We start from the raw sequence: 144,179 nt of genomic DNA on the forward strand, positions 1-144,179 counted from the left end.
CCAGAACTTTGAGACCTAAGTGCCTACTTATTCCCAGTGCCCCCGAGGCAGAGGCAGGGCGCCCCTGAGCTGGAGGCCAGCCTTCTCTGTATAGTGAGGTCCAGGGCAGTCAGAACTACAGAATGCAATGTCCCAGTGCACAGATGTACCAACACACACACACACACACACACACACACACACACACACACACACACACACACTTTCTACATTTGAGAGAAAACATTCTTGCCTAGTCTGGCTTATTTCACTTACCGTGATAATCTCCCACCCATCCTCCTGAAGAGGCCTAACCTGGTCTTTCCGTGTGCGTGACTAGAGCTCATGTGTACACATACCACACCTTTTTATCTGGCTCTCCTCACGCTCTCATCGGGAAATGGAAATTTTCTCTCCCGAAAGCAAACCTGCGGGAGCAGCAGTTTCCTCCTGCAGGGTCCACGTTTGTTTTTAACATAGCCGTGCTAGGGCCTTGGCTGTACGCCAGGGCCAGAGGGGCCCCTCGGATGCTCAGGCCGGATCAGACGTCCACAGGGCATCAGGCACGGCCAGCAGGCGCTGAGCAGCATGCGGCCTAGGAAGTTCAGAGCGAAGCTGGAGGCCAGTCACATTCGTGCGTGGACTGCGCTCTGCCAAGGTCGGTGTCCTGCGGAACAAAAGACTTGACCCGATGCTCACACCGCTCCAGATTTGCCGGGCTCTTCTCATACACAGCCGAGCTCATTTCAAGGCATTCAGACTGCACCACAATTAGCTGCTGGCACCATCCTACGAGGATGTAAAGCCAGGCCAGTAATTGCACGCTGGAGGAAACTGTGTGTCGGGAATCTGATTAGCTTGCGGGGTGGCGCAGCATTCTGAGCCGAGGCCGTTTAAAGCCTATGGGCTGAGCTCTTCTGGGTAAGGAAGAAACTGTAATTGCAAACCTGAGCTAAACGGGGCTGAGCTCATCTGGGTAAGGAAGAAACTGCAATTGCAAACCTGAGCTAAACGGCAACAGCATCTCTCTCTAAGAGTGTCAAACGAGTGTTTGGAGTTTGTGAGTCCAGGGATGCAAAGGGCCACATCCTTCCCAAGCTTACCCGTAGGTGGTACTGTGAGAGCACCCCAGAGAGAACCCATCTGTAGCTGCTGACTTAGCACGGCGGCCACAGCTGTCAGTCAGGGTGGCTGCTGTCACCTGTGCTGTGTTTGCAGAGGGCGTGGTCATCCGACATGCACGCACTGGGGGGTTCCCATCCTTGCTCCCCACTGCGCCCTCTTGTGATGTCGTTTTACTGGGATGTTGAGGTTGTGGTGTTCTGTGCCCTCACATCCTTGCTTAGGGAGATGACCATGGAAATCACCCTGTAATGCTGCAGACCCTGGGTCCCAGCTCAGGACGAACCCATCTTTGCCCAGCAAAGCTTCACTCTGGTTCTCAGCTGCCTTCCTACCCAACGCCATCTGTTTCTTCCTTCAGAAAGCTGGGGTCTGACCTACGTTCTGCATCCATTCTCTAGACTTCCTTTCCCATGCTCCAGTTCCCAGATGACTGTGCGGCTGCACGCAGCTGTTCCCTTCCCGGGCGGACAGTGACTTCCAGTGTTGCTGTGAGTGCATAGGATTCAGGAATCTGTCTCATTTGTGGTTTTTTCTTCTTTTTTTCTTTTTTTTGAGACAAGGTTTCACTGGGTAGCCTTGGCTATCTTGGACTCACTTTGTAGACCAGGCTGCCTTCGAACTCACTTTGTAGACCAGGCTGCCTTCGAACTCACAGTGACCTGCCTGCCTCTGCCTCCAGAGTGCTGGGATTAAAGGCGTGCACTGCCCGGCTCTCATTTGTGTTTTATTTTGATATTTGACTGATAGTAAGTTGTCGGAAGATATTTGTTGACTGAATAAGTGACACAAGACAATGAAATGAAAACCCTCCCAGTACACTCCCTTTAAGTTAGCAGTGTGGAAAAGAAGAGCCATTTCCAGTCTTCCGTTTACAAAATCAGTTTCCTGTGGGTATTTGTCAGTGGGGAGAGGGTAGGGTAGGATTTGTTTTAGGCTTAAAGCTTGTGGGGAGTAGCAGTGGAGGCACAGTGCTAGTGACGGGAGGCACGTCGTCACAATGCTACCCGACCACGGCCTGGCTACAGCGATGCGCTTCCTCCATCCAGGCTCCACCTTCTGAAGATTCATAACCTTGAGCCGGGGGGTGGTGGCATCATTCCTTTAATCCCAGCACTCAGGAGGCAGAGGCAGGCAGATCTCTGTGAGTTCGAGGCCAGCCTGTTCTATAGAGCAAGTCCAGGACACCCAGGACTACATGGAGAAACCATGTCTCAAAAAACCAAACCAAACCAAACCAAACCAAACCAAACCAAACCAAACAGCTTCATCCCCCTCCAGAGGAGAGCCACCAGTTGGAGCACTAGAACCTTAGAGCCTGCTCCCACTCAAACCTCAGCAGCCTTTGGGGAGAAGGACAGAGAAGCCACAGGAAGCCACTTGGAAGGAAAATGACACAATACCGTCTACTGTCAGAGATTACTCCGCCACAACTCTCACCCTTATTGGAGCAACCCTGAATGCTGTGGACCATAGTCTCACAGGGTCAAATCTGAGCAGTGACCTCACTCAGATGGCAGGGATGGGTTGGTTCTATGTTTTAGCTAATGGTTTCCCCAAAACTTCTTCGATGGCTTGGGGAAAGATTTTTGGCTAATGACTGAAATGTTGCAAATATCAGTCCCCCTCCAGAGAATGCAAAGCCAGGGGGAGGGGTCAAGAGTCATGCTAAAGCCCGCCTCCCCAGAGCCTGCTTCCCCACTGAAGCAAGCTGTTCCCAATGTAGGGGTGGGGCCATCTGGGAGCTGCATGCCATCCTGCAATGACATAAACACAGAGACTGAGAGTAAGAACCTGGACATCGCTGTCAAAGCTAAGTATGTGACCGATGGACTTGTCTAGCCGAATATCCCGTGTGCCAATTTGGGCGTTTTCCAAGAGCCAGGAGAGCTTCGGGCAGCACAGACGGTACGCGGGCGGGCTGTGCATTAGGGCGATGTAACTGTCGGCGTTGCATTGAAGAAAACAAGGAACAACCACAAAGCAACTGTTCTCAGTGAATATTTTCATAAAAGCTATTTATAAGAGACAATTAATTTATCCACTGCTTAAGACAAAATGGGCTCAATCAAGGCAGAATGATATAAAATATTGTAACCAAGGCTATATAGAGAAACTCTGTTTCGAAAAAAACACAAAAATATGGAGACAAAAAGGATATTTTCTCTTTTTAAAATAATATGCTTATTTTTAGTTTGTGTACACTGGTGTTTTGCCTGCATGTATGTCTGTGTAAGGGTGTCTAGTTTCCTGGAACAGGAGTTACTGACAGGTGTGAGTTGCCATGTCAGTGCTGGGAATTGAACCCAGGTCCTCTGTAAGAACAGCCAGTGCTCTTAACCACTAAGCCATCTCTCCAGCTCCCAAAAAGGATATTTTTATCAGTTGAAGGCTGAAAGCATTGCAAGGGGCACAGAGTGGATCCCTTAAAAAGGCAAGGGACATTGCAGATGCTTTTTATAGGATACACATGCTGTTAAGTGTCTGTATGCACATATTGTGTGTGTGTGCATGGTGTGTGCATGTGCACGTGCATGCATGTGTGCATATGAATAGAAAGGATACATTGTTAATAGATGTAATCCTATTTTTCTGATTTTACTTCTTAGATATTACTTGGAAGCAGTTGAACATTTTTAGAGGGCCAGATTATTTCACCCAGGGATGACTATTTTTGCTTACCATCCCAAAGACAGTCTTAGAACTAGCAATTTGGGAGTAATTGCTATATGGAATTAACCATCATCATCATCACCACCATCATCACTATCGTTATTATCACCATCATCATCATTGTCGTCGTCATCGTCATCGTCATCACCACCATCATCATCATCGTCGTCATCATCGTCATCATCATCACCACCATCGTCATCATCACAGCAGTGAAACGGACACCTGCTTTCAGCCCTGACGGGAGGAAGCCAGGTGACAACGGGTTCGTCACGCGCTCTGCCTCAGATGCAAGGAACCTTGGAAGGGCTCCTGGTGTTGAAGGCTGAGGCAGATGGGTGTTCTAGAGAACTAGAGTTTATTTTGGCTTCAAAGCTGGTTGCTATTCTCAGAGAGAGAAAACTGGGCACTAGCAGGCTAGAGCAGAAGGGACGGCCTCAACAAGTGAGCCTGGTACATTATTTTAAGAATCCTTCCAAGCCAGGGCACAGCGCCTCCTTGCTGCCCGTGAGGTGTAGAACCTCACTTACACAGCTCGTGTCACTTGAAAATGATGAGGAGCAGCTGCACTGACAGCCCTTACCAGTCTCCTCATCCAGTTGATTTCACCATCATCACGCACCTCGACTGTCTTCCTATGCAAGATTTGGTTTCCTGGACACGGAAACGTTTACCCACTGTGCCACAGGCTCCTACAGTTCTCAGAACGTCTTGTAGTTGAACTGGGGTCAGGTGTCTTGACCAGGCTTTTGGGCTATGAGCAAAAAAAAATCTCTTTGTCATTTGTGGTTTGAAGCAGTTACAAATAAACAAGGCTGAAGGAATTGTGTTCGTTCCATTGCTGCTGCTGCATCATTGTCATTTATTCCACATAGCAATCACTCGCAGATTGCTAGCTTTAAGACTGTCTTTGGGACAGTAAACAAAAATAGTAAATTAGTAAAATAGTGAAAATAAACACAATTGTGACTGCCTTTTTGTGGTGGCCATTTTGTTTTGTTTTTTTGAGACAGGGTTTCTCTGTGTAGCCTTGGCTGTCCTGGACTCACTTTGGAGACCAGGCTGGCCTCGAACTCACAGAGATCCACCTGCCTCTGCCTCCCGAGTGCTGGGATTAAATGTGTGCGTCACAACCACCATCACCTCCCCCGGCTTGTGGTGACCATTTTTGACACGGGGGAACCACAAGAATGAAAGCAACTGCTGTTGTTGTGGGGCACACTGAGGAGTATATCCTTGCAGAGTTCTTAGCTTGCAATAAATATTTTGTGATCAGGAAAGAAACTTCCACTCCGCTGTACCCTTCGGGTGTGGGTATTGATTTGAAGCTGATGTACTGAGTTTCACTAGCAGTCCTGTCTTAGTCGGCTTGTGCTACTATAAGTAAATACTAGAGCCTAGATCATCTATTAAAAACTAGAAACTTAAAGCCAGGTGTGTAGCACATGCCATTAATTTCAGAGCTCGGGAGGCAGAGGCAGGCAGCAGATCTCTGTGAGTTTGAGGCCAGCCTGGTCTACAGAGTGAGTTCAGGACAGTCAGGGCTACACAGAGAAACCCTGTCTCAAAAAATAAAACAAACAAACAAAAAAACCAACCAGGCGTGGTGATGCACATCTTTAATCCCAGCACTTGGGAGGTAGAGGTAGGTGGATCTCTGTGAGTTTAAGGCCAGCCTGGTCTACAAAGCGAGTCCAGAATGGCCAAGGCTACATAAAGAAAGCTTGTCTCAAAAACAAAAAACAAACAAACAAAAAACCAAAAAACAAAAAACCAAAGACAAAACACACACACACACACACACACACACACACACACACACACACACACACAAAACAAAAAACAAAAGCAAAACAAAAACCCAGAAATTTACTTTCTCAAAGTGATGGAGGCTGGGAAACCCAAGATCAAGGTGTCAGCAGGCTTGGTCTCTGTTGAAGGTGCCTCCCTCGGCTAACAAATGATTTTGTTTTTGTTTTTTGTTTTTGTTTTTCCTGAGGGTTTCTCTGTTTAGCCTTGGCTGTCCTGGATTCACTCTGGAGACCAGGCAGGCCTCGAACTCACAGTGATCTGTCTGTCTCGGCTTCCCAAGTGCTGGGATTAAGGGCAGGTGCCACCACACCCTGCACCAAAACGATTTTTTAAAAACTGTGTCTTAATATAGAAGAAAAGTAATCAAACCAGCAGCTGGAGAGATGGCTCAGTGGTCAAGATCACTGACTACTTTTCCAGAGGACTGGGGTTCAATTCCCAGCACTCAGATGGCAGCTTCGAGCCATCTGTGTCCAGGGGATGTGATGCCCTCTTCTGATCTCCTCAGGAAGTGCACGCACATGGTACACAGACAAACAGTGCACGCATGTGGTACGCAGACACACAGTGCATGCACACGGTACGCAGACACACAGGCATTGAATACAGCCTTATAAAAACAAGTTAGACTGTCTTAGCCAGTGTTCTATTGCTGTGAAAAGACAGAATAACAAAGACAGCTCTTATAAGAGAAAACATTCAGCTGGGTTTGCTTATCCATCTTAATTATGACTCATTATCATGGCAGAGAGCATGAGAGAGGGCCGGGGGAGAGGGAGAGACTGATTGGGTCTGACTTGGGCTTCGGAAACCTCAAAGCTCACACCCCCAGCTACACACTTCCTCCAACAAGGCCACACCTCCTAATCCACTTCCCCCACCCCAGATGATGGGGACCATTCTTACCCAACCCTACAAGAACCAAGTAGGGTGTAGTGGTGCATGCTTGTGAGCCCAGCACTAGGGGCAGTGTATCTGAGACAAGTTCAAGGCCAGCCTGGTCTGCAGAGCAGCCAGTGTTACCTAGTGAGACCCTGTCTCAGCAACCAAACCAAACCAAGGTAAATAGCGAGCCAAGCCCTATGTGGTCGTCAGTGTGTCCCTCTATCAGTCCTGTTCTTCCAGAGAACCTGGAGTAGCACGCCTGTGGGAAGCTTCTCTTATTTACAGGGTTTGGAGAGTCCTTGGGGAGTCAACCATCTCCTCCAGGCCCTGCCTCTTCGTCATACTACACTGGAGCTTAAGTTGGGGAGGGAACACACACACATTTCCCCATTGCAGACGTGGGAGCTACGAGCCCAGTAACCAGGTTTCATGCTGAGAGAAGCCCAGGGTCTGAGAGACAAACGTAATGCGGGCACATGGTAGAGTCCCAAGGGCTCTGTTGTCCTGTTCATCTGTCCTCAGAGGCTACTGTGTGAGCAGGGCTGTGCTAAGAGCTGTGGTGACACACGATCTACACAGTAATCTTAACCCTAAGTCAGTGCAGCTCAAGGATGAGTGACACATTTGTGTTTACCAGAAGGGTTAGGGTGGGCGTGAGATGTTAAAATGCAAGTAGGAGGCATAAAGAATGCTGCACGGTCCAGGGCAGTGCTACAGACAGATCCAGCATGTTCTAAAATTGCCCTCCCCTCACCCTCATGCTGTATTGCAGGCCTGGTGTGCAGAGGGCAGTGCTGCTTGGAGGCTGTAGAACCTTTAAGATACAAGGCTTAGGTGGGAGTGCTAGGTCACTGGGGACCTGTCCTCAGAGAAGATTGGGGGGGGGTCTCGTCTCCTCCTCTTTCCTTTGGCATCCTGGCCGTGTGGTTAGCAGCTTTGCCCTGCCATGTGTCCCCCTGCCACATGTCTCCCTTACCCCCCATCCATGTCCTGTTTCTCCCTAGGCCAGCTGTCTATGGATGGAACCTCCCAAACTGTGAGTCAGTGACTTCTCTCAGGGACTTGTGTGGTGATAGGACAGTGGCACAGGGAGACCACAAGCTGTAATGTGTCCCTGACCTGACAGTACTACAAACTCCACTAAAACACACCACACAGACACAAGCACCCAAGGGTGAGCTTGTGAGTTCTGGATCCAGTGGTATGCAGGAAGCCGTTTGTGTGGGTGTGTGTATGTGTGTGTGTGTGTCATGTGTGTGTATGTGTATGTGTGTGTGTCATGTGTATGTGTGTGTGTCTGTGTCTGTGTGTAGTTTTTAAAGGATATCTTTGTGTTCAGAGCAAGGTAGATTCTTTATCCTCAGATTCTGGGTTTGACGGCCGATTTGATCTTTTCTGCCACAATGGCTTCCATCAGCTTGGTTACTCTGCTTTCCTAGCTAAAGTTTATAAAGACACAACAGTCTTTTTGAGACCCTGGTGTCCCTGTCTGAGCTTCCCTCCCTCGGTAATTGCTGTGGCTTGAGTTTGGTTTCTGATGGTGGTACCGCTTGGGAAGACTACGGGACCCTCAGAGGCAGAGCTTTCCTAGCGGAAGTGAGTCACTGCTCTGATGGTGAAATAGATCAGTTGCTAGAGAGAGTCAATGTGTCCACCTCTTCGTCATCAGCTGAGTGAGCCCTGCCTGGGGTTGCAAGTGACTCGCACCATTCCTTTGACATTTCCCCTCAGTCTGCTGCTCCGACTTTTATCACCGTGGTCATAGTCACAGGAAGTACTCCATTCATCGAACCCTGGGAATCCCACATTGGTCCAGGATTGGTGGATCCATGGGAGCCACCGACAGCCCCATGTTCCTCGGTGGCAGAGGCTTGTGTCCCTTTCTATACAAAACCAGCCTGGATTCAAAAGCTCCCAAGAAAAGCTTTAATCCAGATGTGATGGTCATCTTTACAATGTATTTATATCATCCTGCTAATGCAGTTATTGACTCGGAAGACGAGCCTGTATCTGGAAAGGAAGCAATGCATGGGTCTGTGCATTAGAAAACTTGATCAATACGTAAGAAAGCATTAGCAGCCATCCCCGGAGAGAGGAGCTGTGCTGTTTCATCTTCCGTGCAGCTTCACTGCACACGGATTGGTTTTGTTTTAGAAAAGCAAGAAATCTGAAAAGAAAGAGAAGGGCAGCTTGGAACGTGGAGGGCTGTTATCCTTACCCACACCGCTCCATAACTGAAGCAGTACACACACCGGACGGAGTCTAGTTGCTTAGAGCAAGGAGCTTCGGTGTTTCCAGGATGGGGAGGCTGGGAGGAGGCAGGAGGGCCCGAGATGCCTCCGCAGTCTGCCTTTCCCAAAGGCAGCGTCTCCCTTGTGGATAGTGAGAAGGAAATGGGGAGGACACCTGTGAGCTGGTCTGTTTCTAGTACGTAGTGGCCACTGGTCAGCCCATTTGTGGAGGAGCCTCTGTAGCCAGAAGGTCTCCCCAGACCACACTTCCGAAGCAAAGTCTCTTTATTCTTCTCCCTTTTTGAGGTGGTGGAGTGAATTCCAAATATGGTTCTTAGGTCCTAGAGCTTTTGGGCAAGCCTGGAGGAGGACGCCCTCATTGCATGGGGTCCCTGCCGCCGAGCATCTAAACTGCACAAATTAACTAAAATTAGGTAGGTGTAAATGTGTGTGTGTGTGTGTGTGTGTGTGTGTGTGTGTGTGTGTGTATGCGCGCGCGTGCGCATGTGCGCTACCGTAGCTCATGTGTGGAAATCAGAGGACAGTTTGTAGGGGTTGGTTCTCTCTTTGAACTATGTGAGTCTTGGGGGGTCGAGCTCAGGTTCTCGGGCTTGCTGGCAAGCGCTTTTACCCCCTGAGCCAGCTCACCAACCCTTTGTTTTGAGTTTTGGAGTGAGGGTCCTCGTGCCTCAGCCTTTAGAATGCTGGTTTAGAGGTGTGAGCCACCCATCTCGTTGGCTTCCCAATCTAGAGTTTGAGGTGTGTCTTTGAAACACCATCTATTAAAGTCTGAATGTTTGTATCCACGTGAAACTCATATGTTGAGATGCTAACCCCTGAGCCTGGAGTGGTGGCTCATGCCTGTAATCCTGCACTCGGAGGCAGAGGCAGGCAGATCACTGTGAGTTCGAGGCCAGCCTGGTCTATAAAGCAAGGACAAGGTTACACAGAAACACCCTGTCTTGGAAAAAAAACAAAAAACAAAAAAACCTCAAACCAAACCAACCAAACAAGGAATGCTAAATTCCCTCAGCATGATGGTGTCATGAGGCGGGATCTTCTGTCACAGGGTTCACCCTCAGGAACGGGCTTAGTGCCCTCACACAGCAGACTGCTCTTCTGTGTGGACACAGCAATGTGTCCTATGGCCAAGAAACACCCTCAATAGACAGAGAATCTGTCAGTGCCTTAATCCAAACCTGCACGCCCTCCAGGAATATGAGGGCAGCCTTTCTGTTGCTTAAAAGACGCCGAGCTTATGGCACTTTGTTACAGCAGCTGAGTACAATGTCACTCGACATGAACCTCATGAAATCACTGAGGAGATTGGTGACATATATTGTCAGGAAGTCCCCCCCCCACCCTGGTGTTCTCTTCCTCTTTCTTATTTCTGTCCCTCCCTCTGCTGAGCACCAGGACTCTTATATGCTAAGCATATATTTTACTGACAATCATCAGGGCTTCTTGCTTTGTAGACCAGGCTGGCCTTGAACTCACAGAGATCCACCTGCCTCTGCCTCCCAAGTGCAAGTTCTGGGATTACAGGCCTGCGCCACTGGACGCAGCTCATTAAAAACTTTTAAAGAGTTTATACTACAGAATAAAGTTTAGATTGTATTGTGGAATACCTAGGACCTGAAGGTTTTAGATTTTGGAATTTTTCATGGTTTTGGAATATTTGCATGTGCAAAGAGCTATCTTGGAGGTAGTGACTGATTCTAAAGATGGCATTTGCTTTTCATGTCACATGTATTCTAGAAATAAGTTTGCGATTTTTTTTTTTAATAATCTTGCCCAAAAAACAGAGGTTTCATGGTGGGGTATTTCTATGTGTCATAGTATTTCAGATTTGGGGCCAGGATTTAATTCTATCCTATTGCACACACACACACACTCACTCACACTCACACACGTTTCAGTGTTTTTCTTTTTCTTTTAGCATTTTGGGGGTTGGATTGGGGATGCTCATACAACGTATATTTAAGAGATAGAGGTTAAATAAAGGGAAATATCTACAAGAAGAAGAGTCTGGTTAAATATAAACAGCTGCATGGCTGTGCCCGGAGCACAGGCTTGCTCAGTGGAGTGCCACATAGCATCTAACTCCCAAGCCATCTCAGGCTTGTAATTGCCAGCAGGGTTTTCCTCTTAGGTTCTTACGGTCTTCACGAGGCCTGGAGAGTTATCTGTGTTTTTTATAAATGGACAAGTTCAGAGGGAGAGGAAAGATGGCCCAATGTTATAAAATAAAATCAAAAGTTACATAAAATACTTCACCACATTATGCCTTGCATGGTGGTTTTTTTTAATGACAAACTATTTTTATCTCAGAAATACATTCCTTCTCTGTATGACAGCTAGTTGCACGAATTAAGAACTTGAGACTACATAGGCAAGAAAGCCAGGCAGATCAATTTGTGCCTGATTTTATTTATTTTATTATTTTGGTTTTTGAGACAGGGTTTCTCTGTGTAGCCTTGGCTGTCCTAGACTCACGTTATGACCAGGCTGGCCTTGAACTCACAGAGATTCGCCTGCCTCTGCCTCCTGAGTGCTGGGATTCAGGGAGTATGCCATCACTGCCCGCTGCGATTTTAATTTTTTTTTTTTTTTTTTTTTGCGATTTTAATTTTTGAGAAAGGCTAATGAGACATATCAGCAGGAGACTTACTGCCAAGCCTGGGGACCAAGGTCAGCCTCCAGGAGAACCCTGTGTGGCCCTCTGCCGTCCACAGGGCCCTTCCTGCCACCATGAAGTGGATCCCAAAGTTAGGGAGCCGTTCTTCCTCTGGGGTGTTCTGTCATAGCACGGGAAAAGAAAGGGATTCAGAGTGTCTAGAACTTCTGCCTTTCAAAAGCAAACAGTTAAAATGGTTTCCTAGAGCTGTGTGTGGTGGTGCATGCCTTTAATCCCAGCACTTGGGAGGCAGAGGCAGGTGGATTGATATGAGTTCAAGGCCAGCCTGGTTTACAAAACAAAACAAAACAAAACAAAAAGGTTTCCTAGTATCCTACTGGTTTTGTCTGTGTTAATAGTTTGTCTATTTTGTTAGTCATCAGGTGTGCTCAGTTTTTTTCCTCTGGCTCACCAGAGAGAAAGGTTTGTACATCCTAGGGAGTGTTGGTTTTTTTGTTTTGTTGTTGTTTTGTTTTGTTTTTGCCTTTTGAGCCAGGGTCTCACTATGTAGACAAAGCTGGCCTTGGATTTCTGCTGATGCTCCTGCCTCAGCCTCCTGACTGCTGAGATTACAGGCGTGTGTCTGGCAATCACCAGACATGTTTTATTTCATGAAGCTATCGCCTCACAGAGTGTAAAGTGCCAGCCGGCCGTGGGACGCACCTGTACTGCTTCCGTCCTTCCCGGATCATTCCTCGCAAGCGCTGCCTCTCGGATGCTGGGTTTATCACATGACAATCACAACAGGCCGGGTTAAGGACTCCATAGCTTTTCCAGCCTCGGCCCCGGTTCTCCTTGCCCTCCTTGCCCTGCTTGCCCTCTCTCCTGCGTTGGCTTCTGTCCCTGTGATCTCTGTCCCAGACTGATAGACGGATGGCCCCAGGCTGCCCTTGCCTTATCTGTGTCTCTTCAGTAGAACAGTGCAAAGCTCAGGGTGGGGCAGGCCAGCGGGGGTCTTTAGCTTAGTGGCCTTGGAAGTTCGGAACTCCTCAGAAAGAGCCAGGAGGCCCAGCCTTTCCTGAGGGGAGATTGAAGACTAAGGACAAAACAACTGATTTCTGTTGCTTTGGCTTTTGGGGGAGAAACTTCAGAATCCCACAGTGTCTGGATGAGATTTGCGCACAAGGAAGCCAAGTGGGAAGGAGCATGCGCGGTTGGCTTGCAACTCCAGAGAGCCCACCTAGAGCGCGGACGGGCAGGGCGATGCTTTCTGTTCCCCCAGATGCTCGAGGGCCATGCAGAGGGATGATCATACAGCCCACATCACCTGTGTGGTGGGGAGGCAGGGTGCAGGCCTCGCCAGGAACCGCGGTGATGCTCTCATCCATGCGTGCGGGGGCGGGGGTGGGGGGAAGTCAGGGAGATGGCTTTGAGCACACTGCGGAGATACAGAATGTAACGCAAACGCGTGTGGCAACTGTGACGATGGTTCTCATGAGCCATCTGCTACCACATTCTGCTTCCTGGGAAGGCTGGCGCTGGAGTCCTAGTGCGTTGTAACATTTCCTTCCCCGTCTGAATGAAGGAGCCTCTGCTACACAGGGAACTCTGGCAGCAGAACTGCCTTGGCTGCGATCTAAGTTCCATGGCTGGCCACGTGACTCTTCCGGTGTCTGCAGGGATTGCTTCCAGGGTGTCCAAATCTGTGAATGCTCAAGACCTATGTGTGAAACAGTGCACACGCTCCCGTATTTTAAAGAATTATCATTTTTACGTGTGTGTGCATGTGTGTGTGTGAGTGCGACACGCACATGAGTGCCAGGCTAGAGAAGGTGAGGAGAGGGTGCAGATCCCCTGGAGCTAGACTTAAAGGCAGTTGTGAGCGGCTCAATGTGGGGCCTGGGAACTGAGTTCTGGTTCTCCGCAGAGGCACCGCTAACACCCTGAGTTACCACGCTAGCTCCGCCCACATGCTCCACGTCAACACCAAATTACTCAGGATACTGAACGCAATGGAGGTGCTCTGTGAACCCCTCCTATACTTCACTGCTAGGGACCAGCGACTGAGGGCTGGGCATGCTCACTGCGGAACCAATAATCTTTGTGTGTGAACATTTTAGTGGGCGGATGATTGGTTCTGAAGATTCAGGATTCTTTAAGCCTGAATGTTTGCATCTGTCCAAGGTTCCATTGCTGTAACCTGATCCCTAATTTTACCTTAAAAAGTAGTCTTTTTTGTTGTTGTTGTTGTTGTTTTGTTTTTTTCCAGACAGGGTTTCTCTGTGTAGCCTTGGCTGTCCTGGACTCGCTTTGTAGACCAGGCTGGCCTCGAACTCACAGCGATCTGCCTGCCTCTGCCTCCCGAGTGCTGGGATCAAAGGCGTGTGCCACCACGCCCGGCGGTTCGAGTATTCTTAGATAAGAGAGACAAACTCGCACTGCATGATATTAACTTCAAGAGATTTCAAATAGCAAAGGCGAAGCAGTTTTTTAGAATTTCCTTGCTGTGGAACCAGACGTTGGCCAAACAAATGGCAAAAAACGACTGCTGCACCAATTTGACATGAGGCATGGTGGGTTTTATAGCTGTAGTCACACACTTTGCCCTCTCCCCCACGGACTGAGTCTCTCTGACCATGTAGCACGGCCCCGCCCCCGATCCCATCCTCCGGAGTCTTGTGCTCCCACTCCCTCCCAGACACGTGGGCCTCCTCTTGTAGCAGAGCCATTTTTCCATCCTGAGACGAGTCTCTGGCGTGAAGGAGGGGTCACCCAGAGGCCATTTGCGCAGGTGTTAGCAGTGTCTCCTGCTTCGCTGTAAATTCTTTTATGTGCTGTAATCTCTCTCATGTGCCTCCTACTGAAAATGGACCATAATGATTTATGTCTTACCAGCTTTATAGCTAGATGTCATCTTACAGCCAGCGAGTGACAAGCATGTCTAGCTCGCCTCTTCCTCTTCCTCTGTCTCGGTCTGTCTCTCTGTCTCTGTCTCTGTCACTCCCTCTCTGTGGTTTTACAGTGGAGACCTGAGGACAATGTCGAGTGTCTTTCTCTACCACTCTCCTCCTTAGTTTTGAAGCCATCTTTCACTAGACCCGAAGCTTGCCATTTGCTGACTTTCTGTGGGTTCTAGGGGTTCAAACTCAGGCTGTGATGGTCACCAAGCACTTTACCCATGCAGCCATCTTTCCCTCCTTTAAAAAAACACTGGGTTCTTCCTTCCTTCCTGCTGAGACCCACAAAACCAGCTAGAAGCTTCTGCCATATGCCTGGGAGGCAAGGCTCTCCGGCTAAATCCTTACCGAGCCTCTTGCTGCCCTAAAGCCTCTTCTCCTATATTACTTAAAGAGTGGAGTGGGGTGGGGAGACAGCCGTGTCTGCTACCAGGGGCAACAGTATCTGGTTCCTGGGGCGTATGTATGTAGATGCTCTTAGTAAGTGGTGGTGGTGTAAGTGGGCCTGGGTTCAGACTCTGCCATTGTACCCATGAGGAGGCTGAGTCCCAAGGAGGAAGTTACACCCATAAAGCAGCCTGGTCCAGTGGCAGCATTACACTTGCAGCTTGGGCAGTCCGACAAGGGCATTGGGTGTTCAGGCACCACACTTCCATCAAGCAGGAAGATGTCGTGAAGACAATGGGCTCAGGACAAAGGCACTGGCATTTGGAGCATAGTCACGAGACACTTTGGTCCCTACCTCAAAAATAATAAGATTTTATTTTTTATTTATTTATTTATTTTTAGTTTTTTGAGACAGGGTTTCTCTGTGTAGCCTTGGCTGTCCTGGACTCACTTTGTAGACCAGGCTGGCCTTGAACTCATAGCAATCTGCCTGCCTCTGTCTCCCAAGTGCTGGGAGTAAAGGTGTGCACCACCACTGCCTGGCTTTAAGATTTTAATTTTAATTAAATTTTTTGAAGGAGAAAGATGGACCTTTTCTCCTGAGAAGGCCATAAAGCAGGTGCTATTCTACTTTAAGCCAGGTAATGGAACCATTTTGTCCCTGATTTTATTTTATTTTATTTTTTTAGTTTTTCGAGACAGAATTTCTTTTATAGTCCTGGCTGTCCTGGACTTGTTTTGTAGACCAGGTTGGCCTCGAACTCACAGAGATCCACCTGCCTCTGCCTCCTGAGAGATTTGTGTGTGTGTGTGTGTGTGTGTGTGTGTGTGTGTGTGTGTGTGTGCCTCTGCCTCCTGAGAGATTTGTGTGTGTGTGTGTGTGTGTGTGTGTGTGTGTGTGTGTGTGTGTGTGTGTGTTGCTGTCAGGTCTTGTGGACCTGGAGGCAATTTGTGAGGTGCTGGATGTGGGAGCTGAGCTTGGGTCCTCTGAGAGAGAGAGCACCAAGCACTCTTAACTGCTGAGACATCCTCTAGCCCTATTATTTTTAAAAAAGGTATCCATTTTACATTATGTGCACGTGTGATTTATGCACAAGTGTCTCTGGCCTCCAGAAAAGGGTATTGGATTCCCTGGAGCAGGAGTTACAGTCTGTCATAAGTGCTTGCAGCTGACTGGGCCTTCTGCAGAAGTAGCAAGCGCCCTTAACCACTGAGCCATCTCTCCATCCTGCTCCAATATACCTCTTTATTTTAGTATTGGTGGGGAGGAAGCAAATAAATTGTGTCTCTGTTATTATAAAGAATGAAAATCCCAATTTGTTCAATTTTGGGATCCAGCTGCTGGAGTGAAAACTTTCTAGCTCAGAGAGGCAGACAAAGCACCCAGCTGGCCTTCCTACACAGCTCATATCCTGAAGGGAAAAAGCCAAAAGCCAAAAGCCAAAAGCCCAAGGCCAAAAGCTTGCTGACATAGTTGAGCAGGACCTTTGGGCCCAGATCTGCCCATCATAATGTTCTTCTTGTAGGTTTCTAGGACCATCTGGATCCTTCTATTTCCCCATTCTCCCATGCTTCTCTCACCAGAGTCCGAATAGGATGTCCTCCCCTCTGTCCCAGTTTCCTGGTAAGTGAAGGCTTTCGTGGGACATGCCCCTTGGGCTAGTGTGCAGATATAAGTGAGTATATACCATTTGAGTCTTTCTGCTTCTGGGTTAACTCACTCATTATCTATAGCACCAGCCAAGGACAATACGTGCAGTAAACTTCAAACCCCTACCCAGATCTAGCCAATGGACAGGACATTCTCCACAGTTGAGTGGAGAGTGGGGTCTGACTTTCACATGAACTCTGGTCCCCCATATTTGACCACATCTCCTGGATGGGGAGACCTGGTGGCACTCAGAGGAAGGACAGCAGGTTACCAAGAAGAGACTTGATACCCTATGAACATATACAAGGGGAGGTAATCCCCCTCAGTCACAGTCATAGGGGAGGGGAGTAAGGGGAAAATGGGAGGGAGGGAGGAATGGGAGGGTACAAGGGATGGGATAACAATTGAGATGTAATATTAATAAATTAATAAAATATATTTTAAAAAAGAAAGAAAAAAGCTTGCTGACGATTGAGGAGAAAACGACCTGCTAGCCCAGCTGACAGCCCAGGAGGAAAAAGCAGAAAAGCCAAAGAGCTAAAGCGTCCTTTCTTCCTCTCCACATGGTCTTAAACAGTCTTCAACTCAATGCCCCTTCTTTCTACTTAATTCTGTCAGCTGGTTTCTTGCTCTGCCTCTTGACCTAGGGTTAACTTTATTAAATCCTGTATACAGATAATTTTTGGATTAAAGGTATGTGCTAGGGCTGAGCCACACCATAATCTTCTGTTTATAGTAAATAGAAAGTTCTTGGATTAAAGGTGTGTGTTAGGCCTCAGCCTACCAAACACCCCCCCCCCCAAAAATGGTTTTTACACTTCACAATTTCAGGGTTCACAATGGGATCAGTATCCTGCAAGTTATCTCTGTTCTGTTTTCATTGTTTTTTGAGGATTTTATTTTATGTGCATGACTGTTTGCCTGCATATATGTATGTGCATCACATGTTTGCCGTGCTCTCCGGACCAAGAAGAGCGTGTCAGGTTCCCTGGAATAGGTGTGAGCCACTGTGTGGGTGCTGAGAACAGAACCTGGGTCCACTGCAAAAGCAACAAGGTCTCTTAGCCGCCGAGATAGCTCCCTCGGCCATGTTCGCATTTTTAAAATGATCGTTTCTCCATAGAGATAGTTCCCCAAGTGATAATCAGAGATGTTCCGGGACACGTTCTGATTACTAACGTGCTTGGCCTTCTATAACTGCAGACAATGCATCTATCTACGAAGTATTTGGAGGAAATCTGTTCTGTGGTTGATGTGTGCTATGACGTTTGGGCTACAGAGTCTGTGCTCAGCACTTGTAGACTTTCCTTCTTGTTGGTGTCTCCTAATATGGAATCCAGCTGTGCACACAGCGTTCCCATCGTGTTGACTACTGTACACAGCGTCCCATCATGTTAACTACTGTGAGCAATCTAGAGATGATCGAATGCTGGAGGGTATGCTTAGGCTATAGGCAAATACTTTCTCATGGTGTAGAGCGACTTGACTGCTCGCCTTTGAAATCTAGTACCCACAGAGGTGGTTCCCAGGAACACTGCTTCATGGGGACTCAGGGCCAAGTGTGACATAATTCTCTCCCTTCTGACAGACAGCGTGATGGACTTGGTCAAGCTGCACCACAGTCTGTCTCTGTAGGGGTCAGCAGCTATACATGTGTAACGACTTCAGAATTAGCGCGATTCACTGATCATCATTTATTTCCTGAGTTTATGAGTCCATGGAGACAGCTCTGTCTTGTGTTGTAGGCTGACCTCTGTGGCTGGAGCCCACCTGGCTCTCTCTGCTCCTGGCAGCAGTGATGATCAAGACCAACTTAACTCTTGTTTAAAAAAAAAAAAAAAGAGCCAGAGAACGAGCTTCAGTATAAACCATGTTAAGTCCTCACTAACTAACATCTCTCTGGCTAAAACAAGTCACATGGCTAAGCAGTGGAGTCAAGGGTTAGAGAGGTCCACACCACCTTCGCAGATTCCCTTACAGTCTCACGCCTGCAAACTGTTAACTCTGCACCTCATGGTCCAGTTACTTTACTTTAAGAATTGTGTGGATGTTCTCCCGTGATGGCTGTTTATTAGATGTTAGGATGGCTACTCCAGCTTGCACCTTGGGTCCATTTGCTTGGAAAATCTTTTTCCAGCCCTTTACTGAAGTGGAAGTTTTTGATTTATTTAAAAACTCAGTTGTGGAGCTGGGCGTTGTGGTGCACGCCTGTAATCCCAGCACTTGGGAGGCAGAGGCAGGCGGATCGCTGTGAGTTCAAGGCCAGCCTGGTCTACAAAGCGACTCCAGGACAGCCAAGGCTTAAAAACAAAACAAAACAAAACAAAAAACCCAAAACAACTCAGTTGTGGCTGGGTATGGTGGTGTATGCCTTTAATCCCAGCATTCAGGAGGCAGAGGCAGGCAGATCACTGTGAGTTTGAGGCCAGCCTGGTCTACAAAGTGAGTCCAAGACAGCCAAGGCTACACAGAGAAACCCTGTCTTGAAAAACCAAAAACCAACCAAACAACACAAAAAACAAAAAACTCAGTTGTGCCATGTGATATTTTGCTGAAGGTTGTCTTGTGAGAGGGCATGTGATATTTAGAAAGCATATAAATAGAACCCCACAGACAAAAGAGCACTTGGAAGGCAGAGGCAGGCGGATCGCTGTGAGTTCGAGGCCAGCCTGGTCTACAGAGTGAGTTCCAGGACAGCCAGGGCTACACAGTCAGATAGATGATGGTTTTGCATGGCTGCCACGTGCAGTGTGCTTCACTGGCCTTTGCTTCCCAGAGAGAAATGTTCCAGAGAACTTCTGGCTGATTCTGGCTGCTTTCACCGACTCGTGCCAATTCCTTGCTGTTTCTGTTGGATTGTGCTATGAATTTGTGTTGTTTAGTGTTTGCTATTGGACTGGACTGTTGGCATCCTGACTACACAGAGTGGGATTGGCCCCAGGAACTATGTCTAAACATATCCATAACCCATTTTCCTGTTAACAGTCTTTCTCCCCTTCCTCTGGTTGCTGGGTTAGAAGTGAGGTTCAAGTGTTTAAGAACCCTAAATAAAGTAGGTTTTGAAAACTCTACGCCTACACTTTACTCTGAGGTAATGTCTATCTTTGTTGCTGAGGTGTGTTTCTTGTATGCCGTAGAATGATGGGCCCTGTTTTCACGTCCGTTGTGTGAGCTTGTGTCTAATTATTGGGGAATTGAGTCCACTGATGTTGAGAGATATTAATGACCAATTATTGTTAATTCCCATTATTATGATGGTGGTGGTGGTAGAACCTGTGTGTATGTGTTTGGTTTTGGTGATGGTGGGTTATTTATTTCTCATGAGTTGGAGGTTCCCCTCCCCCCCCACCACCACAGTATCTTCTGTAGGACTAGATTTGTGGATAGATGTTTAAGTTTGATTTTGTCATGGAATATCTTGTTTTCTCCATCTATGGTGACTAAAAGTTTTGCTGGGTATAGTAGTTTTGGATAGCATTTGTGGTCTTATAGAGCCTGCAATATATCTGTCCAGGCCCTTATGACTTTTAAAGTCTCTGGTGAGATGTCAGGTGTCATTCTGATAGATAGGCCTTTATATGTGACTTGGCTTTTTCCCCTTGCTGCTTTCAATATTCTTTCTTTGTTCTGTACACTTAGTGCTTTCATTATTATGTGGCAGGAGGATTTTCTTTTCTGGTCCAATTTAGCTGGTGTTCTGTAAGCTTCTCGTGTGTCAATAGGCATCTCTTTCTTTAGGTTGGGAAAGTTTTCTTCTATGATTTTTGTTGAAAATATTTTCTGGGCCTTCAAGCTGGGACTCTTCTCCCTATTCTATTCCTAGTATTCTTAGGTTTGGTCTTTTCATAGTGTGCCAGACTTTCTGGATATTTTGTGTCAGAAACTTTTCAGATGTAACCTTTTCTTTGAAAGATGTATTGATTGTTTCTTCAATGGTATTGTCTCTGCCTGAGATCCCCTTTTCCTTCTCTTCTGTTCTGCTGGTGATGCTTGTGTCTGTAGCTCCTGCTCTCTTCTCTAGCTTTCCCCTCTCCAGGATCGCCCCGAATTGTGTTTTGTTTATTGCTTCTATTTCCATACTTAGGTCTTGGACAGTTTTTTTTTTTCATTTCCTTCACCAGTTTGATTGTATTTTTCTGTATTTCTTTAAGGGATTCACTAATGTCCTCTTTAAAGTCCTCTGTCATCTTTATAAGGCTGAATTTAAAGTCACCTTCTTGAGTGTCAGCTGTGTTTGGATATCCAGGGCTTGCCATAGCAGGACAGCGGGTTCTGGTGGTGCCACATTGCCCTGGCTCTTGTTGGTTGTGTTCCTTTTTTTTTCTGAGACAGAGTTTCCCTGTGTAGCCTTAGCTGCCCTAGACTCACTTTGTAGACCAGGCTGGCCTTGGATTTACAGCGATCCACCTACCTCTGCCTCCCGAGTGCTGGGATTAAAGGTGTGCGCCACCACACCCAGTGTTGGTTGTGTTCTTATGCTGGCCTTTAGCCATCTGTCTGTTATTCGTGTTGGCTGGATATTCCTAAGAGAGGCAGGGGAGCCTTGGACCTGACAACAGAGCTCAGGGGACTGAGCACAGCCCACCTCTGCTAGTTGGGTTCCAGGTGAATCCCTGTTTGGTTATTTTAATACATAAAATTATCTCTCATGCCCGGTTTTGAATTCAGATTTACTCTGATATATCTACACCTAGGCTAATGTAGGACAACATATTGGGAGAGCTTCTGAATCAGTTACTTTGTTTCTGTTACAAAATACAGGCAAGAAGCAACTTAAATGGGGGTGGGCGGAGGTGTGTGTTGAGGGGATGAGGTGGGGGAGGGTGGAGGTGTGTGCTGAGGGGATGGGGTGGGGAGGGTGGAGGTGTGTGTTGAGGGGATGGGATGGGGTGGGTGGAGGTGTGTGTTGAGGGGATGGGATGGGGAGGGTGGAGGTGTGTGTTGAGGGGATGGGGTGGGGGTGGGAGGTGGGTGTGTTAAGAGGATGAGGTGGCAGTGGTGGGGGGTGTGGTGGGAGATGGGGTGGCAGTGGTGTGGGTGGACCTTAGCTCACATTTTGAGGGGATACAGTACATCAAGGCAAGGATGTCATGCTTACATAAGCATAGGGCATGCTGGTTACATGGCAGCAGTCTCACAACCGAGAGGTGAATGCTGGTGCTTAGCCAGCTCCCTCCCTTGCAGGTGGGACCCCAGGCACGGATGGTGGATTCTGTGCACACTCAGAATCTAGATTGTGCTCACAGACACAGGCTGGGATTCTGAGTCCTGACGGTGACTGCACTAACCATCCAGATTTTTTTTTCAGAGTGTAAAATGGGGGAAAGGGGCAAGCCTTCCTGTGTTCCCACTCTTGGTCTAGTGTCACCTCTAGTGGCTTCTCCGAGGTTATTGCCCGTCTTTCTGCTCAGTGGACGGTCTGTCGCAGCCATGGCCTTGTCAATTCTAGGGTACGGAACTGGAAACCCAATCAAACATCACTTATACATTTTTTTTCTCAATCCCATTTTTCCTGGGAGCCCTGTGTGGGGCCATAGCTTCAGGCTGCTCACTAAGCCATTCATAAAGGCGGTGACTTTGTTGAATCTTGTTGTTGTTGTTTTTTCTGAGACAGGGTTTCTCTGTGTAGCCCTAGCTGTCCTGGACTCACTTTGTAGACCAGGCTGGCCTCGTGAGAGACGATCCACCTCTGCCTCCCAAGCGCTGGGATTAAAGGTGTGCGCCACTATGCCTAGCCACTTTGTTGATTCTTGCTTGTTTTGGTTGGATTATGTGAATGCTATTATTTCATCATGTTTTACTAAAAAATAATAGTGCTTCCATATGGCTTAGTTCATCTGTCAATGGCTGCACGTGCCCCAGAGTCACTATAAACGCGGCTTAACACATGTGCAGAGTACCATGCCATGTTGAAATGTCTAAAAGACAGACTTCCCTGTTGGCAGGTGCACTTTAGGCTCCCTAATCTTGCTTTTCATGCAGGATGGAAAGCTCAGATTCTAGAGGAGAACAAACAAAGAGGACAAGGCTGTCAGACTGACCGCCAGGCACCAGCCAGTGTAGCTTGCTCTGCACGGCTGGGGTGGCCGCGGCTGTGATGTTGTCTGATTCTCTGTGCTTGGGCTCTCAGCCTGTGCTCTGTTGTGGGAAGGGGCCTACAGCTTCCATTCACCCAAGAGGTCCAAGTCTGTGCTCCGAACAGAGGACATGGCAGATGTGTGAGTGCGGTGGACAGAGACAGTGGGCCGGCCTGAACAGAGGGGTAGGCAAAGAGAAGTTCAGACACCTCAGTGCCCTGTAGCCCGGGAGTTTGATCAGGCTTTTGAGGCCACACTGCAGGCCACGGAGCAGACCCACTTTCTCAGCCCTCTCAGGACCTCGGGGACAGAAGGTAGGTCAGGGACATCTGCATTCACAGCGGGGCTGCAATAGTTTTTCCCCTGTGAGTGATGACGCAGGGTCAGAAGCAGAGCAGACACGGCCATTATTTTAGGACTTTCTCAAATTGTTCTTAGATTTGGGAATTGGTTTCTAAAGAAAGCACGGTGGCTAGGTGCCATGGGACAGAGCAGTTGATTATATATATATTATTTTTTTTTGAAATCAAGATATAATTACATTCTTTCCCCTTTCTCTTTTTTCCCTTCAGTCCTTCAAATGTGCATCTCATCCTTGCTCTCTCTCAAATTTATGGCCTCTTTGTCTTTAATTGATATTACACACAGATATACACATTTGATTCCTAAATATGTAAATACAACCTGCCCAGCCTGGATCAGCTTACTATATAATTTGAGATGTCTGTGCACTGTCTTAGATTTGTCTGGCTTGCAGCTCTTTTAGTGACAGCAGGTTGTAAAGTTCATTTTAGACTAGGCAGGGAAAAGGGGCCCAGGCTTTGTAGAAATTCTGAACAATAGATTCCTTTTAAAGCGAGGCAATGCTTTTTACATCATCTTTCTGATTCACATAAAGACACAAGCTGTTCCGTCTTCCTGAGAGAGGCGCTGTTGCGCCCTCCCCGTCCACCCCTCCCCGTGCCACCATGGAGACTGCAGACCTCAGCTTTTACTGTGCAGTCGGCTACGGCCTCCCCTCCCATCACTGCAGGCACCACAGGGCCCCGGCTTTCTGTTCTGGGTGGAAACAGCAAGCAGAGTGGGGACATGGGGAACCAGGAGGGCAATCATCTTGTTTCTTTTTCTCTTCCTATAAAAGACTATTACAGGGTCATTATAAAGAAGAGCTCTTTATCTCTCACAGTGGAGAGGCTGGGGTGCTCCGGGAGGCTGGAGTGCTCCGGGAGGCTGGGGTGCTCCGGGAGGCTGGGGTGCTCCGGGAGGCTGGGGTGCTCCGGGAGGAGTGAGAGGCTCTCATCTGGCTATCTGGCTAAGCTTCTTCTGCCCACAGCCTCGTCACTGTCTCTCTCTCCTTTTGTTTCTTTGAGGCAGGGCCTTGATCTATAGTCCTGGTTCTCCTGGTACTCCCTGTGTGGCTCAGGCTGGCCTCCAATTTGTGGCAGTTCCTGAGTGCTGGGAGTCTAGGCACACACCACCATCTCTTTAGAGCAATAATGGTCCCAGCCTTCCTAACGCATCGGTCCTTTAACACAGCTCCTCATGTGACCCCCCTCCCCCACCATAAAATCATTTTCATTGCTATTTCATAAATGTAATCTTTCTACTGTTATGAGCAGCACGGTAAATATCTGATATGCAGGATGTCTGATATGAAACACCGGTGATAGGGTTGTTTGACCCCAAACTGATGCTTTTTTGAGCCTGTCTTTTCTCCAGCGTCTGCCTGTGGACACCTCCATGCATACAGCCTCCCTCCCCCAACCCCGCCCCTCCCTGATGCCCTGCCTATTTTCTTCCAGCTGTTTTCTCTCCTCTGGCTTTAACTTCCATGCAGTGCTCTCATTGACACGCCTGCAAACATCAGGTGCTCATCTTGTTGTTGGTTTGAATACTGAATATTGATCAATTGTCACTGCTCCCCGAGTCTGCAGGCGGCTGCAGTCTCCAAGCTTCTGCTCTGCCTTGCTGAACTTGCCTTGAACTTAGCAGAAGGTTGCTGTGTTCTAAAAACAGCTAATGTGACTTCAGGGGTTTGAACTGTAGTACCATGATTTTTTGCTAACTCATTCATCAGAGACACTTGCCTGCCTCTGACTTTAATTCACTGTGATTCTAAAAATTACCTCTGGCTCCGTAAGGCTCAATTTTAGACTCAGCGTCTTGACAATACAGGATTCACTTAAAACTAGAGCGGCAGGATTTTTTTTACTGGCATTTTTCTTTTTATATCAGAAATTGGAAGAAGCAATCACTGTCTTTTATTCCCTTCAAAAACCTTTGTCAAGTGTAGGGCCAGACGCAGCCAGGGCTGTGGCTCCTTGTGAAAACATCACTGCTATTCAGTCAGCTCCTTAAGAGCGAAGAAGGGACCAATGTGTGGGCTTTGGCCCCCTACAGAGCCAGTTTCAAACTCCAGCTGTGTGACCTCGTGACCTCGGCACTCTCCTTAACTCCTCCCACCCTTGGCTTCCTCAGCTGTGACGTGGATGTGAGAGATGATGGAGCTTGAGGTCTCAGCAGTGCTCGGTGATTCAGCCACTAAAGCCCAGCCTGACAGACACGTCAGCTGAGACCACAATGTCACCTTGGAGAAAACCTGAATCACTGTTGCCGAATGCTGGGTGAGGCAGGGAAGCCTGGGGACAGGTTAGCTTGGTTTGAGACATACATGCCCCTCTCCTTACAAAGCAACGGGTACCCACACCCTCAGGGAGCTGCACACACCCCCTCACCAAAGAAAGCAACCAGGTCACTTTGACCAACAACTCCTAACTAAGTCTTTGTCTGGGACCAAACACCTTCTCCGAACTATCTGGGGACCCGTGGTAGAGTGCTGCTCCAGCTCGGGCTGGTCAAGCGCACTTTCAGTAGGTCCTGCTGTTCCTCTAAGTGAACGTGGAGGGGGAATCCTCTATTTACGATCTCATGCCTATACATGACTGGGCACGCATATGATTAAAGTCAGACGTGCACAGTGAACAAAGCACTGGACCAGATGGCCGTCAGTTGAAACAGGAGTCCAGCCATGTCCACCCTTGGTAACAAGTCCTCCTCCTAGACCACAAATGGAGGTTCCAGGCCATAACCAGGTGCCTTGCAATACTCTGTCCTGGGGATGGAGAATTGGCCCAGTTGCTAAGAGCACTTGTTACTCTTGCAAAGGACGTGGGTTTGATTCCCAGCACCCACATGGAGGCTTACACCTTCCTTAGGCGTTGGGCATGCATGCGATGCACAGACAGACAGACATGCACTTAAACACACGGAATAAACAGATCTAGAATCTCTCTCACGTATTCCTGCTCCTTTGTAGGTGACAAGACACCAAGATCCTGGAAACGCCAGTCTCCAGAGGCAGCACACTAGGGTAGAACTCGGGGATTGTGGGGGTTGGTGGGAGGCACCCTCAGCCTTGACTGAAGAATGAGCCAGGTGACCCTTGGTCACCAGGCAGTGCTGTTCCGTTGGTCACGACAGCACCTTCCTCAAAGCAGACTTGGGTCCTAGAAGAAGCTGTGCAGGTTACACACACTGAAAAGGATCCTGTGAAGTTTGGGGTCACCAGCTTTGGCTGAGTTTCTCTACGAGAAGGCTGAAGCTCCGCCTCCCCCCACCCCCACCAGTAGTTAAGACATTGATTCTAGATGGAGGGCCCGAATGGTTGGCGTTTTCTGATGGGAACGGGTAAGATGATGATGATTTTCTGGTCAGACTAGTTAGGCTGACGGCATTGTAACTGGGAAAACTGTGTAGTCAGCTACAACTTCCATAGAGAAAGCATTAAACACGGCTCTCACAGGACACGTTACTGAGAAATGGCAGGTGGCGGATGGAGTGGTGCCTCAGTGATTAACGCTCTTACCAGCAAGATGGCTCAGGACCAACATAGGACCAGAGTCTACATCCTCAGAACTTTTGTAAACGCCAGGTTGGTGTGGTGACCTGCCCCATGATTCCAGCACTTGCAAGGCAAAAGTGGTAGCTGCTGTAGAGCAAGCTGCCTACCCAGCCCGGCAGTGGGTTTAGTAGAAACCCTGCCTCAATGAATAAGGTGGGAGGGTAATCAGAGAAGATGTCTTTGTTATCTGCTAGGATAAGACATCATCACCAAGGCAACTTAGAGAAGAAGAAAAAGTTTATTGGGGGCTTAAGAGTTTCAGAGTGTTAAGTCAGCAGTCATGATGGTGGGAAGCATGGCGGCAGGCAGACAGACAGACAGGCAGGCAGGCAGCAGACAGACAGGCAGACAGGCAGGCAGACAGGCAGGCAGGCAGGCAGGCAGGCAGGCAGGCAGGCAGGCAGACAGGCAGACAGACAGACAGACAGGCAGGCAGGCAGGCAGGCAGACAGGCAGACAGACAGACAGACAGGCAGACAGGCAGGCTGGCAGGCAGGCAGGCAGGCAGGCAGGCAGACAGACAGACAGGCAGGCAGGCAGCAGACAGACAGGCAGACAGGCAGGCAGACAGGCAGGCAGACAGGCAGGCAGGCAGGCAGGCAGGCAGGCAGGCAGACAGGCAACAGACAGACAGACAGGCAGACAGGCAGGCTGGCAGACAGGCAGGCAGGCAGGCAGGCAGGCAGGCAGACAGGCAGGCAGGCAGACTGGCAAGCAGGCAGGCAGACAGGCAGGCAGGCAGGCAGACAGACAGACAGGCAGGCAGGCAGCAGACAGACAGGCAGACAGGCAGGCAGACAGGCAGGCAGGCAGGCAGGCAGACAGGCAGGCAGGCAGGCAGGCAGGCAGACAGGCAACAGACAGACAGACAGGCAGACAGGCAGGCTGGCAGACAGGCAGGCAGGCAGGCAGGCAGACAGGCAGACAGGCAGACTGGCAAGCAGGCAGGCAGGCAGGCAGGCAGACAGGCAGACAGACAGGCAACAGACAGACAGACAGGCAGGCAGGCAGGCAGGCAGGCAGGCAGACAGGCAGGCAGGCACAGTGCTGGAGCAGCAGCCAGGAGATTATGTTCTGAGAGGGCTGTGAGGCAGAGAGCTGACTGAGCCTGGCGTGGGCTTTTGAAACCTCAAAGCCCATCCCCAGTGACATACGTCCTTCCTATAAGGCCACACCTCCTAATCCTTCCCAAACAGTCCCCCCAACTGGGACTCAAACAGTCAGACACATGGCTCACAGCATATGTGTAGAGGGCAGAGGACAAAGTCTAGGAGCTGGTTTTCTCCTCCCATGTTTTCATGGGTTTCTGGGATCAAACTCAGGTCATCAGGCTTGGGTGGTGAGCACTTTAATTCCCCTTCCTCACCCCACCCCCCGCCCGCCAGCCATTCTTGCTGGCTCCAAGAGATAGGGTCTTGCTATGTAATCATGGCTGGCCTGGAACTTCTCCTGCCTCTGCCACTTGCAAACTAGGATTACAGGCAGGTTCCACTATGCCCACCCGATACATAAACCAAATACTGTGATACAGGCAAGACATTATTACTAATTGAAAATAAAGTTTGTTTCATGCAATATATTCTGATCACAGTTTATCTTCCCTCATATCCTCCCAACTCCCCTTACAACTCTATTCCTTCCTTCTCTCTCTCTCGCTGAAGAAAACAGACAAACAAGAAGAAAACAAAATGAACAAAATAACAAACAGAATCAAATAGAGAGCATAAGAAATGGCAGGCACATGCAGGCAGGCACGAGGGTCTTCTTGGCTGCCTAATGCTGGCTCCGGGCCTGCCCCTTAGGTGTGGTTTGTACGCCCAGTGAGACGCTACTGGAGAGAACACTTTTTCTTCTGAGCAGCTGTTAATTGGAGATTCCTTTTTGGTTGACAAGGGAAACATGTCTCCTGCCCCACATCAGCCCTGGGCCCCCGCTGGCTTGGACCTGTGCAGGCCGTGTGTGTGCTGCCACGGTCTCTGCGTGCTCATATGTGCATCCGCCCTGTTGTGTCTGGAAGGCTTTGTCTCCTTGGTGTCGCCCATGCCCTGTGGGTCTTACAATCGTCACACCTCCTATTCTGTATGCTTCTGTCTCCTGAGCCCTGAGGGAGGGAGGGATTCAACGAAGACACTCCTTTTAGGTCTGAATGTCCCAAGGTCTCTCACGTTGTCCAGCTGTGGTCTCTGGGTCAGTGCCCATCTCCCACAGGAGGATGTGTCTCTGATAAAGGCTGGAAGATCTAAGGATGCAGTAGAATGCCACTTAGGGGTAATTTTATTGCTACAAAAGTGTTTGGCCCATGGCCTGTCTTGTCTGACTCTCAGCTGAGCAGTGTCAGACATGGGTTCCATCTCATGGAGCGAGCCTTACGTCCAATCAGGCAGTGGTTGGCTACTCCCAGCATGTGTGTACCACTCCAGTAAAACATTGTAACATAGCGATGTTTTCTAGAGACTCAGGGACGCAGACACAGTAGAGCTTTAAAAAACAAACAAACAAACAAAAAACAAGCCCCAAACTCATGGCTGCAGCTGTGGAAGTACTCTTTGGGCTTTCTATTCATCTATCCATTTCAAACCAAAGTGCAAACGGACTACCATCCACAGTCCCCATTGGGGCTCACTGGTACCTCATGCTGCTCATCGTATCAATCACAGTCTCGGCAGGAAATGCTTTGCACCCTCAAGTTAGGTTACTTCCAGGAAGATGAGTTAGGTTACTTCCAGGAAGATGACCCTTTATACAAGGAAAGCAGAGCAGGTGTGGAATGCCCAGGGCTAGTGCAGTAGGGTTTGTTAACAGCTCTGGGCTGGGGGCTAAGTGAGGGAGAGGTCATCAAGAAACCAGAGGGTGAGTGCATACATGGCTGCCTCCTAGGGGCAGAGAGCACAGAAGGGGAACCTCTTACTTCCTAGAAGGGGGCAGAGGCTTGGCAGCACATGGCCACTGAACACCTTCCTCACTTCTTCCTAGGACCCCAAAGGAAAGTCTCACCTGGACACCTCAAGGCAAAGACCCAGTGATGTCACTCTTTCTCATCAGCTTCCAGGGCTGAGAGTGGACCAGAGAAGCAGAGGCAGAGGCCCGCGGAACCAGCAGACACCCCCGCACCCTGCTCCTAGCCCCGCTCCTGGTTTAACAGCACAAGAACGCTGTCTCAAGCTTGCATGACTCCCCTAGGGCCACAGGTGAGGGGCAGCCGAGGAGCCAAGCCCTCCCTTCAGATTCCTGCCTTCTCACCTGGTTTCCTTCTCTAGATAAGGAAATGCTGTGTCACCCTGCCTCAGAGGTGGAGTTGAGGGGACAGGTTGAGCCCCTTCTGGTAGTTTCCGGTGTCAAGGTCAGCTGCAGAGCCAGGATGAAGTCTTGGGGTCCAAAGAGAAAGTGCAGCTGTTCAGGAGAACAGCAGAGCCAAGAGCGCTTTGGCTTCGAGCCACACTCTCAGGTCAAATACTTTCTCAGCAAGGACAGAAAGAGACAGCATTATAGGAGTGCCAGGACGGGTACTAGTTCCAGGCCCTGGCTGTCTGGGAAGGTTCCTGCGTGGGAAAGCCACACAGCCATGAGGGCTGTGGCTCTCCCGTGCCTTGTGATGCTGTACTCACCTGGCTTCCCAAACACGCTTCCTTGTCCTGACTGTGCTAGGCTGTTTTGCTTAAGAGGATATCTTAAAATTTTGATTTTTGCTGGTCGGTGGTGGTGCACGCCTTTAATCCCAGCACTCAGGAGACAGAGGCAGCCAGATCTCTGTGAGTTCGAGGCCAGCCTGGTCTACAAAGTGAGTCCAGGATAGCCAAGGCTACACAGAGAAACCCCGTCTTGAAACCATCCCGCTCCCCCTCCCCCCCAAATTTTTTATTTTGTGTGTATGGGTGTTTTGCCAGTATGTATGTATACATGTATGTATGTATGTATGTATGTATGTATGTATGTATGTGCATCATATGTACGCAGGGCTCTCAGAGGTCAGAAGAAGATACCAGATCCCCTATCACCGGGTCATAGATGGTTGTGAGCCTGGGCTGGGAATAAAGCCCAGGTCTTCTGTCAGAGCAGCCAGTGCTCTTAACTGCTGAGCCACCTCTCCAGTCCCAAGAAGCTCTTTTAAGAGGACACAGCATCAGTCAAGGTGCAGGTGGTATCCAGCCACATTTGTTATCGCGTGGGGGCTTTAGTGGCTGGGGTGCCCTGCAACCTGGAGCTCAGGGCCACTTCAGTTTGCAGCAGGTTATAAGTGGTGTGTCTTGGTTTCCTTTGTTTAGGTAGAAATTACAGGTAGAAATAAGCCTTGATGTGAGGAGAAAGGGCCTAACAGTTACGTCACAGACCATGTGAACAAGATGGCTCTGACAAGCCTAAGTACCCTTGGGCAACCCTTTACCACAGGAGATCCCCGCCTGGCTGTGCTCAGCCAGCTTTCCTGCATTTTCCTGCTATGCTGCTATGCCTGGACCATCAGTGACAATGCTGACGTCGTGCTTGGCACCCTCCCTACAGTGTTGACTGCCTGTCTGGATTTACCGATCCCTTAACAAAAGCCATCTGTTTACTCAGGGCTATGGTTGATGGGGCTCTGTAGATGTGAACTCTGTGCATTTTCCTCCATGAGCTGTTAGAACACTTGGGATCCTTGGTATCCCAGGCAACGAGGGGTCACCCTGACCTCCTCTTTGTCTCCTGTTTGCTACAAGAGTAGCTCAGCTTCCTTGTTTGTAGTGTTTTAAGTGAAACAGCCTCAGTTTGTGGTGTGCCTAAGTATGACTGTCATTTGGTAGCCCACTGTTGATGTGGCAGGTTGGCTGTCCGTGGGTAGCCCACTGTTGATGTAAGGCTGGCTGTCCTTCGGTAGCCTGCTGTTGATATGTGTCAGGTTGGCTGCCCATGGATAGCCTGCTGTTGATGTGTGTCAGGTTGGCTGTCCTTGGGTAGCCCACTATTGATGTGGGTCAGGTTGGCTGTCCTTAGGTAGCCTGCTGTTGATGTGTGTCAGGTTGGCTGTCCTTGGGTAGCCCACTGTTGATGTGAGTAAGGCTGGCTGCCTTTGGGTAGCCTGCTGTTGATGTGTGTCAGGTTGGCTGTCCTTGGGTAGCCTGCTGTTGATGTGTCAGGTTGGCTGTCCTTGGGTAGCCTGCTGTTGATGTGAGTAAGGTTGGCTGTCCTTGGGTAGCCTACTGTTGATGTGTGTCAGGTTGGCTGTCCTTGGGTAGCCCACTATTGATGTGTGTCAGGTTGGCTGTCCTTGGGTAGCCCACTATCGATGTGGGTCAGGTTGGCTGTCCTTGGGTAGCCTGCTGTTGATGTGAGTAAGGTTGGTTGTCCTTGGGTAGCCTGCTGTTGATGTGTGTCAGGTTGGTTGTCCTTGGGTAGCCTGCTGTTGATGTGTGTCAGATTGGCTGTCCTTGGGTAGCCTGCTGTTGATGTGTGTCAGGTTGGCTGTCCGTGGGTAGCCAGCTGTTGATGTGAGTCAGGTTGGCTGTCCTTGGGTAGCCTGCTGTTGATGTGAGTAAGGCTGGCTGTCCTTGGGTAGCCTACTGTTGATGTGAGTAAGGCTGGCTGTCCTTGGGTAGCCTACTGTTGATGTGAGTAAGGCTGGCTGTCCTTGGGTAGCCTACTGTTGATGTGAGTAAGGCTGGCTGTCCGTGGATAGCCTGCTGTTGATGTGTGTCAGGTTGGCTGTCCTTGGGTAGCCCACTGTTGATGTGAGTAAGGCTGGATGTCCGTGGGTAGCCAGCTGTTGATGTGTGTCAGTTTGGCTGTCCTTGGGTAGCCCACTGTTGATGTAAGGCTGTCTGTCTGTGGGTAGCCAGCTGTTGATGTGGGTCAGGTTGGCTGTCCTTGGGTAGCCTGCTGTTGATGTGTGTCAGGTTGGCTGTCCGTGGATAGCCTGCTGTTGATGTGTGTCAGGTTGGCTGTCCTTGGGTAGCCTGCTGTTGATGTGGGCCTCTCTGATAGGACTGTTCTACTAGAAACCTTGTTTCAACCCAAATCACCTAGGTCAGTACTTAGCAAACCATGTCAGTTGGAATGTGTTTAACTGCTAGTCTATGCTCTGTAGGAAGCAATGGTCACCTATTTGTGTGTCTCCAAGGTGCAAAACAAACAAATAAAGAAACAAATGCACAAACACTGTGGAATATTCTACATGATTATTTTCTCTTTCTTTCTTTCTTTCTTTCTTTCTTTCTTTCTTTCTTTGTTCGTTTTTTGAGACAGGGTTTCTCTGTGTAGCCTTGGCTGACCTGGACTCTCTTTGTAGACCAGGATGGCCTCGAACTCACAGAGATCCACCTGCCTCTGCCTCCCAAGTGCTGGGATTAAAGGCATGTGCCACCATGCCCAGCTACAGGATTATTTTCTAAGGACACTGTCACCCCAATCTCCATGCTTTGGTCCCATAATAAGCTCACACAGTGGGGCCGGAAAGATCTGCTATGAAAACCTTACAACTTGAGCTAGGCATGGTGGTGCATGCCTTTAATCCCAGCATGTGAGTTCTAGGCCAGCCTGGTCTAAAAAAAAGGGGGGGGGGAGTCCAGAGCAGCAAGATAACACAGAGAAACCATGTCTTGAAAAACTAAAAGAAAAAAAGAAAAGAAAACCCCACACTTGAGTTCAACCCCCAAATCCTACATGTATGGCTAGAACAGGTGATATCTTACTCTCAAAAACAAAACAAAAAACAAAACCAAACAAAAAGCAAACCCACAAAACCCAAAAATTAAGGCAAAAAAGCAAAGACCAGTAAAACCAAAATCCCTCCAAAGCCCACAAAACCATAGTAGAGTTACTCTGTATGGGCCAGCCATTCCTCTACAGTCCAAAAGTTACCCCGCCTCCTTCCGGCAACTACTGGCCTGGCTTCCCTCTTCTCTTCACAGCTGCTTCCGGGGAGGGTGTTACTGTCATTGTGTCCCCTAACATCCCAAGTGACTCTCAATCATGACCTCGCTCTCTCTAGACAACCCCTCCAGCAGCTTGTCAGACCCATTTCACCTCAAGGCGTTAGGGATGCTATGGAAACATAGCAGTGACTTCAGAGTGGGGGTTCCTGGATCCCCAGACCAAAAGCGTCTGCAGCACCCAGGACTTAGAAACGGGCCTTTTACAATTTACTCCATAGCCCCTAAATCTTGGGTGTGGGCCCACGCCCTCAGGATTTTAAACACGTTCTTCATGTAATTCTGATGTGTGATGAATTAGCCTTAAAATAGGATGCGTTTCTTTTCTCTGTTGAGCCCTGGCTCTCCTGGACTGGATTTGTAGACCAGGCTGGCCTTGAATTCACAGAGATGGCCTACCTCTGCCTCCCGAGTGTGCTGGGGTCACAGGAGTGTCTCCTCCTTTGCCTTTCTGTCCTGTAGACATTGCCAACACACTGAGTTCTAGCCTGCCTTCCTACCATGCAGAACCAAGGGGCGGATCTGACCATGTTTCCCTCGGCTCTAGAACTTGTAAAAACTGCTACCTTGCCTAGACATCTATATTGTCTATTGTCAAGATAAACCCTAGTCTCCCAGCTTCCTGCATCCTAGGGCTAACAGCTGGATGCAAGGACAGACTGGGCACACGTACTCCAACATCACCAGCACAGGCACTCTGTGCCGACATGCTGTCTCCAGTTACCCCATTTTCCCTCTCCTCAGGGAAGAGGCTCCCTGGAAAGGTCTGTAAGTCACAAACAGGCTGTGTTTTCATCGCTGTTTTGTAATAAAGGAAAGCTGGTTTATAACCTAGGCTGCCTCAGTGTCTGTCCTGAGCCAGCCTCCCCCCACCCCTATTCAGCTCTTGTGTGGATTGGGTTATTACCTTGATTAGAAGTTAAGAGATTTCCTAGGCTGTGGTGGCACATGCCTTTGATCCCAGGACTCGGGAGGCAGAGGCAAGCAGATCTCTGTGAGTTCGAGGCCAGCTTGGTCCACAGAGTGAGTCCAGGACAGCCAGGGCTACACAGAGAAACCCTGTCTCAAGAACACTGAAACAACAAACAACAACATCAGACCAGCGGGGTGATATCGCTTTCCCCAGCCTTCCCACTTTCCAGGGCCCTGTGATGGCTCTGGGTTCCCCTGGATAACTCGAGGTAAGCACACTGCACGCTGTCAGACCAGCAGCCTTCGTTCTACAGGGTGTCGAGACCCGGTGTCGCAGGATGCTGTCCCAGGTCATGGAGACCAGAGCGTATTACCCCTTTTCAGGACTGTCCTGCTTACCACAGCTTAGAAATCTTTTCTCTTTGTTAGTGGTTGTGCAATGAGGTCTTTAGTTTTATTCCTTCCAAATCCCAGATCTCTTGAAACATATATTCATGGTTGAAAATTTGAATTTCAAAGAGAAAACATCGCAAGTTTTGGCAAGCCTTCAATTAAGAATGCCTTATGCTAACCAAAGACATAGTTGTGGGCCATGCGTGGCCTCCAGATCAACGGCTTGCAATCTCCACTTTGAGTTAGCTTCTAGAACCTTCCAGGTGCTTGTACTCTCCACATTCTGAGGTGGCTTCCACTAGACTAGTTTTTTAACCTGTGGGTTGCGGCTCCTTCACAGATATTTATGTTATCATTTATAACATTTATGTCATTTATAACAGTAACAAAGTAACAGTTTTAAAGTAGAAACAAAAATAAATACAGGAGGAACTGTATTAAGGGGTCCTAGAGTTAGGTAGGGCCACTGCTCCAGACCTACCTGTCAATAACATGCCTCACTCTCCAAATCCAGCGTTCTCAGGAACCCCCTGAGGGACATGTTTGCACACATTCTCACTGACGTTTGAATGACTGTCAGGTAAGCTCCTCCTAATGCACAGTGGCCACTCACAGCGTGAGCCCGGCAGTGGCGTCCAGGGCCAGTGCTTCACAGAGCTGATACAGGCAGTGTGACAGCAGCTTGTGGGCTTTGTGCCCGATGCAAGCTCTACCACCATGCCAAGCCCCCAGCTCTGTTGAAGCGTATTTTAAGTTTGCCATATACTCGATGCTTAGTTCTGGTCAGAATATAAGAGTTCTTCAACTGCAAGGGCCGCCTCCTGTAGGTTTTGTAGAAAGGAGCAGATTTTGGCTCAGCATTTTTGCTGAAGGTCTCAGGCAGCCGAGCTGGGAAACAGCTCACAGGGTTTGTTATGATTGATTTCATGACGGAATTGGCTAGACGCTCTCCTAGCTCCTCATGTGACAGTAGGAATGAATCTTTTACATTTGTTTTATTTTTAAAAAGATGTATTATTCATTTTAATCAATACGTGTATGTGTGTCTGTAAGTGTGTGGGCTGTGTGCGTAAACGCAGTGCTCACGGCATCCAGAAGGCCCTGGACCCCCTGGATCTGGGGTTCTTCTAGTCAGTCACGTGAAGTGGGTGCTGGGACCCGAACTTGGGCTCCTCACAAGAGCAGCATATGCTCCGCCGAGCTGTCTCTCCAACCCTCTATTTTTATTTTTCCTCATGTGTATGTGTGAACGTCCTCGTGAGTGTAACGCCGTGGCAGGGGGGTGGTGGGGGAGTCAGGTCCCGGAGGCTCGGTTTGTAGGTGGCTACGAGTAGCCGGCACGGATGCTGGGAACTGAGCTCAGGTTCTGTGGGAGATCAGCTTACCTGCTGAGCTGTCTCTCCAGCCCCACGATACGATACGGAGAACGCATTTTCAAGCAGGACTACAGCTCTCAAACCGGACAGGTGAGAGTACAGGGGGAGAGGCTTAGGATTTGCAGGTCTGCATTCACTGTCTACTGCGAGGCTTTAAGGCTTAGCCTGGCATCAGGACGCAGGCCTGGTTTGAGTTGCTGTGCAGGCTGAGTGCCTTTCTGGGTGTTGTCAATTTGAGTTAATTCCCAACATTGAATCACAACCAAAAACCGAGCCAACATCACATGCTCCTGTCTAGGAGGAAGATCAGTATCTCCTCCTTGGGGCCGTGCTACCAGGAAACATTAGGACACAAAAGGTTATAGAGTCTTGTGGTAGGGGACAGGCAGGAAAGAGGAAGGGCAGAAGGTCAAAGTTCAAGCAGTCCCACGGCTCCTTCTGGCTGCATCACGCAGTTGTTAGAGCTAACTGGGCAAGAGAGGCAGGTGTAGGCCTTGATAGTTGGTGTGGCCAGCGACCCCTGGGCTAGACTCCAGTAACCTCTTGTTTGTTTGAGCTAAAGGCATCCCACATCACAAGGTCACCCTGATTAATTAGCTCAGCCAGTTCCTCCCACCCCATCTGACAGAGGGAGGCTGGGTTCTATATTGGCTGTCCCCTGTTGAGCCACGGTGGTCCCTCCCTGAGGGAGGATGGGGTCCCCTGTTTCCTCCAGACTCCCAGGCTTTACAGCTTAGCCCTTCCAGCCTTTGTTGTCTTAGTTAGAGTAGGGAACACCACTACCACAATAACAAGTTGGGGAATGGAGTGTGGTTTGCCTTACACTTCCCCATCCACAGTCCATCACTGAAGGGAGTCAGGACAGGAACTCAAACAGGGCAGGAACCTGGAGACAGTAACTGATGCAGAGGCCATGGAGGTGCGGTTACTGGCTTTTCCTCCATGGCTTGCTTAGCCTGTTTTTTTTTTTTAAATAGAACCCAGGACCACCAGCCCAGGGGTGGTACCACCCACAGAGGGCTTCACTCCCCCCCATCAACCACTAAAGGAAGACGCTCTCTCCTCTCAGATGATTAAAGCTTGTGTCAAGTTGACATAAAATTACCCAGCACAACTGACCCCTTGTCAACGTGACACACAAACACATCACCGTTAAGCCACAACCTTTCCCTTCTCATTCATCTCCAAGTTCTCACATTTAAAAGATAAATCACTAAAAAAAAAAAAAAAGCTAAATAACTTTAAAAACACATTAAAATTCAAAGTCCCTCAACTGTGTGCTCCTGCACAATAAACAATGAATTAGATACTTTCTTACTTCAAAAAGGAAGACGCAGGGAACAGTCACAATTGAATCAAAGCAGATCAAATCCCCAAAGTGCAAATAACAGCACCCAGCATCTGGGACTCACTCACCATGTTCTGGGCTCCTCCAAGCGGCTGGGGTCATTCTCTGGCTCCGTCCTCTGCAGCAAACACAGGTTGTCGCCTAGGCTCCAGCTAGCTCCACTGCACAGAGGCAGGTGTTCACCTGGGCTCCAGCCAGCTCCATTGCACAGCTGCAGGTGTTCACCTGGGCTCCAGCCGGCTCCATTGCACAGCTGCAGGTGTTCGCCTAGGCTCCAGCCGGCTCCATTGCACAGCTGCAGGTGTTTGCCTAGGCTCCAGCCGGCTCCACTGCACAGCTACAGGTGTTCGCCTGGGCTCCAGCCAGCTCCACTGCACAGCTATAGGTGTTTGCCTAGGCTCCAGCTGACTCCACTGCACAGCTGCAGATGTTCGCTTAGGCTCCAGCCGGCTCCACTGCACAGCTACAGGTGTTCGCCTGGGCTCCAGCCAGCTCCACTGTACAGCTACAGGTGTTTGCCTAGGCTCCAGCCGGCTCCACTGCACAGCTGCAGGTGTTCGCCTGGGCTCCAGCTGGCTCCACTGCACAGCTGCAGGTGTTCTTGGTGCTCATCCCATTGTGCTGGCATTTCCCAAATACTAGGGTTTCCTGCTGCAAGTGGGCTGTACTTTCGTCAGTAGTTTTCATTGGAAAAAGTTTTCCTGGTGCCATGCCTCAGCTTTTCTGCAGGATCCCTTCAATCCCTGGCCTTCAACAGCAGGCAGCTAAGCCTGGACCTTCCCCAGCAGCCTCTCCTGGCCTCTCACAGTGCCAAGCCTCAGCTGCTCTCCATGACCCCTTCGTGACTTCAAAACTAGCATCACCTGGGTGGCTGTTACACTACCAAGTTTAGATGCCAGAGGAAATGTTGGCTACCTCCAGAACGTAACTTCTGCGTGCTCTCAGAAAACATTTCCCAGAAGATTTAACCTCGAGCCAGGCATGGTGGTGCACGCCTGTAATCCCAGCACTCAGGGAGGCAGAGGCAGGCAGATCTCTGTGAGTTTGAGGCCAGCCTGGTCTACAAAGAGAGTCTAGGACAGTTAGGCTTCACAGAGAAATCCTGACTGGGGAAAAAAAGAAGGAAAGAAACAAAACAGCCAACCAAAGACTTCACCTCAGTGATGCTGGTCTCTCCATAATCACTGCTGATTCCTGAGCTCCAGTGGACCAGCATTGAGTCTCACGGCAAAGCAAAGATTCCACTTTAGCAGTTCTGATATCTTATTATTCACAGCTGGTTTTTTCATCCTCCGCTAACAAGAACCACAGAGTCTTAAATGAAAATAGCAAAAGGCTCTGGTAAAGTCTTTAATCTTCCCTCTGAAATGTCACAAGCCAGGCCTCCGTCTTCTGTGCCTACAGAACAGCTCACCAAGCATTGAGCAATGACTTTTCTAGCCTGAAGTTCCAAAGTTCCACAATCCTTCCTAAAACAACACGGTCAGGGCTATCACAGCCCCCCTCCACAATCCTGGTACCAACTTGCCTTAGTTAGGGTGTTTATTGCTTCCAGGAAACACAGTGACCAAAAAGCTAGCTGGGGAGAGAAGGGTTTATGTGGCTCACACTTCAGCATCACTGCTCATCACTGAAGGCGGTCAGGACAGGAACTCACACAGGGCAGGAACCTGGAGGCAGGAGCTGATGCAGAGGCCATGGAGGAGCACTGCTTCCTGGCTTGCTTCCCCTGGCTCTTTCAGCCTGCTTTCTTATAGAACCCAGGACTAGCGGCCTAGGGATGGCACCACCCACAGTGGGCTGGGCCCTCCCTCATCAATCACTAATTAAGAAAATGACTTATGAGCCTGGCATGGTGGGGTGCACTTTAATCCCAGCATTTAAGAGCCAGAGGCAGGTGCATCTCTGTGAGTTTGAGGCCAGGCTGGTCTACAGAGTGAGTTCCAGGACAGCCAGGGCTAAACAGAGAAATCCTGTCTAGAAAATAAAAACAAAAACAGCAACAACAACAACAACAAAATCAAACCAAAATCAAAGCAAAGCAACCAAACAAAAAAACAAAACAAAACCCAAACAAAAACAAACAATAAATAAATAAAAAAGAAAGAAAGAAAATGAAAACGCCTTCCTTATATCACTGAGGCATTTTCTTAACTGAGATTCCCTCCTCTCAGGTGACTTTAGCTTGTGTCAAGGTGACATAAATCTGCCCAGCACAGTGGCCATTCCTGGGGATTGGCTCCTGGGGAGGAAATGGCTGTGTGGTCTCCTCTCCTCCCTGGAGACCCCCACGGTTCAGGCTCTGAGCTCTGCCCCTTGGCTAACCACAGGGAGAAATTCCTTCTCCTGACGTCTGGAGTCATCTACCATGAGATTCTCCTCTTTTTTTGTTTTTGACGCCTCCCTTAGGATTTATTTACAAATTTGAAACAGAATGACTTTTACCACGGGGCAAAAAAGCCAGACAACTAGACGCGGGTGAAATTTCCCAGAACCCTCTTGGCACACGCACACAGTGCATTGCACGGCGGCCTTTCCTGGGCTCCAGTGTGCAAACGATGCTGGGAGGCAGATTGCACGTGAAGAAAAGCTGGGGGCTGCAAACCTTCGGTGGGAACTGCCAGGTACTGAGATCTTCAGGAACTCGCCTGCCCAGGCGGCTGGAGATGGCTGTGCTTTTATTTGCACGCACATGGAATTCTGGGGGCTGACTCACTGAGGGCGCAGCTCAGCTCTGCCTCAGCTGTGCAAACCCCCGCTGAGGAGCTGGGGCCAGCCTGGGGTCACCGGGACCTGCTGCGGCCCCAAGGCAGCTGGGTCGCTCCGCACCTCCTGTCCTGCTGTTTGTCTGCGTCCTTCTCTCCGTACCAAACAGCTAGGGAACTAAGCAGTCCTCTGTCTGTGTCCACAAAGCCACCGCGTCTGTGGAGGATTCTAAACAAGGAAGGGTTAGCTTCCTGTTTGGAATTCTAGCAGTGACCTACACATGTTTTAAATTCGGCCCCCCCAGGTCAGTGAAAGCAAAGCCAGGCAGCAAAATCAATAAATCATTAACTTAAAGGACGGACTCTCGAGAGGCTCACTGCCCGGCTAGCTTTGCCAAGTGACAGAAGGGTCACCGACTTGACCACTGAGAGGAAGTCGGTAATGATTTCCCGGAGCACCAGAGCGGTCTTGCTGCGCATGCGCCGATTGGTGCGAGGCTTAAAAGCGGGGTTCTAGCGCCGCCTCGTGGATCCCGCGCACATAACCCGTGATGCACGACTGCTCCAAGGGAGGAGAAGGCGCTTTGTGCTACAAACCACAAATTACCGACCAATATCGACACAGAAGTCAGAGATGTCTTGGATTAACCCCGTTTTGTTTTTATCTTAAATTTTTATTGAAATACATTTGGCTGATGAAGAGAAATGCAGTAGCAATATGTACAGGGCATGTAACACGGGAGAGTAAAATTATTGCTAGTAGCAACAAAAGGGGCCAGCATCGGCTATCCATTTGCAGCAGTGTGACAAACATGACACAAAGGAGGTGTAAAGTGTGCGTTCTGTGAATAAATTTGAAAATTGTCTGCTTGATTGAGAGACAGATTGGACATCTATCAGTGATGGGAGGCAGCGATTTCTCCTGGACTAGCTAATGAAATAAAAGTTTGGAATTGATCTTCTCAGGCAATGATGGGGTCCATCAACCCTGGCATGCTTTTAAAAAAATCAGTATTTTGAATGGACTGCTGTGAAGTGATCCTATTTCCAGGTTTTTGATAATCAGTAGAATTCTTGTCATGTTAAAGATAGTGTGTGATATGACGTAAGCCTGTCTGTGAGTGGGATTAAATTTACGCATGAAATACCCCCAGGCACCAAGGCTTCGCAGAGCCAGCTCACGAACGGCCTGCTTTCCCCTCAGCAACCCACTGTACTTCTGAACTACTAATGGTTAGCTGTTATTGTTTTAAATTTTTATTTATTTTATGTGTATGGGTGTTTTGCCTGTGCGTGTGTGCATGTGCGCACGTGCGTGTGTGCATGTGTGTGCACGTGTGTGTACGTGTGTGTGTCACTCTCTGTGCCGATGGCCTTGGAGGCCAGAGACATTGGCTACCCCTGGAGCTTGAGTTTCTGGCAGTTGCTTCGAGCTGCCTGGTGTGGGTGCTTGGAGCTGAACTCAGCTTCTTTCCAAGGCCAATACATGTTCTTTATCGCCGTGAGTCTCCTCCCCACTGTAATTCCATGCACTGGCGATGCCCAGTCAAAAATTTAAGAAGTGCCACTTAGAAATAGCACAAAATGAAAGCTACTTCGTGATAGACATGCCAAACGCGCTAAGAATGATAAATCATAGCGAAAGAAAACAAATGCGGCCGACGCAAGGGGACAGGGAGCGCAGTCCAGGTAGCTGCGCCCGGGGAGCAGGGAGCGCAGTCCAGGTAGCTGCGCCCGGGGAGGCAGGTTACTGTCCCCAGCTGGTCAGTGCAGTAGCAGTGAAACGCCCCAGGCTTTCTTCATGGGAACTGGCAAGTGGACCCTAAAGCTCATGCGGGGATAAGAATGACCTCTAGTAGCTAAAACAAGTGTGCAAAGAAAGTCAGGAGCTAGACTGATGGTGGCGGCTGCACGGACGTAGGTTCTGCGCTAGCGGAGGGTCTATGCCCAACGATGAGGTGAGTTTTGATGGAGCTATGAAGGCAATGTATTGGGGGAGAGGATTTTACTCTTTTATGGGAGGGTGATAGGACATGGACTCAGCCATGGTCCCCACAGTGACGTTTCGCAGACCGTGAACTGAGAGTGGCAGTGGCCTTAGAAGATGAGGATGAAGCTGAGAGTGCCTCGCCTCACACACTTATACTTACTGTGTTGGCTAATTGCACCAGGAGGCCACACCGAGCGACTCCCCGGCAGCAGTGCACTCAGGGCGTCCGCACAATGACGAGCTGTGAAGTGGTAGATGTCTCAGAATACATCCCTGCACTGAGGCGGGCCGTGGCAAGCTCAGTCAGACAAAAACCTCAACTCCCGTGTCACACAGCAACTGTTTAAGACAGCTGAAGTCTGACTAGTCGGGTGAATGTGGTGCACTCTTATGCTTTGTTTTGATTTACTTACATACTCAGTTTATAGGCTGTGGTTCCTTATATAGGAGCTCAAAGTATGGAGACAATCTACAAGTAATGGGTTCCTGTATGTTTAATTGACCAAGCTAAGACTGTTGGAATTCTAGAAGGAAATAAAAGAAAATGTTCATGGCCTTGGTAGAGTTCTCTGTTGTCTCTGTCTCTGTCACCCTCTCTTTCTTCCCTCTTTCCCTCCCTCCCTCCCCTCCCTCTCTCTCTCTCTCTTTCTTCCTTTCTTACCAGTTTCATTTGCAATTAGTAGATTTTATTATTTATTTATTTAAAAAGATTTATTCATATATTATGTATACAATGTTCTGCCTGCACATGTACACCTGCAGGCCAGAAGAGGGCATCAGATGTGGTTGCTGGGAATTGAACTCAGGACCTCTGGAAAAGCAGGCAGTGCTCTTAACCGCTGAGCCATCTCTCCAGCCCTTATTTTTTATTTTTTTATGTTATATGGAGTTTATTAAATGAGCATGGGGAGAATGAAAGGGGGTGGGGAGAGAGGGAAGAAGGAGAGACAGAAAGTAAGCGGGTAGAGCAGGTAGACGGAGGAAGAGAGTGAGAGCTGTAGATTTTGTTTTTATAGACAAGATTTCCTTAGGTAGCTCGAGATAGCCTCAAACTCATAATGCCCCTGTCTCAGACTCCAGAGGACTGGTCTTATAGACATGTGCCACCATGCCCGGGTCTTTGTCATAGTTTTTTAAAAAATAACGCACAAAAATCATAGATTTTAAAAAGGAGTTGATAAATTTGGCAGCAAGATGAAAATCTTTTGCTCTTCAAAATGTACTATTCATAACACAAAAGACAAGGGGCACACTGGGGAATATTCTAGCCCGGGTATGGCCGAGGACTGGCATCTCGGTTATATAAAGAACACTTGTAATTCAACAACATGGAGGGTTAGCTGGGCACAGTAGTGCACGCCTGTAATCCCAGCACTGAGGCAGGCAGAGGCAGGGGAATCTCTCGGAGTTCGAGGCCAGCCTGGTCTACAAAGTGAGTCCAGGACAGCCAAGGAAACCATGCCTAGAGAACCAAACTAAAAACAAACAACAAGTGAATGACCAATGTGTTTAAAGCATCCAATATAAACGGCCAACTGATTTGGACAGGTGTTTCATAAGCAGATTAAGCACACGAAATTATGCCAATCTCCAGGTATTTGAGTAAATTAAAATGACAATCAGACACCGCTGCGCCTTACTAGATGGTCACAAGTGGCGGTTTGGGTCTGGAGTTCCTGAGATGCTCAGGCAGCATAGGTGAGAGGCGAAACAATTCAGCCACCATAGAAAACAGTGTCCTAAGTGGTGTCCACACGGCGGTGGTGTCGCCCGGTAAGACCCCTTCCAGGAATTTACCTAAGGGAAAGTAAAGCATCTGTACAAAGACATATGCTGGGTATCTGTAGTGGCTTTAGTTGTGATCACAAAATATGGACACAGATTGGGGGTCTATCAAAAGGGGACAAATCATGGCATATCACCCCAGTGCAGTTTTACTTACCATAAAACTTAACAATGAACTTGTTTACTTACCAACAAAGTGCCCCCAAGGATTGACAGCCACAACAACACGAAGCAATTTAAAAATCATTATGCGATGAAGAAACCAGCCCCACCCCCACCAGCCCCACCCCCACCAGCCCCACCCCCACCAGCCCCACCCCTACCAGCCCCACCCCCACTAGCCCCACCCCACCAGCCCCACCCCCACCAGCCCCACCCCCCACCAGCCCCACCCCCACTAGCCCCACCCCCGACCAGCCCCACCCCCACTAGCCCCACCCCCTACCAGCCCCACCCCCACTAGCCCCACCCCCACCAGCCCCACCCCCACCAGCCCCACCACCCACCAGCCCCACCCCCACTAGCCCCACCCCCGACCAGCCCCACCCTCAAACCCCAGCACGTACCACACTTCACTTTTAAAATAAAGTTGGTGACATGCAAGGTAATTACGTTTTTGTGTCATTGGTACTGGGGATGAACACAGGACTGTGGGCATGCTAGGCAAGCACTCAACTGAGCCACAGTCTGACCCGCACGGCAACCCATAGAGATAAGAGGACCAAAGTTCCCTGGGCGATGCGGAGGGAGTTGGGAGAAAGGTCACCGAGGGCCTTGGTGGAGCCTGGGGGTGATGAAGAGATGTTCATTGTCTTCCTAAAACGTGGGGGGAGGAGGCATGCTCTTCTGTGTACATGTGTGAGTGTGCGCATGTGTGTACATGTGTGAGTGTGGGCATGTGTGTACAGTGTGTGTGTGTTGGCATGTGTGCACGTGTGTGAGCATGGGCATATGTGCACATGTGTGAGTGTGGGCATGTGTGCACATGTGTGAGTGTGGGTATGTGTGCACAGGTGTGAGCATAGGCATATTTGTAGTGTGTGTGTGTGCATGTGTGCAAATATGTGAGTGTGGGCATGTGTGCACATGTGTGAGTGTGGGCATGTGCGTACACTGTGTGTGTGAGGCATGTGTGCACATGTGTGAGCGTGGGCATGTGCATACACTGTGTGTGTGAGGCATGTGTGCACATGTGTGAGCGTGGGCATGTGCGTACACTGTGTGTGTGAGGCATGTGTGCACATGTGTGAGTGTGGCCATGTGTGCACATGTGTGAGTGTGGCCATGTGTGCACATGTGTGAGTGTGGCCATGTGTGCAGTGTGTGTGTGTGTGAGGTAAGATAACAACCTTGGATCACCTTCCATCTTGCTTGAGACAGGGTCACTTTTTGTTCACCCTGGGGCATGCCAGGCTAGCCACACACTTCCAGATGATAGCTTGCTTGAGACCCAAACTCAGGTCATGTGGGAGTGGGTGCCTCACGCCCAGGCGTCTCCCAGCCACTGTCTCCATGGTGGGCATGGCGCCCAGTTCACGCAGAGGCCAGAACTCAACCGTCTCGGTCACTAAATGTCTTACGTCAGTCTATTCTGTATCAACCACACCTCAGCCGAGCTCCTGGGAAGTCAGTGGACACAAACCAGAAGGCGGAGAACATGTTCTAGGCCTTTCCTAACGCTCCTGACAGTTCATGTTAAGTGTCACTTGTGCTCCTAGTAGCCAGGTTTTGGTGTCAGAAAAAAAATAGCAACTTATAAAAAGGATTTTTGCTCAGGAAGCTTTGAACAAACTGCATCTACTTCAAGCGCACCAGCCATGTACACGTTGCCGGCCGCATTGTGCCCGGGATCAAAGAGGAGGTGGTTGTAACCGTGGATCCAAACTCCTGTTCCCAATACCAGGAAACCAGCGCCTTAATGAGCACCAATTTCTGAAAACCCATTCCCCCCCCCCCCCCCCCGAAATGGAATATATACCCCGCTGATGCCTCAGAACACAGAAAATGAACACAGATGGTAAATCAAATTTAGGGAGCAGGGAGGTGCTCCACAGCCCCTCGCTGCCAACTTCAAAACGCTAGATGGCTCTCCTAATGTATTTTAGATTGGGTTATAAATAGGGCTTCTCATCAGAGTTATTGAGGAAGATGACAGTCATTTCTCAAGTGACGGCGTGTCCTTATAAGAAAGGAAGCTGCCGCGCGGGCCCAGTCAGGTGGCTCAGGGATCGCGCTGCCACACGGAGCTGTGGTTCCTCTCATAACGGCGCCCGAGCAGCAGGTGGAAAGTAGCCACGTGTTATCTCAGAAAAGAAACAGCAATCGGGTAATCTCTCACTTATTTAGAAAGATTGATTTTATCCTATGCGTATTCCTGCGTAGGGCGCCTGAACGTACGTTGGTGTGATGTCCCTGCAGAGCTTGTGAAGGACAGAAGAGGGCACCAGATGTGCTCGGAGCTGGAGCCACAGGCAGATGTGAGCCGCTCTCGTGGGCGCCGGCATGTGAACCCAGATCCTCTGCAAGAGGAGCAAGTGCTCTTAACCAATGAAACGTCTCTTCAGCCCGTAAATTTAAAAAAAAAAAAGTGAAAAACAAGGTTTGTTTGTTCGTCTGTTTGTTTTTGTGTCTGCACGTGTGGATGTGGAGGTCAAGGATGACCTTCTACTGTGTGGGTCCCAGGCGCTAGACTGGGGTCACTAATCCTGGCAGCAGGTGCCAAGCAGGGGACTGGCTGTGCTTGTCCCTGGGTCCTGTGCTAAGGGGCCATACTTTCACTCTTGAGGTTTTACTCATTTCTGTGCATATGTGTGTTTTGCCTGATGTAAGCCTACGCACCGCATGCCTAGCTCCCGCGGAGGCCAGAAGAGGGCATATAGAGACTAGAGCTCCATGTGGTGGTGGTGGTGAGCCACCACGTAGATGCTGGGAATCGAACCCCGGCCTCCCGGAAGAGCACCAGGTATTCAAGGCTCCCGAGGCATCGCTCACAGTAGTGACCATAACTACGGCACAAGCTCCTCCCAGATAGACCTTCTTAGTTCCTGGTTCACATTTAAGCCCCAGAGGGCCATATGCATGCTGGGAAGCCGAGATCTGCAAAGCCTGCAGGTGGCTGTGGGATGGGCCGAACAAACCCTTGTTTTCAAGGCTCTGATTCTCTGGAGAGCTAGTCACACGCCTCCCTCCACCTCCTCCCGCCTGTCCCTTCAGCTTAGTCATCGGGTTGTAGAAGAGGAGACGAAGCAGAAAGCTTATGGACGGACAGCCCTACCAGGTGATCTGGAGCAAGAAGACTGGCCTGGGGCCTTTGGGTGGTATGCCGTTTAGGCTTAGGTAGTGGTATTTACTTTAATTTAATTTAAATTTTATGTGTATAAGTGTTTGGTCTACACGCGCATCTGGGAACCATGTGCTTGTCCGGTACCCTCAGAGGCCGGAAGTTGGCTCCCCTGGAGCTGGAGTTGCAGGTAGTCGTGAGCTGCCATGTGGGGGCTTGGAATCAAATCTGCATCCTCTGGAAGAGCAGCCGGTGCTCTTAACCACCGAGACATCTCTCCCGCCCCAGTTGGTGGTTTTAAATGTTATTATTATTACTTTTTTATGTGTATCGTTGCACAGTGTCCACCAGAGAAGATTACGTGGAGATGGCTTCAAGCCAGACAAAAGTCTTTATTAGCCACCTGGCAACTACACATTCGCAGTGTACCTCACACCTTTCTCAGGGTGAACATTTAAGCACAAAAAGCCATATTCTGGGTTGACTTACTTCAGTTAGCAAGAACAGTCAGCCAGAAGCAGAGCTACAGAAACCAAAAAGCAGGGGTAGTACATTTAGGAACTTTCCCAGAACTACGGACTTGGATGGATTAGGCCTTTGTTTTCTTTTTGGCAGGCAGTGCTGTCTATGTGCCGAGTTTAAAGGCCTGCGTGGTTCTTTCTGTCAGGGATCAGCTGTGCTAAGGTCTGAGGGCCTGTCACAGGAGGAGTGTCTGCCTGGGGCATACCTGGTGCGCCAGAGGCCAGAAGAGGACATCGGATCTCTTGGAAACGGAGTTATGACGGGTTGGGAGCTGCCATCCTCTGCAAAAGCAGCAGTGCCCTCCGCTGTGGAGCCATTTTTCCAGCCTCTAGGTAGTGATGCTAAGTTAGACTGAAAAGAAGAGAAAATCAGGTGACACGGGAAGAAAGAGAAGCCTTTCTCCCAGGGTCTAGTTTGAGTTTCTCACTAGCAGAGAGTCAAGAACTTCAACGTGGGCTGGAGAGGTGGGTCAGAGGTTAAGAGCACTGTCTGTTCTTCCAGAGGTCCTGAGTTCAATTCCCAGCAACCACGTGGTGGCTCACAACCATCTATAATGAGATCTGGGGCCCTCTTCTGGCCTGCAGGTATATACGCAGGCAGAGCACTCTATGCATAATAATAAATAAATCTAAAAAAACAAAACAAAACAAAAAAAGAACTTCAACATGACTGACAAAAAGATGAAGATTGCCTACTGTCACAGTTTGCTTCACTTGCCAACTCGACAAACCTTCATGGAGGAATTGCTTTCTTCGGACTGGCCCGTGACCATGCCCATGAGGCACTTCCTTGATTGCTAATGGCTATGGGCGGGCCGTGCCCACGTGACCATGCCATCCCTGGGCGGGTGGACCTGGGCTGTGTATAGAAAGGGCTGCTGAGACAGCCAGGAAGAGCAGGGGGTGAGCACCATTCCTCTGTGTTTCCCACTTCAGTTTCTGTGTTTAAGCGCCTGTCCTGGCTTCTCTGACCTGTAAAGGGGAGCTAAACCCTCTCCCCGCCATGTTGCTTTGGCCACGGTGTTTATCAGAGGACAGCTTATCACAAACCTGAGTCGGCAGAGAGGCTGTTCCTTTCCGAGAGATCTCAGACAAGGCTGTTGGGGACAGCAGGTGATGCGTGCTTAGGGAGAGAACACCTCTGACCTTTGGGTCTGAACTCTCGCAACCCCGACCTGCACCATGCACCCATTGACGGACATGCCTTCTTCAGGAGACTATTTCATGCGTAGATGTACCTCAGTCCATTTATTCATTTGCCTGCTGAACCCTTTCCCTTTCTCTTTTTTGAGATGGGAGGGGGTCTCATTATGTGCCTCTGTGTGTCCCGAAATTCACTCTGTAGACCAGGCTGGCCTGGAACTCACAGCGATCCTGCCTCTGCCTCCCGAGTGCTGGGATTAAAGTCGTGTGCCACCACGCCTGGCTTCTTGCTGACATCTTGTATCCCAGTTTGGGCAATTATAAACAGTGCTGCCATCAGCAAAAGTGTGCGAGAGTTTGTGTGGACATATGGCTTTGATCGCTTTGAGCCAACGTTGAGGAGTGTGGTTGCCGGAGGAACACGCATCTGTTGGCCCTGTAAGGAAGTGCAGAACTCTCTTCCCAGAGCCCGTTGTGTTTCAGTTTCCAGCAGACAGACTGCTTTTGTTTCTGCCACCGCTGTTACCCACAGCCCCTGATTGGCTCTGCTTTGGTTTGTGTGTTTTGATGAGGAAAAGCTGCACCGGGCCACTGACAATCGGTACACTCCTATTTTTATGATCTTTTAATATGACCTTCAATCAACTAGTCCTCTGGAGAGTGAAATTGGAATGGAAGGCAAAAACTGCTTGGCTCTGGGTTCCAGCTGCCAGAGTTCATTTTCTACAGTGGCTGAAGTAGATTAGAAAATTACATTTCTAACATTATCTTTTCAGAATAAAAGTACATGTTACTTAAGTGTTCACACTTTCTTTACGCTTTCTGTGCTACACATAGTTCTGTGTGGCCCAGTGTTCAGCTCTCTCCCTCCAGAGAAATCTGTATTTTGCTCTGTTTGGTTTTGAGACAGGGTTTCTCTGTGTAGTCTTGCCTGTCCTGGACTCACTTTGTAGACCAGGCTGGCCTTGAACTCACAGAGATCCACCTGCCTCTGCCTCCCCGAGTGCTGGGATTACAGGCATGCACCACCGAGCCTGGCTAGAAATCTGTACTTTTGAATTTCTGACAAGAGACAGTGACAAAGGGTCTGTGATGGTTGATTATTTTGACTGTCAATTTGATTGAATTCAAAAAACATCCAGACAGGAAAACAAACAAATACGTGCAGGGTGTTAATGAGGTCTCCTTCTTGTGCTAGGACCCCTCGCTACTGCATGTGAATGAGGCGCTGTACCACTGAACGCAGATTCAGCATCCTGGCTCCCTTAGCCCCAGCCAACCAGAAACCTTCATCCTCAAACCCCTCCCCACTGCCTAAGGTTTGTAAATAAAAGCTGGCCTGCGGGGTGCTCGGGCGCTCGCCATTCCTCCACCATGACCGTCTGAGACTCCACTAAGTCTTGGGAAGAACTGCCACTGGACGCCCTGCCCGGGGCTCTACAGCTGGTCAAGGCAGCGATGGACGTCAATGTCAGGGCCAGAAAGGCTGTGCTGTTAGTCAAAGGCCAGGAGAGGACATAGGCAATGGCTTCCGGCTTGTTGACCCAGCTGACGAGTAAACGGTAACAGCCTGGGAGTTGGAGTAGTGGGGTTGGGAACCGGCTAATGGGTCAGAACAGCCTTGGAGCTGGTGTAGGGGTTTTCCCTGCTACGGGCTGGCGTGACAGGGAATGACGAATCCTTAGGTGGCTTCTGCTTCTTCACTGGCAGCTCTTGGGTCTAGCTGGGCCCACACTGTGTTTTAAGACACTGTCAGCTGCACCACCATTTTGGGTCCCGTTTTAGACCTGAAAGTGAGGAGTGGGGCTTGGTGTCTTTTTTCTCTGACAAGCTTTTGATGGGTAGATGGGAACTCTGGCCTTTTGCATAGCCACGGGGCCATACATCCTCTAACTTTTAGTGTGTGTGTGTGTGTGTGTGTGTGTGTGTGTGTGTGTGTGTGTGATGCGCTATGCCTATACAGAGCTGTTAGAATTCAGATAGACATAGGCTAGTGTCTGAGTGTCTGGTACGCACTTCACATCCTAATGTCTGAGGTGTCTGAGGTATGGTGGCTTTATGGCTTTATGACACGCACAAGGAACACAGAAGAACTGCTTGTTGCTGTGGACAGATCAGCTTTCTGCCCCCTAATGGTTCCCTCGCGAGCAATCTGCCTTTGTGCCCTGACCTCAGCTTCAGTGTCTGCAGTTTCCTGACCATGTTCTCCGTCTTGGCTTTCTTTTAATTTACTTAACTTGGGATTCCTTAGGCTTCTGAAACTGGGGACAGACTATCTTAAGTCAGTTCTAGAACCTTCTCAGGCTTTATTTCCCCAAATATGTCTTCTTTCCTGATCTCCTGGCTGAGGTCCAGGCTCACTCAAACAAACATCCAAGTTTGACAGTATTGGGAAATACTGTGAGGGGAAAAGCGCTCTGTGCACCAGGGGAGCGCTGGGCGTGCAGCTCTCCCTGTCCTCAGCTCTGAGATTCCTTCGTGAAGCAGTTAAGACACTCAGACACATTTACCATCATTGTTAGCTGCTTCTGCACAAGAACTCAGACGTGATTACCGGAAAAAGAAATGTAAACCCACTCGAACCTGATTCTATCTCAAATTAGATCTGAGGTAGCCAGTGTGGATGTGTGGGCCGAGGTCCCCTTAAGTCTCTGGTCATTTTTCTCACCATTGTATTCTGTTACCTCATTGGTGACTAATGGCTTCATCTGACATTTTTAAAAATATAACAAAATCTGGTTATAATTTGAAGATTTATAGCTCTTTAAATCTATTCACTTTAACTAAATTAGGCCACTGCCATCTTGCTTTCATTACTGTAGCTTTGTGCTGTGTTCATGTATCCTTGGGGAGGGGTGTTTGGTCTCACCGTGCTAATCTTCCTGTAAGTGAGGGTTGTCAGCAGCTGCTAGCCCTTTGCCAATCATTCAGCTACGTGTCATGGATGGACTTATTCTTCTGAGTGCTGGGAATATGAAGTCCAATATAAAATACCAAACATGGTGGGTTTACAGTCTAAGCAGAAAAGGGTGATTGTCCAGAAAAATAACTGCATGGTTTAAGTAACAGAGGCAAAGAATAAAAGGAGAGGTGTCCCACAAGGAAACAATGACTTGCTAAGGTCCTGCCACAGCCCACATGTGCTCCTTCATCCTGGGTGTGCGTGTGCATCCTGTTGCATGGGGACAGCCCACTGCTTTACTTGTCTCCTGGGGGCTCCTGTGGTAGTTCAAGGGGACCATGTGCAGGCCAACGGTCCTGCATTGACCATGGGGGGGGTTAGTCCCATGTGCAGGCCAACGGTCTTGCATTGACCATGGGGGGGTTAGTCCCATGTACAGGCCAACGGTCTTGCATTGACCATGGCGGCAGGGGCAGGGGAGGGACCACGTTAGTCCTCTGTGTGTTTAAAGTTTCACTCCAGCTCAGCCTTCACTGTTGTCTTCCTCTGTGACTGTGGGTCCAGGGTGCTGGAATGTGCAGACTCAGTGTCGCTCACCCGATATGCCAAGGTTACCTTTGCAACTCTGTCACTGTTGGCTGCCACTTGACATGGTGTGATACAAGCGGATGAAAGGAAGGAACCTACATATGTGCAGACATGAGGTTTATGGTCTGTTGGGGATGATAGGCCATATGGCCAATGTTAACCATCCTGTCCAAGTCTGCACTTTTAAGTCTCTGTCTTTCCCAGAGCTTCCCTTTCACCAGAAACTAGCTGACCCTGCTGTGAGTCAGCAGCTAAAGACAGATAGGGATGGAGCGACCCTGCTGTGAGTCAGCAGCTAAAGACAGATAGGGATGGAGCGACCCTGTTGTGAGTCAGCAGTTAGACTAAAGCTAGATGAAGACAAAGCAAGATACCCTGTGTGGCAGGACATTATGACCCTGCCTGGAATTCCCTATGTTTTGAGAAAAACCCACAACTGCGTTGCTATAGCGATATGCTTCCCTGCCTTCTGAATTATAAAAATTGCTGCCTGACTAATAAAGTTGAGAGCTTGATCAATCAGACTTGCTCTCCTTCCTTGTGTCTTGCATTTCTCCACAGGTGACCTCCCTCCCGAGTTTTAGTCAAACCCTGCAGGTCAGGGCAATGGTCTGAGCAGGGATGGATGAAAAGTCGGTTTCAAAGACTTTGAGAATACCAAGACAGGCTGTAGGACAGGAAGATTTTGGACCAAAGTCACCCTGGAAGATGTTCAAAGTCCAGGAGACAACTGTACCAGTAATTTATACAGATACAAAATAATATAAAATATTATGAATGAGTAAAAAGGTGTTTAACTATTGTGGTGGGTTGAATGAGAAGGGCCCCGTAGGCTCATATATTTGAATGCTTAGTCACTGGGAGTGGAACATTTGATAGGATTAGAAGGATTAGGAGGTGTGGCCTTGTGGGGGAAGTGTGTCATTGGGGGTGTGGCCTTGTGGAGGAAGTGTGCCATTAGAGATGTGGCCTTGTTGGAGGAATTATGTCATTGGAGGTGTGGCCTTGTTGGAGGAAGTGTGTCATTGGGGGTGTGGCCTTGTGGAGGAAGTGTGTCATTGGGGGTGTGGCCTTGTGGAGGAAGTGTGTCATTGGGGGTGTGCTTTAAGTTTTTTAAAAACCCATGCTAGGCCCAGCCTTTCTGCCTTCAGATCAGGATGTAACTCTCAACTACTGTTCCGGTGTCTGCCTGCATGCCGCCATGCTCCCCGCCATGATGATAATGCACTAAGCCTCTGAAACTGTAAGCAAACCTCAGTTAAATGCTTTCTTTTATAAGGGTTACATTGGTCAAGGTGTCTCTTCCCTGTAACAGAGAGTGACTAGGATAACTATTAATAGAAATAAGATAAGATGAGCACAGTGGCTCAGGCCTGTACTGTACTCCCAGCACTCGGGAGGCAGAGGCAGGTGGGTTGCTGTGAGTTCGAGGCCAGCCTGGTCTACAGAGTGAGTCCAGGACAGCCAAGGCTACACAGGGAAACCCTGTCTTGGAAAAAAAATGAAAAGAAAAGAAATAAACAAGACTCCAGGGAGTCCAGGAGCAACAGTTTCCCAGAGTAACTACTCATTTCTGACTGAGGGTCTGTGAGGAGGAAAAGTTCTTGAAGCTTAGGGCTGTAGGAGTAGCCTGTGGGCAGGCCTTGGGATGTGCTTATTGCTAAGGATGAGGAGACACACTGGGGGTGGGGATGAGCATGCTAAAGATAGTAGCCTGCCCTGCTCTCTGCAGTAAAGCAAAACACCACCACCACCACTACAACACCTAGTAGGAAGGAGTACCCTGGTAGGGAATTTGGGTGGAGGACCTGGTCCTGGGTGTGTCTGTGACGCTGCCTGAGGTGTGTGCTGCAGTGCCCTCGGCAGGAAGTTAGGGGAAAACACTACAAATGGAGGAGAGGGGGGCTGTGCGTTGTAGCTCACCAGGAGAGTACTTGCATGAAGCCCTGGCTTTGATCCTTCTTTCTAGGAAGGAGGAAGAAAGTCCATTCTTCCTGCTTTGCTCTTCCAAATTCCCTCCAGGATCCCCTGAAGACATACATCAAGTTAACTGACGAAGAAGTGTCCACAGCGTCAGTTCCGGCATCACAGGGGACCGTGCAGGGGCTGAGGGGCAGTCAGGGCGTGAGAGCCCAACGTCGACGGCACCTCACTCTGGTATTTCCTTGCTTGTGAAGCAACTTTTTATGTATGTATGTATGTATTTATTTTTTAAAAAGATTTATTTGTTATTTAGACAGCATGTGTGCCTGTACACCAGAAGAGGGCGCCAGATCTCATTATAGATGGTTGTGAGCCACCATGTGGTTGCTGGGAATTGAACTCAGGACTTTTGGAAGAACAGACAGTGTTCTTAACCTCTGAGCCATCTCTCCAGCCCCTAAAGCAAAAATTTAACTTCATGGAGTCTCATTTATCATTCTGTATTATTTCTTGAGCTACTGATAAAGCAGGTTAGCACTTCCAAAGCCCTGGCTCATGTTGAACCACTCAACTCCAGCCTGCACTCCGCCACCCACTGCACCCCGACAGCTGCAGTGCACCTGGCTGCTAACACTCCAGCCTCCACTCCGCCACCCACTGCACCCCAACAGCTGCCGTGCACCTGGCTGCTAACACTCCAGCCTCCACTCCACCACCCACTGCACCCCGACAGCTGCCGTGCACCTGCCTGCTAACACTCCAGCCTCCACTCCACCACCCACTGCACCCCGACAGCTGCAGTGCACCTGGCTGCTAACACTCCAGCCTCCACTCCGCCACCCACTGCACCCCGACAGCTGCAGTGCACCTGGCTGCTAACACTCCAGCCTCCACTCCACCACCCACTGCACCCCGACAGCTGCAGTGCACCTGGATGCTAACACTCCAGCCTCCACTCCGCCACCCACTGCACCCCGACAGCTGCTGTGCACCTGGATGCTAACACTCCTGCCACCCACTGCACCCCGACAGCTGCCGTGCACCTGGATGCTAACACTCCAGCCTCCACTCCGCCACCCACTGCACCCCGACAGCTGCTGTGCACCTGGATGCTAACACTCCCGCCACCCACTGCACCCCGACAGCTGCCGTGCACCTGGATGCTAACACTCCAGCCTCTACTCCACCACCCACTGCACCCCGACAGCTGCCGTGCACCTGGCTGCTAACACTCCAGCCTCCACTCCACCACCCACTGCACCCCGACAGCTGCCGTGCACCTGGCTGCTAACACTCCAGCCTCCACTCCACCACCCACTGCACCCCGACAGCTGCAGTGCACCTGGCTGCTAACACTCCAGCCTCCACTCCACCACCCACTGCACCCCGACAGCTGCCGTGCACCTGGCTGCTAACACTCCAGCCTCCACTCCGCCACCCACTGCACCCCGACAGCTGCAGTGCACCTGGATACTAACACTCCAGCCTCCACTCTGCCACCCACTGCACCCCGACAGCTGCAGTGCACCTGGATGCTAACACTCCAGCCTCCACTCCGCCACCCACTGCACCCCGACAGCTGCTGTGCACCTGGATGCTAACACTCCCGCCACCCACTGCACCCCGACAGCTGCCGTGCACCTGGATGCTAACACTCCAGCCTCCACTCTGCCACCCACTGCACCCGGACAGCTGCTGTGCACCTGGATGCTAACACTCCCGCCACCCACTGCACCCCGACAGCTGCCGTGCACCTGGATGCTAACACTCCAGCCTCTACTCCACCACCCACTGCACCCCGACAGCTGCCGTGCACCTGGCTGCTAACACTCCAGCCTCCACTCCACCACCCACTGCACCCCGACAGCTGCCGTGCACCTGGCTGCTAACACTCCAGCCTCCACTCCACCACCCACTGCACCCCGACAGCTGCAGTGCACCTGGCTGCTAACACTCCAGCCTCCACTCCACCACCCACTGCACCCCGACAGCTGCCGTGCACCTGGCTGCTAACACTCCAGCCTCCACTCCGCCACCCACTGCACCCCGACAGCTGCAGTGCACCTGGATACTAACACTCCAGCCTCCACTCTGCCACCCACTGCACCCCGACAGCTGCAGTGCACCTGGATGCTAACACTCCAGCCTCCACTCCGCCACCCACTGCACCCCGACAGCTGCTGTGCACCTGGATGCTAACACTCCCGCCACCCACTGCACCCCGACAGCTGCCGTGCACCTGGATGCTAACACTCCAGCCTCCACTCTGCCACCCACTGCACCCGGACAGCTGCTGTGCACCTGGATGCTAACACTCCCGCCACCCACTGCACCCCGACAGCTGCCGTGCACCTGGATGCTAACACTCCAGCCTCCACTCCACCACCCACTGCACCCCGACAGCTGCCGTGCACCTGGCTGCTAACACTCCAGCCTCCACTCCACCACCCACTGCACCCCGACAGCTGCAGTGCACCTGGCTGCTAACACTCCAGCCTCCACTCCGCCACCCACTGCACCCCGACAGCTGCAGTGCACCTGGCTGCTAACACTCCAGCCTCCACTCCGCCACCCACTGCACCCCGACAGCTGCCGTGCACCTGGCTGCTAACACTCCAGCCTCCACTCCGCCACCCACTGCACCCCGACAGCTGCAGTGCACCTGGCTGCTAACACTCCAGCCTCCACTCCGCCACCCACTGCACCCCGACAGCTGCAGTGCACCTGGCTGCTAACACTCCAGCCTCCACTCCGCCACCCACTGCACCCCGACAGCTGCAGTGCACCTGGCTGCTAACACTCCAGCCTCCACTCCGCCACCCACTGCACCCCGACAGCTGCCGTGCACCTGGATGCTAACACTCCAGCCTCCACTCCGCCACCCACTGCACCCCGACAGCTGCCGTGCACCTGGATGCTAACACTCCAGCCTCCACTCTGCCACCCACTGCACCCGGACAGCTGCCGTGCACCTGGATGCTAACACTCCAGCCTCCACTCCGCCACCCACTGCACCCCGACAGCTGCAGTGCACCTGGCTGCTAACACTGCTTTCACCAAGGTCACCAAAAATCCAGTTGGCTGCTGCATCAAGTGGACATCTTTTGCCTTCAAAATGAGATCACTCTTTCTCAAAGTAGGCCTGTGTAGGCCTTTAGACATTATCTCTCTTTTATTCCTTATGTCTGTCTATTTCCTCTTTGTGTTTGATTAAGAATGGCCCTCATAGGCTCATATATTTGAATGCTTCATCACCAGGGAGCGGAACTGTTTGGGAAGGGTTAGAAGGTGTGGTCTTGTTGGAGGAAGTGTATCACTGGGAGTGGGCTTTGAGGTTTTAAAAGCCTAAACTAGGATTCTCTGTCTCTCTCTGTCTCTCTGTCTCTGTCTCTGTCTGTCTGTCTCTGTCTCTGTCTGTCTCTCTGTCTGTCTGTCTGTCTGTCAGTCTGTCTGTCTGTCTCTCTCTGCCTGCTGCCTGTGGGTCAGGATATAAATCTCTCCATTACTGCTCTAGCACTTGCCTGTTTGTTTCCTGTCACGAAGATCATGATGCTAAGAGTTGCCTTGGTCATGGGGTCTCTTCGCTGCAGTGTAGCAGAAACTAAGACTGTGCTCCCAAAATTTACTTCCTTTGGAATATTAAACATATACGTTGCAATGATCTATTGTTTTCACTAGATTGTGAAGGGTGCCAACATAGTTTCCTCTCAGTTTTCCTGTTCTCAGCAAATCTTTCAAAGTCTTCTTTTCCTGTTTTTGTTTTTCCCTCAGAATGTCTAATTGAATCGACTCTCGTTACAGTGAACAGACAGACATTTTGTTAGCTTTGATTACTTTACCTTGGCCGTTAGTAAGCCTGATGTCTTTAATTAAATAAGGAGTTCATTTTCCCTTATAACACACCCGGAGCCAGTCTCGAAGTTCCTACTGAAGCCAGAGTCCTTTCCCCTTGTCTGACGATTGCTTCCTCTGACTTTCATCTTTGTAATAAAAAGATGGCCGCCCTAAGTGCCTGCAGGCATTGTGTCTTGACACCTGGAAGGAAGGGCAAGGTGACCGGGATGGGCAGAACCCTTCTTGTGAAGTGCTGCCTTTTCATCCAGGAAATCTGACTCAGGCCTTTCAACCTGCTCCTTATTGGCCGAGCTGGGCAGATGGCCACACTGAATAACGCTGGAGTGGTCTAGAAGGGAGGGGATGGGGAACAGGTGCAGGGAGGCTGTTGGTCACTTTATTGGTGACACCAAGCATCTGTTTAGCCCACCGTACATCATGATATGCAAGTCACACGCCTCTTCCATCCATTGCATTTCTGTGTCAGACCCATCCCTTCAGACTGTAGGACATGCTTTGGTGTTGTCACCAGCAACTGGAGATGCTGACAGCCAGGTAGCCTGATCATGTCTTTTCAGAGACCTCTGATGGGGAAGCCGGGATCCTGACTTGTGCCTCAGAAAAGAATTCCAGGACAAGATGACGTGAGACAAAGTTAGGGTTCATTACATTAATTTCCCCACCTGTCCCCAGGTTATCACCAGGCGTTAATTTCCCACCCTGCCCCAGGTCACCAGGCGTTAATTTCCCACCCTGTCCTCAGGTCACCAGGCGTTAATTTCCCACCCTGTCCCCAGGTTATCAGGAGAATGGTGCAGCTGTGCTTGCTTGCCTTTTGGTGGAGTGGGGGGTTTTCTCTTTCTCACTCTCAGTGGCCATTTGTCCTTAGGGTCTGCACCTGCAGCTGTCAGACTACCTTGAGTCACCTTTGAGAGCACGAAAGCTGTCAGTATTCCATTTTGGAAGCTCAACTGGTCTATCTTCTGCATGCCTATCGGGTCTATTTACAGTTCACTATCTATGTGCATCTAATAACATTTGTCTATGCAAGTAGTTTAACTAATCTGTCTGCTTTGGAAACATGTTCTTTTTAAACTACATATTTTTGTTGAATTTATTATTAGGGTCTGGGGGGTGGGTGGCGCTGCCTTGGTGTCCATGTTGATAGAGACCAGAGGAAAACTTGTCAGAGTCAGATCTTTCCTTCCACTGTGTGGATCCCAGAAATTGAACTCAGGGTGTCAGGCTTAGTAGTAAGACCTTCATCCACGGAGCCACCTGGTCAGCCAGCTACTCTGCAACCCTTGAGAGAAGGCCTCCTGTATGCCAGGCTAGTGTTAAACACAAAAAGCAGCTGAGATGACCTTGAACTCTTGACACATCTGCTCCTACCTGCTAGGTGCTGGAATTAAAGTCAGGTTGACCACCACCACACCTGGTGGGGCTAACACACACACATTTTCAGATGTTATTTTCTATGCACTAAACACAGCAGTGTACTCACTCTCTAGATGAATGCTATTTATTTTCGGAGGGGTGGGGTGGGGAGGGAAGGGGCTGTGGGGAGATGCTCACAGAATTCAGCTTTCAGGCAGGAGGAACTAACTACCAAAACCCGGTCCTAAGAGACAGAGATTTACTGTTATAATCGGAAAGTGATAATGGCGTGTGGTACAATAATACTGTGGTGAAAATAGGATTTTGCCTACCAAGTAAATAGCAAATCCACCAGATGGGGCTCTAATATTCTTGTGGCCCAGTGGCTGACAAACTTACGTGTTTACTGCTAGCTTTAGAGGAAAAAAATACGAATACAACTGCCATATTAACCTCCAGGAGAATCTTCCTGAAGCAGCGCTAGAGCCTCCAACAGGCACCATCTTTCTTTAATGATCTCTGAGTCCCAGGGGAGACTTACAAAGAAAGTGGCCAGTTGCTCAGAGGTGAGATATCGGGAGCAACACAGATATCTCTGTGCTCAGCGCCTCTGAGCTCAGTCCTTTGTGATCCCTACTGGGAGGAAATTGTGACACATTTGTACACAAAAGGCCGCATTCCTGCTGGAGCACTCTTCCATCTCTGAACTTACTGACATTATAACCTGTGAACTGCTTCAGGGTATGTGACATCATTGTTAACCATGCCACAGCCGCAGCAGTCTCGGTCCGGTCCAGTTATCTGGGTAAGCTGTGTGTGCTTTGAGTATCGAAAACAACCAAGACTTCTTTTTCCCAGGGTAGGGATGCGGCTTCTCCAGAGGACACATTTTGCTTGTGTTTCCCCAAGCATTAGATTCTGAGGCAGGACCCCTTGGATGCCTTCCTCGTGACTCATAACCGTTCAACGGGGAAGTGATGCCTGCTGGGCATGACAGATCTGAGTTTTATCGTAGAGTGGGTGTGTCATTTGGTTTCTGTCCACTTGTCACAAGCTGGAGTCACCTGGGAAGGGGAACCTCACTTGAGAAAATGTCCCCACCGGATTGATTGCTGATAGCTGTGGAAGCGGTCAGCCCACCGTGAGTGGTGACGCTGACCTGGGCAGGTGGCTGCTTCTGAGTTCTGTAAGAATGTACACCGAACAAGCCGTAGCGAGCGGGCCAGTAAGCAGCACCCCTCCCTCCACAGCCCCGGCTTCAGGTCCCGTCTCCAGGCTTCTGCCTCAGTTTCCCCCTGATGATGGAGCAGCAAGCCAAGTAAACCCTTTTCCTCCCCGCGTTGCTTGTGGTTATGGTGTTCCATCACAGCTTTAGAAAGCAGCTAAGACAATGGGTTCGGGACTGAGTCAGGCCTCAGTATTATAGGATACCTTCTAATGGAGCCCAGGGCCAGATCAGGGTGTGTAGGCTGGTGCTCCAGAACGGGCAGCCATGAGACATCACCACCAGGAGCCACAAGAGTAGCTGCCGACTCTCGCCAAATGTTCTGAGATATTAGCTCACTTAGTCTGGGAGCTGGCTCTGCTCCAACCATGCAGGTTGCTCGACGTCATCAGGCTTGCTGCAGCCTAAGTGTGGGCACGTGCAGCAATCCCCTGCAGGATTCTATTCCTAGGCCGGCCACCTGGCTTAATTCCCTTTCTTCTTTCAAGTAGTTGCTGAATTCTCACCTCCCCACTGAGGTATTCTTTTGCCAGTGGGTGTAAGATGGCCACTTGACGGCCTGAGGGCCTGGATGAGGTTTTCCTGCTCACTGGTAACCAGCAAGCTGCAGCCGTCCTGCCTCCACACCCCACAGCTCTGGGGTTGCAGCCAGGTGCATGCAGCCGCCTCCAACTTTTTGCGTGGGTGATGTACAGCAACTGCTCTTACACTGAGCCATCTTCACCTCTTTAGAACCCCCCTGTCTCCCCCCCCCCCCCCCCCCGCTGCCCAAATGTTTCCTAACTAGCTCAGACCGATCAGTTTCACCGTTTTGATGTGTTCATGCAGCACCCAGCAGCTGACAGTCTGGAAGCGAGGCATTGTGCTATTTAGTGGAAATAATACTCTTGTTTATTGTCTCAACTTCCAGATGCTTGTATGCGCGTTTAACAAAGTCGCTCTTTTCAGCTCACCACAAATGACAGTGACATGAGATCAAGAATTCGTAGAAAGGACTCTGGTGGGCATTTGACCAGTATTTCAGCAAAGGTGCTGAGCTAGTTTGCTAATCTGGGTTTGTCTCCAACTTTATTAAAATGCTTTGTATTTCTGGACCTTCACTGAATTACAGTTGAACATATAGCGAAGGACGTGAGTGGGAAGGCGAACCAATGCTTTGGGCCATCCAGCCTCCCCTGTGGCTGCAAGGACACCCACTTGGCTTGTCAACTGTCCGTCAGTCACAGGACACGCCCACCCAGTTCTTGAGCACATCTCAGTGTACTTGTGTTTTTCTAAAATATTGATATGTCTGAATCTGTCTTAACTACTAGAGCTCCATGAAGAGACTGTGTGCTTGCATACACACGCATGTGTGTAGGTGTATGTGTGTGCACATGTGTGTATGTATGTGTGTGCCTGTCTGCCTGTCTGTGTGTCTCTGTCTCTTCTCTCTCTCTCTCTCTCTGTCTCTGTCTGTCTCTGTCTGTCTCTGTCTCTCTGTCTCTCTGTCTCTCTGTCTCTCTGTCTCTCTGTCTCTCTCTCTCTGTCTCTCTCTCTGTGTGTGTGTGTGTGTGTGTGTGTGTGTGTGTGAGTGCGTGTGCATACCATAGTGCATTTAGGGATTTCAGAGGACAACTTGTGGGAGTTGGTTCTTCCCCTAGTGTGAATTTTGGGGTCAAACTTAGGTTGTGAGAAGTGTGCTTTCATCTACTGAGCCATCTTGCCAGCCTCTAGAAATATTTTTATTTATTTATTTTTAGTATTTTGAGATACTGTCATACTATTTCCCATAGAGGTCAGGCCATTTCCTGTGCATGGTGGAAAGGGGTTCCGAGTTCTCAGCATCTTCCACAGCATTTGCCGTATTTATTTTGGGCAGTTGTTTTACAATTTGTTTTGCTTCTAGCGATCCTGCTGATAGTTGTTACTGAGATGCATCCTATATGGGGAAAAATACTTACAAAATTTATTTCAACATAAAGAAATTGTAAGAGATTACTTTCAGAAATATCACCGTGAATAGGCATTAAGGTGGGGCTGAAGGAGCTCCGGTGAGGGGCCCCACGGCAGGTACATTTTCAGGCATGTTGTAGTCTTGGCATATGGAGGATAAAGCTTTACACTTAAGAGTTAGGGAAACATGGTATGTTCATATATACAAATAGTATATGGTGTGCACACACACATTCACACACACACACATGCATAAAAAAGGATTGTTAGATAGAATCATCCTTCTGCAAGTTGTCTTCTGACCACCACACATTTGTCATGGTGCGGTGCTGTGAACAAGAACGGCCCCGTGGGCTCATAGATTTGAATGCTTACTCACCAGGGCGTGGCACTATTAAGAGGTGTGGCTTTGAGGGCGGGCTTTGAGATTCCAGAAGCTCACCGTAGGCCCACTTTCTCTCTCTCTTGCTGCTTACCAATCCAGATGTAGGACTCTCAGCTATTTCATCATGTCTGCCTGCATGTTGTCATCTCTGCCATGATGACAGTGGACTAAACCTCCTAACTGTAAGCCAGCCCCAGTTAAATGTTTTCATTCATAAGAATTGCCGTGGTCAAAAAAAAAAAAAAATTGCCGTGGTCATGGTGTCTCTTCACAGAAATGGAATACCAACTAAGACACATGGTATGCCCCTCAGCAAAAAACAAAACAAAACAAAACAACCAAAACCAAAAAAACCAAAAATGTTTTTAGATATGGTTTTGTAGTTTGGCTGTATTGTTATTGACTGACACTCATCTGACTGGTAATTTATTCCTATACATCCAGGGATGCTGACTAGAAGTCCAGCCTGCCCTCTTTTGGCACTGACACAAAGTCAAAGCAGCACAGGTCAGCCATCGTTCAGATTCACCTCAGCTATAGATAGGCAATGGTCTTGCTTTCTTGCCTTATTCTCAGACTGGTTTGAAGTCCTGTTTTCCTCAGAAAGCACTACAACCTGAATAATCAACCTTCCCACACCCTTTTGGCACAGCCATGGCATCATCATATTTGACATTCAACCTGAAATTGAGTAGATAGCCTGTCCCCAGGGTTGGGTGGGCGCTCTGTCCCTAATGTTGAGTGAGCATCCTGTCCCCAGGGTTGAGTGGGTGTTCTGTCCCAAGTGTTAAGAGGGTGTCCTGTGCCCAGGGTTGAGTGGGCGTCCTGTCCTCAGTGTTGAGAGGGCATCCTGTCCCCAGTGTTGAGTGGGCATCCTATCCCCAGTGTTGAGTGGGCATCCTGTCCCCAGTGCTGAGTGGGCATCCTGTCCCCAGTGCTGAGTGGGCATCCTGTCCCCAGTGTTGAGTGGACATCCCATCCCTAGTGTTGAGTGGACATCCCATCCCTAGTGTTGAGTGGACATCCTGTCCTCAGTGTTGAGTGGACATCCTGTCCCCAGTGTTGAGTGGACATCCCATCCCCAGGGTTGAGTGGATGTCCCATCCCTAGTGTTGAGTGGACATCCCATCCCTAGTGTTGAGTGGACATCCTGTCCCTAATGTTGAATTGGCATCCATTCTGTCTCTACATAGTGGCTACAATGAGAGTGGTTTTTCAGAAACCTTGAGCTGAAACTCCCTCCCTTACAATCTATAAGTGCCCATAAACATTAGGTAGTTCCTTTATTTGGAACAACACTGGTGGAACAATCGTCATTAGCAACATTCAAATGATCTAGCAACTCCTCTAGCCAGTCCTGAATTGGGGGGACCATGAATTACATCTAGCTCCACGCCTGACTGCTTGGCTGACAATGGGCACACATCTACTTCTGCGTCCTTTTAGATCTGGTGGAAAGATCCAGTCTGATGTCTTGTTCTCACTTGTGAGCCAGGAGTTTTGATCCAAAGTTTGCTTCTATTGAAGAATGGTGTGTAAACTGAGCTGTGTTAGAAGGACAGTGTAGAGACGGGGCTGCTTGTAAGGGGTGTGTTCAATGTTTACTTGACTCTGAGAGGGAGAAAGTAAGAGGAGGCTGGAGAGAGGTGCTAAGCAGCTACTTGACCTTTTCTCAGACAGATAGACAGGACTTAGTCATAGATGTCACCAGCACAGTTATGCCCATGGCCAGCAGGGGGCAGGTTTTTAAGAGTCAGAGACTGCTGATTAATTCAGAATAAAGGAGAAGTACCTGAGGCTTATTATATAACTTAGAGTCCCGAGCTGAAGGGAACCTGAAAACAGCCTCCAGCAAGACTTTCTTATTTCGTAGCTGATGAGACCAAAGCCCAGGAAATGAGAAGAGCCCTAAACCCCCTCAAGTTTGGTAACCCGCCAGGGGTATAGTTAGAGTTGGAATGCCTGGGTCTATCACATTCGCTTTTCATGCAATGAAGCCTCTTCTATCTTGGTTAGCGTGCTTTGGAACACAGGTCCCGGCTTAGTGACACCGATCACCCCACTTTAGACAAATAGGGAAGACTAGGCTTTATTATCTGTCAGATTTGAACAGGACAACACATATTTTTTCACATTTTTTACTTAAGACATTTTAAAGCCTTTTGGTATCTTAGCTAAGTGTACAGACATAAAACTAAAGATAACATTCTTAAATTTACACCTCTTACAAAACTATCATTACAATAAGATTCCTAAAGTTAACACAAATAGCAATTTAAACAATGAACAATTGACACCACTTGGGATGTGGAGGACAACACTGTTTTGCTGGAACCAAGCTGCGGTTCACCACCTGAATTTAATAATATGATTTTTGTGCTTATACGCCCACGGGCTGTGTGGCTAATCCATTTTCCTCACCATGTTATTCTGTGTAAACTGTGACAAACTTGCATTTTTGTATAGTGAGTCAGTTTAGCATCACGTTATTTTCATTTGGTGATAGTTGCTTCATTGTGGGTTAGTCTCCCTTTTCTCATGAACTGGTGGTTCTTGCCTCCAGTACAACTGTAGACACATATGCAAATGTGAGCGATGAAATCTGGGGAACTGACTGACCATAAGGAGAGCACCCCAGGGTATATTTACATTAATATAAGTGATGGCATGAAACACCCTAAAAAAATTAAAGCACTTGCTGCTTTCTGGAGCCAGGTCCCCAAGCCCATGGGTGTCCTCAGGGTATGATGAGGACCTTGCACAATGCAACGGAAGTTTTCTCTCGATGGTGTTGTGTGTTATCTCGGTCAGCATCACCTTGACGTCAAACAGAGCAGGAAGGGACCCTGAGCACTTGCTCAGGTGGAGAGGACAGTGTTGTAACTGAAGAGCTAATTAATAGATGCAAGCAGACATGGGCTCCCTCACCTTGTTTTGAGTCATCCAGATTAAAGCTACACCCTGCAGAATGTGACAGAGTGATGCCAGCAGGCTGGGTCCTCCAGACAGCTCCATGACAGGCACTTCTTTGGCCCTCGGCTGGGAAGCTGAACACACAGTAAGGCTTGACTAAAACCTGATGCTCAGTGTGACTGTCCTTGGGCAACAATAAGCTTCTGGTCATAATTGGTGTCTTTTGGATTAATCCAGATGTGAGGGTGTCCTCCCCAACAGTCCTTTTTTTCCCTTGTCCTATTGCAGCTGTGAAAACATCCGATGGCAGGGGCCACTTTCTGAGGCTGAAGATGAGCAAGCATCCTTCTTCCTATGGGAGGAAAGTGGGGCTCATCACCGAAGCTTTGCTGCTCTTGACCATTGGTAATTATTTCAAAGTATACTCAAATGAAACCACTGAACGGGAGATCGTAAATATATCAATATAAGGCGGCTGTTTAGAAGTGGAGTTTGTGACAACCTGTCAGTATCGCCCCAGTGCTCAAGGGCACACCTTCACCACGCACACCTTGACCAACTGTCGGGGGACGTGGTACTCCTCGTTTTTACCCCTCTGTGACTTCCATGGGAAAGACAGAGGCAGATGTAGGGCTGAAGTTGAGTTAATGATGTCCAACACATCTTAGTGGGAAATTGCACAGCGTGAGTGAATGAATGAATGTTTGGGAAGTTTAGAGCAACATTTCAGACTCATGACCCATCATTTCCTCGTTAATTTCTCTCTCTCTCTCTCTCTCTCTCTCTCTCTCTCTCTCTCTCTCTGTGTGTGTGTGTGTGTGTGTGTGTATGTGTGCATGATAGGCATTTGTGTGCATGTAGGTGGAGCTAGAGGTTGACACTGGATATTTTCCTCTGCCACTTTCTACTTTGTTGTTTTGAGACAGGCTCTCTCTCAGCAAACCGGGATCTCACTGGCTGGCTAGGATGGCTGACCCATGGGCCTCCCAGGACCCTTCTCTCTTTGTCTCGGCTGTGCTGGAATCATGCCTGACATTTCACGTGGGTCCTCAGGACCCACCCTCAGGTCCTTGAATGTCAAGCACTTTTCCCAATAAGCCATTTCCCTGGCTCTTGCTTCTTCTAGGCTCGTCTCCAAAGATGCTTTCTCCTGGAGCTTTCTGAAACCTCTCCAGATGGGTGTTCAGCTGGTGCTCAGCCCTTTGACCCTTTGGGGGACTTTACTTACATCATTACTTTGCCCTGTGGCACAGTTATCAGTTAGCATATGGTAGCCCATGTAAAGATTACACAATTATTCCCTATACTCATAGTTTCCTTTCCACAGTTTACATTCTCTAATTTGGTCTAAAAGTACTAAATGGAAGTTTTCAGAATGTCCAAAACTCATGATTTTTACATTTAACTTTTTAAATGTAAAAATTAATATATATACATGTTTTGTTATGGTATAATGTTATAATTAGTTGATTTTATCATCAGTTGTTAATCTTCTGTTATTCTGAATTTAGAAATTAAACTTCATTATAGGTACAGATGGTATATTTGGGGCTCAGTAGCCTATGTGAATCTTCGCATCCATCGGGGTATCCTGGAGGCCTACCCTCTTTGGATAAGCATGCTTCTCTGATTTGATTACAACTCAGACTCTTAGAGTCGTTGTGGATGTTGTTGAACTTGATAGGAATCAACTAGGCTCGTATATCGTAACATTTATTCTCTCAATTTTCCAGTTTCTCAGTCATGGACACAGAAAATGCCCGCCAGGTGGTGCTGGGCTCAACTGTGGAGGGTTGGATGGAATTTCAGCTGCAGCCTCCTCAGTGGTGTGCAAGCACACAGCTGCCTCAGAGAGGGCGAGGGTCTGCCTGGGATCATGGGGGCAGTGTGTGTGTGTGTGTGCGTGTGTGTGTGTGTGTGTGTGTGTGTGCATAAGGGGGCACCAGGCCTAGACTGTTCATCTGCCTCAGTAGGAGGGCATCCCCTTCTCCCTGGTTAGGCCACTCTTCACTTGACATTTTTGTATTTGAGCCTATGTTGGTAAGGCGTCACTGTGGAAGCAGGGACCGATGGTGGCACACAACATAGAGTAGATTCTGGAAGCAGAAGAACCAGAGTCCCAGTGTGTGGTCACTTGGGGCCCGAGGACACACAGACGGTCACCCTGCATAAGTCATGGTGCTCTCACTGACCAGTCCCCTCTGATTTGTCTGCTCCTCTCGCCTCCTCATTTTTTGACCTTACATGCTTGTGAATAGAGCTAATCAAAGCTCCTGATTGCAGGAGAAAGCTGTGATTAAGGTTTAATAACCAAGCACGCTGTGTAACTCGCCAGCAGCCGGCAGGCCGGCCGAGGCCAGCTCTGGTCTTTGCAAGCTTTTACTTTTTCAAGTGTGTGACAAGGGACATGCATTCCTTTCCCAGGCTTATGGGAAGTGGGAACTGGGTGAGTTTTGGGGAAAGCTTGGAGAAGTGGAGCAGGAAGTGGGAGGAAGAAGTCTCTAATGCTGGGCTTACCAGTCATAAGGATGGCTTAGATTCTAGAGGTCAGAGTTCAGCCTCCCACCTGACTTTTTATTTATTTATTGTCTGTCACGTATTAGGTCATAGAAGTGCAGCTGTGAACAACATATGAAGCACCCAGCTTTCATGGAGGCTGTATTCCTCTAGAGAGATGTGACAGCAAGCCCACGGACAGTGAGACAGACTGTGACATGGCTGACAGTGAGATGGGCGTGTAAACAGTAAAGTAGCACAGGAAGTTGGCGGGCAGTAAGGTCAACACTGCGAGTTGCCACTTGGAATAGGCTGGTCTTCGTGGACAAGGCTGCATAATGCTTGTGTCACGGAATTCACTGAGGAGGCCTCAGTGAGGAGCCTCTTGTATGTTGGGACTGGATCTTTCTTAGAAGTCTTTTTCTTATATCGGGTTGGACCTGGTTTTCTGCAACAGGCACAATTTGGTTCCAGGGGAGCAAACATTATCACCTGGAGATGATGTACCAGTGATATGAGGTAGGAGGCCCTGGGCCAGACTCCTGAGGAGGAGGGTCCACTCTGTGCCCCTCCTGTCGGTGTGCTCGGTCTGTTAGTACCCTGTGGTTCCGTGTCCTCACAGACACAGTCCCTGTCTCCCCGTGTGGGGAAGGAGGACAGACGGAGCTTGGAGGCCAACGTCTGGATAGAGGCTGCAGGTGTCACTTATCATCACTCGGAGGATGCTGTGAAAATGAGCGATGTAAGCAGGAGGCTGCAGGACCGAGCCCGTGTTGGAAAGCATCCGTAGACACCCCCCTCCCCCAGTGCCTGCGTCCTCCCGCCCTTCCTGCCGTCGTCCTTCCTGTCCCCCCTTTTCTAACTTTTGTCTTCCCAGAAGTTCTGTTCGTTCCTGTCTTCCGTTAGACATTTGCTCATCAGGAAGCAAGCCCAGCAAAAGCCCTTGCCTCTCCCCCGTGCACAGCCCTCCACGTGGTCATGAGGTTTTTGCTGATGTTATTTTTGTCCAAAATCGATGAATTAAGGTATTTCCATATCTGCAGAGGGTCTTCCCAATTGTTTCAGGATCAGCCCCGTGGAATATGGATTTTTCTCTTCTGTTAGGCAATTACTTACTTAAATTTATAAAAAGAGTGCCAGAAGTAGCAGAGGTGGTCCACAGTGATGTCTCTAAAAAGACACGACAAACATTATCACAGCAAAACAAGTTAGAATCAAAGTTAAGATGGTGAGTGCTCGCGGTAAGAAAACGCCAGCACTCAGAGAGACGGCGAGGATTCCCAGCCCCACATCCACCCGTGAAGGCAGGGTCTGTGCTTTTCACACGTTTAATGTTTAAAGCCTTTTTGTTGCACTCAGTTTATCTGTGAGTGCACGCACGTCCTGGTGAATGTGTGGAGGTCAGAGAACAGCTGCTCGTCATTCACCTTTTGGGTTCCCCCGAGTCAAGCGCAGGTCTGAGGCCTCAATGACAAGCTCTTTTCCTGTTGACTTACTTTCATCTTTAAGGGGAATTTTTTTGTGTCTAAGTAAAAAAAAATGCACACATACAATCAAACCCTTTGCATATTTATTCCTTCTGTCATGAAAGCTGTTTTGTAACCTCTCGGTAGGCAAGACCTCCAGGTCTGTAAACATGGAGCGACTTCATTCTTCATCATCTGCCTACTTAATCATATTTGTATTTCTGTCTAACTTATCTATCCCACCACTCATTGACGCTGGAGTCATTTCCAGTTTCTGTATTAAAACAACAGCGAGGCGACTATTCTTTGATAGAGTTGATTAAATTTTAAATTCATAAATCAAAGAAGTAGAAAAATATGAAGCATAATGAAAAAAAACTTAATTGAAGTGAATCCAGCAAACGTGTTAAAATTAGCAGTTAAGGACATTAAATTGTTGAAACTGTGCCCCGTACGTTCAAGTAGGCAAAAGGAAGACTGATTATGTTAAATAAAGACACGCAAAATGGAGAGAGGCCCAAACCGAGCACCTAGAAATAGAATGACAATCCGAGGTAAAGCATGGAATGGATGAATCTAACGTCAGATAATATATTACAAAAACATGTTTTGAAGACATAGTAATAGAACTCAGTCTAAAAAGACACGGACATTAAAAGCTCTGAGGGGGAAAACAGAGCGTTGATGAGATGTGGGAAAACTTGGGGAGAGTGGGGATAAATGTGGGCTGGCTAGGTTCTGTTTTTTTGCTTTTTGCTTTTTGTTCTTTTTTTTTTTTTCTTTTTTAATAGGTTGATACAAGCTACATTGGGATGTAGGCAAATCCATGGGGATATTTCTTTCTTTTTGAGTTTTGTGCATGGTGACAAATATGGGTCCAGTTGCATTTTTTTACACATAGACATCCAGTTAGACCAGCCTCATTTGTTGAAGGTGCTATCCTTTTCCCATTGAATAGATTTGGCTTCTTTGTCAAAAATCAAGTGACCAATATGTGTGTGGATTCATATCTGGGTCTTCAATTTGATTCCACTGATGAACCAGCCTATTGCTGTGCCAATACCATGCTGTTTTAAATACTGTTGCTTTATAGTACAGCTTGAGATCAGGTATGGAGATTCCTCTGGAGGATCTTTTATTGTACAAGACTGTTTTAGCTATCCTGGGTTTTTTGTTTTTCCACATGAAGTTCAGAATTGAACTTTCAATGTCTTTAAAAAATTGTGTAGGTTTTTCTTTCTTTTTTTAAAAAAATATTCTTTCCTTCCTTCCTTCCTTCCTTCCTTCCTTCCTTCCTTCCTTCCTCCCGCCTCCTCTTTATTATTATTATTATTATTATTATTATTATTATTATTATTTTACATCCCAGCTCCTTTCCCCCCTTCTCCTCCAAGTCCCACCCCTACCTCTCCTCCACTCCCCCCTCCACTCCTCTGTTTCTCTTCAGAAAAGTGCAGACCTCCTGTGGCTGCCAACCAAACATTGCATATCAAGTTGCAGTCACACTAGGCACCTCCTCTTGAGTTGAAGCTGGATGAGGCAACCCAGTAGGAGGAAAAGATCCCCAAAGCAGGCTATAGATGCTGGGTGTGGTGTTGCACACCTGTAATCCCAGCACCCAGGAAGCCAGAGACAGGCAGATTGCTGTGAGTTCGATGACAGCCTGCTACAAAGTGAGTCCAGGATACAGAGAAACCCTGTATAAAAAAACCCAAACAAAAAACCAAAACCAACCAACCAACCAGACAAGCAGGCTAAAGAGTGAGAGACCACTTCTACTGTTAATAGTCCCACAAGAAGACCAAGCTGCAGAACTGTAACATATATGCAGAGGCCCTACACCAGTCCCATGCAGGATCCATGGTTGGTAGTTCAGTCTTTGTGAGCCTCTGTGGGCCCAGGTTAGTTGATTCTGTGGGTTTTCTGGTGGTGCCCTTGGCCCTTCTGGCTCCTACAATCCTTCCTCCTTCTTCTGAGGGATTCTCTGAGCTCCTTCTAAGGTTTGATTGTGGATGTCTGCATCTGTTTCCATCAGTTACTGGGAGAGGCTTCTTGCATGACTATTGGGCTAGACACAACCTATGAGTACATCAGAACATCATTAGTAATTATCTTCTGTCCTACATCTCTGGGCTGTCTAGTCTGTGGGTCCTGGCCCTCCAGGCAGGAGTCGGGGGTGGGCTCCCTCTTGTGGAGCGGGTCTCAAGAAGGACCACTCATCGGTTAGCCACTCCCACAGTTTCTGCACCATCTTTACCCCAGCACATGTTGTAAGAAGGGAAAAGTGTAGACCAAAGGTTTTATAGCTGGGTTGTTCTAGTCCTTCCACTAGAGGTCTTGTGTGGTTACAGGAGATGGCTTGTTCGGCTTCCATATCCTGTATTTCTAGGGGTCTTAGCTAGGGTCACCTCATAGATTCCTGGGAGTTTCTGTTACAGTGGGTTTCTAGTTTGTCGCAGTGATGCTCCCTCTGCCCCCGTCCAGTTGTCTCTCCCTTCATCCTCCACCTACCTGATCCTCCTGTTTTCATCCTCACTCCCCCACCCAGCGCCCTTGTGTTTGGGGCATAGACATAAAAAATTGAGGTATCATCTTGGATGTTTCCTTTGTTGAGTATAAAGTGTCCTTCTCCATCTCTTTTGATTAATTTTGGTTGGGATTCTATCTTGTTAGATATTTCCTCTTGGGTCTATTTGCTTGGAAAATGTTTTTCCAACCCTTTACTCTGAGGTCATGTCTATCTTTGATGTTGAGGTGTGTTTCTTGTATGCCGCCGAATGATGGGTCCTGTTTTCACACCCATTGTGTTGGCCTGTGTTTATTTATTGGGGAATGTATTCAGTTGATGTTGAAAGATATTAATGACCAATAATGGTTAATTCCTGTTATTTTGATGTTGTTGTTGTTGTTGGTTATGTATGTGTTTTACTTTGTTTGGTTCTCTGTGTTTTCTTGGCTGTAATTAACCTTCTTGGGTTGGAGTTTTCTGTCTAGTGCCTCCTGTACGGATAGGTTTGTGGACTGAGATTGTTTAAATTTTGTCATAAAACATCTTGTTTTCTCCATCTATAGTGATTGAAGGTTTTGCTGGATATAGTACTCTGAGCTTGAATTTGTGGTCTCTTATAGACTGTAGGACATCTGTCTAGGCCCTTCTGGCTTCTAGAATTTCTGTTGAGAGCTCAGGTGTACTACTAATCAGTCTGCCTTTATATTTTACTTGGCTGTGTTTTCTTGCAGTTTTTAATGTTAACAACAAAACAACAACAATAATAACAATACTTAATATACAGAACAAAGAAAGACTATTAATATAATAATATTATATAAATGTAACAATTAAGGAGCTAATTTCTTTTAATAAGAAAATAAAGTCCCCTATACAAACAATAATCAAAACACTAAATGTACAGAACAAAGAAAGAATATTAATATTATCATATTATATTATAAATATAATATTAACCAAGAATAGCAATATTGTCATATTATGCATATATTACATAATTATATAATATAATAAACATGTGACATATTATTATACAATATAATATATTATAATATTAATACTTTTTCTTTGTTCTGTACATTCAGTATTTTAATTATTATTTGTGCAGGAGACTTTGTTTTCTTGTTCAATCTATAGGCACCTTCTTCCTTACATTAGGAAAATTATCTTCTACAATTTTGTTAAAAATATTTTCTGGGCCTTCAAGCTGATAATCTTCTCCTTCTTCTATTCCTATTGTTCTTAGGTTTGGTCTTTTCATGGTGTCCCAGATGTTTTGTCTCAGGAACTTTTTAGATTTAACATTTTCTTTGACTGATGTGTTAGTTTCTTCTATCGTATCTTCTACACCTGAGATTCTCTCTTCCGTCTCTTGTGTTCTGTTGGTGATGTTTGCTTCTATGGTTCCTGTTTGCTTATCTAGATTTTCCATCTCCAGGATTCTCTCAGCTTGTGTTTTCTTTGTTGCTTCTATTTCAATTTTAAGGTCATTTCCTTCACCTTAAAAAATATTTTTCTGGATTTCTTTAAGGGATTTATTAATTTCTTTTTTAAGGGCATCTATCATCTTAATAAGGTTGGATTTAAGGTCACTTTCTTGTGATTTAGCTATGTTGGGATACCCAGGGCTTGTCGCAGTAGGATATCTGGGCTCTGCTGGTGCCATATTGCCCTGGGTGTTGTTGGCTGTGTTCTTACACTGGCATCCAGCCATCTGTGGTCCCTAGTATTTGTGTGGCCTCTGATAAGGCAGAGGTGTTCTGCTGGAGCTGTAGGCTGGGTGTGGGGCCCAGGGGAGGGATGCTGCTGGAGCTGTAGGCTGGGTGTGGAGCCCAGGGGAGGGATGCTGCTGGAGCTGTAGGCTGGGTGTGGAGCTGCTGGGGAGGGATGCTGCTGGAGCTGTAGGCTGGGTGTGGAGCCCAGAGGAGGGATGCTGCTGGAGCTGTAGGCTGGGTGTGGGGCTGCTGGGGAGGGATGCTACTGGAGCTGTAGGCTGGGTGTGGAGCCCAGAGGAGGGATGCTACTGGAGCTGTAGGCTGGGTGTGGAGCCCAGGGGAGGGATGCTGCTGGGGTGTAGGCTGGGTGTGGAGCCCAGGGGAGGGATGCTGCTGGAGCTGTAGGCTGGGTGTGGAGCCCAGGGGAGGGATGCTGCTGGGGTGTAGGCTGGGTGTGGAGCCCAGGGGAGGGATGCTGCTGGGGTGTAGGCTGGGTGTGGAGCCCAGGGGAGGGATGCTGCTGGAGCTGTAGGCTGGGTGTGGAGCTGCTGGGGATTGTTGGTCCAGCTTTAAGCAGGGCATTTTCTTGATTAACGAGTGACATAGGTGTGCCCCCCTCACAATGGGCTGTGCCAACCCTGGGCAGCTTATCCTGGTGTATATAAAAAAGCAAACTGAGCAAGCCAGAAACTCTTCTATGGTCTCTGCTTCGGTTCCTGCCTCACAGACCTGCCCTGACTTCCCTCAGCAAAGGACTGTGACTGAGAGCTGTAAACTGAAACAAAGCCGTTCTTCACCAATCTGCTTTTTATCACAGAAACAGAAGCCCTGACTGAGGCAACCTGTAGCTGGAGCCCCTGTTGGCAGGAAGAACAGGGCACGTAGAAGTGGTGTGTGCACAACACTTGAAGCATGAATGGACAAAACAGTTCTGAATTAGATGAAAATTATAGAAGTATACATCTAAGATACTTAATAAACTCCAAGAAACAGGAAGGAAATTGTTGGTACATCAATCATAAGATAAGCGAAACAAGTGATTTGAGAGAAAAATCCTAAAAGATCTAGAAGAAAGATAATTTATTAAAAAAACATGAGTAAAAATAATCACTTATTTCTTTAGAAATAAAGCAGGCAGGAAAGAACAGGACATCACGATTAAACCTTTCAAACTAGCATCACATAACCAGTGTTTCTTCATGACTTTTTTTGAGATTGGAGCAGGGGATATCTCTGTCATGGACTCTGTTGCCTGAGTTTTGAGCACTTCCTCTTGGCAGGGCTGCCTTGCCAGGCCACAGGAGAAGAGGATCAGTCTGCTGTGACTTGATGAGCAGGGGTGGGTGGGTGGGTGCTCCCGGGTGGGTGCTCCCTTTTTCTGAGGAATAGAGGAGGGGGGATGGGGAGAGGGAGGGTGTGACCAGGAGGAGAGGAGGGAGGAAGGTATGATCAGGATGTAAAGTGAATAAAGAAGGAGAAAGAAAGAAAGAAAAAAAGAAAGAAAGAAAGAAAGAAAGAAAATTAGTTATAAGGCCAGGTGTGATAGCACATGCCTTTAATCCCAGCACTGGGAAAGTAGAGACAGGAGCATCTGTGTGAGTTCAAGTCCACCCTGGTCTACAGAGAGTCCCAGAACATCTAGGACTACATAGAGAGACCATCTAAAAAAAAAATAAAAAAAAAAAAAATAAAGAAAAGAAAAGAAAAAGAAAGAAAATTAATTACCATTCCATAGCTAATGAGCATTCCAAAATACACATATAAGTGAAGTATAAACCATCTTGGCATCAACATGCTAAATATCTGACAAAGTGTATGAGAACTATATATTTCTGAGAAAAATTGGAGGCCTAATACATGTGTTGCTAGTTAAGAAGACTTGATAAGAAGACTCAGTTCTTCCCACATTGATCCATAGATTCAGCGCAGTCCCAAGGGAACCTTAGCATTATGTTCTGTAGAAATACACAGGTTGTTAAGGATGTTCAAGGGTACAGGAAGCCTGTGGTGCATGAGTCTCTGGGATTTGTGGAACCACTCCTGCCTTGCTCCTTATGGCATCTTTATCCCCTTGGCACCCACTCCCAGGTCAGGCCCTGCTCTCACTGTTATCTGTGTCTTCTGCACCCGCAGCTCTCTCGTGAGTGTTATGGGGGCATCTTTGATAAGGACGTAGTCCACTAATAACTCCGAATGTACCCACCTTTTTTCCAGTGTCTTTCCACCATCTCAGACTCTTAAGGGAGCAAGGAAAAACAAAAAACAAAAAACAAAAAACCTCGACACATTTGTTTACCCATCAGATGCTGTAACTCTTTATCTTCTTTTTAAATTACCTCCGAGCTCCACAGCGCATTTTGTCCCCTAACATGTATCAGCATGAGATGACTTGTCCTTGCTTCCTCAGAAATGTCAGTAGTAGACGGACTTAGTAGACGGTCAGTCAGGCTTAGTAGACGCAACTCCACAACAGAACAGCTTTTCCCTGGGTGGGCTGCATAACAGGGTTATTGGATTAAACAGGAACATTTGCAGCGAACCTACATAACTAGTCACTAACAACCAACATTCTTTAACTTGGGGAACCTCCATTTCATATTTTAAAGAAAAAATCCGCACGATGCCTAGCTCCTAGCGCCTTCTGCCCCACTCCCTGTGCTAAATGTCAGCGATTACGTTCTTCAGAAGCCACTGTGAGGCCAAGTCAGGCTCACGGGTCCAGATGTATAAACAACTCATAGTAAGCGGGGACACCAAGGGCACTATGCAGATCCCCTGTTTCTCCAGGCGCTGCCTAAGGAGAGGGAGGCCAGCCCGTCCTAATTCTCCAGTGTTGCCTCAGAAGCGGGAAGCGAGGAATGGGACGGAAAAGAAGGGCGTTTAGTGTGTGTGGAGTTACACTTCTGTGTTCAATAGAGCTGTGTGTTCTCGGAAGGTGGCATCAATGTGCATTTTTTTCTTCTTTCTTTGGAGAGTGGACTTTGAGAGAGCTGGACACTGTCCCATTGAGCACAAGGCCAGAGGGAGCTCAATTAATAAGCTGCCATTCAGAACACTACACTGGCCCTGTGTGGGAAGTGGGTGGCATGTGAACGGAGCAGCTCTCCCCAGCTGGCCAACGACAATCTCCTGATTAATGTCAAAACCATGGCTGGCGTGCGTCATTCTCATCTGCAGTGTCGCTGTCAGCCTCCTTTCAAGGCCCCCACCCTTCTGTCACCCTCTCTTCCCTCTCTTTACCCACCCCGCCCTCCTCCGCTCCTCTTCCCGCTCCCATGTACCGATCACCCCAAAGAGAGATCCTCATGAAGGCGTGCTGAAACTCCTCCTGTGAGGCTCATGGCTCAGGGCAAGCGTCTGAGCCTGTCACCTTCCTCAGAACCCAGAACTGGATTGTCCCCAGCAGGTGCGTAGGAGATTGCACAGCCAGACGCCCAGACACACATTGCCCAGTGACTTTCTGGCAGCATGTGGCCACATTGGAAAGGCAGGTGTCAGTACGCTTCTGGAGGTGCACACAGGGCCCTGTCTCAGGGCTTGAACTATTGGCATGTAAAAATAGTACTGCGCAGTCTGGTTCATGGTCTCAGTGTTTCAGATCTTCGTGAAAAATATTCTTTTTTTTTTTTTGAGACAGCAAACTGGTTTATTAAGATAAAAGCACACGCACTGGCAAGGGATATGAATTGACCCTCAAAGGGAAAGTAGTATGGCGTCTGGGGCCACTGTCCTTTATTTGGTGAAGATGGTTCCTATGGGCCGATCTGAAATAGGTGGTCTACGGGTTCAGGGCGCAGTTGAATACATGTTGCTTGGTGGAGGGAGTGAAGGAGACCTGGTGGTCGCTGAGGCATTCCTTCCCACACAGCGCCCCTTGTGGCGTGGCGTTCCATTCTCCTCATGTTGTACAAGTCACTCTCTCAACTCTCAGTTCTGTCTTTCATCATTCCTCCTCAGGGGCTGGAGCGTGGAATCGGCGGGTTCAGTGGCCCGGGGTTGCCTGAGGAGGTGCTGGCTCTCAGTGGCCCGGGATGCCTGAGGGGGTACTGGCTCTCGGTGGCCCGGGGTGCCTGAGGAGGTGCTGGCTCTCGGTGGCCCAGGGTTCCTGAGGAGGTGCTGGCTCTTGGTGGCCCAGGGTTCCTGAGGGGGTACTGGCTCTCGGTGGCCCGGGGTGCCTGAGGAGGTACTGGCTCTCGGTGGCCCAGGGTGCCTGAGGGGGTACTGGCTCTTGGTGGCCCGGGGTGCCTGAGGAGGTGCTGGCTCTCGGTGGCCCGAGGTGCCTGAGGAGGTGCTGGCTCTCACCTGTCACCATGCTTTCTTACCTTCAGGAGGGCCTGTGCTTCTCTCTTGTTTATCTCCACTAGTGTAGCTACACTGTCACCCTGTGGCCATGGCAACCAACTCACAGACCCAGACACAAAGCACTGGAGGTTGTTTTCTCAACTCCCAAGCCATTTGAGTTTAAATTATGGTGGTCAGAGATAGTCATCTCTGTTTCCCCTTCCCGTGGAAATAGGAGATCCTACAGGATATCAGGGGCTGGGTAATTAGGAAGGGAAAAAGGCATAGGTTGGCTTACAGTTGCCGAGGCCTCAAAGTGTAGGGATATGCTGCTAGCAAGATTTCAAATGAATTAAGCTCATGACTGAAAGACAAAGGTGAGCCAAAGGATCTCAATAGTTAACCCATTTAAAAAAAAAAAAAGAATAATTAGCCAGGCATGGTGGCACATGCCTGAAATCCCAGCATGCAGGGAGGCAGAGGCAGGTGGATCACTGTGAGTTGAGGCCAGTCTGGTCTACAAAGTGAGTCCAGAACAGTCAAGGCTACACAGGCATACACATATATACAATCACACACACACACACACAGTCACACACACATATACATACAATCACACATACACCCACATATACATGCACACATAAATGAGTGTAATAAAAACCTTGATTAGTATACACAGTGCTGTACCCAGCACTCACACATATTCCACACAGACATTATAAGCTAGCATCTGTGCATGAGAGGGAACGTGTAATGTTTGTCTGAGTTTATTCTTGTCACTGTTTTATTGTCATGAAGAAACACCACGACCGAAGCATTGAATCGGGGGCTTGCTCCTAGTGTCCTAGGCTTAGTCCCTTGTCATCACTGTGGGAGCACGGTGGTGTGCTTAGGAAGTTGTACAGAGCTACGTCCACAGGCTGAGAGAGAGAGAGAGAGAGAGAGAGAGAGAGAGAGAGAGAGAGAGAGAGAGAGAGAGAGAGAGAGATGCTGGGGCTGGTGTGGCCTTTTTAAACCTAACAGCTCGCTCGCCCCCAGTGACTCGCCTCCTCTAACACGCCTCCTAATCCTTCCCAAGCAGCACCACTCCCTGGTGACCAGGCGTCCAAACATGTGACCCTGTGTGGGCCACTTCTAGTCCAACCACACACTCTGGGTTATTATGTTAAAAGAGGAGTTTCTTGTGCCTCAGGAACACAGCAGAGCAAACAACTTCTCCTCAGGCACCGTTCTGTAAAGCCTGGCTCAAGAGGCAGCACACGTTCTGTAAAGGGTTGCCTGATGGCCCCTGCATGGTCCCCACAAGGCTCAGCTTGCATTTGTATCAAATGCTACACCTCTGGCCGACATTTCAAAGGACTCCAGTGAAGAAGGCCGCTGCTCTGGGGTGCTGGCTGGAAACACCCACAGACTGGTTTGCCTCATTAAGAAGACCTTGGTGTTGAGGTCAGTCCGCCTTTTACACAATCTTCAAAACTCCTGGCGCTTGTGCAGGAGAGGTCAGGCCGCTCACCCCGGAACATCTTTAAATTGAAGAACAGCCATGACCTCTTCCCTTTAGGCTTATTTAAAGTTAAATTTACCATAGCTGGGTAAACCAAAAATAGAAAGGCCATTGCCTTTATGTGGTTAATTTTAAAAATCATACTTAAATAATGCCTCAGATATCCTGGCTGTGTAGGGGTGAGGAGCTGGTTTGGTGGGTGAGATGGGGACCTGACAGCGGATCTCCCGCACGCAGGCGAATACAGCTGGGCCTGGCTGAGCCGGGCAGACACAGAAGGGTCCCAGGCATGTGCTGGGCCCAGGCTCAGAAGAGATTTTGTCTCCAGGTAGACAGCGTAGACACGGCCCTTTTCCTGTGGTTTCTCCGTGTGTGCACATGGGCGAGCACTCCTCCATATGCACAGTCCCCCCTCTCCACAAGGAAGTTGTGCTGTTATACAGAGATGAGGAATATACTCATCCTTAAAGCCTGAAACACAATTTGGAGGAACTAAACGGACCACGTGACATTACTGAAAATCTTTTATTTTTATTTTATTTTTTGAAATTTATTTATTATTAATTAATTAATTAACCCATCCATTCATTTTACATCCTGATCATAGCCCCCTCCATCATCTCATCCTGGTCTCACCCTCCCTCTCTTTTCTCTCTCTACCTCCTTCGTACCCCTCAGAAAAGGGGAGCCCCCTCCCCGCTCCCCAACCAACCCCATCACATCAAGTCATATTGTGGCCTGGCAAGGCAACTCCACCAGGGGGAAGTGATAAAAAAGCAGGCAACAGACTCCATGTCAGAGCCAAGCCCCACTCCCCTTACTAGGGGACCCACATGGAGCCTGAGCTGCCCCTCAGCTGCATCTGTGTAGGGGCCATGTCCAGTCCATGGATGGTCCTTGGTTGGTGCTTCAGTCTCCGCAAGCCTCTCTGAAAATCTTTACTGTTTTCCTTTGTGACTGATAGTGAGATCAGCTGTGGGAGACCTGATGGGGTGGAACTTGGCTGTTAGACCAGAGGGATCTGAAAGTGTCCCCTGTAGAGTGAGTTCATGTTGGAGCGGAATCCCCACTGCGGTGACAATAAGAGGGGAACCTTCATGAAGTGGTCAAGTCATGAGAGCGCCACTCTCATGGGTGGGATCAACACTTACAACAGAGCTAGCGGATCTCATTGTCACCTCTGTTTTGCCCCCCTGCGCTCTTCTGTGTGAGGAAGGTGCAGCGAATGACGGCTGTGATGCAGAGGGCCCTCGCCTACCGCTGGATCTGCCGCCATCTTGTTCTTCTTAGCTTCTGAAGCTATGGGATATGGGTTCTTTATGGCTTTCCCAGCCTCAGACTTTTGTTATAGCAACAGTCATGGATTAAAAAACTTGTCCCTGTCCATTGAGAGCCACAGATATAATGGTGGAGTCAGAGGTGTAAATGCAGCAAAGGCTACGACAGGCGTAAGAGTGGAGTGCTGACGCAGCCTAGCAGCTGGGGCTGAGAAATGCTTCTTGGAGCTTGTGTTTAACCCGAGGAATGAGAAGGGACTCACTAAGTGAAGCAGGCACCTTGCGGATGAAAAATCCTGCATAAGGGAAGACGGCAGGTGTGCGAGTGGGTAGCAAATATCTCAGTGCCCAGAATCTCAGGATGACCGGACACAAAGCCCGGGGACCAGCAGTGACACCAAGCAGGGAGAAGTTTAGCTTGAAAAGTCCTGTCATCAGATTATTAGCCCTGCCCACGTGCGTCCGGATGCTGACTTGGAGGCGGCGTAGTGGAAAACTTGGGAGTCGAGGCTGAAGACAGTGGCTGGGCAGGGTGCACTGTGGGCCTGAACCGGATGGAGGAGGGGAGGGATGGGGATGGAAGGAGGGGCCAAGGAGCCGAAGGCCAGGCCTAGCCTGGGACATGGCATTCCAGTACCATCTACAGTGAGCACCGTGACAGTGGTCCCCTACATGTCGGGCTTCAGTGGCCACTGCAGCCGCGTTCACACATCTGCCTCCTATATTGAAGCCCCAACTGCCAAGGGCCACACTTAAAAATAGGGGCATTAGGAGCCCATTAAAGTGGGGCCCTGGTCTGGATTTGTGTTTTTTTCTTTTCTTTTCTTTTTTTTTAAACTCTATCACGTTTCCTAGACAGCTTTGAGGTGAGCCAGTATGAATTGTCCAGTTTGGAGCCTGGCTGTCCGCTGCAGCCACTGGCACATAGGACTCTGGTTGGGACTGTTTCACAATGAAGGCTGAAATGAAACAGGTGTTACGATATTTTCTTCTTGGAGCATCAAAATAATGTGTTAATTTAAGAAAGAAAGAAAAAAAAAGAAATGATTCACAAGTGACCTTGTATGATATTTGGCTTTTGAAATGCCACATGTAGCATTTATCTGTTTTTTAGCCTTACTGGGAAATGGTTGTATCCAGAGAAGATAAAAGACTTCCAGCTGGGATAACCATCCTATAATTAGTGATGCGTCTTTAAAATGGAAAACCAGAAATTATTGGAGACAGTGATGCAAAAATCTCCACATTTCTACAATATGTGTGTTGCGAACATGACAGGTTAAGCCCTGCATATAGCAGTGAACGTGCGCGCGCACACACACACACACACACACACACACACACACACACACACACACAATAAGCCACTCTTCTTCCTGTCAACCTCAGTAGAGCTCACTGCAGAGTGCGCCTTCACTCTGTGAATCCCTGCCCGAAGTGCATGAAGGTTTGACTATGCTCCTACAACGCGACGGAGGGAAACAGTAAGACATCTCTGCTGCTAACCTTAGGAGGCACATCTACTGACCCGCATCCTTTCCTCCCTTCCTCAGGGCTTCTAAAACGTTCGGCTTGTGTCACTGCCTCATCTCCTGTATTGTTGCTGTATTGTTGTATTGAAATGATGGTTTTGTATACTGTCCTCCCCACGAGGCCCTCGGCAGATGTGTTGCCTGGTTTCATACTGGACAGTGGTTCCCAACACAACTAGTTAGGGAGATTGGAAAGGAAAATGGCTGACAGACAGGTCTCTGTATGGATCTGATCTTCTGAGAGTCAAATGCCAAAATAGGGCTGGTCAGTCAGGCCACTGACTGGGGGAGGACAGGAGGGAGAGCAGGGTGAACACGTCGAGGCACGCCCCTGCGAGTGAAAGGGGAGGGGAAGAGGAGGAGGGCTGGGTAGGGTCCTCTTCAGTTGCTAGAAGCTGTGGGGCAAGAGTGGGGTACAAGGTTGGGATTGGGGTGAGGTTCTGCGTTCAATGAGGAATTAGCACTAGCTTTCCTTGGTGCTCAGCACACAGGGAGCTGTACGTGTGAATGCCACTGAGTACTGTGGACATCTGAGCAGACAAAGGTGAGTTTGTCTCCTTAGCTCAGCCTTCAAGCAAACCCATCACCACACAGACTTTAAAGCAGTGACCACTGAGGCTACCAGACTGCTGCAGTAACTCCCCTGGTCCTTTATAAAAATATTATATATATTCATTGTACATGAAACTGTAGTGAATACGTAAGAACATTTTCATATGACTATATATATTGTATGCTGAGCGTATCCCACCCAGCACTTCCTACCTTTCTCTTTCGTAACCGTCTTTTTCTTTTGACATAGTCTCTCTATGTATCTCAGGCCAGGCTGGAACTCACAGTCCCACTGCCTTAGTCTCAGGAGTCCTGGGGTTACAAGCGTGTGTTAGCTTGTCTGCTCTGGTAGGTTTTTCTGAGGGAGAGATCAGTGTGTCCTGTCATCGCTGCCACGGTCCTGGTGAGTCCTCTTGAGACTGTCCAGTTCCAGCTGGACAGCTGCTGATCCAGCTCGGCTCCCAGTCATCTCCCGCTTTATCTTCAAATCCAACAAGTTCAGGAGTTGTTAGCCCCTCAAGCCTGCCCATGTTCCCTACGCTAGCTAGCTGGGGGTGTTGTGTTTATTCTGGCAAACAAGAAGAGCAGAGACAAATGCTTGGTGAGGGAAGAAGAGAGAGAGATCGGGTGGGGAGGGGCGGGAGCAGAAAGGGCTGGTTTGGAGGATCCTGTAGGTTTTCTGGAATGAACGAAGTGTTAAGTGTGTGTGGAGGCCTGATGTTGGAGTAGGGCCATGTACCCACTGCTAGTGTCCCGGAGGCCCAGGTCAGAAGGACTTGCACTGCCTGTAGCCACAGAGCAATGGCTGCCAGTGAGCAAGAGACAGAAACCAGGTGCCTGGCTCTTTACTTCATATCATAAATCTTTGGTGCAGAACCGGGCCTATGTGGTCAGAGTGGCTCAGCTTTACAACCGTATAACGGTAAGAGTGGAGGGCCATAGGATGCTTGACATAAGTGTTAGCTAGTCTTCTTCTCATTGTGATCAAACACCTGGCAACAAGGAAGAAAGCTGTGCTGTAACTCACAGTTGGAGGGGATGCAATCTTTATGGTGGGGGAAGCACACTGTCTGGCGGTTTCACAGTGACAGGCACATATGGTGCTTGCTCGCATCTTGGTAGACGACGAGGCTGAGAGAGACTAGGGCTGAACGTATGACTGGACAATGACCCTCAAGGCCCGCCTCCAAGTGACCCACTTCCTTTGTCTATGTCCCACCTCCCAAAGGCTCTACAACCTCCAAAATAGCACCAGCACCTGGGGACCAAGTATGCAAACAAGAAGCCTGCTGGGGGTGTTTTACATCCAGGCCACGACCTTCCTCTCCTGATGGAGCTCAGACCCAAACTTTTGCCTCTAGGGGATTCCCAAGATGTTAGAATCCAAATAGAAAAGAAAATGTAGAAACCAGCACAGAGCTGACCCTGGTCTACACAGATACAGTAGGTAGGAACTTCTCTACCAGCTGGCTAGCGCTGTCTCCTTCAGAGGGCTGGGATGCAAGGGCCTGTTTCTGATCTTTCTCCTTGTATTGCAGTGGTCACCGCCCACCCTCTGCCTTATACATGGGCGTCTCCTCCTGTAGCTTTGACACCGACCTTCTTGTGGCTTGAGCAGTTCCTTACTGTTGGGTGCAGAAACACCTGGTACCAACTCTTGCTCCAGGGAAATCTCCCCTTGTGTATGGACAGCTGACTTACTGGGTTAGAATTCACACTCATGGCCGCATTTTAAGCAACTGTAGCTAAAATGACTTATATTTCCAAACAAGGCCACATGCATTTCAGGAGTAAAGGTTTCAACATATGAATTGGGTGTGGGGACATGATTTACTGCAAAGCAAACTCTTATAATAGCTCTCTTTCTGTTTTTCTTTCTTTCATTTCCTCTTCCTTCTTTTCTTTCTTTCTTTTTTAAAATTAAAAAAAATTTGTGTGTGTGTGTGTGTGTGTGTGTGTGCAAATCAGATGTCTGTAACAACCTGGCTATGGTGAACTAGCTATGGTAACCCGTGCTATAGACCCTTGGATTTCTGGACACTGGCCTTTTGCTAGATTCATGGAATTAAGCCATCTTGGTTTATTTGTGTGTTTGTAAACAAACACGGTAAAGAGAAGGTCCAATGCAGGCCGCTGTGGTGTAGAAGCACTGGAATCTAGCCGAACTCTATGCTTGACGGTGACAACACTGCGTTTCCATCTCGTGTCTTTTACGGGAAGATTGGTCTGAGAAGGGGGAGAAGTTTATTAAGCTCTCTCTCTTCTCAGGCCTCCTTGCTGGGCGTGTCACCAGGCATAACTCAGGGTTCTTCTCTTTGTGAGTAGGTGTTTGCTTAGAGCATGAGGTACAGGCTAAGCGTTTCCAGGCCAGCAGACGACCAGGCCCACGGATCTGGGGCCTATTGGTGTCTCCTGCTCCTATTGGTGTTACAGGCTCTTCTGCGCTGACACTCAGGCATGCTGCTTTCCGGCCACAGCTGACCCCGCCTTCTGGCCCTTTGTCTGAAGTGGTTTACAGAGAGTCTTTCCCTGAAGACCGATGTGGAACTAAAGTCGTGACTGTGAAGCCACATAGCTAAGGTCGTCATTTTTGTGCCTTTCTTCTAGAAAGAGTGGCTGATGGCAGCGATCCCATTTCTTCCAGTTTTTCCCAGGGGGGAGGGGGAAACAAGTATTTGTGATATAATCAAAGGGATCCAAGAATAGGAAAGAGCCTGAAAACACCATCTGGGAATCACACAAGGAATGTGACACGATGGCCTTGAAGTGGGCTCACCCAATTTAGAGACATCCTTAACGGAGGGGCTGTTACCGTAAGAGTCGTTACTGCTGCTCACGAGTCACTTTGCAGCACGCCAAACACTTGCAAATATGCAGGCCCATTTCCTCTCTCAGCACTGCTGCGTGGAGGCCAGAAAATAGAGGTCTCTACTGGCTAGTGGGGAGCTAGAATTTCATGAGGAAAAGTGAAGGAGTCTGTGAAGACATGTCTTGGGTACTCTGAGCCTGGGCACATACCAGGGCATTTATGGGGGGCAGGCACTGGGTCTTTGGCAGAGAAAAGATTGGAGCCATTGGCTGCCCCGGATGGTCTGCTTTTGGGCTCATGGAAGTTGATCTCCACCTGCAAAGAGGACGCCAGCGCTGCTGTCTCCCAGGGGATTATTCCTGCCAGTCCAAGTCCGTAGTGAGACTCTGTGGTTCTGTGCGTGGAACCATCTGTGCTTTTACGTCACTAGCAGCAAAATGGTTTGGACCCAAGAACACCATGCTGTGTGAATTAGAGGCAGACAGGTGTATATCACACATTCTCTATTATAAGTAGAAGCTAAAATAAAGTGAATTTTAATGTAAATAGTGATGACGTAAAACAGTGGTGACCAGAGACCGGGGGAGTGAGTCACAGCTACAGAAATGCAGTTACATAGGAGAAAGATGTCCTAGTTTGTGAGCAACGTGGGATGACTGCATCTCACAGTAGCCTATTGTATGTTTTATGAATGGCTTTGAAGAAAGGAGTCAAAGGGCTCCAGCCCACGCGAAAAATAAGCTGACGGAAAAGTGCATTCATACTCATGAGTAGTTGCCACATGGCACTCTGCACATGTGTACCAGCGCGGAGCGCGAATTCTGAGCTAGTTTTCCTGGGATTGAGATTTGACCTCCTCACGGCTGTGGCGGTTTGACTTCTTTGATCTTCCTTAACTGTAAAAAAAAAAAGCATACGAATACTTTGTAAGTTCCTAAGAGAATATATCAACATCTGCAAAGGATCAGGGACACTGTTTCACGTATATAAAATGCTGTGTAGCTGTGGGTGTGCACACGTGTGTATGTGCGTAGTCAGTCTCTGCTGGGCTCATGCGGTGCCTCTGGCTTAGGGCAAAGAGCAGAAGTCTAATGCTGGCGATCACTTGGCCAAGTCTCATTCCTGGGTCACATGACCCAACCTTGGCTACGCAGTGACTGCAGTTTAATCGTTGTCAGGATTCCCCAGTGTCACCCATCAGGGCCTCTCCTCGCCTCCATGTTTCCCTCCTTGTGGGCTCAGTTCCTTGTTTTAACACAACACACTATCTTGGAGCCTCCTAGAAACGGTGCAGTGGGTGGGTGGGTAAGATTTGGAGACACTGTCTTTGTGAACGTCTGTTTCACTGTCGCACTTGACTGACATGGAGCTGAAGAGCCTTGTGAGTTACAAACCACCATCACAGTTTCCGTCACTCTTCTGAAGGCATCACTCCCTGGTCTTCCCGACTCCCACCTTGCTATGGAGGTGCCAGAAGTCACCGGAGCCCTGGTCACATGCGATCTGCTTGTGCATTTTGAGGCTCTGTTGTTCTCATGATGTGACCTTCGACAGCTCAATTTTAATCAACTGTTGCCAGAAATTGAGGACTCCTTGAAACTTGAAAACTTCCACTTTTAGCTCTGATTAAAAATAATAATAATAAAATAAAAGACATTGGGCAGACACAGCTTACTTGCCACAGCCAGCTGTTTTCTTGTGATATTTCACTGATATTTCCATTTCTATCCATTTCCCCAGTTTGAGATATCTTTTTATTTGAGATTAAACTATTACACTGGCCAGACAACATTTCTTAACTTCCTTTTGTGTTTTCTACATCATCCTAGAGTTTCTCAGTCTTATCTCCCAACACTTAATTTGAGTGATAGTGTTTGTAAATTTTTAAGAATCATTTATTTCTTGAATCTATTTTTAAGCACCCTGTTATTGTTTTTAGATACAAACTTTTCTTATCTCTCCAAGGAGATGAAGGCTACTTTAAATTTCCCTTTCTCTCTAAGCAGTATATGGAAATATCACAGCTAATAAGTTTTAGAGCCTGGATTCAAATTCCAGTGAATCCTAATGGCAGTTTGGCATCAGAGCCAGCTCCTTTGGTGGTTCCATTAAAATGCCTTTGTTTAAACAAACATTGGATGCTAGCCAGCGTCAGGAGCTGATTGGACAAAAATATTGTATTTTTTTCTATTATAAAACTTCACCAACAAAACAAAGACAAACTCACAAGAGAGTAAAATATGGGTAATAATAGCAAAAAACATAGGCAATTGGATTTTTATAAAAAAATCAGTTAAGCTGGGCATGGTGGCACATGCCTTTAATCCCAGCACTTTGGACGCAGAGGCAGGCGGATCACTGTGAGTTCGAGGCCAGCCTGGTCTACAAAGTGAGTCCAGGACAGCCAAGGCTACACAGAGAAACCTTGTGTCAAAAAACCAAAAACCAAAAATCAAAAAAAAAAAAAAAAGAATAAGAATAAGAATAAGAATAAGAAGAATAAGAATAAGAATAAGAATAATCAGTTAGATAATTCATGTAAAAAGCCTAACACAGCACATGCAGATGTATAATAAATACCAGTGTTATTTGTTTTACTATTTATCATATTTCATATTCTTATTTGCTTTTTGGAATTAATTTATGACACAAATATAACTAGATTCACTTTACAATGAAAAAAATTGAAGGTTAAAAAGGTTTCATCACCCCCTTTTAAAATAATAAAATAAAGTGTAATTAGATAAAACAAAACCAAGCACATCGGAATTCGACAAAACAAATAGCAGGAAAAGAGCCCAAGAGAAGGCACAGGAAACAGAGACTTAATTGTTCATAGTCTCAGGAATCCCATGAACACTAAGCTGGAAGCATACTACACACACTGAAGACCTGTGCAGACCTGTGCAGACCTGTGCAGGCCTGTGCAGACCTCTGCAGACCTGTGCAGGCCCGTGCAGGCCTGTGCAGGCCTGTGCAGACCTGTGCAGACCTTGTGCAGACCTGTGCAGGCCTGTGCAGGCCTGGGCAGACCTGTGTGGACCTGTGAAGACCTGTGCAGACCTTGTGCAGACCTCTGCAGACCTGTGCAGGCCCGTGCAGACCTGTGCAGCCCTGTGCAGCCTATGCAGCCCTGTGCAGCCCTGTGCAGCCTGTGCAGCCCTGTGCAGCCCTGTGCAGGCCTGGGCAGACCTGTGCATGCTGTCTCTGTCTCTGTGAGGTCATGTGAGCTTTACTCAAGTTGATTTAGATGTCTTGATTTCTTGTCCCTCCACCCCTTTGTCTCCTTTCCCATGAGCTCTGAGGGAGGGGTTTGATGGAGACGTCCTATGCAAGGCTGAGTTTTCCAAGGTCTCTTATTCTCTGTGTAATGTCTGGCTGTGTCTCTCTGCATCTGTTCACATTTACTGTGGGAAGAAGTTCCTTTGATGATGGCTGAGCAAGGCACTGATCTGAGTATAACAGAATGTCACCAGGAGCCATTTTATTGCTGTGTTTTGTTTATTTTTTAATAGAACAGTAGTATTTTGTCTTGCTCTAGGTCCCTGGGCTATCTAGTCTCATGTTCTTGGCCACCCAAGCAGTGTCAGGTATGGGTTCCATCTCATGGAGTGACCTTAAGTCAAACTGGATATTGGTTGGTTACTCCCACGAGCTTTGTGCCACTATTGCACCAGCCTATCTTACAGGAAGGGCAGCATTGCAGGTCGCAGGGCTCATGCTTTGCTTGGTGCTTACGTTTCTCTCTGGAAGCATTCAGAGTACCTTCTTGTGCTAAAGACACAATAACACGAGTGTGAAGGCTCCGTGCAGGCACCAGCTCAACCGCTCCATGTTCCATGACTTGCATAGGTGTCGTCTTCAGCAATGGGGTCTTGATGTGACCTTGTTAAGGGCAACCTATAGTCCTGGCAACAGTCAAGGTTGTTTGGGATTCCCATGGGACCTCTTTGACCAGCAACCCAATCAGATGAAGTCTAGCCCCAGTACTGGAAGCTTCATTTGGTAGCAAGAGATGTTCAGTAGGGGCATGTCTTAGCTAGGTTTCCTACTGCCCTGAAGAAACACCAAGGCTGCAGCAGGTCTTGTAAAGGAAAAGTATCTAATTGGGGCTGGCTTGTACTTTTAAAGGTTTAGTCCATTTTCATCATGGTGGCGAGCACAGCAATACGCAGGGAGACATGGTGCTGGCGAAGGAGCTGAGAGTTCTACATCTAAATTGTCAGGCAGCAGGAAGTGAGTTGACTCGAGCTTCTTAGGCCTCAAAGTCTACCCCCTAGTGACACACTTCCTCACACAAAGCCAAAGCCACTCCAACAAGGCCACATCTCCTAATAATGGCACTCCCTATGGACCAAGTTTTCAAACACGTGAGTCTATGGGGGACATTCCAATTCAAACCACCATAGGGCTCCATCTCCTCTATCATTTAGTGATATATATATATATATATATATATATATATATATATATATATGTATATGTATATATATGTATATATGTATATATATGTATATATGTATATATGTATATATTGTGTATGCCAACAGTGTTCTGCTCAGAAAGTCTTTTCCTGTGCCAATGAGTTCAAGGCTATTTCCCACTCTTGAACAGCACCACTTGTTAAAGATGCTGTCTTTTTTCAGTGTGTATTTCTGGGTTCTTTATAAAAATTCAGGTCAACTCTATCTTATTTGGGGTTTGTAATGGAAGTTTTGGTTTCTTCCTAAACTTAGTTATAATTAAATATGCTTTTGTTTTAATCCCAAGTATGGTATTTCAGTTTGGGCTTTAGTTTGTCTGCAGCTGATAACTGTCTCAGGCTTGGCGTGATCTTTGCCAGGTGGTAACAGCCTGCCTCATGCAGCATGGAGAGGGGTGTGGTCTAGGACTCTGAGGGAGATAAATACAAGAGCTCAGAGAGACAAAGTGTGGTGTGTGGTATGTAGCATTTTGGAGAGACCAGAGATGGACGATGTGATGGCTTGGAGATAGACAGAGGATCATTTCAACAGCTCAGAGGAGACTACTTGTCGAATTTGCTGTTGACAGAAATTGGTGTTGCCCCAAAAGAACCCAACTGACCCTAAACAGCCAGGAGAAGTAAAGCCTTGGCATCCCCTCTCCCCACTAGCATTCTTTCTCTTACTCAAGGTTAAGGGGTTGGTGGATGGGAGGTGGAGGCTTTAATACCCCAAATAAAATAGAGTTTAAAAACAAGTGTCAGCAGGGTTACTTAATGCCTCTTCCTTTGCAGCTGGTCACACCCACAGTCAGAGCAGAGACAGCACCTTTGCATGCATTCTCAACAGTGTTCAGCTCACTTTCTCCTTTTATAGCCCAGGACCCAAACCCAGGGAACAGCACCACCCACTTTTAGGGCATCCGTCACAGCCTAAGCTAGGCAGTCCCTCCCTGAGACTGTCTTCATAGGCGATGCTAACTGTGCTAAGCTCATGATGAAAGCTGGTGATCACGGGGATCCCCATGAACCCTCAGTGCCTGCCTCCAAGACACAGGATGGATGATGGGTATTTATTAGTTAGTCCAAATCAAAGCAGAAACAAGGAATGATACTAGCAGAGCCACAAGAGAAGGATTTGGACTGCTTGGGCTGCAGACTCAGCAAAGAGAATGACAAGAACTCAACAAAGCATGGGACTGAGACTTCACAGGCGAAGGGGCACTCGAATGTGATTTGAGTTTGGGCTCAAAGCAAAGCCCTGAAATGGAAAGAAAAAAATTCTATGCCAGTCTCATCTGGATTTCAGTGATCTTTTGCTATGTCTGTGACAAGGTCAAACAGTTTAAATGTTCTTAAACTAATTCATTGGTTGGTATTATTTCACAAGTAAACAGTAACACTTTTAAGGATCGAGATCATATCTTTTTTTCTTACTTTTTTCATACCATACTATATCACATCATACTAATATATTTGTATTTCCTCCTAATTCATTAGCCTCACATTGCCAGTTCATTTAAGTTCTCAGCAAATACTTGCTTGACGTAGAAATGTTCTTCTGTTTAGATTAACACACTTTAATGTGGGAAAAACTCAAGGGTAAAAGGAAAGTCATAACCAGGAAGATGCTAGAATTGTTTTTAAAAATTGTAAAAGCATTACGACTGCCAAATTGTTTAAAAAATATTCTTGAACTTGGCTAGGAGTTTTTATTTATCTCTTTAGTGAGTAAGTCTGGAAACTATATGGAAAACAAAGCTCTTGTATCATCAACAGGAATTTGTATTTAATACCAGTTGCAAAAACCTCAAAAAATGGCTTGCTTCTGCCAGAGGCACATGCACAAAGGACACTGATGGAGTTCAGCTATGAGTATGACTAGGCTCTGGGACTCCCCAGACCACAGGGATCATTTCTTCCTGTCCTTCAGGAAACAGCATCTTAGGTACAGTGTGGGTGGATTCGGAGTCATCAAGCTGTGCACTCGGCTGCTGAAGAGATGCCTTCCTCAGAGTTGGGATCCAGATAGACAAAGATCGTATTTGTTTTCTTGTCTATTCTCCCACTGAGGCTCAGAGTCTATAATAACAGCATTTTACAACACATAAGAACAGATCAGTCACAGCCCACGCTTGCTTGACCACCATCCCGTGTAGCACAGGGGGTTGACGTGTGAACATGCTCCATAAAATCGAAAGGGATTTTATCAGGGATGAGAGCCTGGAGGACGCTCTTCTCTGGCCGGAGAGATGCTAAACAAACCTTCCTGTTTCCCAGGGCCTCCTGGGAAATATTGCGAAACCTCATAAAATGTTATGTCTTGCCAGACCAATTTAATTTTTTTTCAGGGGCATTATGGCAAGGCTGATCGATAGAGAGGAAGCGAAGCTCATAATCTGTCCAAACTTTGCAAAGATTGTAGGCCTGTGCTCATAAGAACATTCACCAGGCAACGGAAAACAAGTGTGGCCTCTGCTGAGATGGAAGCCAGCTCTTCACTGAGCTCTGGCTTTACTTCTATGTAGGGTGTGACATCCCACTTAGCATCCTCCCAGAGCACTATGTGGAGGCTTGGGGGTGTTAAGCAGATTGTATTTTACACAAGCCAAGGACATCTTCATCACTGAGGAGTAGGAGGAAGAGCCCCAGGGCCTGCTGCTTGTCACAATTCTTCACACTTGGGATGCATATTTCTTGAGTTTTTATGCCAAGGTCCTGATACAAGGCCATTCTTCCAAGCCTCCTAACTTTATGATTATTATTTTGATTGGGTCCTGGCATTAGGGATAGGCCATTGTGTATCTGATCATTTCCATAGCATCAAGAAGCCCAGAACCAACTCTAAAATTATCCTCTGCCCCTTTCCCCTGGCCTCGCCGTCTCTTGTAATGTTTCTGTAAGGACAGCACTGAGGGGAATGAATGGCCGAGCCTACCTTCTTTTGTGTCAGCTGTATCTCCTCAGGAACCACAGTATTTCTCTTCAAATACTCCTCACAATTCTGAGCAGTGTTTTACACAAAGGAGGCAACTCAGGAGCTTGAGGTTGAGACACTTTCTGGATCATTCTACATCCTCATCCCAGCCAGGACAAGTGGTACCCACGAAGCACTGTAGCACACACTGGGCTGCTGTCAGGGAAGTCGCCTGTTGCTCAGAGATGGAGGAAAAATAACAACAGATGAGGTTCAGGGAAGCTGATGACCTTGATCAGGGAGTCAGGGTCTCAGTAGCTTTTGAGTAAGGGATGTGGAGGTGTGCATCTCAGGCAGAAGATGAAGTGACGCTGACAGGGGCAGGAGGAAGGGATGGCGTTTGTAGAGCAAGAGGCTATGCGACCTAGGCTGCCGGTGGGTAGTAGCCTGGACTGTTCCAGTATGCGGTTCTGTCTGCGCTCACTCTTAGCTTTGTTCGTGGTTGACACTGGCGTGGTGTGTGACTCTCAGAAACCACCACAAGGACAAAGCATCCAGTTCTCAGGAAGAGACAGTGAAGGAAGGGTCTCCTTTAGCTGAAGCTCCTTGGTTTTCAGGCACGGAATGAGCTGGGTGGTTCTCAGCTGAGAACCATCTGACCTTAGAAGAGAACCAAGTCGGCCTGGCTTTGCAAAAAACTCTGAATCTATTCTGACTGTGGAATAAGGAGCTCCTTCACGTGTTAGTACAGAGAAACAGTCATGTTCCAGAACAGACGGCGCCAACCTGTGTGCTCAGCTCGGCTCCTTGGAAACCCAGGGCTCCCGGTGCTTTGCTGTTTGTTATTTCCAGGAAAAATCTGCTTGCTGTCTGTTGATGCCACTGCTCGGTTTGTGCCTGTTGCTAAGGTCTCTTTGACTTCTGCCCGTGAAGATGGCGAGAGTGGTCTTGATGGTAAAGAAAGATCCTGGCGCTGATGTTGCCTAGCAACCAGCAACTCATTTTCCTCCTAATTCGTTGCTTAAAAAAAAAAAGCTCACTATGTTGTGTCAAATCAATCCGAGGCACAAGGCTCCTCTTGTATTTTTAGGAAGATGGGAACCGTTCCTTTTTGGGTATTTAGCCCCCTTGCCGGGACCGCCTGAGACCGTCCTAAGATGCTACCGTCTTGGCCAGTGGATCGGCTTTCTCAGGACTCTTCCGAAAGCTAAGCACTGATGGGACATGACCACAGCTGTCTTTCTTGGGGGTCCAGCCCTGCGTCCAGCCTCTTTATCAACCCGACCCCCCATTTGTCTCTTTTTGTTGTCACCTGAGTGACATTTTTGCTTAAGATTTGCTTTGGTGGTGCCTGTCCTGGCTCTTATGTGTGTGATAACATGTGATCCTGATACGCCAGTCAACAGTGCTAGTAACAAGCTTAGGTTACAGCCCCAGCTTTATTATGAGCCTGTGAGTCACGAGAACATATGCTTAGTCTGCTGGTATGGATAAGTTAAGCTACGCTGAAGGACTAAACAGGCCCTGAATGTCTGTGTCTTCATGCGGCAGAGTTAGTGTCTTCCTTAGGCAGAGCTTGACTGCTCAACTTTCATAGAGTGGTGTCACAATCTTTTATTTTTTAAGCCTTGGCTGTCCTAGACTCGCTTTGTAGACCAGGTTGGCCTCGAACTCAGTGATCTGTCTGCCTCTGCCTCCCGAGTGCCACCACGGTGTCACAATCTTAATGCGGTGGGTGAGAAAGAGAAAGGAGAGAGAGGGGAGGGAGAGAGAGAGGGAAAGGGGAGGGGGCAGAGGAGGGAAGAGGAAAAGAAAGGAGGGGGAGAAGGGGAGGGGAAGATTCAGTTTCATTATTTTATCTGGGAATGAACATGTTGCTAGTGTCATAATGTGTGGACCAGCAGTAGATAGCCACCGCACATGACTGCGGCTACCTGCAGCAGCAGGCAGCTGGAAAATGCAGGAGACAGGAGACATTTGGGGCACCCGCCGAGCAGTAGCCCACCTCGCCTGCCTCTTGCGGCACCTTTGAATCTCCATCTGTCATGGGCCCAGGGACTCAGTAATATTGATAATTCTGAGGGCTGCTCTACACTTGTGAAGACCTGGGAGGCTGCGTGTCATCACATCTCTATGACTCCAGATTAGTGTTTGGGCTTCTGTAAGTACGGTCCTGTGCGCACCGTGCTCGCCTGCCCAGTCTGTCCCAGTGGAGACTCATTTCTGTCACCATAAAAACTATTCTGTGGGCTCAGGGTGGCAGTCACCACGACGATGAGCAAACATGTGATGGAGAGGTGGCAAAGAAAGAAAAACAGAACCGGAGACATGATGGCGGTGACAGGTGAGACAGAGGGCCAAGGTCGACATGCTGTCGTTGACCAGTAGGGCTGCGGTTGGCAGGATGGTGTGCAACAGCTTACACAGACACAGACTCAGCCACAGTCTTGTTGCTGCGGGATCCCCCTGGCTCTCGGCGATGACAGAGGCCCGAGATGAGGAAGGGTTCATTGTCTGGATAAGACTTCCTTGAACACTGGGTGTGGTGGCACACGCCTTTAATCCCAGCACTAGGGAAACAGAGGCAGGTGGATCTTTGTGAGTTTGAGGCCAGCCTGGTCTACAGAGCCAATCCAGGATAGTCAAGGCTGCACAGAGGAACCTTGTCTTAAAAAATCAAAAATGAAAAAACAAAACAAAACAAAACAAAACAAAACAAAACAAAGAGAATCACATTTATCTCAGGCTGGAGAGATGGCTCAGAGATTAAGAGCACTGACTGCTCTTCTAGAGGTCCTGAGTTCAATTCCCAGCAACCACAAGGTGCCTCACAATCATCTATAATGTGATCTAATGCCTTCTTCTGGCCTGCAGGCATACATACAATATGTATGCATGTACGTACCTTGAAAGACCATAGTGATCTGCAATGCCACCTGAGGTTGGTATCTGTGGTCCATGCTGCTGCCCCAAGCCATGATGAAGTCGGAGATCCTCATGGATGGATACAATCTGAGCTGCTGCCCCATGCCTTGGTGTCCTTGGGGGGACCATCCTGATGTGAGTGACATGTGTAACTGTAACTCCCTGAGGCCATGTTGAGGCCCATGGCCTCTGCAGCTGCTGAGGGCCATGAGTGATCACCGGCCTGGTGATCATGATATGGCCAAGGGCCATGCTGATGTTCTCAGCTTATGTTAGCACCAAAGCCCAGATGGATGTCTGTGGTCTGGGCTCCTGACTCCATGTTAAGGTCCGTGGGCTCGGGAGAACTGGATCCACCCCTCCTAAGAGAGCTGGCCCTGTCCCTCGCTGAAGCCTCAAAGTGGCACCAGTGATGGCGTGGGCAAGGGAGAGCTGGCCCGGTCCTCTCATCTTCCCTTGGGAGGGTGGCCACTAGGAATTTGACCATGCTCCAGTGAGAATAAAGACCACACAAAATGGACTCCAGGACTCTTTCTTCTTTTTTGGAAGTTGGAGGTCATGGGGGAGTGAGGCAGACATGAGAAGACAGGGAGGTGCATGGTGTGAGATTCCCAAGTAATCAATACAATTTAGTTAAAAATTATTCCTTATTTTGCAAAGTAGAAAAAAGTATTTCCATAAGGTTAAACACCTTTCAAAACAAACTTTTCAGTTGGAAGTACAAGAAAATTTGATTATTTATTGCCCCAGATATTTCTTAATCAAATGATGAAAAAAAAATCATGGCCAGTGTGTCATACAATTTATTTATCAGGGAAAACATCTGCTTCATCTCCAATATTAAATCACTATAATTATATTTAAATTGGTACTTCATTTCACAGACAAGCAACTTTAAATGAAGAAAAATACACTACAGAATGGGAAAATCCAAGTTCAACCATTCCTTCCTTTTTTCCTTTATATATTTATAAAAAATTATTCTTGAGAATCTACCTACAGAGAGTTTTAGATGCACTCTTGTTCTTTATTGGATAGCATCTGTGGCAGCTCTGTGAGGACCACGGACTTCACCCTTCGCTAACAGCCAGCCAGCCTGCCTTGAGAGTAGATGAGCCGGGTTCTGTATGTTGTCCAGCTCCGCGAGGCATCTACAGCCTCTTTTGTTTCATGGGCAGATGGAAAAAAAATCTCCAACCTCCACTTTCAGGAGATGACTAATGCGTGTACTTAAAACAAATAATTTTCAGACATAGTCTTTCACCTTTGAGTGTTAGAAAAGTTTCTGGTTTACTGTATTAACTACCTTCTAAAAAGTCGTGGACAGCCCGCCTCCTTCCCGTTTCTTTGTGATGCTGTGAGCCAAGGAGGCATTTGACCAAAGCTGAAAACATTTGGCCACTGATCTCAGACTTTCCTGAATACACCTTTAAAACAAGTCCATAGAGCCTACAAATTGTTTTTATTCTGTGATAGGCCATTTCTCATGGTTGCACTCTCTCTCTCTCTCTGTTTCTCTCTTTCTGTCTCTGTCTCTGTCTCTCTCTCTCTCTCTCTCTTACACTCTGCATTGAGAGAGGATCTTGTTATGTATCAAGGCTTGCCTTGAGTTTCCTGTGTATCCTAGTCTGGCTTTGAGCTCATGGTGATGCTCCTGCCTCAGCCTCCTGTGTGCACAGGCTACATTTCTGTACCACCCGTCTGGCAGTGCAGTGGTTTCAAAGTGTTGAAAATGACTCAGCTCCCTTCATGCCTAGAGGTAGGTTCTGTGCAATCAGTTTTGGATCTGCAAACAGTCTTACACTCCTTCATCAGTGAGGTTTGGGAGACGGTGTGTGACTGCCAAGTCTAGGCTTCAAAGGCCATGCTTCTTTGTCGCACGGAACACTTTGTCTCAGAGCTCTACATTTCTAAGTAAGAACTGTGATCCTTCTGAGGCCACTGTGCTGTGAGGAGTCATACTATGCATCAAGGCCACACAGTGGGGCTCTTGCAAACGTCCCAAGCTTAGTCTAGTCAGAGTGATCTCATATGTAGACCAGGTACTAGACATGAGAATATAGAATGTCCAAGTGGTTCTGCCCTCTGGACAGCCAGTCTTCCCAGGAGAGGAGGTGGTGTGAACTCGGCACAGGCATCTCCACCACGCCACCTGCTGAGGTGCCGTGGAACTGAGAGAACATAGACGTGCAGGAAGATTCTAAAAGGAACTGGAGTACGTATCATTATGATTTCTGTATATTTACCAGTGAAAAACTTTAACATATTTAACAGTAAAATCCATTTATTTTAGGAGTTTTCTTGAATGGGCTGCATTTAAAAAAATGATACAAATTCATTTAATTATTTCTTCATGAAACTATCTCCATAGGACAAACACGTTTGTGCCTATATGCCCAAGCCCTACTTTTAGGAGTCATTTAAAACATGCAAAATTGAATGACTAAAGGCAGATATTGACACCAAATATAAGCCCTTGCTGTTGTTGGTGATCTGGTCAATATCTTGACAGAAGCTACAAGTTGTTGAGTGGTCACCACCGGACGCAGCCCAATGGGCAACTTGATGGTGCTTCAGCCTCCCAGACCCGCCTGGCACTCCCTGCGTGGGCTTATTTTCTCTACTCTTTAATGCACCAAACACACTCTCCAACAGTGATGTGGCCACAAGGGGACACCGTGCCTCACTCCTTCTCCCGGAAGGAAAATCAAACAACTGTAAAAAAGACAAACCTTTCCAGTCTTAGGAATGATGTCCAATTTGCTGCAACTCCACAGATGATTAAATGAATGAGTGACATTTGGTGGCATGGTGACCACTACGTCTCACGGTGGCAGTCAGACACAGCTACTCACTCTCACTTATAGCGAAGACCCTTTCCACTTGTGTGTGTCTGTATGAATATGCACACATGGGTAGATAGCCTTATACAGAACTCAGACATGTACACGTCTTCTTAGAGTCAAGGCTTGGCTCACTCAGCTCCATGGATAGCTCCATGATGCTCAGATGTGTTGAGTTCTTGGCAGCCCAAACCAATTCAAGCCCAGGAAGCTTAGATGCAGCGTTATCTTTATCGAGCTTAGAGTTTTGCTTCACGGTTCCTCTTTGGAAGGCTGGCCGAGGGGCGGGTGGGTGAGCACTCCTAACGGAGAAGCCACCTTCCTTTTTTTGCTGTTGTTGGTGCTGGATTTGCTCATAACCTTTCTGCTTAATGCCTGTGGATGACACCCAGGTGGGAGAAGCTGCTACATGGCCAGCATGACTCACGCCTGGTGAGGTGGGCACTGTGGGTTCCAGAGGCAGTGCAGCTGGAGCAGATTCACAGGCGTGCAAAGCCAAGGGTGGAAGGAAGCCTGCCCCAGAGTGGGCTGAGCGAGGAGAGGCGCGCGCTGTACCTCAGTGCACCACGCAGCTCTCTGCTTCTGTTGCCTGTGTGGGCGTGAAGGACCATTTCTAAATTTTGTCTTTATGGCTTCACTTTTGCAGGCATTTGCATATTTGCTGGTTGGAACCAATTACTCATTTATCCAGCTTTTGGCCACATGTAATTGGCATCAAATACTTCGACTGACAAATACTCGCTGAATTATTTTATTTGTACCACGTTGTGGGAGTTGGTGTGGCTAGTGGGAGAGGGAACCACAGAGACACCCTGACGAGGTAAATCTTGAGACAGCAGAAGCAACAACTAAAGGCTGAGGCGCCCAAGGAAACCTTTTTGGGAAAAATAGAGTCAGTACTGGCATCTGAATGAGGCCTGGGGACATCAGCATGCCTCTCATCTCAGTTACTAGCTGCCTTCAGTGGCTGAGGCAGGGGGGTTGCGTTTTCAAGGGTCTGTGGTTTTCAGGGTTCTTTGAACTTACAGAGTAACTTAGTGAGACGCTATTTCAAAATAAAAAGAAGAAAGGTGGATGGGCCTGAGTGAAGCTCAGTGGCAGAGACACCCTCGGTCCATCACCAGCACAGAGGAACAGGGACAAGGCTTGGCTTTTATTTTTTTTAAACTTATGGTCCATTAGAGTGGTTCCAATATAATTAGCTAACCTGGGATTGAAATCAAAGCTTCCAAAGAGGATGGAGACTAGAAATTAAGACTCATCTTTATGGGGCCCGTGGATGTGGCCAGACAGGGCGGAAACAGGGGCTGGGAGTGTAGGGAGAGACTGTGTTCGTTCCTCCCCTAGATGTTGAAAAGAATGACTTTGAAGGAATTTAAGGAAGGTTTACTCTGGCTAACAGTCTGAGGGATCTAGGCCATCACGGTGGGGGAAGGCAGGGAGGTGGGGGGAAGGGGATGGGGGTGGGGGGGATGGAGGAGATGGGGAAGGGGGGAGGTGTGGGGCGGGGTGGGGCGGGGTGGGGCGGGGTGGGGCAGGGGTGAGTGGGCACATTCCTTGCTCAAACCACATCAGGAAAGGAAGTGCCATGCAGAGCAGAGAGGAGCAAATTGGGACCTAGAAGAGTGTTGGGGTCACACGATGGTGGGAGGAAGCAGGTACGTAAAGCTGTTAAGAGAAGGGAATGTGGGCCTCTGCAGAGCCTTGGTGGCCAGTGGAGAAGAACCGCCAGCAGCCGAGTGAGTGGACTATTGACACCGGCCTGGCTGGACAGCGCTCCGTCTCAGGTCTCCTGACTGGAGTACCACAGTGTCATGCTGGCTCTCTCCAAGCTCATGAAAACCCAACGCAATACTTTGTGGGGGAGGCTGTGTTGAAAACCAGCTGAGAGCTGCGTCTGAGGCTGGCTCTCTGTACTGCCAAACACAGCATGAGGAAGAAGTCCAGAATTTTCCTAACAGAACACACTTACTGTTCCTGAGGGGTCCTCGGGACAGGCTGAGGTGTGGTTGCGTGAGTTCTTGGTTAGGAGCGAGCTCCACGGCCCTGTTCAGGTGTGGGGAATTTACCACAGACACAAGTGGGTTTCAACTAGGAATGTAGATTTGCTTCCAATTTTCCCTTTCCTATGCTTGGCCTTGTGTAATAACAATTCCTTGGTGATATTATAGGATGGACTCAAAACTTTGGCATGAACGCTAGATTTTCTGAAGCTGAGATGCCAACTTACTTTGGAACCTATGACTTTCCAGGGGTTACAATTTGCTTTATTTTGTTCATATACATTTTGGGATGGCTGCACATAAACAAATAGATGAAGAAACAGATGAGAGAATTTACAAATCAGTTTCTCTTGAGACATTTACTTTGGCCAGGCTGGTTAATTGTGTGGGTTATGATGTGAATTCCTCTAATTCTTGGCCCCAAAGAACGTTTTGTCACACATGATTTATTGGAGTGTTTGTAGGCTTTAATATCTCCCACATTGCAAATTGCTGTGTTTGGCAATGTACTGCTTAAGTTTAAATTAGGAATTTGTTTTTATCAGCTTGATCAAGGGTTGGAGGAAGTCCTATAATTTGTCTTCTGAAAAATAACACAAGCTATGTTTCCCTGGAGATGGATCTTTCAACATAGTGTTTGTGTGGGGTCTACTCCATGCAAGGAATTCTTCCAGTGTTGAGGGAGGACCAGAGATGCTGGCTCTGTTTTTCAGGGAGTAAAACTCAAGATCATGCCCAACAAGCGATAACTGGAAGGCTCACGAGGCAGTAAGCGTGAGGAGTAAGACACGTCATAGAGGTAGGGAGTATTTGCAGATCTCAGGAGAGATGGGGAAAATGCTGACAGAGGTGGTCAGAGAGCCATTAGACACTGTTGAGTTAGGAAATGCATTTTAAAGTACCTTTTATATTTTAGCAGATTTATTGACTTAGAACTGGCACCAGTTACAAATATATACTGGAAATGTAAAATTCAGTGTGCTTTGCATTATGTACATAGTCATTAAATTATCACCAAGATCAGAGCAATAAGCAAGCTCATCCATCACTCCAGCATTTTACTCATTCATGTTTGCAATGGTCGTTTCTACACATCTGCCTGCAGGGAGTTGCCCCTTCTCCCTCGGTCACTATCCTTGCACCTGCTGGACATTTTCTCTGGTATCTTTTACATGGGACGGTTATCTTGAATTTCCTCCCAAGTTGTACAATGAGCTCTATCAATAGCTCACTCTTCTTATGCTGCTGAGTAGCAAGCATTTATCCAGGTGTATCACACTGTCTTATTGCTATATCAGCTGGTGGTAAGTTGGATAAAGATGCAATAGTTTAGCTGGGCATAGTGGCACATGCCTGTAATCCCAGCACTCAGGGAGGCAGAGGCAGAGGCAGGTGGACCTCTGTGAGTTCAAGGTCTACAAATCAAATCCAGGACAGCCAAGGCTACACAGAGAAACCTTGTCTCAAAAACCAACCAACCAACCAACCAACAAACAAACAAACAAAAAGGGAAAGAAAAACATGCAATAGTTGTTCACAAACACTTGGTTGATGGACACATGCTTCTGTGGTTGTTGATGAACAGTAGTAGGCATGGCCCCAATAGACTCATATGTTTGAATGCTTGGCCATAGAGAATGGCCCCCTTAGAAGCTGTGGCCTTGTCAGAGGAAATGTTGTCACAGTGGAGGCGGGGCTTGGAGGTCTCCGATGCTCAAGCTATGACCAGTGTGGCACATGGTCCCCTTCTGCTGCCTGCGGATCAAGGAGTAGAACTCTCAGCCCCTTCCCCAGCGCCATGTCTGCCTGCACGCTGCCGTGTTTCCCACCATGACAGGAATGGATTAAAACCTCTGAAACTAAGCCAGCCCCAGTTAGATGCTTTCCTTTATGAGAGTTGCCTTGGCCATGGTGTCTCTTCACAGCAATAAAATTCAAACTAAGACAGAAGTATAACATCTGGGTCTTATGATTCATGTCTAAGAATCTAAATACCTTTCACTGTAGATGTTTGTACTGTTTTTAGAGCCCCAACCATGATGTGTGAGGATACATATCCGTTCCGCATGCGTACTTTGCAGGAGCAGACTTTTTCACTATAGTCTTTCCAAGAGATGTGCAATAGGTGGTTTTAATTTTCATTTCTTTAAAGACTAATTATGTGTGACATTTTTAATTATAATCCAAGCATACATATTTTAAAAATTATTTTATGTATCTGTGTGTTTACTTGTATGTGTCTGTGCACCATGTGCATCACTGGTACCTGCGGTGGCATCAGATCCCCTGGGACAAGATGGCTGTAAGCTGTCTTATGAGTGCAGGGAATTGAACATGGGTTCTTTGCTAGAGCAGCAAATACTCTTAACCATGGAGCACCTCTCCAGCCACCCAAATAATTTCTTATAAATCAAGTATCTACTAAAATGTTTAGCCAGGTGGTAGTGGCCCAAACCTTTAATCCCAGCACTCAGGGAGGCAGAGGCAAGTAGATGTCTGGGAGTCTGAGGCTGGCGTGGTCTACAGAGTGAGTTCCAGGACATCAACAGCTACACAGAGAAACCCTGTCTTGAAAAAAACCAAAACAAAGACAATAACAAAAATAAAAAAGTATCTATTCAAGTATTTTGCCTATCTTTTAACCAAGTTCTGTGCTTTCTTCTTGTTGATATTGGGGCTTGCTCTGTGATGATGGGGGTAGAACGCAGGACCCGTGTTTGCTAAGAAAGCACTTTACTACTGAGCTATACTCTCAGATGGTTCTGGAGACAGGATTTTTTGTACACAGCTTGTCCCTGGAGTGTGAAGCTGAAGGTAACCTTGAACCCCCGACCCTCCTGTCCGTGTGCACCCCCAAGTGCTAGATGACTGGCTGGCACCTGATTTGCAGCTGACCTGTGAGATTTTATGTGTCCTAGGTTCAAGAGAGCCATATCACACACACCGTTTGTCCACATTCCTTCAGTGTTTACCTTGGCTTTTGATTCTTTGAGCATCTTTTGAAGAACCAAAAATATTTAGGGTTGACGAAATCCAGTCCATAAAGTTTTAAAATCTTCTATATGGTGCTTTTGGCGTCATATCTCAAAATACTCCAGGGACCCACGTGACAGAGGGAAGAACAGACTCTACTGGGTGATCCTCTGGCCACTGCTGGCACTCCTCTGTGGTACTTGAATGCACTCCTCCCCCAACTCCTCCCACATCCCGCTCCTCCCCCAACTCCTCCCACATCCATCCCACCTTTCCACGCTCCATCTCCTGTTGCTCCCGACCCCCATTCTATCCCACTGTCTCTAATATGTACTCTATGACCACCCACTAAAGTTGATCTACCAGGGACCACACTCTTAAAGAAAACTGACTCCCCCCTCCCCCCAAAGCTGGCAAGGACACTCACGGACCCCTGCCACCTCCATGCTACACTGCTGGCTGTCTTGATCTTACACAGGTGGCCACAGCCAGCTGCTGCGAATTCATTGGTGTCACCAGCGGTCCTGTTATGACCAGAAGACACTGTCTGCTCTGGTTCTCCCTGACCTCTGGCTCTTGCCACATTTCTGCTCTTCTTCTGAAACAATCCCCGAGCCTCGGTAGGGGTCAGGCAGTGACATGGATGCTCTACGGGTGGCTGGCACTCCTGCACTTTCACTAGCTGTGAGTTTCTGTGTTAACCACTGCCCACTGCACAAAGAAACTTCTCTGAGAAGTCTGGGAGCTGCACTAATCTGTGGACAGAGAGTTACAAGTTTAGAGGGTGTTTTGATGCTACTACATCATTTAGCAGAATAACAGCAGCAGGTTCTCCCTCGGGACCCATTAGCGCCTCGGTCATGGGTTCTCTTTCAGATCCACTCTACCAGGTATCTGTTTCCGCTCATGGAGCAGACCTTAAGCCCATTCAGAAAGCAACTGGGCACCCCATGACATTCACGCCATCAGTGCACCCAAGGGTGTTTATTGCTGGACCAGTCATTATTGTAGGTCACAGGGTTTACAGTGCTATAAGACTGTTGCTGTCACCTCCACCATTAAGTAGCCTGCATAGCATTTTTCAGGACTATGGGAGCCAGTCAACATGGAGGAAACATCCTTAAAACCATCCTCTTTAAGCTAGAAGTTCAACACAGGAATTTGTAAAATATTTTTTATTACATAGACAGTACTCTGCCTGCATGTACACCTGCACACCAGAAGAGGACACCAGATCTCATTACAGATGGTTGTGAGCCACCGTGTGGTTGCTGGGAATTGAACTCAGGACCTCTGGAAGAGCAGGCAGTGTTCTTAACCGCTGAGCCATCTCTCCAGCCTCAACACAGGAATTCTAAAGCAGGAGGTTTATTTATGGTATTGCATCTTGTGAGATATTAAGTGCCAGTTTTGATAACAAAGCCATTTTCAAAGGCAGAACAATAACCTATCTCAATCTTACTCAGAAAACAAACAAACAAACAAACAAAAAGGACATCAAAATAACTATTGTAGACGGGTTTTTAAGGAAAATAAGAGCTTCCAGACCATATCAAAGTGTGAATGAAATGTCTCCTAAGAATTTTTTAAAAATGTTCTTAATTATATTACAGAAAGAGTGGATCCCGAGGGGAGGGGAGGGGAGGTGGAACTGGGAGGAGGAGGAGAGAAAACTGCAATCAGGATATAGTGATGAAAAAAGCCTGTTCTTAATAAAGGAAAAAACGTAAACATTTACTCATCATATGGATTTAAAGATTTGTCAAGTGTGTTATGCAGCAGAAAGCTAATGAAGTATGGAAGGCCATCTTTGGAAGTGAGCTGACTGAAGGCAGCTTGGCGTGATCAGGCTCTGCTTTGCCTTGGCCGACCTCCGCAGACCTCATGAGGTTAAACCACAAATGTTCATTTATACCGTGGAAGTAGCTCATTAGCTGAGACCTCCGTGGTAACTTGTAATGAAAGGATAGATTTTCAGGAAGAATTACCTGTGTGATTAAACCATTGTTAGGGAGAGGATGAGATTGGTCCCAAGTCATTTGGAATGTAGAAATGTAATTCTGTGGAAGTAATAGTTTCTTTGTACCTAAAAAAGACGAAATTACTTTAAGAATTTCTGTCCTACGGTGTTTTGTCCCTTACCTAGAATTTTGGAGTGCAGATTTTTAGGAGTTTCTCTTTTCTTCACCCTTCAAGGGAGAAACATAATTTTTGCTAAAAAGAACCATGCCACACTTTCATGTTATTAAAATAACGCTCTGCAGTTGGCACTCATGTTTATCTCACTTGAAGATGCCCTTGCTTACCACGAGACCACGTGCAAAGAGAACTAAAGTGGTGCCCATCTCCGTCTTCATGTGTTTGGCTTACAAGGGCGTCTGTGTGCTCTTTCATTCTCTTGCCCTCAGCAGCTGTGCCAGACGAGCCTGGTGACACAGCCTGATCAAGAAGATCTAGTGTAGTCTCGGGGCTGGAGATGAAAAACCCACAAGAGACTCATGGGTACAGCTCCCTAGTAATTACAGTGCATAAGGCGTGAAGGCAGGGACGCACGTGTGTGTGTGTGTGTGTGTGTGTGTGTGTGTGTGTGTGTGTGCATGTGTGAGTGTGTGCATATGTGAGTGTGTGTGTGCATGTGTGTGCGTGTTTGAGTGTGTGCATATGTGAGTGTGTGTGTGCATGTGTGAGTGTGCATGTGTGAGTGTGTGTGCATGTGTGAGTGTGTGTGTGCATGTGTGTGTGCATGTGTGCATGTGTGAGTGTGTGTGCATGTGTGAGTGTGTGTGTGCATGTGTGAGTGTGTGTGTGTGTGTGCATGTGTGAGTGCGTGAGTGGATGTGCGTGTGTGCAAGTATGTGTGGAAGCCACAGCTGCCTTTGGGTGCCACTTCTTCATATTCACCTCTTTTGTGGGACTTGGGAGTCGATGATTAGGCCAAGACGGCCAGCAGGCCCCCGCGGGTCTCCATGTCTATCCCCCACTTCTTTGCGCTCAGCTCCATTATGAGAATCCTCCATTTTGAGTCCTCCCTCAGCAAACTGCCACTAGACTGGAGCCGTTGTCCCGAAAGTTCTGTGCAAAAGTAAGTGGCTTATTCTGATGACTGATTAAAAGGCCCCACTTAAGAACAGTTGATTTCTTCAGAGGATTTATTTTAGCACACCGCATCATAAAAACAGTTATGAGGATAAATTAGTGTATGTGGTTTGTTCCTGGAACACTCTGTCCATAGTGGGAGTAATGCGAGGACTTTATTTTTTCCTCCCTGCTTCTGTACTTCAGCAGTGACACGTTCGTGCTCCCTCCCTCATCTTTCAGCCGCACGTTGAGCTGGTCCCACTGTTTTCCTGGTCACTTCTAGGCGACGCTCGCACGCGTTAACGAGTCCAGCGTATCTTACTTGTCAAGATTGTTGATCTTGGCTGGATATGGTGGTGCACGCCTTTAATCCCAACACCCAGGAGACAGAGGCAGCAGGAGCTCTCTGCGTTCCAGGACAACTTGGTCTATATAGTGAGCTCCAGGACAGCCTGGGTTACACAGTGAGACCCTGCTTCAAAAGAAATGATGAATTTAAGCAGTTTAAATATTCAAACTCAACTTTCTCTTACCCAATTCCCCTACCCCCCCCCCCCCCAAAAAATCCTTTTTACCTCACATCAGCTCAGTTTTGGCACATGCTAGAAACTTGCTATGGGGAAAAATGGAAGCAAGGACATATTTACCTCTTTAATTTCTTGCTGTGGTTTGAAGGCTGAGACTCCCCCAAGTCTGTCTGTCTGTCTGTCTGTCTGTCTGTCTGTCTGTCTGTCTCTCTCTCTCTCTGTGTCTCTCTGTCTCTCTCTGTCTCTCTGTCTCTCTGTCTCTCTGTCTCTGTGTGTGTGTTTTGAAATCTTAACTGCCAAAGCGATTGCATAGGAGTCAGGCCTTTGGGATGTTATGTTACAAGGGCTCTGCTGTCATGAATAGCATTAAGACCCATAGGAAAGGGGCCTGCCCCATTGTAAGAGGTAAAGGTTTGACCTCTGGTCTTTCCCCATCACAGCCTTCCACATTCGCTGTCCATCTCTAACGGTGTTGGAAGAAAAGAGAGGGAGCAGGAGGTAAGCTCTTATAACCTACCTTTCCCTTCTTCAGTGATCCCCGATCCTTGGAGGGAGAGGCATACTATAAATGTTGCATTTAGGGCGGGACACTCCAAACTCTCTAAATCTCTGCACTTTGTCCAGATGTGACTCTCCGTACTGATCACCTACAGTTGCACTGATCTTAGGGTATAAAGATCAGCGCTCAGGGTACAGTTTGCTACTGTGTGCGTCTAGTTGTGTGACCGTGCTAAGTCCCCCCTAGGCCACGGAGCCTACACAGCTACAGGTTCTTCGCCCCATTAATAGTGTCAGGCACGAGCTCTGTCTTGTGGAGCTGGCTTTAAGTAAACCAGAAAGTTATAGGTTCTCCCATGGCACCCATGCCAATGCAATACCAACATGCACATCTTGCCAGGCAGGCTGTCAGTGTAACTCAAAGGGCTCGCAGCTGGCTCAGACTCCTGATGGCTTTTCTTCCCCAGTAATGTGCATGGCACCTTGTAGTGCTACCAAAGCTGGACGGATGAAGCTTCCGCAACAGGAACAGCTTGATCTCTGTGTGTCCTATGACTCTAGCACACAGCATCTTCAGCAATGGTCTTACCATCGACTTCTTGAAGATAGCCAGGAACAGGGGTGTGTTGGTGCACTATTCTGGAAATATCTCCTGCATGCTAAGAGACTGGAGAGTTTGCTGGACCCCACAGAGCAGTTAATATGCCTTCAGGTCCCTTAAGACTTAGGACAGCTATCCTGCTGTGTACTCAGCCTGTTTGCTTAGCTTGTCTTTAAAAGAACAATGTCACAATCAACATTACTTTCCTGGGATTTCCTATGTAATAAACTTTTTACAACCTAAGCTAATATACAGCTGTAATCTTAAGTTACGTTCTCCTCCATGCCCCTGACTCAGAGAGCATGTGTGCTTGGATGGGCGCTAGGACAGTCATCTGTCAAAAGTGACAAATAGGTTGGAAATAAGCATTCTAAAACAAACACCTGCCATAAACACCAGGAACGACACATGAATATCGCTCGGCCGTATTTATTTGTTAGCTGCGTCAGTTGGAATTAGGAGTTTCACCCCTTGTAAAACTCTGTAAAATATTCCTCCTTCCTTCCCTAGGTTCCATTCTGTTCAATAAATACAGAGCAAAAGCCCTTCGCTGGAGACACATACAGGGACAGACAGGTTCACACGACATCATTCAAGCAGGTACAAGTTCAGACAGATGGACAGATGGACAGACAGACAGACAGGAGATGATGGAAGACATAGGGAAAGAAGCAAGGAATTCAAATCTGAGCTTACTCTTGGTAAGTCTACTCCGAAGGAAAGTGTCTTAATGTGGCACTGATGCATTGTGGGTACTCTGAGGTTACTACTAATGTGCTTAAACTAATGCACAATGGCAGCAGCCCGCATTGTGTACTGAGGTCTACAGAAGCACCCTGACCGACACTTGAAGGGAGGAACTTACACAGAGACAGGCCTTTTGTGTACTTAACAACCAGGGAAATGCAAATGAACACAACTTTGGGATTTCATATTATACCAGCCGGAGTAGCTAATATGAACACAAATGACAAGGAAAACTAGCATGGGTATGGGGAAGGAAAACACATGTTCACTCTTGGTCAGCGTGCATGGAGCGGCCATGATGAAAATCAATGTTACCATTGATTTCTCAATTGATTTTGAGAGACCCCAAAATACACCTATCCTAGGACGCTGCTATGCGACTCCTGGGCATTTACCCAAAGGACTGTCTGTCTTACTCTAGAAATACTTGCTCATCAATGGTCATTTCTACTCTACTCACAATAACTGGAAATATAAACACTGTCCATAAACTAGTGAATGGAAAATGAAAATACGGTACGTGCACACAATGGAATTTTATTCAGCTGCATAGAAAAACTAAATGCTGAAGCTTACAGACAAATGGGTGAAGCTACAAATAACCAGACTGTGATTATCCAGACTCAGAAAGATAAGGAAGACACGTTGTCTGTCATATGTGGACCCTAGATATTTAAACAAGAACAGCTGTGGGAGTAGAGAGAGGCCATGGGTGGGGGACTTTAAAGCAAGGGGTCCTATAACCCAGGCTGCGTGAAGGGGAAAGGGAGTACTGGGCAGAGAGGGTGGGAGCCTGGAGGGCAGGGTAGAGATGAGGAACAGGGAGAGGTAACTATCCCTAAAAGCTTTTGAAGGGACCATATAGAAATCTACTACTGTAGAAGCTTCCTGAAATATATACATCACACACACACACACACACACACACACACACACACACACACACAATCTATAAAAAGTTTAAGTGGCAGCATTCTATATAGGGTGAAAATGTCTCCCTAAATGTGATAGGCTATCCTGGTTTTTGAATGTGACAACACAGAAGGGACTATTTTTTCAGGGCTCAGGTCAGCCCTCTGCTCACACATGGAGTTGGCTTCCTCTACCACTGTAATTATAGGAGGATTATCACAGTTGTCTGTTTCCCGTCAAACTGCTGCTATAGACCACAGTCTCAGAACTGTACAGAAAGAAGAGTGCAGGCCTTGGGTTTGTAGACCCTGCAGATCTAACTACATGAAGGCTGTAGCCCCTGTCCACCTGTGGGAAGAAGCCAGCAGCTTTAGAAAGGTCAGTCTCCTCAAGATGCCCGCTAAACCTGAGGCTTCAGGATGAATGTCTCAAGAGGGTCTGTCTTGGGCTGAGTCAAAGGTATTTATTTTCTCACTGGTACCTTGCAGTCTCTAGTTCCTGGGGTTTCTACGGTCTTAGTAGCTTTGCTTTTCAACCTAGGGCCTTGAGCTTTACTTGTCCATGTGAGACAGTGGACAGACCCACAGTGGTTGGTGGGTGGTGGCTGTCTGTTAGAAACTTTCCATTAATACAGTCTTGGACAGATGTTTTGGCATTTCTGCATCACAGAAGCTAGTTGGTGTGGTGGATAAGGGACCTAGACAAGACAGCGCCTCGGTACCTAAGAACTGTGCGCTATGCAGCTTATTTGCATTAGGATTTTGGAATACATCACAGACTTGGAAGGTACAAGAAAGACTAACTGAAGATTCCATTTATCATTTACCTTCCGTAACCACCACGAAAGGTCATCTCTCCTGCCCCCTCACCTCCCTCAGAGGCGGGGCCAGCAGCTCTCTCTTCACCTCTCACCTCCCTCCTTGCTAAATTTAGCCATCCTTTCTTCTTTACTGAAAAGGCACCACACAAATCACTCCTACCCTCAGAGTTATGCGCTGGCCAGGCAGTGCTCACACTGTGCAAAGGCAATGTTTTCAAGGGTTTAAGTGCAACTCGGAGCTAACTCCAAGGCCACTCCATCATACTTGAATTCCATTTCGTTTGGTGCTAATTTAAAACAGAAACCCATGGGGGCAACGCGGAGGGGATGGCAAGGGCGCCAGAGGCACGAGCCTGGAAAATGAGATAACATTGCCGCTCCACACTCCTTCACCCGGGGCTGTCCTTCCTCTTCGCTCGAAGCCCAGAATCTTAGCGTTTGACTGACAGTCGCAAAGAATGGGCTAAGCACACAATCTCTCTCCACGCGCGGCCGCCTGTCATGAGGATATCACTAACCCCTTACAACAGGGTCCGTGTAGCTGGATGCTCCACAAGGTCATTCAAACACACCTGTGGGACGCAGGGCTTTGAGTACGTGAGGCGCTAGTGGACTACGTCAGAGACTGTGAGACATATCAGCATTAACCACACACTCGTCCCTTGGTCCTTGGATGTCGATGTTTCTAATTATCTCTTTGTCCTGGTGAGTCCTGGCCACCAACACTGGCGCTTCTGAGAAACTTCAGGAGTAACTAAGGATGTTTTGACCTGAATGAGGAGCAAGGGACGGGGGATCAGCTGTGTTGACCGAGCCTGCTTCCTGCTGCACTGCTGGGGTAGATGCAGAAGGACCTGATGTAAATAGACGCGTTCTCTCAAGGGCGTGTGTGTGTGTGTGTGTGTGTGTGTGTGTGTGTGTGTGTGTGTGCGCGCGCGCGCGCACTCGAGTGGGGGAGGTGAGGGGACCAAAAGGACACCCAAAAGTCCTTGCAGGCACCCTGAATCTCCAAGGACAGAGCGAGGACAGCAGCAGTTCTTACTTCCTCTCCTGTGTGTTTCCAGGATAGGAACTGTAAAGGAGGCAGGGGAAAAGTGCTCCGCAAGGAGAGAAGGCAGGGTCAGCTGCTCACAAATGGGGCCATTTTGTGCCCCTGTTCCCAGTTTCCCCATCGCTCACATGGTCTGATTAGCCACCCGGATCTCCAGCCTTTAACCTTGGTGCACTATTAAATTTGCTTCAGGTCGAGATGTCCCAGGGGTCTCCTTTGTTCCCTCCTGCGGTCACATTCTACTTCTGCTAGCCCTCTTTGGAATTATTTTTCTTAAGGGTTTTATTTCTTTAAATGTCTGTACTTACTTGCCCATTTATGCCGCAGAGTGTTTTTGAAGGTCGGAGGGCACTGCCGGAATTGGTTCTGTCCTTGCCCCGTGTAGGACGTAGAGGCTGTACTCAGGTCTTCAGGATTGGCGCAAGACGCTTTACCTGCGGGGCCATGTGAGTGGCCCTTCCACCAGCTGTTTTCACGTGGGCACATCTGCCAGACACGTGAGAAGCTTTCTTCAGGAGCATTCACAGGAGGGGTGCCTAAGCGTGGTGTGACCGAGCTCAGGAAAGCAGCGGATGAAAGAGCCTCCATCACTGACAGGCCCGGTCCCCTGCTGGGGTCTGACTGTGAAATGTCCCTGGAAGGCTAATGCGTCTCAACACTTGGTCACTAGGTGACAATGCTATTAGGGAGGGTTGTAGAATCTTTAGGGGATGCGGCCCTGAAAAAGGAAGTAGTTCCTGGGGGACTTGGAGACTTAGAGTCAGGTTTCACTTCCGGTTCCCCTCTCTTCAGCATGATTAGCTCTGTATGTACCTTCTGAAACCAGAAGCTCCGCCCCCCTCAGCAGCTTCTCTCCAGTCACAGCCCTTAGGCCTCTGCTCCACCCATAACACGTGAGTTTTGAAATTTTGTTTTTTGAAGGGATCATTTTAGAACATCTATTAAAATCGTTTTCAGCCTTGTGAGGAGTGGCGGGAAGACAGGAAGACAAATGCAAGCCGAGGTGGTACTCATTTCGCACGCCAGCTTACAAAGAAACCCCGCATTTTGTACTTAGCCGCTTTGAGCAAAGACTTGACCCGCAGCTATACAAGATAAATGATCCTTCAGGATGTGGTAAACAGGAAACATGGAAGCTATGAATCTGTACTCCGTGCGAGTGTGGGGGATGACACCCCTAAGCAACGGTGCTCCCGATGAACACTGTGCCTGTCCCCCCAAGCCTCTGGGAAGTAGCCCCCCCACTTGTGAGGAACAGGGCATCGATCAGCACAGCCACCACTCTGCAAATCCAGACCAAGCCTGCTCAGCCACAAGGATCTCCAGGCTCATGTTCAGGGAGATGAAAAAGCAGACGAGTGGTTTGAAGGGCTGTTCAACAGGACGGAGAATGGCTCACTGCCAGTGACAAGGACTGGAGAGCTTGGGAGAGGACAGTGATGTTACCCGTTAAGTATGGTGGCGCCTGGCACACAGAGCAGCCTGCAGGGTCTCTCATAACCCTGCATAAGTTTCGTTCTATCACCTTGAACGTGTACTCGTAGCCTGTCCAACTGGGGGTCCCATAAAGCGAAGTAGTCCCAGCCCCGAGTCCTTATGTAAGTGTTGTAAGTAGGCTTGACCACACACTCTGTGTTGACCATGTGAGTATGTGTGATACAGTCGGCTAGGGACCATGGAAAAACAAAAGAAAAGGCACTCCGCTGCACGGCCTTCCTTAGACAGTTTATTCCACCTCCACATCTCAGTTTGCTCCTGAAATGGTTACAAAGAACATTTAGCAGACTCCCTGGCACCGCACCTCAAATGTTAACTTGTTCTCAATATCTACAGAAAGTGTTAGTAAGCTACTCGGGAGCTTAATTCTAGAGTTTTGCAATTTATAAAAGGCATTTTCTATGACATTGGATTCTCACAGCCTGTCATTTCTTCTTGTATGTACAAAGAGAGACCTATTAGAAGTTATATTCCCAAAAGGAAGGCAATGTGCACCTTATTCTGTTTTCTGTTCTTATAACGAAATGCCTGAGACTTGATAATTTATGAAGAATAGAAGTCATAGTTTTGAAGAAGTCCAAAATCAGGTAGCTAAATCCATCTCATGCTATGTTGTAAAAATGGAAGAAAAGCCAGAGAGAGAGAGAGACAGAGAGAGAGAGAGAGAGAGAGAGAGAGAGAGAGAGAGAGAGACAGAGACAGAGAGAGAGAGACAGAGACAGAGACAGAGAGAGAGAGAGGAAAAAGGATCTGGGAGGATTTAGAGGAGGGAAAATATGATCAAAATATATTGTATGAAAAATTTTTATATAAAAATAAAACGAAAATTGCCTTTTGTCAATATTCCACTTTGCAGAGCTCCCCCTCTTACCTATTCAAATGTATTAACCATTCTTTAAACTCTGGTTTTCTTCCAGGCTCATCTAGTATAAACTTCAGCTAATATCTTAGGGTTTCTAAGGCTGTGATGAAACACCATGACCAAAAGCAATTTGGGAAGGAACCACCTTATTTGGCTTACATTCCACATCACAGTGTATCATTAAGGCACTCAAACTGGGCAGAAAGCAGGAGGCAAGAGCTGACACAGAGGTCATGGAGGAATGCTGCTTAACAGCATGGCTTGCTCTCTCATAGAAGCCAGGGCCACAGCACAGGATGGCCCCACCCACAATGGGCTGGGATATCAATCACTAATTAAGAAAATGCTCTACAGGCTGCCTACTGCCTGATCTTATGGAGAGATTTTCTCAATTGAGGTTCCTTGTTCCTAGATGACTCTAGCTTGTGTCAAGTTGACATAAAACTAGCCAGTACATCTATTGTATTTTTTCCTCTACAACTTCAAGTTTAGTCCTTTAAAAAGCATACCATCTGTGTCTCTACTTAACTCTTTGAACATGAGGAATGTTGAAATTAGTTATAGCAATGCTTTAATGTCCTTGACTGTTAAATCAGTGTCTCAATTCTGCACCAGTGGAGATAGAATGATTTTTCTTTTCATTATGTATTATATTTTTCTATTTTTTGCATTCCCAGCAGTTTTTCTTAAAAAAATTGAATTCCAGACATCATGATTATTACTTTTTACAATTCTTTTAAATGTTCTTGAACAATATTCTGGGAAAAGTTACATGGAAATAGTTGGAGCTTTTCAGCTTTGATGCAGGACCCAAGGCACACTCAGTGCATGCAGGGCATTAAAGCCTTTGCACTGTTTGCACCACCCTGACCTCTACCTACCAGCTGTGGCTAGCATCATTCTTGAGTGTTGACAATAAAAGTCCAGACATTGCCAAATGTCCCTCAGGGGTTAACATGTCCCCTCGCTAAGAACACTGGGTGTAGGGTTTATTTTGTTTCATCACTGATGTAACCCCCCCTCCCAGCCACTCCACCCCACCCCTAGGCTAGGCAATATCTGCTGAGGTTATGTAGGCTGCCTGGTGAACACGTCTCATTATATGTCTTTTTGGGGGACTCTTACCTCAGCATGCAGAAGCTTCCTCATATGAAAGCACTGCACACATCAGGGACCCTCCAGATTGCACTGCACACATCAGGGGACCCTCCAGACTGCACTGCACACATCAGGGGACCCTCCAGACTGCACTGCACACATCAGGGGACCCTCCAGACTGCACTGCGCGCATCAGGGGACCCTCCAGACTGCACTGCACGCATCAGGGGACCCTCCAGACTGCACTGCATGCATCAGGGGACCCTCCAGACTGCACTGCACACATCAGGGGATCCTCCAAAATGTCCTGCACACATCAAGGGACCCTCCAAAATGCACTGCACGCATCAGGGGACCCTCCAGACTGCCCTCACCATGAAAATCTATCTGCTTTTTCTTTCTAGATTTCCAACTCAATCTTCTAGACTTAGGGAGTCTGCTGGGCTTCCCCTGGGTTCTAGTTTTCTGTTTAAAAATGGGAAGTTCCCAAGATAGTAGCTTAGGAAATGTGCTGTTCACCTTATTCATTTTCTGCCTCGTGAACCATAGCCTTCTTACTGGCTGATAACTATTAGTTACACAGTTATTTTTTTCTATCGCTTTAGAGTTTTGATGTTTGAGATGAGAGTGTTAAGGTAGTCACTATTATTTAATTTTAGCAGAAGTAGAGCTTCCCAACACCTCCATACCACAAATGATATAGAAAAAAAAAGAACATTAAAAAAGCAATAGATTTCTTCAAAACCACCCAGATATAACTAATTGATGACATTTCAATAGATAGTACTTATTTCTCCTTTTATTGATTGTGTTTCATTAAATCTTGACCAATGCTGAATAGGTATCTTTTTCAAAGTGGGTTGATAAAATGATGCCTGTATTTTATTTTAAAATTTCATTCTCTTTTCCTGAATCAAGTTCTATTATGTTAAAAAGAGGCTTTGGAAGTTGAGAGGTAGCTTAGCAATTAAGAGCACACATGCTGCTCTTGCTGAGGGACACTGGGTTCCAAGCACCATGTCCGGTGGCTTGCGCCTACCTGCAACTCTGACTCAGGGAGATCCGGTGCCCTCTTATGGCCTAGGCTGGCCTTCACCACGTCCCTTGTAACTTTCTGGTTTCTACACACATTTTATGGAATTGCTCCCTCTTTGCTCACTGGCTTAAAAACATATTTGCTGCTTGTATTTAGTGGAGAATCTAGGTCTAGTATGGCTGTTCTGTTTCTCAGGTCAAAACTGAGTGCCTGCTCACTTTCTTTCTTTCTTTCTTTCTTTCCTTTTCTTTTCTTTCTTTCCTCACTACTTTCTGTGTGTTGAACATATTTTACAAACTGTCTAGCTAATCCCTCTTCAGTAGCCAAAGAGCTCCAGGTGGGAATGAAGCATGGACACCCACATGTGCCTCCCACAGGTGCCACCCACAGGTGCCTTGCACCGGTGCCTCCCACAGGTGCCTCCCACAAGTGCCACCCACAGGTGCCTCCCACAGGTGCCTCCCACAAGTACCACCCACAGGTGCCTCCCACAGGTGCCTCCCACAGGTGCCACCCACAGGTGCTTCTCACAGGTGCCTCCCACAGGTGCCTCCCACAGGTGCCTCCCACAGGTGCCTCCCACAGGTGCCACCCACAGGTGCCTCTCACAGGTGCCTCCCACAGGTGCCACCCACAGGTGCGATAAGGAGCTGTGGGTCATTTTCTTGTAGAATTACTGTAACAACTTGCCTCATCTGACAGCTTTCATAGCAGTGCAGACATTCGCATGCCAGCACACATGCACATGCACAGCACTATGTTGTTAGCTTAGCACCCTCTCTGCCTGACACTCTCTGCTAGTTAGAAAGCCAAGTAGGGAGAAGGTGAGGAGGAAGATTTCTGATGCATATGAAACTGTCAAAAGCTAAATATAGGTCAGCCCAGTGACAGAATCCTCGCAAATCCATATCCCTCCTCAGCACACTTTCTCACGTCTGCCTCTCACAGTTGCTCCTAGCCTCCTTATTCACATCCTCCTTCATTTTCTACCTTTCTCATGGACTCTTCCCAGTGAGACTAGGTAGACCCTCTCAGAGGAAGATGAGGGTAACAGGCCTATCCACAAACATTCCCACTTTGATTCTTCCTTGCTGATGGTAGAATTGAGCTCAAGAAAGATCTAGTGATGTGAAGGAAAGATAAATCTGTTTCTCAAGTGTGAGATGGAGAATCGTCTTGTGAGAGAACAGGTGAGGTTAATCCACTAGAAGACCAACCACCTTGTGCGGGAGCTTCATTGTGGCCAGCTGAAAAGATCCTGTGAACAGACTCTGGGAGGAAATATATAAATGAGCCCAGAACTGGAGACAGTGCTTTTTGGAGACTTGAGATAGTTTTGGCTGTTCATCGCTCCACTTTGGGATGCTCCTAGAGAGAGCTGCTTGAAGGAAGGCTTTGGGGCTCCGGCTCCTGCTGAGGTTCTGGGTTCTGGTTACTTCAGGTTCCAATCGAAGAAATCCTGTTGATTATGCCAGGAGAATTGCTCCTCAGAACTGATATCCTTACGGTTTTGTTATTGTGTTCCCTAATCCTCTTTTCCTATTGTTTTGGTTAGTTGGGTTATAAGTGATGTATGCTTGGTTAATAAGTTTATAATTAAATATATTGGTTAAGAAAATTGAGCTTACAGTGATGTGCCATTGAAACATGAGCAGAAGGCTACAGAAGCACTATGTCCTCCTGCCTGGGGCTGTAATGTTCTAGAAAGGCTGGCTACTTTTGTTTCTATGAGAATGGAGTTCCCAGGCAATAATGAAGAATGTGCCATGCAAGTAAGAAATGAAACTTTCTTGTCTGAAGCCACCAAACCCTAGAGGGCACTTGCTCTACAGTACACATAATTTTATTATTATTATGTATCCTAGTAGAAAGACACCATGTTCATGGCAAAAGACGGATGTATGGCTTAGGAACCATTTACATGTGTACACCTGAGGCAATGTTATCAATGTCATTCAGCTAATCAAGGAAGCTGGAAGGTGGAAGCTGGCTTTCTCTTTTCCCAGCCAGTCTTGGGTGCTCAGCAGTGCTAATAACAGGCATTAAAAAAAAAATACCAGAACTGTTGTGATGCCCTGTAGGCAAAACACCCTCAGGGGTTTTGTAGTGAGCTTGGCTGAGAAGCACCATGCAGCCTTGTCTTCTGTGGCTCTTCTGTCAGTTCAGTCTTGGTGACTGACACTTGGAGTTAGCGTACTAGGACGTGCGGATTAGTTCACACTCTGCTTCCGTGTGATTTTTCAGCTTTGCTGACTTTTCCTGCAGGCGCTTTGTGAATGCAAAAAGAAATAAAATCCGAGCAGGTGCTTCCTGGGTGAGCACCAGGTCCCTGCATCTTAACTCGGGTCTAGAGCAAGAGTCATCACATTTAATTTTGTCTTCAAATAAGCTTTTATAATATTGGGGCCTTCCCTGTTTGTTTCCTCGTCTACAATGTCACACCCGGTTGCCTTATTAGGCAATTCCTGCAATGCAGATGGTTGAATGTGGAGAAGTTGGCTTCCCCACTGAGACTCCCTTGAATGAAAAGAAATTTTCATTTGCAAGTGGTGATCAGTTGGAGATGGCTTCTGGGTTAGGGATGGGGTTGGGGGGCTCTGTGTCCACTTCTCCTTTCAGCTCTAACCCCGTCTGCTGCAGACCTGTGCAGGTCCTGGGTGTGCCTGCTTCAGTCTCTGTGGCCTCATGCGTGCTTAGTTCAAGTTGATTTAAGGGGCCCTGTTTCCCTGGTATCCTCATCCATTCTGGCTCTTACACTTCCTTTTACCACCTCTTTGTTAGGGTTCTCCGAGCCATGAAGGTTCTGAGGTCTCTCACTCTCTGCACAGTGTCTGGATGTGGCTGTATTTTTTCCCATCTGTGGTAGGAGGGAACTTCTCTGACGATGGCTGAGCAAGACGCTGATCTGTGAGTATAGCAGAATGTTACTAGGAGTAATCTTATCGCTACATTTTTATTTTTTAAGAACAGAAGTGTTTGGCCTTACCCTAGGCCCCTGGGCTATCTAGCCTCAGGCTCCCGATCACCAACACAGTGTCAGCTATGGGCTCCGTTTAGTAAGGCAGGCAAGCCTCCGTGAAAACTGATATTGGCTGGTTACTGCCATGAGCCCTGTGCCACCATTGCTCTAGCCTGTCTTGCAGTCAGGCCACCACTGTGGATTGAAAGTTTTGTGCCTGAGTTGGTGTTTACCAATTTACAATTCTCCTTTAGTAGTATGCAGAGTACCTTCCTTCAAAGGCCTTTCTGCATCTAATGAAGTGAGATTTTCTCTTTCGCTTTACTTATATGGTGGATTTCATTTGTCAGTGTACATCTGCTGAACCGTGCCTGAGTCTCTGGGATGGAGGCTCGTCCATCATGGCCTATGATCTTTTGATGTGTTCTTGGATTCTGTTTGTAAGTAGTTTTTTGTGTGCACTATTTAAAAAAATAGTTTATTTATTCCAAGTTAAGATCCAAAATTCACACATAATGTCCAAAGAGAAGAATCATAATTTTCCAGTAGCTACAACTGTTCAAAGACACACCTTGCAACAACCACATGGTAAGTTCCACCTGGAATTCTAAAGAATTACACAGCAGAAAACTTAAATTATCCACTAAGGTTTTTAAAAATTAATTATTCACTTTATATCCTGGACGTAGCCCCTCTCTGTTTTCCCCCTGGTCCCACATTCCCTCCCTGTTTCCCCAGTGCCCCATCCCCTACTTCCCAGAGAAGGGGACCCCACCCACCCACCCCCTCATATCAAGTCACATCAGAGCTGAGGGCATCCTCTTCCCCTGTGACCCAGTGAGGCATCCCTGCCAGAAGAAAGCCACAAAAAAGCAGGCAGCAGAGTCCTTGTCAGAGCCAGCCCCCACTTCCCTCACTAGGGAACCCACATGATGACCAAGCTGCCCATCAGCTATATCTGTGCAGAGGGCCCAGGTCAGTTCTTGTGTGGTCCCTGGCTGGAGCCCCAGGATCCACAGGCCGCCCTGGGCCCTGGTTAGTTGGCTCTGTTGTTCCTCCCATGGAGTTCATGGAGTTCTCCATCCTTCCCCCCACTCTTTCCCAAGACTTCCTATGCTCTGCCCCATGTTTGGCTGTGGCCTCCACTTGTGCTTCCATCGCTGCGAGGTGGAGCCACTTGGAGGTCAGCCTCGCTGGGCTCCCATCGGCACTCAGAGGGCAGCCACGCTAGGTTCCCATCGGCACTCAGAGGGCAGCCACGCTGGGCTCCCATCGGCACTCAGAGGGCAGCCGTGCTAGGTTCCCATTGGCACTCAGAGGGCAGCCACGCTGGGCTCCCATCGGCACTCAGAGGGCAGCCTCGCTGGGCTCCCATCGGCACTCAGAGGGCAGCCACGCTGGGCGCCCATCGGCACTCAGAGGGCAGCCTCGCTGGGCTCCCATCGGCACTCAGAGGGCAGCCACGCTGGGCGCCCATCGGCACTCAGAGGGCAGCCACGCTGGGCTCCCATCGGCACTCAGAGGGCAGCCTCGCTGGGCGCCCATCGGCACTCAGAGGGCAGCCGTGCTAGGTTCCCATCGGCACTCAGAGGGCAGCCACGCTGGGCTCCCATCGGCACTCAGAGGGCAGCCACGCTGGGCTCCCATCGGCACTCAGAGGGCAGCCACACTGGGCGCCCATTGGCAACCACAGCGGAGAATCATCAGTAGTGGCAGGGTTGGGTGTCTCCCATGGGTGGGTCTAAGGATGGGTCAGGCACCAGCGGGGCATTTGCTCAGTCTCTGCTCCATCCCCATCCCTGCACATCTTGTAGCCAGGGCAAGTTCTGGGTTGAAGTGTCCGTGGGTGGGTTGGTGTTCCCCTCCTCCTAGTTAGAGGGTGTCCTCTTCAGTGTCCATGGCCCCTGCTACTAGGAGTCTCAGCTAGGGTCACCCCACATCCTCCCTGGAGCCTGCCCTGTCACAGGTCTCCAGCTCGTCACAGACACGCCCCTGCCCAAGGCCTCGCTCCTCTCTGCAGCCCCTCTGCCCTTCGCCCCCAGCTCTCCCCAGGCCTGATATCAACTCTCAGTTCTCTCCTTGCTCCCTCTCTTTAATCACTTCCGCTGTCTGTTCTATTTACACTTCTGAGGGAATTTTAAGCGTCCTCCCTTGGGTCCTCCTTGATACTTATCTTCTTTGGGTCTGTGAATTGTAGTATGACTGTCCTGTATTATATGGCTAAAATCCACTTTTAAATCAGTACATAGCACGTGTGTCTTTCTGGGTCTGGCTTACCTCACTCAGGACAATATTTTCTAGTTCCATCCATTTGCTTGCAAATTGCATGATTTCCTTGTTTTTTTTTTTTAAAAAAGATTTATTTAATTTATTATATATGCATGCTTTATCTGCAGAAGAGGGCACCAGATCTCATTATAGATGGTTATGAGTCACCATATGGTGACTCCCATGAACTCAGGACCTCTGGGAGAGCAGGTGGTGCTCTTAAACATTGAGCCATCTCTCCAGCCCAATTTCCTTATTTTTAATAGCTGAGTAGTATTCCATGGTGTAAATGCACCACAGTTTCTTTATCCATTCTTCAGTTGAGGGACATCTGGGTTGTTTCAAGTGTCTGGCTGTTATGACTACAGTGGCTATAAGCATAGTTGAGCAAATGTTCTTGTTGTATGATGGGGCATCTTTTGGGTAGATGCCCAGGAACGGTATAGCTGGGTCTTTAGGTAGAGCTCTTCCCAATTTTCTGAGAGAGCTCCAGATTGGTTTCCAACATGGTTGTACAAGTTTGCACTCCCACCAGCAATGGAGGAGTGTTCTACCCCCACCTGCAATCCTGGAGACCGGAAGTCACCAGAGAACAACAGAGCCTGCCAGCAGAGGCGTGGTCAGCCAAGGGCTGTCTGCACCAGGTACTCCCCCACACCCCAGTGTTTGCAAGTATTTTATTGATAATTTTTGCATCTATGTTCATAAAGAAAATTGGTCTTTCTTTGTTTAAACAGTATGTGTTTTGGATATAAGGGTAACCATGACCTTGTAAGATGAATTTGGCAATGTTCCTTCTGTTTCTCTTTTGTGGAATAATTTGATCTGCAGTTAGCTTCCCAGCTTCCCTAGGCAGGGTAGCATGAGGGCCTCTGGGGAATGCCTGCTGGCTTTGGAGGCTGGGATAAGGCGATGGATGGGAGGAGTTTGGAGGGGGGACTCTCTGTGGTACGCTGGAAATGGGGGAGGGAAGGCAGAAGGGGGAAGGGGAGGCTACAGCGGGTAGTCTGCTAGAGCTAGAGATAAGAAAAACTACATTTGGAGGACCTGAGGGCGAGGTGACAATGTGCGGTCAGGGAAGTAGGAAGGCTACCTTGGCTGGAGTCAGATTAGATCCTTGTATTTCTAGACTTTTTTCTTTCTTGTTTATGTATTTAGCCATCAACCTGTTTTAGCTGTGGTTAAACATCATCGATGGGCACTAATTGTGTAGAAAGAAGGTTGATGTAAGTTTATCAGCAGACTGAATTAGTCTGTTTCTAACAAATCAGTTCTTAAACACAAGCAGCAAATCAAATTAAAAAAATTTTTTTAACCAAATTTTTATAGATGTCTTCCAAGTAGGAACTATACTGAGCTGCTGTCCAGAAGCGATAAAACTGAAACCCAACAGCTCTATTTGCGTACACAGAGCTAACGGGCTACCGTCTGTACTAATGATTTGTTACCTCGGGGGAGGGCTGTTTTGGTGGGGGCTCCTGTGATCGCATGTGGTCCAATCAACTGCTGAGCAGAGCCTGTGCGTGGCCCATTCTAAAGCCCACTCCAGCCTATGTGGAAACAGTACAGGGACTGAGTGGTGTGCTCAGAAGAAAGCGAATGCTAGAGGACAACGGAAGAGCGGAAATCCAAGACTGATTAGGAAGTTTTGTCATTTATAGAATGCGTTGTTGAGAAGAGAAATAAAATTGAAGATACTTAGAAAACAGTATTTCTCATGCACCAAGGATGCGGACTATGATCTAGTTCTCCAATCATGACTTTCTCTCACCATTCAGAATATTCTTCACGCTGAATATTGTGTGAGTCGTGTCCTACTAGGATGCAGAAACTATAGCCATAAAGTGACTGGAACTGAATATTTTACTTGCCCATGGTTATAATTGTGACAACACACTTACTCTTTCTTTTACATCCAGTAAAATAACATGCATTCTTCATCACAGGCCGGACCCCACTCTCTTCCAGTCTTCCTGCTCACACTGTGTTGGTCATCATTTCGGGAAAGATACACTCACCCAAATTATGTAAATCTGGAATACAGAAGCACTATCTCCTAGCGGGTGTGCAGGGTTTGTGAAAATAACAAGGACACTATAACTTGCATTATCCAGATATGACAAGACAAGGGGACAGTTGGCTTCTGGGATCTGGGGTCAGTAGCTGTGATGAACGGGGAACCACAAGACAGGCCCTGAGATCTTCATGGCCAGAGCACAGTGACTCACGGGGAGTCTTGTGAGCTCACCTCCTGCTCTCATTCTCCTTTGTAACCCTCCCACCTCCACTTTCTCCTCATTAGTTCCCTTATCAGCCAGGTCCAACGGGAAGGCAGAGTTGGGCAAGAAGCTGCAGTTAAAAAGGCCAGTGCATTAGGTCTCTATTTCTTGGCAACAAACTACTCCAAAACGTATGAGCTGACAATGACTAACATCACACCACAGTCCCTGGAGAAGAGGAATTCAGATGTCTGAATTTTGGTTTAGGTCTGTTGAAGGTTGCAACTGAGGCTGTAGTTTCGTAACATTATGGAGTTAACAAGACCCTTTGCTCACATGGATTTCATGGAGGCCTCAGTATCTGTTTTAGTTTTCTTTCTACTGTTGTGGTAAGTGCCACGATCAAAAGCTGCTTAGGGAGGAAAGGGATCATTTTATCTTACAGCTTACAGACCATAATGAAGAGATGTTGGTGCAGGAACTCAGGGCAGGAACCTGGAGGCCGGAACTAACACAGAGGCCATGGAGGAGCGCTGCCTCCTGCCTTGCTCCCCATGGCTTGTTTAGCCACCTGCCCAGGGATGGCACCATTTATAGTGGGATGGTCCCTTCCACACCAGCCATTAATTTGCTATTGTATTAAGATGTCCACTAATATGTGAAGTAATGTTCTGCAATTTATCTTTTCTCTTGTGTCTACGCGGTAATGCCAGTGGGACTTTCATATCACAGTGCTCTGCACTCTCCGGTTCGCCCCTGTGGTGTGATGATGTGGAAACTGTGACAAGGTTGCAGAAATACAGGCAGGCTGGCTTCCAAACAGACTACGTGGAACATAACCTGCCAGTTTGTGCCTACTAAAGAAATTAAGCTCACTGGTAAGCAAAAGCAGGCTCCTCTTAGACGTGGCGTGCGAGTGTTAAGTTGTAGTTGGTAATCCGCCCAGTATTGCCCATCATGTAGGAACCAGCTACAGAACCTAAAGGTTTGAATGCTGGAAACCTACAACTGAACATATTTAGAGATATAACATGTGGCAGGTTTGGGGTTTCTCTAAGAATTATCTTATAGCCCCCCAAATAAGCACAACGTCCACAGTGATTGTGTATGCTGATGGAAGGACCAAAAAGAAAAACAAACCCAACACACATGACTGGGTGTTTGGTTCACTTCAGAAGTCTTGGGGAAGCATTGAGGGCATGGGGTGGATTCCTCCATGAGTGGCGCTGATTATAAGCAGAGGCCAGCACTTTTCTCAGCCACTTTCTGAGGACACGCGAGGTCAGATGTCTACAAACTGGACGAGGTACCTGAACTTGACTGCCCTGGCACCCTGGTCCTGGACCTGAACCTGACCGCGCCGGCACCCTGGTCCCGGACCTGAACCTGACTGCGCTGGCACCCTGGTCCAGGACCTGAACTTGACTGCCCTGGCACCCTGGTCCCGGACCTGAACCTGACTGCGCTGGCACCCTGGTTCAGGACCTGAACTTGACTGCCCTGGCACCCTGGTCCTGGACATGAACCTGACCGCGCTGGTACCCTGGTCCAGGACCTGAACCTGACTGTGCTGGCACCCTGGTCCCGGACCTGAACCTGACCGCGCTGGTACCCTGGTCCTGGTCCTGAACCTGACTGTGCTGGCACCCTGGTCCTGGACTTGAACCTCAAGAACTGAGGAAGGTACGCCCCAGGTTTACAAACCATCTGGTCTGTGACACTGATACAGCAGCTTGAACAAAGACAACTCAACTTTGAAAAATCATGCTGAGTGGGTTTTTTTTTTTTGATTGTTAAATTAAATTAAATAGTTCTTTGACAATCTTGCACACGTGTGTGCTGTATTCTGGTTACTAGTTTCCCACCCTCTCCTGCTTCTATTCAACTCCTATCAACCCTTCCTCCTCTCTACGTGTTCCTTTCCTAGGTTTGACTTTTGATTTGGTTTTGCGGCCCTTTTAGTTTAGCGGGGGCCATCTGTGTAACCACTGGATTAGGAATCACCATTAGAAGCTGGTGAGGTCACTTCAGGTACACAGCAGAAGGCAGCGCTCTCCCTCTCCCTGGGAAGCAGACTGTTCAGCAGTGAGGAGACCATCTTCCACCAATGCCTAGCTATGGGTAGACCCGTTATTTATTTATTTATTTATTTTATTAATTTATTCATATTACATCTCAATTGTTATTTCATCCCTTGTATCCTCTCATTCCTCCCTCCCTCCCATTTCCCCCTTACTCCCCTCCCCTGAGTCTGTGACTGAGGGGGACCTCCTCCCCCTGTCTATGCTCATAGGGTATCAAGTCTCTTCTTGGTAGCCTGCTATCCTTCCTCTGAGTGCCACCAGGCCTCCCCATCCACGGGACGTGGTCAAATATGGGGCACTCTCTACTCAACTGTGGAGAATGTCCTGTCCATTGGTTAGATCTGGGTCGGGGTTCCATGTTTACTGCATGTATTGTCCTTGGCTGGTGCCATAGTTTGAGCAGGAGAGTTTGTTGTTACAAACTGGGTGTGTGTTGTCCAGAAGATGGCATTTTGTGGCTGTCCTCACTGTCACTTACAGCTGTAACTTTTCCCCATCCTCCTTTCCCAGTGTTCTCTCTCTCCAGGGTCCTTAAGGGGTTTAGATAACGGTTTTGCTTAAGGCTGAGCACTCAGCCACCGTTTATCCTTGTATCGTGTACTGTCCTGAGCCTCTCCTTAGCCACAGTTCACTTATAAGGAGATCTCTGTGATTAAGGGTGAAATAGAACTTGTTTATGGTTATAAGCATACATATCTAGAAGGCAGTTTAACAAAATTTCAATTTAGCTAGACAACTGCATTAAGTTCCTTCCTAGGGCCTTTAACTTCCCCCATCATGAATTTTTGAGTAGGCTTATAGCACCAAGGATGGATTTCCGCCTGTGAGATGGGCCTCAAGACCAAGCTAACATTGGTTACCTCCGTGTCAGACATGCCACTGTTGCACACGTTCCCTGGAAGGTTGTATCACAGTTGTAGGGTTCATATCTGCTCCAGCAGCCTGCACGGCACCTTCCCACGCCGTAAAAGCTAGTTAGCGGAGAGGAGGCTGCCAGCACTGTTCCTGTTTGACTTCTTTATATTGGGCAACCAAGGTGTGTGACATCTTTAGCAATAGAACCATCTAGTTCTGGCAGGTAAGCGAGGACCTGCAGAGTTTCAGAGGCCTCCAGGGTCTCCCTGTTGATCTCGCGTTCTGGTGCTCCAAGCGATGGTCAGCACCACCGAGCACAGTCGCTAATGCGTTGCTGAGTAGATCTGAGCAACACAGGGGTGAACTTCGTGTATAAGCATGTACCTTTTGATGATTTGACACTGCATGTCAAAAGAGATGTCCCTATGTTTGCAGCGTTGCACATGAAGAGAACAGGGAAGACGGGTGGGCACTTGGTAGGTAGGTTATGGGAATTTGCCTGACAGACACTTCCATCAAAAGCACAAGCTATTAATGTTTGCGTTTGACAGTGACGTCACTCTTAGGGGTTTAGGTAGCACAGAGAAAACACGCACACGTCTGTGGACATAAACTGCAGGCACAACTTCTTTTCAGAAGGTTCATCCTCCACACATTTATGCTTTTGTTTTCTATTCAATTTTTTTTTTTTGCAGTGCTTGGGATCAAAGGAACGCATTTTTCTTGACAGCACTTACTGTAGCGGCTTTCTGTGGTGATGGCCTCTATTATCTCGGCTTGTCTTCTCCGTTCACAAAGAATCTGCTAAAAAAAGGTGGAGGAGTGTGCTGGGAACCTCTGGGTACACACTGTCGCGCCGGTGTTCTTTGCACTGCTGGTGACTGCTCGACTGTCTTCACCAGTCATTAATTTCAACATCCAAACACACATCATGTTTGTAGAAAGATGTGATCATGATACGGCGGTTCCATACTCTTAAATATTGCAAAGATGAAGATACCTAAGCAACTGCACATGACAGCCACTTCCTGGCTATAGAAACAGTGCTGCTGCTGCTGCTGCTGCTGCTGCTGCTAGAGGCTCCTTCCCTCAAGCTCGCCGGTGGGAACATGGTCTTATTGAGAAGCCAAATGCATTCATTGCCTACAAGCTGAGGTCCATCCTGGTGCTGCTCACTGCCTAAAGCCTTGGGGGCCTTTAGATATGAGTAGTGAGTTTTGTATTTTAGTAGTGAGTTTCGTCTCCTCCTCCTAGAGGAATTTACAAGGAGCTGAGTGTTAAGGAGCCATGCCTGCTGATTGCAGCGGCTTGTTGTCTGGGTCACCCAGACAGCCCTGGTCTTGTCCACGTTAGCTCTCTAGTCTATCACTTCCAACTCTCCCTAACACATGTGGCCCTATGCCAGAGTGCCTTGCCTGCTGCACACTGAGCACAACTCCGACTCACATCGCAGACTCACGGCAGGGCTCCTTCTGTGGGTGTCCCAGCTCAGTGAAATGAGTGTAGATCCTTCTTTGAGGCCCCTGAGACCTCTCCACGCTGTTCACGCAAGAATACATTTTCTCAGCTGTTCAAAGACCTATACAGTTTTGTTTTTTGTTTTGTTTTTGCCATGGGGTAACTTGAAGGGCCAGCCTTCAGAGCAACTGTGCTAATGCACTCCATGGTGTGGCATGGACTATGAGGTACGCAAAGCCTTCGCTGAGTTTCAGTTCTCAGTGTGGGTGGCCTAAGTGGGTTCCTCAATGCCAAGGCTGCATTTACTTCTGTGTTCCCAGCAGAGAAGCTCCCCAGGGAAGCTTGAAAACAAAACTCCTCCCAACCTTTGTTGAGGCCCGGTTAGACTTCTTTTCTTATCCTGTTTCTCTTATCCTTCTGGACAGTCAAGGGGTGCCCCTGCCTTGTCAAGGACACTTCTCTGCCTGCCCTTCACCTCTCTTCATGTCACCTTAATTCAGCACAGAGGCATCAGCGGAGCTTTTAAGCAGTGCGGTTGTCCCAGGCCTGTGCTAGTTAGGCCACTGGAATCATCTTTTGCCATGGGCTTCCATGTAGAGAACTTTTTAAACCTTTCCCTTTCTGCAGGGTACTATGATGGCTCTGCAGAAGGACCTGGCCTCAGTTTCCCTAATCTACATGTCCTATAGCTTGCTTAAATGCACTGTAGACCTTGACCTGCTGTATTAGTCAACCTGCCCGCCTCACACACTGTCTCTCACAACCGCTACAGAGGATGCCATTCGTTTTTCAGGAATGGCTCTCTCTTCTTGGCAAGTGCTCTTTCTTGGAGATTCAGTGTGATGTCCTTCTGCTGTGACATCTCAGCTTTACCCAAGTGGAGCAAGTCACTCTTTTCTTTGGGTGATCAAGTGAACGTAGAAGGGTTTTCCTCTGGGTCAGAGATACGCCACATATAACTGCAATGATTTGTTTGCATGTTTCTCTCAACAGCTGGGCTGAGAGATGAACGCCTTGTTCCATACGATGCCTGGGGTGTGGAGTCAACGCTGACTGACTGCGCATAACCAACTGACAAATCATTGAAAAGATGACTCTGCTAAGCATCACAGTCTGCGTGTGCTGTCAGTTTATGAGATGAAAATGTGCCCGGGGTGGGGGGTGGTTATTATGTGACAACCTCTGTAGTGTACTCTGAGGCCGTACCTTCCCCACTTTATATGTGGACATAGAGGCATATAGACAAGCTCCCAGAGGGTACCTGAATCTTTTCCTTGCATGGATCTTGGACTCAGGACTGACTTATGGCCTGCGTTCTCCCCTCCCCCCCCCCCCCCCCCCCCCCCGTTCTTCTCATGTATATGTGTATATGAGACATGTGCACGTGTGTATGCATGTTCACGTGTATGTGTGAATGCTGTGGAAGCTACAGATTGATGTTGGGATTCTTTTCAATAGCTCTTCTGCTGTTATTCTTTGCAGCAGGACTTCTCAATCAAACCCAGAGCTCACCAATGCGGCCACCTTACTAGGCAGCTCACTGCAGGAATCCGCCTTCTGTAGCTTCAGAAGGCAGACTTATGGTTGAGCCAGAATCCCTGCCCGGCATCCATGTCGTGTCGGGGATTTGAACTCCAGTTCTCTTACTTGCCTGACAAGTACCTGAACCTCTGAGCCATCTCTCAGCCCTGCTTTCTTTTTGAGATAGAACTTACTCTTAGTCGAGGGTAGCCTAGGGCTCACTGTATAGCCTAGGCCTCAGAGTCACACCTCTGGTTCACTCAGGTAATTAAGTTTTATTCCTTCTCAAGTCTCTGATGGGGTTGAAGACCAGGTAGTTTAGTTTTACAGTTAAGCTTAGTTGTTTGGGGGTTAAGATGTTTTTAAATCTAGATAGATGTTTTAAGTAGATAGAGATGAAATATGATCAGAAGTTTAGACTCACCAAGATAGGAAAGATGCTTTTTTCAAGGTTGCCAAATACAAATAACCAAAACACTATGAATGTAACATTTATATAATTCTTAATTGTTTCATGGTCCTTCATGCTGTAGGTAGTGTGTTGTATTTATGTGTAAAAATAAAATAAAATAGCAGAATGTCTTAACCAACAGAGGACCCAAAAGAGCCTTTAAAAAACCAACAAGGATAGCCAGGCACGGTGGCTCAAGCCTTTAATTACAGCACTCGGGAGACAGAGGCAGGCGGATCTCTGTGAGTTCAAGGCCAGCCTGGTCTACAAAGCATGTCCAGGACAGCCAAGCCTACACAGAGAAACCGTGTCTTGAAAAACCAAAAACAAACAAACAAACAAAACAAAACAAAAAAGCATCGAGGAATGAGGTAATCAAGAGAGCTACAGCAGTCACTTGGCAGCTGTTGTCTCCTGTTGGCCAGAAAGCCTTTATGGTTAAATAGAGGCTGCAGACATGCTGTTGCTCACTCTATCAAGAACTAAGGGGCCGCTTCCTTGCCTATGTGTGCACTAATGGAGGGTCTGCATCCTAAGGGACCCCATTGCACTATTACTTATGTTGCAGTTTTGGACTCCATTCCTTTGTGGAGATTTTCACGTACAAGGGGCCGAAATCCAGTCACCAGGATTTGGGAGAGGATCTCCTTACTGGATGTCTATGCCCCCACCTTATGAATATTCATAAAACTTTAGGATCCACATTGCAGAGCCCTCCTCACCCTGTCTTTGGGCAGCCTACTCAACCCTTTTGCTTAAGCCGTCTGTGCCTCCTTGCTGAATCCTCCCTCCAGAAGACAAGAGCCAACCGCCTGCGCTTTCAGTCTCCTCACAGCTCTGTGATAAAGGAGAGGCAGGGGTTTTAGCTAACTCCACAGACAGGAAAGTGGAGGCTGAGAGCTAACATGGAGCCATACTCCCGTGCCCCCCAAGCTTTGGCATCTGGCTTCCTGCCCATCTGTAGGAGAGCATTTTCTTTCAAAGACTTCCAGAATTTCAGCAAGAATTTGAGAGTCAGGTGAAAGAGGAGCACGCCTCTGGTTTAGAAGGAATTGTGGTCTGTTTTTAATAGGTTTGCCTTCTCTGGTGTGCTGTCTCCCCTTTCCTGGTTTTGTTTCTTTCTTTGGCTTAGGCTCTGTGCATTCTGGGCTGTGGATGGACCCAGGCTGACGCAGGGTAAGGACATGCTGGTGTTGACATTTCCTGTCTCAGTTTCCTCCTGGCTTCCTCTTCCCCTGTGTATCTGCCTTCTTGCTAGCAGTGGGATTCAGCAGGGGCCGTCTTCCTGCTGTTCTGTCCTAAAAATAACAAGAAGAGTCTTCAGTTAAGCTCCTGCCTCCCTCCCTACACGTGCCACTCCCGCTCTCTGGACCGTGCCCACGCACAGGGTGGAGGCAAGCTGCTGGGCCTTCGGAGAACGTCTTCAAACACCCTGGCAGGGCAGGTTGGGGGCTCTGTCTACTCTAGAGTCAGCACAGGTGGTAGTTGTGACTTTGGCGCTGCTTCTCTCTCTTTTTTTTTTCTTCTGTAAAACCTCTCTGAAGCTGGGTTTAGTGGTGCACGTACCTGTAATTCCAGCATTTGGGATGACAAGGCATGAGGATCACAAGTTCAAGGCCAGCCTGGGCTACATAGTAAGTCCTCATCTCAAAACAAAACAAAAGCAAACAAACTCAAACCAAACTGAAACACCCCCAACTTCTGTTTCTCGAGGTGTGCTGTGTGCAAAGCGTGATATATACACCATGTCATTTAATCCCTTGCAAATCAACCCAGCTAAGTAGGTTCTGCCATCTCCATGGAAGGCAGAGGAAAGAAACAGCCATGTTAACTAGCTTGCCAAAGCTACACAGCACTCAGGGACAGTGTTTGGGGCCATTGCCAACTTTTGAGAACCATCTTTTGAGATCCACTGATCTGGGTTTTAATTTTATTAGCAGTGAAATTTATAAGCACACACGTAACAAGTGAACGTTCGCTGTGCGATGGGAAAGGCGTCAGGTCTGGGAGCTGGTGGGGGATGCAAGTCAGATGAACCTCTCAGCTCCCAGCGCTTGTTAGTTAAATAGAACAAGCTGACTGTCTCACATCTCATACCGAGGATGTTAGGAGGTGTTGAAAACGGCACCATATGCATCCCACTCAATCTCAGCATGACAGACTTCCTCTTCCATTTGGGCTGTATCAGCAGATATTAGATATTTTTAGGCCGAGTCTTTCTCCTCAACATAAACACAAAATCTGCTTTCACATTGATTTCTACTTTATCTCCCCTCTTTTCCATAGGCTGCACATGGGGTCTAACAGGCCATCTGTTACCAACAATACCTTTCTCTTGCCTGAACACCCACGATGAGGCTCAGCCACGCCCTGTCAGTAGGTGGCACTCTGGCTTCGCACTCACTGTGCCCAGGATGTAGTGGGATTCCCGAATCTATGTGCCATAGAAATTCCCACTACCTTCCTTTTTCAGATCTTTTGAGACCCCCAAAGCAGCACATTCTATGAGCCAAAGCCACAGAAGGTATGGCTGGCCATTTGAAGAAATCCTTGGGCAGACTCTCCAGGGCCTTAGACCGGGAGCAGCTGTGTCCTGTAGCCAGTCTTGTCTTGGCTATGACAATGCTGCTGGGTTTGTAGGACACCTGCTCCCACCAATCTCTGATCCAGGTCACTAAGATGGACTTCTTTCTCCGAGCATCATAGTAGCTCCTGCTTCCTGCTCAAAGAATTTATTCAGCCGTGTCCTATGTGCTAGCCCATCTTACCCTCCTAGGAGTATATGGCTGTGATGAAGGCATTGTGGTTCTCCAAGATGATTCTGTCAATTAAGGCATTGATGACACGGCATCCGTGTGCAACGGTGGCCCAACAAATGATCCAGTGAGCTACTTGTGAAGAATTAACTCACCAAGGAGATAGATCTTAGAGACGAAATCGTGGGCGTCTTGCTGACTAAGAGAGAATTGGGTCTTATGTATGCAGGCGTGGGCTGCATGAATCGTACCCCTGTGTGTATCAAACGGAACATGATGCACTCTGTTCATTGTACCAGGTTCTACAGAATCTTCTTGAAGGATTATTTGTTGGCGATTTTCTGAAGTCACCCTACTTGCCACAAAGAGTAAGTCAGTCATTGGACATTTATGTCACCTTATGGATTGTTAACCCCAAACACCCCAATTTCTTTAATAGATTAATTAAATTATTTTGACTCTACCAGAAATCCAGCTAATTTGATCAGCTTGACTGTGGACTTTCCAATAGTTTGGAGTTTTGTCTAGAAGCAAGGAATCGATCAGATGATCTAACAGTTTGGTTCAGTTCCTGTGTCTCTCTTTCAGAAAGCCACCAATTGGTGAGTGTCAGTTAAACTCTTTAGGAAGCACCCGAAGAAGCTCCTCCTGTGCGCTGCCGGAAGCCGGAAGCCGGAAGCCGGAAGCCGGAAGCCGGAAGCCACTCTTCATTCCTCGCCAGTGACGAGCACCTGCATTCTGCAATTAACCTTGACCGAGGAAGTGCCTGTTCTATCAGCTGCCGTCAGGGGAGGTTTCTGTTTTCTTCCTGGTTCCAGGTGCCTGACATTTGGCCTTTGGAGGTGATCCTGAGAGACTCTGCAGGCAGCCTTTAGAAGTTTCCTCGGCTTCGCATGGATAAGCAAACGTTTCTGTCAGCCACAGGTTAGAACCACAGGACAGGTGTCACTCACATCAAGGGAGGCACCAGGAACTCCACCAAGAAGGAATCAGGTAGAGATGCGCAGAGGGCGGAGGACATGAGGATCGCGGTAGTCACTATGAGCACGGATAGAGAAGACACACAACCACCCTCCGTGGTTCCCGAGGCTCTGTCGGACCCGCCTCGGCAGTCCCTCTCCATACTGTTAATGATTTGACTACTTGGGTTTTTTGTCTAGGTTTTGTTTTATTATGAGACTCTAATTCTTTTTTAAAAAACATAATTAGTTAAATTTATTGAAACTGCTAGCAGGACAACAATCTCTGAGCCGAACTAGAAATTGCAAGGTGAAGGGGACGGGGGAAGGGTTTTAAGAGGGAAACTACTAGAAGACCTTGAGTGTCTGCACCAGCAAGCCCAGAGCTGTTCTGCTCTATCAAGATTAGGTAGTCACGGCCACCTCAGAACAGTCCTTGAATGGCTGCATACACAGGTTACAGAGAAAAAAAGCTATTTCATAATAAGTAGATGGTCACGGCTATGCATTTCTGGGTGAGTGGGTAGTCACTGAGACAGGTAACTTATTTTCCAGGCACTAGTTAGAAAAAAATGTGTTTTTTTTTGTGGGTACCAAGATGAATGCCTAGCATAAAATGTAGTTTCTGTAGCCACCACACTATCAGCACTGTCTGGGTTTTAAGTTCTCATTGTGATCAGAGACTTTAATTCCTTACTAGGAACATCTGTGTTGCCTGACGCTGGGCGCGCTTATCGCTAGCCTTCAGAAGTCCATCAGACGCAGTATTCATTCAATGAATGAATAAGTGAAAATAGAAGCAATTAGATCCTGCTGTTTCAGTGCACGGGCTTATCTGTTTGGATGAGTGACACGAGACCGTGACTCAAGAGGTGAGTGGAGGATCCAGGGAGATGGCTCAGTATGTAGGAGTGCGTGCTTTACAGGCATGAGGACTTTTACCTATGTAAAAAGCTACATGTGGCTGCACACGCTTGTCACCCAGCATTGGGGGTGGGGGTGGGAGGTGGAGACAGGCGGATCCCAAGAGCTCACTGGCCAGCCAGCCTAGCCAAAACTCAGCTGTTAAAAAACAAGGACATCATGAAATCTGCAGGCAAATAGGTGGAAATAGAAAAGTTCACCCAGACCCAGAGAGACACACATGGTGTGTACTCACATATAAGTGGACATTAGCCACAAAGTGCAGGATTACCATGGTACAATCCACAAACCCAAAGGGGCTAAGTAACACGGAGGGACCAAGGGAGGAGGATGCTTGGATCTCACTCCAAAGGGAAATAAAATAGACATCTAACGTGGATGGAGGGGGGGACCTGGGAGGGAGGGGATTGGGGAGGGGAACCGGGGTGAGAAACGGTGTGTGGAGAGACAGGGTGGAGGGGAGAGAGCTGCGATGAAGAATGGAAATTGATCAGAGGGGCATATCTGGGACAGGGAGGCTCCTGGGAGTCTATGGGGGGGTGACCTTAGCTGGGACTTCTAGCAATGGTAGATACGGAGCCCGAAGTCATCAACCCCTGTAGCCAGGTTGGACTTGTACTGGAGGGAGGAGAACACCAACCCATCCATAAAACCTTCAACCCAAAATGTGCCCTGCCTACAAGAAGTGTAGGGATAAAGATGGAGCAGAGATGGAGGGAATGGCCAGCCAATGACTGGCCCAGCTTGAGACACCTCACACCCCCCGCCCCATGGGACAGAGTCAACCCTTGTCACTATTAATGACACTCTGGTATGACTGCAGGCAAGGGCCTAGCATAGCAGTCTTCTGAGAGGTTTCATCCGGCAGCTGATGGAGACAGATACAGAGACCCACAGCCACACAGCTGGCTGAGTTCAGGGAGTCTTGTGGAAGAGTGGGAGGAAGGATAGACGGAGCTGGGGGGGGTCAAGGCCACCCCTTGCCATGGTGTGCATTCCAGCAGTAGAAAGCAAACTAGATACAAATTTATTGTGTATGTAATGTTCTGTTCTGTGGCTGTGACGTAGTATGTCTAGCGTTCCTTCTTTCTAAATACATTATTTCTTAAATGTTGCAGTGTACATCTTTGTACTGTACATGATAAAGCCTTTGATGTGGTATTTTTTGTATTAAGAACATAAAAATTTTCCCATATACTATCAAATTTACCCGTAGGAAGATTGTATCGGTTATATTACTAAGAAATCTTACCTCCCTGAAGGCTTTCTTACCATTAACTACTTAAAATTTGGCTGGGCGGGGTGAGACTTGTCTTTAATCCCAGCACTTGGGAGGCAGCAGCAGCAGATCTCTGTGAGTTCGAGGCCAACCTGGTCTACAAAGCGAGTCCAGGGCAGCCAAGGCTAACACAGAAAAACACGGTTTCCAAAGACCAAAACCAAAACCAACCAACCAACCAACCAACCAACTAACCAACTAACCAACCAAACAAAAACTACTTAAAATCCTTTAATTTATTTGTCGGTATGTTGAACCATATGAACTTGCCAGTATCTGAATATTTTGGTACACAGACACACTGTTTTTATGGAGTTGAACTTCACATCATGAGAACAAGGGTTGTAATGTGAGCCTGTGTTTGGTGAGCACCTGTTCTTGTCTGCTCTTGAGGAGCTGTGTCCCTGGGAGACGGGGCTCCTGGGAGGTGGGGCTCCCGGGAGGTGGAGCCAATGGCTGCTCTTGCTGTTCTTGGATCATCTCACTGGGCTGAGAGTTCTGAATACTCTTCAGCTGTGGCCAAGGCCGTTAGGTCTGACTGTGATGTCTTCAAGCACATCTAGGTTCATGAGCTGGAAGGCCTTTCATTTTAGAGGCGTTCTATCCAGGTAGCAGAGCTTAGCTGTTTGGGGTCATCAGTGGAGAAATACTGAGATAACCTGGGATTTACTGATGGTGATAAACAGGAAAAGCAAATCAGTCGTAACCAGTTCCTTCACCGTGTCTTAGTTATTCCCGTGTCCATCAGGACTTGGCTGCAGCGTGGCTTTAAAGAGCAGGGGGAGACTTTGCCCCACAGGACACTTTGCTTCATGGTGGTCTCTGGGAATGAGCTGGAGACCACAGGCGGGTGCACAGCTGATGTTTCTGCAGTTCATTTCACTCTGAGATGAGTTTCTCTTGCTGTAACTCTCTCTTCCAACTTTTACTGGCTCTCGGTGCCCTTGAGCACTCTTGGCTTACACTTTAAACAGAATGCACAATTTTGCAATTTCATAATCATTTACTGCTGCCAGGGTGGTGCTCAGGGACAGCTTCCAGCCACTCAAGGTTCGTCCCTCCCTCTGCAGAGCGGTCCCCATGCCCGCTATCTGATGGGTGGGCATGAGCCATCCCTTTAGCCCGAGCACGCTTGGAGCTTGCAGCTTTATGATGATAGTAAAGATGAGCCCCTTGGATATGTGGTGCTCAGGGGAGCATGTGGCTGAGCCAGGAGCAGCCTTAGCATTGACTCACTGTCCTGTGAATCCAGGCTGCAGCTTCAAGGACATGCGCAAAGTCACGGTCACTTCTCAGGGAGCTAGCTGGTCCTGGCCACAGAAGACTTCTGAGGACCCCATCTGCTGCAGACTATTTTAGGGCCCAGTGCTTCCATCAGGGATTTCTCCCACACAAACAAACACCGTGCTTCCTTTGTTCTCCCTCTTCCTTCACACTGCAGCTCTGCCGCGGCGAATGGGGGCTCTTTAGTCCTGATTCTGTCATGTATTGAAACACACACACTCACACACATATTCTCTTTCACATACACACATTCACACATACTCACACACTCACACACTCTCACATATTCACACATACTCACACACATATGCAAATCACACACACTCACACACACACTCACACTCTTTCACACACATTATCTCTCACATACATATACTTAAGCATACACTCACAGTCACACTCACACACTCACACTCTTTCACACACATTCTCTCACATACACACACTCATAATCACCACACTCACATACAAGCACACACACAGATATATATATGTTTAAAGCTTATGAAAGTAGCAAGTTTCTTGTGGCTTTTCCTGGCCCCTCCATGTCAGTGGTCCTCCCCCACTCCTCTCCTCTGCCCGATCCTCCTGTCTTTGTTACCGTTCTGATCCTGTGACGACACCATAACCAAAGGAAACATATAGAAGGAAGAGTTTGTTTGTGGCTTATGGTTTGAGAGGGTTAGAGTCCATGACCATTGTGACGGGGCATGTGGTGCTGGAGCAGCAGCTGAGGGCTTGTGTCTTGAAACGACAGCCGCAAGGCAGAGACAGTGCTTACTGGAAACCTTCTCCATCCAGTCTGCACCTCCTAATCCTTCCCGAACAGTTCTGCCAACCAGGGGCCAAGCATCCACATATAGACGCTAAGAGGCATTCTCACTCAATCCACTGTACGTCCCATCCCACTCCCCACTTAGCGCCACCTCCACCCCCCACCATAGCTGCTTAGCTATCACCAATAGTGTTGCAATGAACATCAGTGCACAAACATCGCTGTTATATATTGAACTGGAACCTTTGGGGTAAACACCGAGGGTGGCATAGCTGAGTCAGGCTGAATCTCTTCTTATAAAGTTAAAAGATGGTGAACCAGGGAGACAGATCAGTAGCATAATCATGAGGAACCAAATTCAGGAAAGCCAGGAAAAACAAAGGCATGGTGGGTGCACTGGTAATCATAGTCCTGGGGGGCGTGTGCAGATCTGTAGGGCTCACTGGCCAGCTAGCCTGGCCTAACTAGAGAGTCTCAGGTCACAGTGGAACACCCTGTCTCAGAAACCATGGATGATGGGGCTGAAGAAATGGCTCAGCGGTTGGGAGCACTGACTGCTCTTCCAGAGGGCCTGAGTTCAATTCCCAGCTCACAACTGTCTGTAACACCAAGATCTGACACACTCATGCAGTCATACATGCAGACACACCACCAATACACATAAAATAAACAAATTATTAAGAAAAAAACCCCCATGGTTGATTGAGCCTGAGGAATGACACCTGAGGTTGTCCTCTGGCCTCCACATGTGTGGACATACGTGTACACTCATAGACACACACATAGATACATGGAGACACATACTCACACAGACAAAGACACAGACTCACAGACACAGACATACACAGACACACAGACACACACACACGTGAAGGTGATGACCCAGGCTGCTATGCATACAGGACTAGCCCCGCAGGAAGCCCTCATCCTCTTCTTCCCATGGGCTCGATGAGGCGGAGCTGGAAGATCCTCTAGCACAGTGGTTCTCAGCCTGTGGGTGGTGACCCCTTTGGGGGTCCTGAATGAGGCCTTCAGGGGGCGTGGCCTAGGCCATCAGAAAACAGATATCTACATTATGATTCCTAACAGCAGCAAAATTACAGTTATGAAGAAGGAGCAAACATGATTTCATGGGTGAGGGGAGTCACCACAACCTAAGGAACTGTGTTAAAGGGTCTCAGCAGCGTTAGAAAGAGTGAGAACCACTGCCCTAGTAGGAATCAGAATGGAGAAAAAGTCAAGTGTGTGCACTTGTGATCTGGCAATGGGATGGTGAGCTTGAAAATTGACCTAAGCTCTGCAAGCCATGTTGTTATGAGTCATGGTGAACACTTTACTTAGCTTAGTACTCACACAAAACAGATAGCCTAACATTTCCCAATTGGCCAATGGCAGATTATGACTCTCAACCTAAATTCAGACATATGTTTCTTCCCCTTCTGTGACTCAGCTGAATGTTCTGGGGTATGTGGAAGTGCTCAGCATATGGCTCTCATCCCCTTCCTAGGTAGGTGTGTGACCAACATAGATCAGCACCAAGGCCCCACAGCGCCTTTACAGCTCGGTCCACAGAGATGTCCATGGAATCTTCTGCATTGATCATGTGCAGATATATTTATGCCTCTCAAGAGTCCTGTATCCTTCTTAGGACCCTGAGTTGATGTAAGGATAGATCCCTTCTACCAGCAAGTCCCACCAATGCTCTGGTGAGTCTTGTTATTTCTCTAGAGCCAGATCCAGAGGCAAGGCATATGACTCTTTGTCTGAGACTGGCCACGTTTCTGCCTTGTTGCCTCCTTCACCCACCACAGCATGTACCATCTGTTTCCTGCCTTTATCTTCCACAAGTCCTGGGATTCTTTCTTTACCTGGGAAGGAGCTTCTTACTCCTGGCTGTCCTGTGTCCAGCTTTTCTATTTCCCTAGGGGCATCTATCTTTGAAACATGAAGACAATGAATTCTTCTTTATCTCTCTTACCCACAGTCCTTCCTTTCCCCCATGGCAGTGACTATAACACGACCTAATTGGATGTGTGTGGGAGAAAACAGGCATGCAGGGGAAAGCACAGGCTAATATTTGAGCAACACCAACCCACTACCGCCCTGCTCGGCTTCCTCCTGCCTGTGGTTCTCCTGAGACCCGGTTTTGGACTTTTATCTTGGTGTTCTTAGTCTTTTGGCATGGGTAGTTCTGTGGATATTCTCGCTCTCTGTGTGACTAAAGCCCTCTGGTCACTTCTTCCTATCAGTTCTGATTTTCTAGTGAGATGACAAACTCATTAGTAATTTCCTGCAGTTTGTCTGCTCTGCTCTGAGGCAGGGAATCTCTCAGACTGTCGACTGACTCGCTCGCAGAGGTGCTGACCTCTACACTGCCCTCTTGTCTTAATTTTCTTTCCTTTGTCCTCACTAATAAAGGGCCACTTAAAAATCATTCTAAGTGTGTGTTATCACACAAGGCTAGCTGTGCATAAATAAGCACATTATAGTATTTAAGTGGGACATGACAAACACCCATGTAAGAAATTAAGGTTGGGGGCCAGAGAGATGGTTCAGGAGTTAAGAGCACTGGCTTCTCTTCTAAAGGACCCAGGTTCAAATCCCAGCACCCACATGGCAGTTCACAACTGTCTGTAATTTCATTTCTAGGGGATCTGACACCCTCACATAGACATGGATGTATAACACATTGTAAATAAAATTTAAAATGACCTAGGACACAGACAGCAGAGAGCCATCAGAGATGAGATGTTTGCTGGTCCCAACTCCCCACATCCTCCATCTTGAGGAGGCCTGTGCCTGGCTTAAGCAACATTCAGCTTAAAGGCCTTCTCAACTGCTGACTCCTGATCTACCAGACCCACCTGGGACAAGGCCATCATCAGGCCTGATAATACCAGAGACAGCCAGATGGCTAGAGGTCAGCATAAGAACATAAGGAACAATACCCAGGGCAATGTGACACAAAAGGAAATCAGCTATCTTACCACAACAAGCCCTGAAGATACTATCACACCTGAAGTGCAAGAAAATGAGCAAAAATCTGAGGTTATAAAAATGGTAGAGGCCTTAAAGGAGGAAAACAAATCTCTCAAAGAAATATAGGAAAATACAATCAAACAGATGAAGGAATTGAATAAATCCCTTAAGGAAATGCAGGAAAATACAAACAGGAGAAGGAAATGATTAAAACTGTCCAAGACCTAAAAAGGGAAATAGAAGCAAGAAAGAAAACACAATCTGAGGCAATCCTAGAGATGAAAAACCTGGGGAAGAGAAGAGGAACCACAGACACAAGCATCACCAACAGGATGCAAGAGATAGAGGAGAGAATCTAGGTGTAGAAGAAAAATTCCTGACACAAAACATCAAAAATTTGGGACATTATGAAAAGACAAAACTTAAGAATAATAGGAATAAAAGAAAAATAAGACTCCAAGCTTCATGGCCCAGAAAATATTTTTCAACAAAATCAGGGAAGAAAACTTCCCTAACTCAGCATCTATCCTAATCTCCTGCTAAGTGAAGACTTTCAGGGGACATCCCCATTGGGTTAGTGTCTAATTGGGACTCCAGGTGAGAGAGGTATAGAAGAATGGGGAAATAGAAGGGTCCAGAGGGTCCTAGAGACCTACAAGAAGACCATCAAGGCTGGCGGATCTGGACCCAGAGGGGTCTGCTCAAACTACTGTATCATCCAAGGACAATGCATGCAGCAAACCTAGAATCCTTATCCAGATCTAGCCAATGGACATCACATTCTCCACAATTGTGTGAAGAGTGGGGACTGACTCGGACATGAACTCTTGTGCTCCTATTTGACCACTTCCCCTTGGTGAGGAGGCCTGTTGGCACTCAGAGGAACAGGAAGCAGGCTACCAAGAAGAGACCTGATAGGTTGTGATCATATGGTGGGAAAGGAGGTTCCCTTCTGTCACAGACCTAGGGGAGGGGAATAGGGTGAAAGAGGGAAGGAGGGGGGAATGGGAAGATACAAGTGAGGGGATAACAATCGAGATATAATCTGAATAAATTATTAAAACCAAAACCAAAACCAAAAAACTTCCCTAACCTAAAGAAAGAAATGCCTATAAACATACATGAAGCTTATCAACACCAACTATATTGGGCCAAAAAAGAAAATCCTCCTGTTACATAGTAATCAAAACATTAAATATACAAAACAAAATAATATTAAAAGCTGCAAGAGAAAAAGGCCAAATCACATATAAAGGCAAACCTATAAGAATTACACCTGATTTTTCAATAGAGACTATGAAAGCCAGAAGGGTCTGGGCAGATGTCATGCGGACATTAAGAGACCACAAATGTCAAGCCAGACTAATATACCCAGCAAAACATTCAGTCACCATAGATGTAGAAAACAAGATATTCTACAACAAAACAAATTTAAACCGTACCTATCCACAAATCCAGCCTTACAGAAGATACTAGAAGGAAATGTCCATCCCGAGCAGGCCAACTACACCAGGAAAACATAGGAAATAAATAACTCCACATCTGCAAAAATAACAACAACAACAAAAGTAGCACGCATACACACACACACACACACACACACACACACACACACACACACACATTCTACTACCGCCAACATCAAAATAACAGGAATTAACAACTACTGGCCATTAATATCTCTCAATACCAACAGCCTCAACTACCCAATAAAAAGACACAGGCTAACAGAAATGGATGCCAAAACAGGATCCATTCTGCTGCATATAAGAAACTCACTTCAGCAACAAAGGTAGACATTACCCAGCAACAAAGATAAACATTACCTTAGAGTAAAGAGCTAGAATAAGGTTTTCCAAGCAAATAGACCCAGGAAGCAAGCTGGAGTAAACATTCTAGTATCTACTAAAATAGACTTTCAACCAAAACTAATAAAAAGAGACAGAAGGACACTTCATACTCACCAAAGGGAAAATACACCAAGATGACATCTTAACTCTGAATATCTATGCCCCAATTGCAAGGGCACCTAAATTTGTAAAAGAAACAATATTAAAGATTAAATCACACACTGAATTCCACACATTAATAGTGGGAGACTTCAATACCCCGCTCTCACCAATGGGCAGATCATTGAGACAGAAACTAAACGGAGAAATAAAGAAACTAACAGACATCATGAACCAATGGACCTAAGAGATAGGTACAGAACATTTCACCTAAACACAAGAGAATATACCTTAATCTCAACACCTCACATAGCCTTTCCCAAAAGTGACCATATATTCAGTAGTAAGACTGAAATAACCCCTTGTATCTTAGCTGACCACCGTGAATTAAAGCTGGAACATGACATGACATAAATTCTACAAACCTATGAAAACTGAACACCTCCTTACTCAGTGACCATTGGGATAAAATAAAGAAATTAAAGGCTTTCTATAATTCAACGAAAATTAAGGCACAACATACCCAAACCTATGGGACACAATGAAAGCAGTGCTAAGAGGAAAGTTCATAGCACTAAGTGCCTTTATAAAGAAATTGGAGAGACCCATACTAACAACTTAACAGCTCACCTGAAAGCTCTAGAACAAAAAGAAGCAGACACACTAAAGAAGAGACGATGATAAGAAATAATGAAACTCAGGCCCGAAATCAATAAATTAGAAACAACAGTTGGGTGTG

The sequence above is a fragment of the Acomys minous genome, assembly GCF_964271855.1.
Source record: "Acomys minous genome assembly, chromosome: 18".
In the NCBI taxonomy this organism is placed as follows: Eukaryota; Metazoa; Chordata; class Mammalia; order Rodentia; family Muridae; genus Acomys; species Acomys minous.